Source organism: Medicago sativa, chromosome 8 (genome assembly GCF_051527215.1).
Source record: "Medicago sativa cultivar Bolivia chromosome 8, Bolivia_mono, whole genome shotgun sequence".
Lineage (NCBI taxonomy): Eukaryota > Viridiplantae > Streptophyta > Magnoliopsida > Fabales > Fabaceae > Medicago > Medicago sativa.
The window spans coordinates 16,067,308-16,211,486 of NC_140756.1; the positions used below are offsets into that span (position 1 = coordinate 16,067,308).

At 35.4% G+C, this 144,179-nt stretch overlaps 11 protein-coding genes, 2 long non-coding RNA genes, 1 other non-coding gene and 2 pseudogenes across 16 annotated transcripts; 11 read left to right on the forward strand and 5 right to left on the reverse strand.

The window, feature by feature from the left end:
* Nucleotides 1-1,784: 1,784 nt before the first annotated feature.
* LOC146897340 (uncharacterized) lies at nt 1,785-3,495 on the forward strand. 2 transcript variants are annotated; one of them, XM_085733660.1, is made up of 2 exons: nt 1,785-2,033; nt 2,660-3,495. In XM_085733660.1, the coding sequence occupies exon 2, from the start codon at nt 2,671-2,673 to the stop codon at nt 3,139-3,141; it is 471 nt and encodes a 156-aa protein (XP_085589786.1). In that variant the 5' UTR covers nt 1,785-2,033; nt 2,660-2,670; the 3' UTR covers nt 3,142-3,495. The 2 variants fall into 2 exon arrangements, with proteins under 2 accessions (XP_085589786.1, XP_085589785.1); XM_085733659.1 differs by having other exon boundaries at nt 1,975-2,142.
* Nucleotides 3,496-7,931: 4,436 nt separating this feature from the next.
* On the forward strand, nt 7,932-10,507 carry LOC146897341 (cation/calcium exchanger 4-like). The gene has a single exon (XM_085733661.1). The coding sequence runs from the start codon at nt 8,248-8,250 to the stop codon at nt 10,210-10,212; it is 1,965 nt and encodes a 654-aa protein (XP_085589787.1). The 5' UTR covers nt 7,932-8,247; the 3' UTR covers nt 10,213-10,507.
* On the forward strand, nt 7,932-12,794 carry LOC146897342 (guanine nucleotide-binding protein subunit gamma 3-like). The gene is made up of 6 exons (XM_085733662.1): nt 7,932-8,046; nt 11,262-11,448; nt 11,959-12,011; nt 12,168-12,212; nt 12,305-12,352; nt 12,528-12,794. Exons 2-6 carry the CDS (start codon nt 11,296-11,298, stop codon nt 12,691-12,693), a joined length of 465 nt encoding a protein of 154 aa, XP_085589788.1. The 5' UTR covers nt 7,932-8,046; nt 11,262-11,295; the 3' UTR covers nt 12,694-12,794.
* Nucleotides 12,795-15,842: 3,048 nt separating this feature from the next.
* On the reverse strand, nt 15,843-16,635 carry LOC146897343 (uncharacterized). Its single transcript, XR_015022700.1, has 2 exons — nt 16,400-16,635; nt 15,843-16,183 (listed from the first exon to the last, which is right to left on the reverse strand). It is a non-coding gene; the product is annotated as an uncharacterized LOC146897343 (long non-coding RNA).
* An 896-nt stretch (nt 16,636-17,531) lies between these two features.
* Nucleotides 17,532-19,946, reverse strand: LOC146897344 (uncharacterized). Its single transcript, XM_085736409.1, has 2 exons — nt 19,559-19,946; nt 17,532-18,010 (listed from the first exon to the last, which is right to left on the reverse strand). The coding sequence occupies exons 1-2, from the start codon at nt 19,944-19,946 to the stop codon at nt 17,532-17,534; spliced, it is 867 nt and encodes a 288-aa protein (XP_085592535.1).
* Nucleotides 19,947-21,886: 1,940 nt separating this feature from the next.
* TRNAL-CAA (transfer RNA leucine (anticodon CAA)) lies at nt 21,887-21,970 on the reverse strand. The gene has a single exon. It is a non-coding gene; the product is annotated as a tRNA-Leu (tRNA).
* Nucleotides 21,971-45,944: 23,974 nt separating this feature from the next.
* Nucleotides 45,945-52,390, forward strand: LOC146897346 (anaphase-promoting complex subunit 8-like). The gene is made up of 4 exons (XM_085733663.1): nt 45,945-46,062; nt 46,273-46,585; nt 50,487-51,737; nt 51,841-52,390. The coding sequence occupies exons 1-4, from the start codon at nt 45,977-45,979 to the stop codon at nt 51,922-51,924; spliced, it is 1,734 nt and encodes a 577-aa protein (XP_085589789.1). The 5' UTR covers nt 45,945-45,976; the 3' UTR covers nt 51,925-52,390.
* A 3,122-nt stretch (nt 52,391-55,512) lies between these two features.
* LOC146897347 (Subtilase family protein) lies at nt 55,513-58,206 on the forward strand. The gene has a single exon (XM_085733664.1). It carries the CDS (start codon nt 55,718-55,720, stop codon nt 58,076-58,078), a length of 2,361 nt encoding a protein of 786 aa, XP_085589790.1. The 5' UTR covers nt 55,513-55,717; the 3' UTR covers nt 58,079-58,206.
* Nucleotides 58,207-61,280: 3,074 nt separating this feature from the next.
* LOC146897348 (uncharacterized) lies at nt 61,281-63,316 on the reverse strand. The gene is made up of 2 exons (XM_085733666.1): nt 61,784-63,316; nt 61,281-61,464 (listed from the first exon to the last, which is right to left on the reverse strand). Exons 1-2 carry the CDS (start codon nt 62,901-62,903, stop codon nt 61,430-61,432), a joined length of 1,155 nt encoding a protein of 384 aa, XP_085589792.1. The 5' UTR covers nt 62,904-63,316; the 3' UTR covers nt 61,281-61,429.
* Nucleotides 63,317-65,036: 1,720 nt separating this feature from the next.
* Nucleotides 65,037-72,815, reverse strand: LOC146897349 (microtubule-associated protein 70-2-like). The gene is made up of 11 exons (XM_085733667.1): nt 72,518-72,815; nt 72,336-72,421; nt 68,455-68,520; nt 68,198-68,368; nt 67,907-68,077; nt 67,658-67,813; nt 67,395-67,541; nt 67,205-67,276; nt 66,598-67,125; nt 66,310-66,509; nt 65,037-65,564 (listed from the first exon to the last, which is right to left on the reverse strand). The coding sequence occupies exons 1-11, from the start codon at nt 72,717-72,719 to the stop codon at nt 65,525-65,527; spliced, it is 1,839 nt and encodes a 612-aa protein (XP_085589793.1). The 5' UTR covers nt 72,720-72,815; the 3' UTR covers nt 65,037-65,524.
* Nucleotides 72,816-74,678: 1,863 nt separating this feature from the next.
* On the forward strand, nt 74,679-76,326 carry LOC146897350 (F-box protein At2g27310-like). The gene is made up of 2 exons (XM_085733691.1): nt 74,679-75,777; nt 76,199-76,326. The coding sequence occupies exon 1, from the start codon at nt 74,782-74,784 to the stop codon at nt 75,739-75,741; it is 960 nt and encodes a 319-aa protein (XP_085589817.1). The 5' UTR covers nt 74,679-74,781; the 3' UTR covers nt 75,742-75,777; nt 76,199-76,326.
* Nucleotides 76,327-76,809: 483 nt separating this feature from the next.
* LOC146897351 (uncharacterized) lies at nt 76,810-78,350 on the forward strand. The gene is made up of 5 exons (XR_015022721.1): nt 76,810-76,912; nt 76,991-77,050; nt 77,271-77,328; nt 77,497-77,548; nt 78,073-78,350. It is a non-coding gene; the product is annotated as an uncharacterized LOC146897351 (long non-coding RNA).
* Nucleotides 78,351-79,478: 1,128 nt separating this feature from the next.
* On the forward strand, nt 79,479-80,385 carry LOC146897352 (F-box protein At2g27310-like; annotated as a pseudogene).
* Nucleotides 80,386-94,642: 14,257 nt separating this feature from the next.
* Nucleotides 94,643-96,458, forward strand: LOC146897353 (F-box protein At2g27310-like). The gene is made up of 2 exons (XM_085737439.1): nt 94,643-95,666; nt 96,133-96,458. The coding sequence occupies exon 1, from the start codon at nt 94,871-94,873 to the stop codon at nt 95,660-95,662; it is 792 nt and encodes a 263-aa protein (XP_085593565.1). The 5' UTR covers nt 94,643-94,870; the 3' UTR covers nt 95,663-95,666; nt 96,133-96,458.
* Nucleotides 96,459-99,425: 2,967 nt separating this feature from the next.
* LOC146897354 (F-box protein At2g27310-like) lies at nt 99,426-101,335 on the forward strand. The gene is made up of 2 exons (XM_085733668.1): nt 99,426-100,313; nt 101,031-101,335. The coding sequence occupies exon 1, from the start codon at nt 99,506-99,508 to the stop codon at nt 100,307-100,309; it is 804 nt and encodes a 267-aa protein (XP_085589794.1). The 5' UTR covers nt 99,426-99,505; the 3' UTR covers nt 100,310-100,313; nt 101,031-101,335.
* A 3,453-nt stretch (nt 101,336-104,788) lies between these two features.
* LOC146897355 (mitochondrial inner membrane protease ATP23 pseudogene) lies at nt 104,789-106,029 on the forward strand (annotated as a pseudogene). The gene is made up of 2 exons (XR_015021801.1): nt 104,789-104,871; nt 105,234-106,029. The product of XR_015021801.1 is annotated as a mitochondrial inner membrane protease ATP23 pseudogene (transcript).
* The last annotated feature ends 38,150 nt before the right edge of the window (nt 106,030-144,179 follow it).

The following is a 144,179-nucleotide window of genomic DNA, read 5'->3' on the forward strand; positions in this document are numbered from 1 at the left end:
GTAGACTATGATTAATTATGTTAAGGGTAATGAATGTCTTTCATGCTTATGAACTTATATGCATTACCCTAAGGATCGATTAAGGATCCGAGTTAAAGGAATTTAACTCAAGAGGTTATAGACTAATCATTCATGTATGCATAAGATTATGACTAATATAAGATGTAGGTGTTCGTGTCTCTCGCTATCCACGTTAGGGGGATACGAGAGGTTCTCGACCTAAGGGGAACGGTTCAAGCCGCAAGGGACCCGCACGACACTGAGGGAGTCCGATGTACGTACATCGGTCATGTATGGGAGTGTACTCGGGGTTACTCCACCCGGGACTCTCCTTAAAATGAACTAAGATTATGTTTGATTGTTCAACCCTAACATAATGATATAATGAATGTATTCATGCATGATTATGATATGATGATGGATATGAGCAAGATATTAAGGATTGCCAAGGACGTTCCTAGGTTACCCTATTCGTCCGGTATAGGTTGTGCCATGATTTAATTCATGTTTAGGCTTCGATACATCTAGTGTATCTTAGCAAAGCGGTTCTAGGAACCCTTAACCGCCGTGGCACGTATGTTGTTAGTAAGCCTATAACAAATAGGAAAGACCTACGACGGGCTATAGCATGCACGACCGTCAAAGGTACAAGTCCACACACGTATAATCAACCGGCAGGTTGTAAAGTAGACACGTGATAACCATAGGATATCCCCGAGGTTATCACTAGCCTAGGGTTAGGAAGAACTCACTGAGACATTATGTCTCACCCAACTCCTTATTTGTTCAGGTTCACAGGTTGCGCAAGGAAAAGGTAAAGAAAAAGTCTTGGATTGATCGTGGCTTCATGGAATCGTTTTGCTGTAAAATAGAGATGTATATGTTATATTATAAGATGTGTTTCTATGGGTCCTGTAGTTACCCTATGTGTGTTAAACCTTTTGGTGTAATAATGTAACATAGTAGCTTTGGATGGTGTTGTAACCGAACTTCCGGCTTGATGTCATGTCTTGTGTTTGTATAATTAATGTATCCAATGCCAGTTTAACGCTTGTTTGAATATTCTAGACACTTTCAAATTTAGGCGTTACAGTACGTGTTATAGATATTTAGAAAAAAGAATGTTTATAACACTCCTCTTAATAAAAATATAGAGATGGATTTGTCGTTGTGATCATAACTTAGTTAATAGGGATATTGCAATATACAGTGGTCAGAGTTTGATCCTTAAATTTCTCGTTTATTCATCTCAAAAGATTAAATTCTGACTATTAAACTACTTAACCAAAATATAAAGAACATAGAGACGGACATCTCCGAGTTTAAACTCGATGTCCAACTCTTTTCATTGAAAATACTTTGCACATTTTAATGGAAGTATTATCAGAACTTAAATCTAAAAATTGAATTATTGATCACACTATCATGAAAATTATATAAATCAAATCAAGTGCTACAAAATACTATTCCAATAACAACTCAACAAGTATATGGGGAATCATATTATATACTTATATTATTATCAAGAAGAAAAAGTCCACAGCACATATTGGGTAAGAAAGAATCATAATATCACCATGCTTAGCTGGCAACCCAATCATAAAGTTCCAAAACATTAACAGATTTACCAAAATATATTGCCTATGTGGATTATTACCTTAGTCCACCTCCTTAAATCCTCAATCATTGAACATTTTTCTCTCACTAAATTTTATTTCCTCTCTCTACAAAACTCTTGTTTCATATCTCTCTCTATATATCATTCCAAATTCCCCACTAGAATTATTTGGTATATATTTGAGTGCACAATCGTGGTGGAGAAACAAAAAACCAATCTCTTTGTTTCTTTCTTACAATCTTTGTGTTTCTTCCAAGCTATCTCCTACCATACATATAATACAAACTTTGCATAATTATTATAAGGAGATTGAAGAAGCAAAAGAGAATTATTTTTTAGCCTAAAGTTTTTTTTTTTATAATGGTTTTCATGTCTGAGATTTTGAGCATAAAAGAAGAAAAAATTGAAGAAGAAGGTGAGTGGGAGAAAGAACGATAAGCAAGAGTAGCATATATACCCAGCAAGCAGAAGTAAAGAAAGATTTATTATAATCCAATTCATATTGTTTTGATCTGCTTCTGCTGGTAATTTTCATCAAACTTCATGTGTATTATTTTTCTTATATACTTGCCTCATAATTTTATCATGTCTAATTATTTTATATAAAGTTTATATCCAGTACATGTTTGGAATCACGGTGAGTTTGAAAATATCAAGGTTTTGTTGGCTCCAAATTTTATGTTTTGACAAAATCATTGTCGCTCGTCGTAATCCTGTCAAACTCACCGTCAATTCAAACATGTGTATACAATAGCAATCAAATCCAATTGATATGGATCCAATCATGATTGTATTGCGGTTGAAGAGACATCATAAACCTTAAGACCGCGTGAGATTGCGGTCTAAATTCTTTAGTATAAACTCTAAAGAGATAAGAGGTTGATTGAAAGTTTTTTTTTTTTTCTTATCTTAATTTACTATTGGATTGGATTATTTATATTGTGAAATTTATTTGTATAGACATTGAAAAAGTTTGTGTTACAATTTTTCACTTGTTGTATATGATGTTAACTTGTTTGTAATTGATTTTTCTTGATATAGGGTGATTGAAAATGTCTGCAACAATGATAAGTGATCCAATGATTATATCAACACCAGAAACTCAATCAACAACTAGTAGCATACTAGTTGCACAGAGTGAAGTTGAATTTGCAATATGTGAATGCTGTGGACTAACAGAAGAGTGCACACCAGCATACATAGAAAGAATCAGAGAAAGGTATCAAGGAAAATGGGTTTGTGGATTATGTGGTGAAGCTGTTAAAGATGAAATTGTAAGGTCAGAAAGACTTGTAAGCACAGAAGAAGCAATGACAAAACATATGAACTTTTGCAAAAAATTCAATACTTCAGGTCCTCCTCCAAATCCAGCAGTTCATTTGATTTCAGCTATGAGACAGATTCTTAGGAGGAGTTTGGTTAGGTCCACACCAAGTAGTCCAATTAATAAGACTACTAGAGAAATTCATGGTTCTGGACTTGCTAGGTCTGAAAGCTGCTTCTCTACTCTTTCTGGTTCTTGATGGTATAGGTTGGAAAATCTATGAAGCACTGACACAGACACATGCCAAACACGACACTGACACGTTGACACTGATAATTATTTGAGAAATTGAATAATTGAATGTAACTACATGCGTCAGCGTCTTGTCGATGTTGGACATTGAATACGTCTTCAATCAGAAATATCGGTGCTATATAGTCGGGAATAGAACAAGATGCAACAAAGGGAATTGTACTGTATTTGGTTGGCTAAAAATGGAAATGTGGAAAAGAATAAAGGCAGAAAAATCTTTAGCTTCAAGTTAAAGTCTCTCAATTGTAGTTATGCATTACATAACTTTCAATCTGTTAAAAAAAATTTGATTTGAACACAATTTGCTCAATTTTTTTGCTTCTATATTACCTGTTACACTTTTTATTTTCAATTCCATTTAATTGTTTAAAAAATGATTGATATATAATTGAAGACAAGCATTTTCACAGTTGGTGCAGTTGATGAATAAATTGGACAAAATTGCTCCTTTTATTGAATTCTTCCAAAATGTCATCATGGAGTTCAACTACTCTTGTCTGTACACAAATTGATTAAACTTGGTTGAAACCTGTTACAATTGTTTTGAAGTGCATAAATATAAAAGTAATCTTACATATTTAGGCATCAATAATTGAGTTGTCCAAACTAGCTTAAATAAATAACTAATCATTGTTGCAGTATAAAATTGACTAATCTACTTTTAGCCACTTGAGAGCCTAGTGGACAAATGATTCTTTTGGCATTTGTTTTTAGTTGAGTCAGCTACACATTTCAATGTGACCATGTCTTCTTGTATAATCAATCTTGCAAAGGTATATTCTTAAAATACAAAAGGAATACATATATTTATATTGCTACTTTTCATTTCATGGCTGCTCTGCAGTCCGAAATCTCGCAGCCTAGATATTGATGATTGTTTGATCAAGATCAGATGATTCAAATTCAAACTCGGTATTTTAAATTATCAAATAAAGATAAGATCTACAAATTATTTGATCGTCTAATCTTCATCGAACAACTATGATGTTCCGAATTCGTGAATACAAAGTCCTTTAACTGCAAAGGAATTTGAAGTCATGTCTAATGTCCCGTCTTGCCGTGTATGACAAACTTATTCCAAATTCTTTGAGCTTTATTTTTTACTAATGGCACATCAAAACAATGAATATAATTTCTAACACTGTAAATAGAACTTTTTGTTTGCGACAAATCCCTTCCACTTAAGGTAATTTTGTTCGAGTTGAGTTTCGAACTTGGGCTCCATACACTATAGAAGACTAACTTCTTCCGCTAGACTCAACCATGAACTCATGATTGAGTTGTAAATAGAACTTTGACATAGGAACAACATAAAATGATTATTGTGCATTTGGTAGTTGAAGGGTCTGATCCTTATGTGATTTTCATCAGAATTCAGATGCTTGGTTGAGATATATTTCTGACACAGCACACTAACTTGATTGATGACAACTAAGTTTGTGCCAGAGAGAAATATTGTTAGTTGATTCTGCAAGATGGAAGGTTCTGGAATATAAGAATGCAATCATTCATGTGTCAGGTTTGATTGGCTTCTTCTTATAGCATATGATGATCAGTAACAGCAGCATTCCCCACATAGTTCCAAGTCACCTATTTTCAATGAACATATCATGTGTCCTAAGTTAAACTGGATCATGCAAATGTAACTTCTAAAGTGAAAAAAATTATTGGCTCATGCTAACTAATATTCCCAGGACACTGGTTAAGGTAGTCATAAAAGCAGATTTTAATTTGAAAACATTTTTTACAATTTTAAAAAATTGATTACATAAATTTCAATACAATAGTACTATATTTGTTACCTTAATCGGTGTCTCGGAGGCACTGGTTGGTATTTCCCAAAATAACTATACCAATACAGTATGTAAAGAAATAATTACTTGAAAATTTAAAAATATATTTAAATATGAATAAAATGCGTATTAAACTTTATGTTATTATTACTCTAATTTTTCCAATTTACTTATTTTCTAAACAGAAGCCTGTAGATTTAATTTTACCACAACAAGTGGAATTTTTAGCAAGAAATAATCAAATTTTATTTTACTAGTCCATCAGTAGAGATATTTAACATCTAGCCTTTTTATTTTTTATAAAGTTTTGAAACAAAATCATTAGCTACTCCATTTCTTTCACTTGTGACAAACATTGCATTGAGAAATTTCTAGAGAGTTGACACCATTATATACGCGTATTACTTTGTCAATCTTGATCAATTTTAGGAGATTTGAATAATGTTCTTGACAGCTAGGATGAAAACTAATATAGTATAAAAAATTGAATGTGCTTTTTCGTTGAAAATGGTTGGTGAGTTTCCCTCAGAAAAATAACACCTAAGCCAACCCTCTAATAAAAGTCCAAACTCTCACATCAATTGAGTACTAGTTTTTGATATTTTTTTTCCTTCCTTCTAGGAAAAGTAGTTGATCTAATTCTCCAATAACATATACTGTAGAATCATTCACATTGCTCTATGCGTGCAGCTTAATTAAATGATGATTAGTGCATCATTTAATATAATATTTTTTTAGGGAATTTAATAGTATAATATAGGCATAAGCCGGTTAAGAATATAGAACCATTGATTTATTTGTGTAAGCCCAAGTGGGTTAAGGGACCTTAATAATATTTGGCGTGATTGAAGGTAGTCAATAAGTATATTCTGACCAAATAACTTAACCTAGAGGTTATATGATTGCAAATTGGATCTATTTTATTACTATAAAGTGATAAGGTTTGATCAGATGAACCTTGCTTTCAGGCACAGTAGAGTGGAGAATGGGATGGATAAACCAATCATGTATGTGACAATGAATGGCCTGTTGACCTCCAATGTGATATCCAAGAGACCAAGACATAAGGAAGTAAAAAATTAATACCTAATATTAAGTTCTTTTTTTAGATAAGCATGCATACTAAATAGTTAGTTAGTTGATAATTATGTATAAGCTAACATGAAAATAACAAAACTTTAATAGTGTGTTTGGATGGAATAAATTTTGGATGTAGTGTAATTTTGTAGGGTAGTTCAAATTCTTCTATGTAAGTTATATGCTTTTGCAGATTAAATTGAAAATTTGTAAAAGGAAAGGATTTTATAAAGTATTTAAAAATTAAGAATTTGAAATTACTTTCTTGCTGTATACAATGTGAATTTCAAATTGGTCCTGATGAAAATTATGCAAGTCGGTTTTGCGGCTAGAATCTTTAGAAAAAAAAAAGCAAATATATGTAATTTTTTATTCATAAAATAAAATAAGCATAATATTTATAACATGCAAGAACATTTTTTGAAATTACTATCCACATATTGATTGTTGTTCCCACTTCACTTTTTACTTGAAAATACATGAAAATTACACATTTAACCCAAACAATAGCTAACTACCGTTCGAGAACAAAGAAAACGAAGCAGAACGATAGTTAACAACCGTTGAGGTTAAGTGTGTAATTTTCATGTGTTTTTAAAGCAAAAACTGAAGTGGGAACAACAATAATCAATGAATGATAACCCATTGCATATGAATTTTGCTCTATGACCCCTTCAGTGCTCTTAGTTCCTCCAAAATGATGTTTTTGCCCCTGAACTTAAAATTTGGGAGTTAATTATCGAATTGTTTTGGGAGTTATTTCTTGTTTGGTCGATTTCAAGAGTTATTTCCCAAAATATTCTATTGATATGTCAGAACAGCTCAACTATATTTTTATTTATATTTTTTTTCACTCAACCTCGTTCCTCTTCCAAAGTTTGTGTTTTTGGGCAATTTTTTAGGGTTTTTAATCACAATTCTTTCAAGAAAGAGGGTTATTCGTCACTCTTTTACAATCAAATAGAAGATAAAGCCTAGAAGCGTCGTTTATATCGTGTTTATGTGTTTTTTCTTAGTTAAAATATTGTATGAGAGATAAGTCTCGAACCATAATATATGGTTTGTGAGTTACGAAATGAATTGTCTCTGGTTCCAAGTTTCAAAATATTTCTAACTTCTAAGTGTTTGTCAATTGTTTTGAATTTGTAAGATATTTTTAGCATTATAAACGGTGACACATTGGGCTGAAAGAAGAAAAAAAAAACTCTTTCAAGGGCTTAATAGGAGTAATAATTTTAGATCTGTCATGTGTGAATCATGCTACAAATTTGTTTTGACTTTGATCGAAGATGAAGTGCAACCACTTCATTTCACTCAATGAAGTGATCGAAAGTCAAAACCTAATGATAGTTTTCGAATGCTACTGATGACTAAACCAACACATCTATATGCTTTGGTCATCAATAACATTTGAAAGCTTATGAATTATCATTAGATTTTGACTTTCTATCACTTTTTAAAGAAGAGGAACAATTGTACGAATTGATTAGCTAAATATAATTTGGATCACACCGTTGTAAAGTGTCTTGAACTTAATGTCCAACTCTTTTGACTAGTTCTTTGATGATATTTATCATGAAACTCGTTTATCTCGTATTTAGTTTTTGTAAAAACTTAAATTAATTTAGTAAAAAACAAGTGAAAATAAGTTTATAATGGTTTTATTTTATTTGTGTGTATAAGTTTATAATGGTTTTTTCATTTAGTCTATCTACCAAAAGAAATTTGGTATTTTAAAATAATATTTTAGTGTTTTATTATTATAACAAAAAGGGAAAAGAAAAGAGGAACAAAATTTTGCTCATCAATTCCTTCAAAAAAAAAATTTGCTCATCAATAAAAAAAATAAAAAATAAAAACAAAAACCAACGTGTTCAAAACTTGTTCTTCTGAACAAGGAACGAGTTTTCTTCGTGCAAATTCAACAATTCAAATACCCAAAATCGAAAACCCTAATCGCATATCTTTCTTCAATTCATCGGGTCAGTTTCACCGTTCCTTAATTTTTACGCCAATTATTTCTAATGCAAAATTTTCCCCATCAAATTCCGCTTCAATTTGTCTCACTTCCAAATCTTAGGGTTTCGTTTCGCGTTCAAGAAACTGAAACCCTAGAAAACTTTCAACTAATTTGTAGCTGAAATTACATCACAAACGATCTTTGTGTTGATAATTGATTTGAAATGAAGGCTCTGAATGCGTTATTGGGTTTAAAACGCAGAAAAATTCATGGGGTTTTCAATGGTTTATGTGTTATGGTCGTTTTCTTCTTTTTTTACAACAGGGAAGATATAATTCGAAACCCACTTCTTAGACAATCTGGTTATTTGGTTAATCAACATGGTTTATCTCAAAATTTGATTTTGAAAAATGGGGTTTCGGTTATTCACCGTAGAATGGTTGAAATTAGGAATGGTACTAATGCTTCGAGTGTAGTTGGTAATGAAGATTTGGGTGTGAGTACACCGGGATTGTGCTTTGGATTGCTTCAGTATGATGGTTATGATAGCCCTTGTGAATTTTTGAAGGTGAATCCTCAGTGTAGTTCTGAAGGGTATATTGATTACTTGAGGTTTTTCTATTGTAAATGTCGAGGTTTTAGGGCTCTAGGTTATCTAGTATTGGGTGTTTGGCTTGCTGCTTTGTTTTATCTCTTGGGGAACACTGCAGCGGATTATTTTTGTCCTTCGCTTGAGCATCTCTCGAGGCTTTTGAAGTTGCCTCCGACTGTGGCTGGTGTTGTGTTGCTTCCACTTGGGAATGGTGCACCGGATGTGTTTGCTAGTATAGCGTCGTTTGTGGGGACTGATACGGGTGAAGTTGGTCTTAACAGTGTGTTAGGAGGGGCTTTGTTTGTTACTACTGTTGTAGTTGGAACTGTTTCTCTTTGTGTTGCAGAGAGGGATGTTCAAGTTGATCGACGATGCTTTATAAGGGATTTGAGTTTCTTCTTGTTCACTCTTTTTTCGCTGCTTTTGATTTTGTTTGTTGGCAAGATTGGTATTGGGGCAGCGATTGGTTTTGTATCGATTTATGTTGTTTATGCTTTCATTGTTGCTGCCAATGAGATATTGCGGAAACATGCACGGAGGTTGAAATTGGATTCTGTGACACCTATGCTTCCTGTCCAAGGAAGTGTGTTCTCTATTGGTTCTGAAGAGGATACTACTATATATAGTTCTTTGCTTGACTTAGACACCGAGAGCGATCCTCCCCGTCTCCCTCCATCCTTGCCTCAGTGGATGTGGTCTTCGAATGTTGCAATATATTCAAACCAGGCAAGTAAAATCAATCATTTAGACGATGAAAGGCCTCCTTGGGGGTGGAGTGATGGAACCACAGAAAACACCAGGTCGTCGTTCTCTGTTTCAAAGCTTTTCTTACTCATGGAAATGCCGCTTTCAATTCCTAGACGGCTGACTATTCCAATGGTTCACGAGGAAGTATGGTCGAAGCCATTCGGTGTAGCCAGTGCTTCATTGTTTCCCATTCTCCTAGCCTTTTTGTGGAGCACACAAGATAATGCGAGTAATATGAGTATTATACTTGCTTATTGTTTTGGCATTTCTGTCGGAAGCACACTTGGTATTCTTGCATATAAATACACAGTGTCTGATCGACCGCCGTCTCAGTATTTGATACCCTGGGTTCTTGGAGGATTCGTTATGAGCATAGTGTGGTTCTACATAATAGCAAATGAGCTTGTGGCTCTATTAGTAGCATTTGGTTTAATGTTTGGAATTAATCCATCGATTCTTGGTTTAACTGTATTAGCATGGGGAAATTCAATGGGAGATTTAATGTCAAATGTTGCATTGGCATTGGAAGGAGGGGATGGAGTTCAGATAGCTTTATCTGGATGCTATGCAGGTCCTATGTTCAACACACTTGTTGGTTTGGGGTTCTCATTGCTGCTTGGTGCATGGTCGAAGAAACCTTCTTCATACGTGGTGCCTAAAGATGGTAGCTTATTTTACACCATGGGATTTCTTATAACAGGACTGCTATGGGCACTTGTTGTTTTACCGCGCAACAACATGCATCCCACCAGAATGTTGGGATTGGGTCTCATTGCCCTTTATGTGATATTTCTTTCTTTCAGAGTGTGTACTGCAATGGGATTAATAACAATGTCTGGTTTAAGTTAGACTTTTTTTCGACTGATTTACGTTGTAATCATAATGATCATGGTTTCTATTTCTTTATTGAGCCATGAGCTGTAATTTCTGTCGTGCATATAGCTGATATATAGGACATGAAATTCAGGAAAGGAAAAATTAGTCTCCATATAGCATGAATGAGTTACTGCTCCAGTTGAAAATGCTTTTGCTGTATATTCAAACATTTTGTTGAAAAATGGACTCCAAAGCTACCACTTACCAAACAAACTTTAATCAAAATGACTTCAGCAATCTAGCCTTCTGGTGTGATTGATTTCTTCTTCATTTGATCGTGTCTTATCGTTACTTATTACATGTCTATATGTACCAATATTTTGGCATTTGATTGAAAAATGGACTCCTAAAACTAAACTGAATTTGACATTTGCTAAGTCAGCTGTCTTAAAATTTGTGTTTAATTTTGCCTTGATATTTAGCAAAATGTACCTAAGGAAACTGTCCTTAAGAAGGACACTCCTAAATTAGCTGAGAATGAATTAGGAAAAGGCTCATGAACCAGAACAATTAACAAGAGTATTATGAAAGAGCATAGTGATGAAACTACTGATTATAATTTTACCTATTTTATAATATATCAATGACCATAAATTTTCCATAATTGTTCAATGTGGAAGACAAACCAATTTAGTGGCTCAAATAGGTGTTGTTTGTCACATTACATCTTTCAGCAACTTCGATACTGCAGAGAATCTCTGACACTTTCATCTAAAAATAACAATTCTACCATTTAATAATTCACAATTTGACTACTTGTCCCTCTATACTCTGATTTTTCAAGTCATCTTTTAACATAAACAAAAAAAGCAAAATCTGAGAACTCTTTCTTTTCCAGTTTCCACTTTCCTGTGTGACAGTCACGTGTGCTTTGGTACCCTCTTGTCACTTTCTCAGGAAAATCTCAACCAATCCAATTTTAAGTGCTCATGTGGAAGGTCAAAGCTAACCCATTTCACAAGTTTCTAACTTTCAACTAACTAACAATCAAGTTTCACTTTTTTTTTACTCTGCAACCATAGCCATTGCATTTGTTCATTGTTGAAGAAATTTCAAATGGATGGTGAATGCAACTCTTCTTCAGTGTCCTTAACATCAAGACCTTTGATGTGTCCCAAGTCACCACTTCCAGGGTTTGTGGATTTTCATGGGAAGAGGAAGCAAATGGTTAAGATTCAAGTTTTGGAGAAAGAAATTGGTTTGCTTCAGGTATGCATGTCTAATTGATTGGTTTATCTTTCCCATTTGCTATCCAAAGTGCTTATTTTTTGAGCTAATTTGAGAAAGATACATCAAGCATTATCAAAGCTTTTTTTTCTCCCTACATAAGTTTAATAAGTTTGGTGGATTCAAAGGAAATCTATACCTCATTATGCTGACTTAAGATAGTAGCATTCTACCTGGCTTTTACACTTTATATTGAAGGTGTGTCTAAGTGTGTGACATGTATTTGTGTCGGACACCAACGTGACACTAACACTTGTTAGTACATACAATCACTTCTATTTTTTCAAATTATTAACGATGTCTCTGGTCCAGGTCTTAGTAATGATCCTGAGATATGTTTAATATATATTTTCTCATCACATTACTTTGGCAACATAACATATATGACATTTGTGGTTTGGTTGAGTTGAATACAACTAATTTCTTTATGAGAAGCTACCATTTATGAATAAATGGGACCAATTTTCATTGTTTCATGTATATTGCTCATAGGAAGAGTTAAAATCACTAGAAGGCCTCCACCCAGCTTCTAGATGCTGCAAAGAGTAAGGCTTCCACCTTTTAATGTGTACTTTATATTATTATATACTATATATTCAATCACCAAGGTTTAAAAATTAAAATACCAATCATAAATGTATTATTATAGTAAAGTATTTTACATGTATGCTAATTTGGAAATTAACCATTTTCTTTAACAGGCTTGATGCCTTTGTAGGCTCTATTTCAGATCCATTCACACCCACGTATGAATCTTCAACTTTTAGATTATTAATTAATAATTTATGCTACAAGTATTATTAAATAAATAATTACCACTGCATCTAATCTAATACAGAAGAAAGCACACAATCTCTAAATCCCATTACTTCGGGAAAAAGATCAGGTACTCAGTTTATGTCAATCTAACCATTTCATTTTGAAATGTTAATTTCTTTCACATGCTTTCATTTCTAAATTCATGATTATAATTCAATCAAGTTGTATTGCTTAACATATTACTTCAAAATAGGATTGGATGTAGTAATAATTTGAGTTAACTATTTTTTCTTTGTTATTAGTCTTCCATGGATATGCTGCACCTGCAGTTGCCTTCTTCATAAGAAAATTGCAAAAGGTTGTTGTTCATGCTGTTCATCATCAAACTCCAAATGTTTTGGCAACAATTGCTTGAAGACTAAATCTACACTCTCCTTTGCTTGTTGCTGTTTGTGCTATTCTTTGTAAAGTTGATGTTGACCCAAGTTTTAATTGTTTAAATTATTGGGTGTTGTTCAACATTTTATCAATAATTGAAAAATATCATAAGCTGGTCAAGTATGCTGAAACATCCAACTTCATTTTCCATATTGTTCAACTAGTGCTATATTTTTTATCAAAAAAAAAAAAAAAACAGTGGTTTTATTATTATTTTTTGAGGGGGGAAAGACAAGTGGTTTTGTTTAACATAATTTGATTTTCATATTGTCTGAAGTTCTTATAAGTTAAAATAGTAGGAAAATACACCCTCCGGTCACTAATATAAGCAAAAATTCACTTTTTAGATACATTCAATTAATGATGTATATGACATATAATAAAGACTACATACGTCATTAATTGAATGCATCTAAAAAGTGGATTTTTGCTTATATTAGTGACCGGAGGGTGTAACTGGATATAAAAAAAATCAAAGTTTTAGTCAAAATTGTCGGAAATATCAAGAGTAAACTAGAATTTAGAGAGTTAGGAAAGAATGGAAGAAAATTGTTGTGCCGTGAAAAAAGTCACGGTCCTGAAAGCAAATTTCCGGTGGATCTCTGGTGTAACCTAATATCGGGTTTTGCTCCCCAAAATTTACACAACTACGTGTCTGAACTCGTGCACTCGAGGCCAACACGTTGGAGCCTCACAAACAATGCCCAAAATTACAAAAGAACAATAGAAATAAAGATAGCTTATTAGAAAGCATGATGAATTGGATCTCTATCTATCACTGTACCGTGTCCCTTAATTCTATTTTATATTGAATATCTCTATGATGCAAGTGTGGCACAAACTAAATTAATTGCCTCATCTTTCCGTTGCCATATTCTTTATTGATATAATGGATATTAATGACAAAGAAAACCGATGGAATGAAGGCTTATATTTTCGGTAACGTTTATCCATTTGAATATGAAGATTTAAGGAGACAAACAAAAGTAATTGATTGTCATTATATCCAACAATCCCTCACTAATGGCAATCAAGGAAAAGGAATTAAAAATCTTGCCAAGGAAAAGAAAATGAACTTTGGGCAAGGAAGGTTTTTACATGCTTAAGTGTTAATGTTACAAGGATTGAATTAACACGTAGTGAAGTGAGGCAACATCTTCTATCTATAAAGTGAATTACTCTTGAACTTGATAGACTAAAGATGAGACCCCCACAACACGCACTTTTACCTTTAAAACTGTGATAGTTTCGCGATAATTATTTCCACAATATTTAAGACCTTAATCACCTTGGGTCGCTCATGAGTGCTCTAGAAAGATTGTCCATGTCTTTTGTAGAAGGTGGTCTAAGCATTCGCACTCAAGTAGGTAAATTCATCAAGTGCATCTCAAAAGCACCACCATAAAAGGCTATGAATTTATTAAGAACATAAAAAAAATGTTCAACCTCAAATTTAACAAGCGGCGAGTCCATCAAGTCCGTCTCATAAGAACCACCCAAAAATTAGGGCTATAAACTCATTTAAGAGCTAAAAGTTCAACTCACATTAAGCACTACCACACATCATAGGGATGAAAAATGTAGTGCATACAGGAGTATTCATATGACTTTGTTTGACCACGAATTGGGTATCCACCATATTTTCCTCCACTCAAGGCTTTATATTCATCACCCTCGACGTAATCCAGGACAACTTTCCTGGGTAATCCTTTCACATAAGGATCTTAAGTTTTTTTTTTTTTCTTTCCTCACTTCTCATATAGTGAGATAACATTATTTTTAGTTGCTTTCAGAAAAGGATTTGTGTCGTCTGTCATAGACACTATTATTAGTCACATATATTTTGTGATCAAAAAGGATTTAGAAGGTGTGGATCTCCTCCATAAAGGTATCTCATTCACACTGAGTCTTTCAAACATAATGCTTCTTGACTTGGAAATTCAAGAGCTATGAATTTTGATTTCATTAGTAAATATGATTACACATATTTGCTTTATTTATTTCCGAGATAACTCACCCTCATGAAATTAAATAGTACCTCATAATGGAATTTATCTCATCCTTACAGGAGATCCAATTCACAATATAAGATCCTTCTAAGATAGACGACTATCAAAAGTAATATCCAAAATACTCTTTACATATTTCAGAAAACATAATCGACTTTTAATATAATCAACGTTGAAATTTTGAGTTTATATACTCAATCTATTCATTATACCACCACATGCAATATAATGTAGAATATAATTCAGAAAATACATAACAAAATCAATTATCTCACACTCAAATTGAGATACTATCTTTTGAAATTCCACTTAATATCTATGAGATTAATACCTTAAGCCAAAATCACTAGTTTCAAACGATATTTAGCATGAAATTCAGTTCACTTCTAATACCTTATTTTATTTTAAATATAACAATAAAATAGCATTGGTTAACTCTTACATACTCATAGATAGTGAAATTATCTTAAGCATAGTTTTTTTTTTCCTCTAATACTTTTACTTTCACTTTCTCAATAGTATCTACATATTGCATATGTTGAGAAATAATAGAAGCAAAAGTAACAACAATTATATTAAATATATTCTCTTAACCCCACATTATAACTAATTTATGTAGGGAGAATAACTTTTTTTTTTTAAGGAAGTAGGGAGAATAACTTATTATCTTAACCCCCCACATTTTAAATAATTTATGCATGGAGAATAAGTTTTCTATTTTTTTTCACATATTAGAGAAATTTAAATATGAATTATATATGACCAAATAAATCATCAACGATGCATCACTGGCCTCCAAGAAATTTCTAGCATATTATGCAACAAAATTTATTGCTTTGCAAGTTTATTAAAGCATGCATACTCCAAAGATAATAGGATATTTATGGATATATAGAAACATATCCATAATCAAACACATAAATTTATTTTAAATTTTAGCTATCATCATATAGTCTAAAAAATTAAATTAAACTAATAGTTCTTAACTTTAGAACTGAAGCAACCATAAAAGTAGTCATATTTAGGCCACGGAATATCGATAGATAAACTCCATAATTTGTAAAAGAATTTTCCTAACATACAGTTATAAAATTTCTGCCTCCACTTATTATATAAATAAGGTTTTTTCATATTTGTATAAATATAACCATAACACCAAGAAGCTTAGCATGAAGGTCTCAAACCTATGATTCATTATTAAGAATTTAAGATATCAAACTTTCTTAGACACATCTCAAATTAAAGCCAAACTATCACCACATAGAAATTTCAATTTATATTTTCTTGCAATTTATCACCAAGCCAAAACATATTTATATAATTTCTGTCGATCATGGACATAAAAATTCTTTTATCATTAGATTCAAAAACATATCTACATACATGTCCTTGAGTTTAAGACACTTACTTAGACTTTAAGCTCATCTTTTTACCTCAAATTAGATGACGATTCTTATGAATTCTCACATGCCGCTTCTTTAACATCCAATTGATGAGGACACTAAGTGATCCTTTCCATGCAATTCGAACCAACATGATACATAGAAAAATCACTAAGTTAATATTTCCAAATATGATTAAATAAATAAATAAATTTGCTTTCAGATTGTTGGAAATATTAAGAGTAAACTAGAATGTAGAGAGTTAGGAAAGAATGGAAGATAATTGTTGTGCCGTGACAAAAGTCACTGCCCTGAAAGCAAATTTCCGATGGACCTCTGGTGTACCCCAATATCCAGTTTTGCCCTTCAAGATTTACACAACTAAGTGTCTGAACTCGTGCACTCGAGACCAACATATTGGAGCCTCACAAACAATGCCCAAATTTACAAAAGAACAATAGAAATGAAGATAGCTTATTAGAAAGCATGGTGAATTGGATTTCTATCTATCACTGCACCGTCCCTTAATTTTATTTTATATTGAATATCTCTATGATGCAAGTGTGGCACAAACTAAATTAATTGCCTCATCTTTCCGTTGCCATATTCTTTATTGATATAATGGATATTAATGACAAAGAAAACCGAAGGAATGGAGGCTTATATTTTCGGTAACGTTTATCCATTTGAATATGAAGATTTAAGGAGACAAACAAAAGTAATTGATTGTCGTTATATCCAACAAAAATCATCATTGATTTGTTGATGATTCAATTAGTTAGACATTGAACATTATTTAGTTCGATGCAAAGAAGGAGATACTTTATTTCAAACTCAATCTATCAATACTTCTACAATCAAAATTCTTCAACCATTTGAGTCAAATTATTTGGTTATATTGAACATAATAATAATACACTAATTTTAAATTAATCAATTTTTCAATGACAAGAAATCAAAGTAGAGTAACCTGAATTTTATTACATTCAAACACCTTGCACACAACCACTTGTTTTAGATCTTACTAGGGTACATTACCTGATTTTTTAAATTTTCCTTTTTTAAAATAACAATAATAAAATATTAATAATAAATACATGATTAGTTTTCAATTTTTCATATCATAATTTTTGATTTTTTAGCTAGAAGGAAAAATTCTATTTTTTTTTTTAAGCAAAGTGTGCTGAGACTATCCAAACTATATTAGAAAAGAAAAGGAACAAATACAAAGCAAAAGAGAGAGGGGGCCAAACCAAACCTCTTCAAGAGTTTACAAACCTAAAACAAGGCAACCCTAGCCTGTTTTGAATATAGAACCCTCTAACACAAGCAGGCAAATCTAACCATATAGTGAGATGATCTAGAGTGAGGCCAATATTGGCCAAAGCATCAACACAACAATTACCCTCTCTAAACACATGTGTAACCAAAAAGTTCATGCCACGGACAAGATGCAAGCAGTTGTTCCAACGGTTTCTCAGTTTCCAACGGTTGCTCTCATAGCTCCTGAAAGTTCAGCATGGTAAGCACTTCCAACTCCAGTATTCTCTGCAAAGCAAAGGAGGAACATAGAGTCTTTATTCCTGAAAATTCCCCCACAAGAAGAGGATGTATTAGTAGCTGCACCATCTGTGTTGCATTTGATCCTGTCAAAGATGGGAGGGTGCCAGACTACTTCTATTATTTTGGGAGCTTTTGGAGGATGAATAGACACATTAAACTTCTTCAAGATAATAAAATCAGAGATGGATGATGAAGCTACTGTTTGGGAGAGATTACTAGTCAGGGAAACACTAGAGATAATGGTAGAGATAGATGACATCCAATGAATCTTCTTGTCTTGAAACCTTAGTTGATTTCTAGCAAACCAAATAACATTAAGTATGTTAATAATGGCTGCAGTGATAGTGAGCTTGCATTGAGGATTCCAATTTCTGGAGCAAAGTTTCCAAATGTCTTCAATATTTTGGAAATGCAAATTGATGTTCAGTATGGAAGCAAACCAATTCTAGATATTAATTGCATAAGGACATTGTAGAAACAGGTGAAATGATGTTTCCAAACTATTCAGGCAGAGGGAACACATGGAAGGAAGAGAACAACCTCTTAGAGACAAATTCTCATCAGTGGGAAGCTTGTTATGCATGAATCTCTATGCAAGAAGAGATTTTGGTGGAGGGATTGTTGAAACAAAATGTGTTTAACAATGAACCTTAAAGAGTTTTGATGATAACAAGGTATTAAAAATTGTAAATTAGACTAGCTAATATTTGTTCAAGTGTACATGACCATAGTTAAAAATGTACATCATATAAAGGTTCTGAAGAACAAAAAGAGAGCTAAGGAAGCAAGAAAAGGAAGCTTTAAAGCGTTTGAAGAGAAGTGCTCCTGAAGACAAAGTGCTCTTGAAGAATGATGACGTCATCAGAAGCTGAAGTTCATTAGAAGCAGGAAGTTCAGAAGCAACTTTATCAGAAGCTGAAGCTCATCAGAAGCTGATCATCGCCACAAGCTGAAGATTCAAGGATCAACACTCCAAAAGCTGTCTATTGGATTCGAAAACACTGCAGGAGAATAGTGGAACTTTGCAACGGTCATTTCAAAAGTGTTTGAAGGCATTTGGTTGCAAAAGGAACAAAAGCGTTGACATTGTACTGTGTACAAACTGTACAACCACCTTCCCCACTACTATGCAGTTGTCCACGCTACAAGACAAGAAAACAGCTCCAGAATACGGCTACACCTGCAAAGATGTTCCTTCACAATGGGAATGGATTTCAAATTGGTTCTTCATAGGACAACAACCAAATCAGGAAAAAGATCATTAGTGAAATATCAAGCTCCAACAACGACTCTTTTGATGTGATGGCAATTTCACAACGTCTCTTTCACACCTCTATATAAAGGAGTGAAGACTTAGAGTTTGGTATACGACTCAACTACAATTTACAAGCACCAAAACTCTGCTGAAATTGTTCTGCATTTACTTAGAATTTATGTTTCTCAAAGTCTCATCTTAGAAATTCTTAAGTCTTAGAGTTTGTATCTGATTTGTATTGTGAGCACCTCTGATTGTATATCAAGTGTTCAACCTCAAACAATTTTCTGTGTAATTTTGTTTGTTTAGAAGTCTCTTGCAATTGTGCTTGAGCATAAAAGTCTCTTGATTGTGTTCTTGAGCATAGGAAGACTCTTGCAAAGTGTGCTTGAGCAAAGGAAGTCTCTTGCTGTGTGCTTGAGCAATTGTAATCAGATATTACATTCTAGTGAACTCTCCTTGGAAGTGCAAGGGGGACTGGACTACTTCCGGATTGTGGAAGGAACCAGTATAATTGCTTTGTGTCTTTCTTCTTCTCTCTCTCTCTGTTTTTTATCCGCTGCGTTCAGACTCTGATTATCAATTCAGAAGCTATTTCACTTAGCTTCTGATCAGTGTGTTCAGTTTAGGAGAATCGAAGAATTTTTCAAAACACAATTCAACCCCCCTTCTTGTGTTCTTCTCACCTTCAGGGATATCTCCTGACCAAACTGTTTTGGTCCAGTTGAGCTTTGGCAGTTGCTTTCTTTTGAATTTAAAAGCCTCCTTTAGTGATAGGATACCTGTTGAGTTATGTTTCCACACCAGACCATCATCATGTTCTTGAACAGGAAGTGTAACTTGATTCACAAGATTTCTCAGAGAAGGAAAAACTTGATTTAGAGATTGAGGAATACTCCACTGATTATTAGATATGTAATTGTTCACTGAAGACGGATAGGGAGCAATCAAATCAGTAGTTGCATTTAGAGATTGGAACAATGGATCACCACACCAGGGATCAAACCAGAAGTTGATCTTCTTACCATCTCCCACCAGCCATGATGAGTTGTCTCTAATGACTTGGAACTCCATCTTGATACCACTCCAAATGGAAGAGTAGATATGATGCTGAATACAAGAAGTACTTCTTAAAACTCTACTCTTAAGAATTTTTGCCTAGTGATCTTCAGACTGCAGGAGATCCCAACAAAGCTTTAAGTTGGTAGCTTCATTTAGACAAACAAGAGATCTAATATTTAAACCTCCTTCTTCATAAGGAGCACAAATTTTTTTCCAAGCAACTGTTACAATTTTCCTCTTTGTGATGTCTCCACTCCATATGAAGTTCTTTATCCATTTTTCAATATCTCTAAGCAAGCTAATAGGCCATGAGTAGACTGACATTGTGTGAAGAAGCATGGATTGCACCACTGCCTTAACCAACTGGAACCTACCTGCAATGGAAAGGAGGGAGGCCTTCCAAGATGCAAGTTTAATTTTTACTTTATCTGCAATTGACTAAAAGTGGATCCTTTTAGGTTTACCTTTGAAAATTGGTGCTCCCAAATAAGTAAAAGGTAGAGAACCTAATGAATACCCTAACATATTGACAATATTATTCAGTCTTTGTTGAGAAATTCCTCCAGCATGAATAGATGACTTCCTGAGATTCATTATTTGGCCAGAACAATTACCATACTTTGTGAATAGATCCTTTAAAGCTTCTAGACCAGAAATGTTGCCCTTACAATAAACCATCAAGTCATCAGCATAAAAGCAGTGAGAAGGAAGCTTGACATTTCTTGTTGCAGTGATGAGATCAAGCTTGTTTTCAGCAACTAATTTAGAGATACCCCTGCTGATTACTTCTTCAGCTAAACAAAAGAGAAGGGGTGAGAGAGGATCTCCCTGTCTAACCCCTCTCTTGCATTTAAAGAAACCTTCCTGAGAACCATTGATGCAAACTAAAACACATGCTGAATGAAGGATGGAGCTTATCCAGTTGCAGAAAGTGGCATTAAATCCAAAACACTTTAAAACTAGGAAAAATTCTATTTAACCGTAGGTAAATTAGTTATTTCTAGATAAACTTAAAAAATGACTTATGAAAAACGGACTATTAAAAATGTTTTGCAAAAATATAAGTCGATATAAAAACAACAATAATATAAAAACAACAATATTAATTCTTAGTTATCCCCTGCTATACCTCCGACTCTTTTATAGAGAGAGCAAGAGATATAACAAACGGTTATCAGTTATCCCCTGCTATACCTCCGACTCTTTTATAGAGAGAGCAAGAGATATAACAAACGCTAAGTAAGAACTAGTGCAAGAATACACACCATTAATCAATAATATTGCTTGAAATGCAAGGATTTTCTCCCATTGATAAACACACTTTCAAACAATATTTTATTCAATGTGGGACTATAATACCACTGCTCATTTTTCCATCGGAGCTATGTTATACACCACTACTCTTTACTCTTTTCTTTTTTTCTCTTGGTTATTAGTCTTCCATGGATATGCTGCTCCTGCAGTTGCCTTCTTCATAAGAAAATTGCAAAAGGTTGTGATTAACTTGTTCATCATCAAACTCCAAATAGTTTGGCAACACTTCTTTGAAGACTACATCTCTAAACTGTCATGTGATTGTTGGTGTTTGTGCTATTCTTTGAAGTTGATGTGGACTAGACCATGTTTTAACTTTTAATTATTGGGTGTTATTCAACATTTTATTAATAATTTAAAAATATCATAAGCTGCTCAAGTATAAAAATCCAACATCATTTTTCATATTGCTCAACAAGTGGTTTAAAAAAAAGAGTGATTTTTTTGTTTAATATAATTTGATTTTAATATTTAGTTTGTAGTAGTTCTTATAGTAGTAGAAAATAAGCTTTTCGGTAACTGATTATTAAAACAGAAGGAAAAAAAAAAGAAAAATTGAAAAATTGTCAGAAGTGGGAAAAAGCTTTTCGGTAACTGATTATTAAAACAGAAGGAAAAAAAAAGAAAAATTGAAAAATTGTCAGAAGTGGGATTTGAACCCACGCCCTCTGTCGAAGACCAGAACTTGAGTCAGGCGCCTTAGACCACTCGGCCATCCTGACATTTGATGTTAACAAGACTGAACATATGATATATATTATATTCTAAATACAACTAATTATCAACACCTATTTATTTGGTACATAAAATTGGAAATAAACAAAAATTAATTTAAAATTTAAATTTGTATTAATATAATTAAATATAAAAAAATAAGATAATATTACATGTCGTAATTGTATTTAAATAATCTATGGTTTGGACTTTGGATTATAAGCCCTAGTTCTTTTTGTGTTGTTTCTTTACTTGAAGTAAATCAACTCATATGAGTTTACTCAATACAAAAATATTTTTCGAAAACCAATAATCATAGTAAAAATTAACAAAACATAATTTAATGTTGGGATCCGACCATCTTGTATTCCAAAAAATAAATAATAATACCACATTCATGATGAATACTTAACATTCTAACTTCATATTAAATCAATCTATTAGGAAAAGATAAAATTGATTCTTATTGATGTAAATGTAGTATTACAGAGTTTATATATACAATCATGAAGGTGTATCATAACAAAATATAAGCTAGCAAGTAGGAAACTATTGTTGCTTGAGCGCCAAGTTATCTTGTTCCTTTGCTTTCTTTCCTTCATTCTCTGCATACTCTGATATCCCCCAACAAGATGGAAGCTGATAGATGTCTTTCAGTTCCATCTTGGACAAGAGAGAAGTAAAATGCTTAGGAAGCAGGGACTTAGTGAAAAAATCAGCTAGCTGCTCCTGAGAAGAAACTGGAAGGAGCTTCAGAATGCCATGTTGAAGCTTCTCTCTGACTATGTGGCAGTCAATCTCAAGATGTTTGGTTCTCTCATGGAAAACTGGATTGGCTGCAATATGAAGAGCACTCTGATTGTCACAGTAGAGAACAGGCAGCTTGGAGCATGTGATATGAAGATCATGAAGCAAGTACAAAATCCACTGAAGTTCACAAGTGGCTGAGGCAAGAGCCCTATACTCAGCCTCAGAAGAAGATCTAGAAACAGTTGTTTGTTTCTTAGTTCTCCATGAAATGAGAGAGTTGCCCAGAAAGAAACAATGACCAGAGATGGATTTTCTGGTATCCAAACAACCTGCCCAATCAGCATCAGTGAATCCTTGCAAGGACAAAGATGAGTGTCTGGGAAAGAATAAACCTTTACCAGGGTAACCTTTTAAGTATCTGAGAGTCCTCAATGCATCATTATGATGAATGATAGTAGGATTTGAAAGAAACTGACTCAATTGCTGAGTAATAAAAGTGATATCTGGTCTGGTGTTGTTAAGGTAGATTAATCTGCCAATTAATCTTCTGTAAGCAGGCACATCTGAAAAAGGTGAACTGGAATCACTATGAAGTTTAATGGAAGGATCTGAAGGTGTGGAAACTGGCTTAGATCCAATGAATCCTGAGTCAGAGATCAAATCAAGGCAATATTTTCTCTGACAAAGGGAAATGCCTGCTTTGGAATGGGCAACTTCAATACCAAGAAAGTATTTGAGTTGACCAAGATCCTTGATCTTAAACATATCATCTAAAACATGTTTGATGTGATTAAATTCAGAAATAGAATCACCAGCAAGGATGATATCATCAACATACACCAGAAGCACAGTGAAAGACTGGTCAGTTTTCTTAATGAAGAGAGAATGATCTGAAGATGCTTGAACATAGTGATGCTGAAGCAAAACAGATGTTAACTTCTCATACCACTTCCTACTAGCTTGTTTCAGTCCATAGAGAGACTTTTTAAGCTTGCAAACCTGGTTGGATTTAGCAGTCTTGATGCCTGGAGGAACAATCATGTATACATCCTCTTGTAAATCACCATGCAGAAAAGCATTGTTAACATCCAGTTGGTGTAGAAACCAATTGTTGATGGATGCCAATGCTATAACAAGTCTAACTGTAGTCATCTTAGCAACAGGTGAATAGGTATCAAAGTAATCAAGACCCTCAATTTGAGTGTATCCCTTAGCAACCAGTCTTGCTTTGTACCTTTCAACAGTTCCATCAGCTTGGTATTTGACCTTAAAAATCCATCTGCACCCAATAGGTTTGACATGGGGTGGCAGATCCACAATATCCCATGTACCAGTCTTCTCAAGAGCCAATAACTCAACTTGCATTGCTTTGTTCCAACAATCATGCTTGCTTGCCTCAGCATAGGTATGTTGGAACAAAATGTGTTTAACAATGAACCTTAAAGAGTTTTGATGATAACAAGGTATTAAAAATTGTAAATTGGACTAGCTAATATTTGTTCAAGTGTACAGGACCATAATTATAAAGTTACATCATCATTGGTTCTGAATGAGCAAATAAAGAGCAAAGGAAACAACAAAAATTTGAAGCTTGGACGCTCCTGAAGGCAACTTGTTACTGAAGAGAAAAAGCGCTCCTGAAGTTAAGTCGCTTCTGAAGTAAGGATAGTGCTCCTGAAGTTAAGTCGCTTCTGAAGTAAGAATAGTGCTCCTGAAGACAAGAAGTCCAGAAGTCATATCATCAGAAGCTGCATCATCAGAAGCTGCAGAAGTCATATCATCAGAAGCTGCATCACCAGAAGCTGCCTCATCAGAAGCTATTTCACCAGAAGCTGAATCTCAACTGGATTTGCAAAAGATTCAAGAATTGAAGAATTATCAATGCAAAAGCTGTCTATTGGATTCGAAAACACAAACAAAGGATTAGTGGAGTTTTGCAACGGTCATTTCAAAGGTGTTTGAAGGCTTGTGCTTGCAATTTGGACGAAAGCGTTGACATTGTACTTTGTACGAATTGTACAACCACGTTCTCCACTACTCTGTTTTGTGTCCACGCTTCAGGACAAGAAAACAGCTCCAGAATACGGTCTCGCCTGCATATATGTTCCTTTGGATAAGGAATGGATTTCAAATTGGTTCCTCATAGGACAACAACCAAATCAGGCAAAAGATCATTGGTGAAAGATCAAGCTTCAACAACGACTCTTTGGTGTGCTGGCAATTTCACAACGTCTCTTTCACACCTCTATATAAAGGAGTGAAGACCTAGAGATTTGGTAATGCAAGAACGTTGAACGAAAGACTCACAAGATTTTCACAAGTACCAAACCTCTGCTGAAATTGTTCTGCATTCACTTAGAATTTCTGTGTCTCAAAGTCATATCTTAGAAATTCTTAAGTCCATTGAGTCTGTATCTGATTTGTATTGTGAGCACCTCTGATTGTATATCAAGTGTTCAACCTTAAACAATTTTCTGTGTAATTTTGTTTAGTTAGGAAGTCTCTTGCAGTTGTGCTTGAGCAGGAAGTCTCTTGATTGTGTTCTTGAGCAAAGGAAGTCTCTAGCTTGTGTGCTTGAGCAAAGGAAGTCTCTTGCTTGTGTGCTTGAGCATTTGTAATCAGATATTACTTCTAGTGAAATCTCCTTGGAAGTGCAAGGGGGACTGGACTACTTCCGGATTGTGGAAGGAACCAGTATAATTGCTTTGTGTCGTTCTTCTTCTCTCTCTCTGTTTTATTCCGCTGCATTTAGATTCTGATTATCACTTCAGAAGCTGTCTCACTTAGCTTCTGATCAGTGTGTTCAGTTTTAAGGAGAAACGAAGAATTTTTCAAAACACAATTCAACCCCCCTTCTTGTGTTTTTCTCACCTTCAATTGGTATCTAGAGCCTTGGTCTGTTGTGTAACACTTAACCGTGCAACAGTCAAAGATCTGAGAAAAACATGTCTACTCCTCCTCCTACTGGTCCTAGTGATACTAGCTATAAAAATGTCTCACATGATTATAGTGATAGTAAGAAAACCAGTGTTGGAAAAGTTCCAAAGTTCAATGGAGATGCTGAAGAGTTCTCTTGGTGGAAGACCAACTTTTACAGTTACATCATGAGCCTAGATGAAGAATTATGGGATATTCTGGAAGATGGTGTTGGTGATTTAGTCCTTGATGAAGAAGGAGCTGCTGTGGATAGAAAGAAACATACTCCAGAACTGAGGAAACTTTACAAGAAGCATCATATTATCAGAGGAGCTCTTGTCACTGCCATACCCAAAGCAGAGTATATGAAGATGAGTGACAAATCCACTGCTAAAGCTATGTTTGCTTCTCTCTGTTCAAATTATGAAGGGAGCAAGAAAGTCAAAGAAGCAAAGGCTCTCCTGCTTGTACATCAGTATGAGTTATTCAAGATGAAGGATGATGAAACTATTGAGGAGATGTACTCAAGGTTTCAAACCTTAGTTTCTGGGCTACATATTCTAAAGAAGAGCTATGTTGCTTCTGATCATGTAAGCAAGATACTCAGAAGCTTACCTGCCAGATGGAGACCAAAGGTGACTGCCATTGAGGAAGCTAAAGATTTAAACACTTTAAGTGTCGAAGATCTTGTTAGTTCTCTCAAAGTTCATGAGTTAAGTCTTAATGAACATGAGTCTACTAAAAAGAGTAAATCAATAGCTCTTCCATCCAAAGGCAAGTCATCAAAAGCTCTCAAAGTAGTTGAATCTGAAGAGGAAAAACAGTCAAGTTCAGATTCTGAACCAGATGCTGTTGAAATGGCCATGCTCTCAAACAGACTTCAATATCTGGCCAAGAAGAACAGAAAGTTTCTCTCCAGAAGGGGTAACTCCAGAAGCTCAAAGAAAGAAGATCAGAAGGGATGCTTCAACTGTAAGAAGCCTGGACACTTCATTGCTGAATGCCCTGATCTTCAAAGAGAAAAGTCAAAGGACAAGTCAAAGAGGTCTACATTCAAACCAAGCAAACTCAAGAAGCAGATTAAGCAGAGTTTAATGGCAACCTGGGATGATTTGGGTAGTGAATCTGGATCTGATAAAGAGGAAGCTGATGAAGATGCAAAGGTAGCTGTTGGGTTGGTAGCAACAGCAACTTCAGAAGCTGGATCAGATTCAGACTCAGAAGATGAAAACGAGGTATATTCCAAAATTTCCAGAGATGAACTTGTTGAGTCTCTTAAAGAACTTCTTACACATTTTGAAGTAAGAACCAATGAGTTGAAGGATTTAAAAGAAAAATATGCTGATTTGGTACAACAGCAAAAATCAACTCTATTGGATCTGAAAGCTTCTGAACAAGGACTTAGGGGCTTTGACTTCATGTGTAAAACATATGAAGATCAGCTCAGGTTCTTATGTCAGAAGCTACAAGAAAAGTGTAATGAAAAACCTTTAAGTAACCATGAAATTGCTCTTGAAGATTTTATTATATCTGGCATTGACAGAAGCAGAGTAGCTTCTATGATTTATAGCATTTACAAGAACAATGGCAGAGGAATTGGTTTTCCAGAAGTGAAACTTGAGAAAACCAATCTAAAATCTTGTTGTGAATGCATCAAGGAAGGTCTGAAAACATTCTTTGTACCAGAAGGGGCTGAGTTGGAAACTGTTGTTCAATCAGAACCTGAAGCTTCTAGTCTTAAGGCTAAGATTACTTCAAAGCCAAAGAACTCTAAGTCAAAGGCTATGATCAAATCTGATTCCAAGACTTCAAAGGTCAGGATCCTGAAAAGATCAGAACCTATTCCTCAGAGTCTGGTGAAACCAAAATCTGGGGTTCTGAAGTCTAAGTTTCAGAAGAAGACAGTTACTGCTTCTGAAGTACCAAAACCTAAGGTGATGGTTAATCAGAAGCAACCCAACTCACAGCACAAGGTACAAGAAGTGAAGAGTAAAGCCTTAAGTACTAACCTTCCAGGACCCATAGAACAATGGGTACCTAAATCTAAAAATGTCAATGATGCAGGTATGTCTAAGAGCAGTGCCAAAGCAAAGATCATGGTACCTAGACAGTGGTTGCTCAACACACATGACAGGAGACAAGTCCATGTTCCTCAGCCTAACAATGAAAGAGGGAGGAAATGTGAAATTTGGAGGCAACCACAGGAACTATTGGTAATTCCTCTACCTCAATTAATAATGTATGGTTGGTAGATGGTCTTGAACATAACCTTTTGAGCATTAGTCAATTTTGTGATAATGGTTATGATGTGCTTTTTGAAAAACCCAACTGTACAGTAATCAACAAGGAAGACAAATCCATTGTGTTCAAAGGAAAGAGAGTTGACAATGTCTATAAAATCAATTTTTCTGAACTGGCTGATCAGAAGGTGATGTGCCTACTATCAGTGAATGATAAGAAATGGATGTGGCACAGAAGGTTGGGACATGCTAACTGGAGGTTAATCTCTAAGCTTAGTAAGTTACAACTTGTGAAAGGGCTACCAGACATTGACTATCATTCAGATGCACTCTGTGGTGCATGTCAAAGAGGAAAAATTGTGAAATCATCTTTTAAAACCAAAGACATTGTTTCAACCTCAAGACCTTTAGAATTACTCCATATTGATTTATTTAGACCAGTGAGTACTGCATCTTATATGGAAGTAAATATGGATTAGTCATTGTTGATGATTACAGCAGATGGACTTGGGTGAAATTCATAAAGAGTAAAGATGTTGCGTGTGATGTATTCAGTAGCTTCTGCACTCAAATTCAATCTGAAAAAGAATCAAAAATTTTGAAAGTCAGAAGTGATCATGGTGGAGAATTTGAAAATGAGCCATTTGAAGCTTTTTGTGAAAAACATGGAATTTTCCATGAATTCTCTTCTCCTAGAACACCACAACAAAATGGGGTTGTAGAGAGAAAGAATAGAACTTTACAAGAAATGGCCAGAACCATGATTCATGAAAACAATTTACCAAAACATTTTTGGGCAGAAGCAGTGAATACAGCATGCTATGTTCAAAACAGGATCTATATCAGACCTATTTTGGAGAAAACAGCATATGAACTCTTTAAAGGAAGAAAACCCAATATCTCTTACTTTCATCAATTTGGATGTACATGTTACATTCTGAACAACAAGCTCTACCTAAAGAAATTTGATGCCAAGGCCCAAAGAGGAATCTTTTTAGGTTACTCTGAAAGGTCAAAGGCATACAGAGTGTATAATTCAGAAACACTCTGTGTTGAAGAATCTATGCACGTTAAATTTGATGACAAGGAGCTTGAAGATAAAACTTCAAAGCAAGGTGAAAGTTTTGCAGAGATACAGGTTCCTGAAGCTACTCCAGAACCTGATCAGATAGCTGAGTCTGAAGATAGTCCAGAAGCTGAACCCACATCAGAAGCGCAAGATGAAACTGCTTCTGATGAAGCACAAGATGGCTCACATCAAGAAGATCCTCCCAGAAACACATTCAAACACAAGTCTTCACATCCTGAGGAGCTAATCATTGGAAACAAAGATAGTCCAAGAAGAACAAGATCACATTTCAGACAAGAAGAGTCAATGATTGGACTAATCTCAATGATTGAACCTACAACAGTTGATGAAGCACTTTCAGATGATGGATGGATCCTAGCTATGCAAGAAGAGTTGAATCAATTTCAAAGAAATGATGTGTGGGATCTGGTACCCAAACCTCAGCACAAGAACATTATTGGAACAAAATGGGTATTCAGAAACAAGCTGAATGAGCAAGGTGAAGTAACAAGAAACAAAGCCAGGCTTGTTGCACAAGGGTATAGTCAACAAGAAGGCATTGATTACACTGAAACGTTTGCTCCAGTTGCAAGATTGGAAGCAATCAGGTTACTTCTTTCCTATGCAGTTAATCATGGCATAATATTATATCAAATGGATGTCAAGAGTGCATTTCTAAATGGTGTCATAGAAGAAGAAGTGTATGTCAAGCAACCTCCTGGATTTGAGGATATTAAATATCCTGACCATGTTTTTAAACTGAAGAAATCACTATATGGCTTGAAACAAGCTCCCAGAGCTTGGTATGATAGACTAAGTAATTTCTTAATCAAGAATGATTTTAAAAGAGGACAGGTTGATACTACACTCTTCAGAAGGACCCTTGGGAAGGATATTATTGTTGTGCAAATATATGTTGATGATATAATATTGGTTCTACTAATGCATCTCTTTGCAAGGAATTTTCTGAGTTAATGCAGGATGAATTTGAAATGAGCATGATGGGAGAGCTGAAGTTCTTCCTTGGCATTCAAATCAATCAATGCAAAGATGGAGTCTATATTCATCAATCAAAGTACGCAAAGGAGCTTCTGAAGAAGTTCAAACTTGAAGATTGTAAAGTGATGAACACTCCAATGCACCCTACGTGCAACTTAAGCAAAGAAGATGAAGGAGCTAAAGTAGATCAGAAGCTGTATAGAGGTATGATTGGTTCTTTGTTATACCTCACTGCATCTAGGCCAGATATTTTATTCAGTGTATGCTTGTGTGCAAGATTCCAATCAGATCCTAGAGAATCTCATATGACTGCTGTCAAGAGAATCTTCAGGTATTTGAAAGGAACAACTAATCTTGGACTCCTTTATAGGAAATCCTTAGATTATAGGCTAATTGGATTCTGTGATGCTGATTATGCTGGTGATAGGATTGAAAGAAAGTCAACCAGTGGCAATTGTCAATTTCTGGGTGACAATCTTATATCCTGGGCTAGCAAAAGACAAACAACTATTGCTATGTCTACAGCAGAAGCAGAATACATTTCAGCTGCAAGTTGTTGTACACAACTACTCTGGATGAAACATCAGTTGGAAGATTATCAGATAACTGCTAACAGTATTCCCATTTATTGTGATAATACTGCTGCTATTTGTTTGTCTAAAAATCCAATTTTGCATTCAAGAGCTAAGCACATTGAAATCAAACACCATTTTATCAGAGATTATGTTCAAAAAGGAATTTTAGATATACAATTCATTGATACTGAAAATCAATGGGCTGATATATTTACTAAGCCTTTAACTGTTGAAAGATTTGATTTTATAAAGAAAAATTTGAACATGCACTTTGTATCTGATTAAATGCTTGCTTGCTCCTGAATAGGATTTTAGGTTCTGAAGTTAGTTCAGAAGCGGTAGTCCATCAGAAGCTCTTTATTGAGGTTCTGAGGAAAACTCGCTTCTGATGATGACGTCAGCATCTGAAGTCCAGAAGCTGGATTTGTTGCTTCTGAATAGTTGAATTAGTGGAAACGTTGGGAGTTACTTTTTAAAAGTAACTTCTGGCCCACTAACTTGGTAGTTACTCTGTGAACTTCTTACGTGGCCTGTATGTGTTGGTGTATAACTAAAAAGGGCAATGATGATTTTAGCTTTGAAAGTACTTTTCACGCGCCCCCAATTTTGTCATTAATGTTATGTTTGTTTGTCTCTTTTGAATTGCAATCGTTTTACTTTTAACACTTTGTCAATTCACACACTACTCACTCACAACAAACACATTTGCTCTCAAACTTCTTGCGAAGTAAGCGCATTCTCTCAACCTTAGAACCCTAAAATCTTCATCTTCTTCAAATCTTCGTCAATCATCAAAATGGCATCATCAAGCTCAAAAGTTTCAGAATCTACATCAAACATGCAAAGCGTACCAGAATCTGGGTCCGTCTACAAAGAGAAGACTATGGATATTCCATGGAAATCCTTAATCGTCCAAGTAGAATCGCCAGTGGACTACACTTCACTCAAGAAGTACGAAGTGGACATGGAAGGCTATGTAGAAACTCAGAAACTGTCCGGATACTTCAAGATGCTAAATGGGCCAACATATGTGAACTTGGTCAAAAATTTCTGGTTAAGGGCTGAAATCGTCAATGGAAAGCCTGTGAAGGTAGCAGATAAACAAGCTGGGTCGAAGAAAGGAAAGAAGGAGATTGAGTTGAATCCCACTTCCTTCAGTAGCCTTGAGATAAGGTCTGAAGTGATGGGTATTCCCGTAATCATCACAGAGGAGATAATTGCTAAAGCTTGTAGAATGGATGCAGAAGGAAGGTTTCAAGAAATAGTTAAAAAGGATGATGTCCTGCTGCAAAACTACTACAACACTCTTCTGGGTGGTAACAAAGATGCTAAGCCTTCTGAAATGGAGATTCACAACAGAATGTTGGTGAAATTCAGTAACGATTGCTTCTTTCAAAGAGCAGGTGGGTCTGATCAACCCAACAATCAACAGAAGCTAGCAATTTATTTCATGACCAATCTGGAAAAGATAAACTTCCCAAGATATGTATTGGATCATCTCTGCTGGGCTATTAATGAAGGCACAGTCAAAGGAAGGAAACAAGTGCCCTATGGAAGATTGCTCTCTGAGATCTTTTATCAAGGGAGAGTGCTGGATTTATTGAGAAGAACAAGGGATGCTTCTGATAAATGCTTCGAAGTTTCTACTGCAGAGAAGACTATCAGTAGCAAGACATTGCATTCTATGCACTTATTCAAGATAGCTCCTAAAGATGAGAAGTGGTTGGAGATGACCACAGAAGAATCTGAGATTATCAGGGACTTTCCTTCCATAGTTAAGGAAAGTAATCCTGAACACTTGGCTAGATTAGTAGCTGAGTACGTCTTGGAGGAAGATGCGAGTTCTCAGGAGGAAGCTGCTCTTGCTAAAGGGAAAGGCAAGAAGGCCAAGGCAGTTGCTGTGTCAGAAGCTGCTGTTTCTGATGCACCTAAAGGGAAGAGGGCCAGAACTAGTTCAGAATCTGATGCTGCTCCTACTAAAGGAAAGAGGGCCAGAACTAGTACTGAGTCAGAAGCTGCAGTTGCTAAATCTGAAGCTAAACCTGTTTCTATCAAGGATAAAGGAAAGATGCAGAAGGTTGGTGCTGCTTCTATTCCTCAGAAAAGAAGAAAAGGTAAGGCAGATTTGGTAATCACCGAAGAGCAGCTGCAGGAAGCTCTTGAAGAAATAGAGAAAGAAGAGGCTGATCCCAAGCTAAAGAAGAAGAAGGCTCCCCTTCAACTTGTGAGTCCTATGGTTGAGATGACTCCAATAAGGAAAAGGATGGCAGATGAACGTGCTTCTGATCTTATATCAGACAAAAAGGAACTAAAAGCACAATACATTCATCAAAGAGATGAAAAGCTCAAGGCTTTGGGTTTGGAAGACTGTGATAGGTTCTTCAAAGAGAAATTGGCTGAAGTAAGAGCCATTGCTGGTAAGACTACTGAAGACAGCGAGGGAGAAGAAATGATGATTATTATGGAGGATGCTCCAGGAGATGGAACTTCAGAAGTAGTTCCTCAAGCTGCTGGTCCACAGAAGATCTCTTCTGAAGCTGGCCCTGCAGTTCAGGTAATCCAGATTCCAGTCACCTCTACCCCCATTTCACCCCTTTCACCACAAGCAACTGAGCAAGAAGAAGACACTTCTGTCTTAGACAATCTTGCTCTCCACTACTCAGGTGAGTTACCTATAGACAAATCTACCTCAGAAAAAGCCTCTGAAACAACTCCAGAAGCAGCTGCTTCTGAAAATGTTGTTTCAGAAAACCCCCATCAACAAACACCTGAACCACATAAACCCACAACACCCCCACAATCACCAATAGCTACCATTGACCCCCAACTCAACACTCAAACATCAACTTCACCACAACAACCACCAACTGAAATTGAATACTCCCCACAACCAACTCCCATGGATATTGACAACTCTCAAGTCAATGTCCAAGACCTAACCGCACACATTGCTTCTGACCAGCCCTCATCTTCAAACACACAAACACACCTTACCATTCCAGTTCCTAACCCTGTTCAAGATCTGGAAATCAGTGATTCTGATCTTGAAACCCTTGAACAACCACCCACAAACATCCTGGAATCTGGATATATTAATGCTGAGCTTCTCACAATCCTTAGTCAAATGCATAATCTGGTGGATCAAAGGATGACAATTGATCTTACCAACGCATATGAAGACTCCTGGGCATCACTTCAGAACCGGGCAACTGAGCTAATTGAAAGCATAAGGGCTAAGTGCATCAGAAGCAAGGAAGCTTCTGTCAGGAAATTAATGGAGCATCTGAAGCAGAATCTCAGAGTAAGAAGTTCTACACTGCTTCTGGAAAACCAGCCTTTCTTCTCAGAAAAGGACTACTTGACCAGAGAAGCAAGGTTGTGTAAGCTTCTGAAGAAACAGATGGCACAGCAGCAGCAAGAGGTTAAGGAAAGGGAACAGGCTCTTCTCCAGAGGCAACAATACCTTGAAGAATTGTTGAAGGCAAAAACTGAAGAAATGGAGAAGATGAAGAAACAACAACAAACCAACCCTTAGTTGCACACCTTAGTGTTATCTTTTGTTTGTTGTTTGTTTTAATTTCTTAGTCCTTGTTTCTGAAACCATCTTGTTTTATTTTTCTATGCTTCTGAATGCTTAAAATGATTCTGACTGCTTAGTTGCTTCTGATAATTGGATATTCATGTTCATATACTTTGGTCTGATTTATTTAGTTAATTTCTTAAGTATACTCTCTCATGTTTGAGTTTTTCTCAAATCTTTTTGTCTTTTATGCTTATTTTTATCTCATTTTTTTTGATAATGACAAAAGGGGGAGTATATGTGACAAGTATTTAAAGGCTCTGAGCCCCATTAACATTAATGGCATTTGAAATTTTTGAAAAACTTCTATCATTTTTTTTACCTTATTGGTATAAGTTATGAACGAAAGAAGGAGTATCAAAATTCAAGTAAAATTAATTGAACCATTCTTCTTATCTATAAGTTAATTCTTTCAATGATTCATTTTTTTAAAGCTCTGATATTTTTATTGTGCGAAAAATGAATTTAATTAACCTGGATAGAACTTAGGGGGAGCTTACAAACCTCACCTTAAAGACTATCAGACTCAGGGGGAGTTTGAGCTTACAAACCTCAGACTCTGAGCTTACAAACCTCAGAACCCCAAAGTCAACTTGTTAATTAGATTAACAACAATTGATCAATTTTAAATACTTTTGTTTGTCATCATCAAAAAGGGGGAGATTGTTGGAACAAAATGTGTTTAACAATGAACCTTAAAGAGTTTTGATGATAACAAGGTATTAAAAATTGTAAATTGGACTAGCTAATATTTGTTCAAGTGTACAGGACCATAATTATAAAGTTACATCATCATTGGTTCTGAATGAGCAAATAAAGAGCAAAGGAAACAACAAAAATTTGAAGCTTGGACGCTCCTGAAGGAAACTTGTTACTGAAGAGAAAAAGCGCTCCTGAAGTTAAGTCGCTTCTGAAGTAAGGATAGTGCTCCTGAAGTTAAGTCGCTTCTGAAGTAAGAATAGTGCTCCTGAAGACAAGAAGTCCAGAAGTCATATCATCAGAAGCTGCATCATCAGAAGCTGCAGAAGTCATATCATCAGAAGCTGCATCACCAGAAGCTGCCTCATCAGAAGCTATTTCACCAGAAGCTGAATCTCAACTGGATTTGCAAAAGATCCAAGAATTGAAGAATTATCAATGCAAAAGCTGTCTATTGGATTCGAAAACACAAACAAAGGATTAGTGGAGTTTTGCAACGGTCATTTCAAAGGTGTTTGAAGGCTTGTGCTTGCAATTTGGACGAAAGCGTTGACATTGTACTTTGTACGAATTGTACAACCACGTTCTCCACTACTCTGTTTTGTGTCCACGCTTCAGGACAAGAAAACAGCTCCAGAATACGATCTCGCCTGCATATATGTTCCTTTGGATAAGGAATGGATTTCAAATTGGTTCCTCATAGGACAACAACCAAATCAGGCAAAAGATCATTGGTGAAAGATCAAGCTTCAACAACGACTCTTTGGTGTGCTGGCAATTTCACAACGTCTTTTTCACACCTCTATATAAAGGAGTGAAGACCTAGAGATTTGGTAATGCAAGAATGCTGAACGAAAGACTCACAAGATTTTCACAAGTACCAAACCTCTGCTGAAATTGTTCTGCATTCACTTAGAATTTCTGTGTCTCAAAGTCATATCTTAGAAATTCTTAAGTCCATTGAGTCTGTATCTGATTTGTATTGTGAGCACCTCTGATTGTATATCAAGTGTTCAACCTTAAACAATTTTCTGTGTAATTTTGTTTAGTTAGGAAGTCTCTTGCAGTTGTGCTTGAGCAGGAAGTCTCTTGATTGTGTTCTTGAGCAAAGGAAGTCTCTAGCTTGTGTGCTTGAGCAAAGGAAGTCTCTTGCTTGTGTGCTTGAGCATTTGTAATCAGATATTACTTTTAGTGAAATCTCCTTGGAAGTGCAAGGGGGACTGGACTACTTCCGGATTGTGGAAGGAACCAGTATAATTGCTTTGTGTCGTTCTTCTTCTCTCTCTCTGTTTTATTCCGCTGCATTTAGATTCTGATTATCATTTCAGAAGCTGTCTCACTTAGCTTCTGATCAGTGTGTTCAGTTTTAAGGAGAAACGAAGAATTTTTCAAAACACAATTCAACCCCCCTTCTTGTGTTTTTCTCACCTTCAAGGTAGTTGGCTCAGAATGAGTTTGAAGGGAAAGAATGAAAGAAGCATGATTAGAAGACACATTATTATAAGAAATATAATTGGATATAGGGTAAGTAGAAGTAAATGAACTGTTACAAACATAGTCTTGTAAATGGGAGGGAGCATTTCTAAGTCTAGTGGACCTTCTGGGAGATGCAGGTGGAGTATCATGGGGAACAGATGATGTATCATTGGGAACAGATGAAGGAGAACAAGAAGGGAAAATGTCATCAATGACAGGAAAAGAAGGAGGTGATGATTGAGCATCAGAAGCAATATGGATTTTAGAATGTGAAGGACTGAAATATTGCCAATTATGGGTGGTGGTGGAGGGATCTTTGGGGTAAGGAAGTACAGACTCATGAAAAGAAACATGTCTGGAAATGAATATTTCTCTAGAGGAGAGATCATAGAGAACAAATCCTTTGAAACCAGACTTGTAACCCAAGAAAACTGTCTTTCTAGCTCTAGACTGAAGTTTGGTTCTATGGCTGTGCAAAGTGGAAGCATAACAAAGACAACCAAACACTTTAAAGAGATTCAGATCAGGTAATTTGTTATAAAGATTGAAATAAGGAGAGGTATTGTGAAGTAAGGGAGTGGGGACTCTATTAATAAGGAACACAGCATGCAAAATGGCATATGACCAAAAAGAAGGTGGTAACTTAGATTGAAACAATAAAGCTCTACCAACATTAAGAATATGTTGATGCTTCCTCTCTACTCTCCCATTTTGTTGGGGAGTTTCAACACAAGATCTCTGGTGAACAATACCATGAGAGGCATAAAAATCATGTATGAGGAACTCTGGCCCATTATCAGTTCTGACATATTTGGGAGTGACATGAAAATGATTTTGAATCATAGTGATAAAGTTTTTGACATGATTAGAAACTTCAGCTTTAGTTTTAAGAAGGATGACCCAAAGAAATCTGCTATGGTCATCAAGAATGGTCAAAAAATATCTGTGACCATGTATGGAGGCAGTTGCAATTGGTCCCCAAATATCAAAGTTAATTAATTCAAAGTTAGTAAAAGCATTGGTAGAACTAACAGAAAAAGGTAAATGTTTATGCTTGGCAAAATGACACAAATCACAAACATATTTATTATTGATATGAATAGAGGGATACAAAGAGGACATAGTTTGCATTCTAGAATGTGATACATGACCAAATCTGAAATGCCACATAGCATCAGGTGGCACAATGTTATTTGAATCACCAATAGAACTGCTAATTGAATTACAAACTTTATTAGAAGACAAAATAGGAACTAAATGTGAAGCAGGAGCAGGAGGAGTGTAATGATAGAGGCCATTCACTTGTTTAGCCAAACCAATCATCTTCATAGACAAGTTGTCCTGTATGAGACACTGATTCAGTGAAAAATGAAATTTGCATGACAATGAATCACAAAGTCTAGCAACAGATATGAGATTCAAATGAAAATGAGGTGAGTATAAAACATGATGAAGATGAAAATCTGAGGTAAATGAAACAGTGCCAGCAAAAGTGACAATGAGTGAATTACCATTTGGTAAAGTGACAGTGACAGGTTTAATTTTATAGAAGGCAGTAAAATGTGACATGGTACAACTAATATGCTCATTGGCTCCTGAATCAATAATCCAAGTATGAGGAGGGGAACCAGAAGATATACCTGAAGAAGTAGCTTCATTAGCAGAAACACTAGAAGCTACAAGAGGAGAAACTGTGATGTTGTTAGATGAAGGTCCAGAAGGTGATGATGCAGGGGCAACCAAGTTTGCTTGCTGTAACAAAGACACAAGTTGAGCATATTGTTCTTGAGAAAGACCAGTAGTGGAACTTGAGGAGGCATTCAAGCTTGCACCAGAAGAATTGTCATCAGCTTTAGCCTGCACCATGTTGTTTGAACGAGGCTGGGGCTTGTTACCATTAGGATAACCATGTTTTTCATAACAAAAATCAACGGTGTGGTTATTACGATGACAAAAGGTGCAATATCTATTAGGTTTATTGGGATTGTTTGGTGCACCAGTTTTACCACGAGGTGAAAATCTTCTTGCATCAGAGGCATTCAATTGCACAGAAGTATCTTCAGTAACACTAACAGGAGGAAGAGAAGCTGAATTACTCTCTTCCTGAATCACAAGTGAGTACACCTTATTCAAACTAGGAAGAGGATCAAGCAGTAGAATTTGAGTTTTCACCACTGAAAAGTTTTCATTCAAGCCTGTAAGAAATTGCATGATTTGATCCTCATTTCTATGAGTTTTAGCAACTCTGGTAGCATCACAACGACAGGGATGAAGGCATATACATTGAGGTATGGGACGGTGTGAAGAAAACTCTTCCCAAAGCGCCTTCAATTCAGTGAAATAATCAATCACTGATTTATCACCTTGTTTCAATGAATTAATAGTTGAACGCAGATTTGAAATTCTTATACGATCAACTTTGCTGAAACGTTCATGTAAATCTTGCCAAATTTCCAGAGCAGAGTCATAGAAAACAACTGTTTGTGCAATTGACTCAGAGAGAGAGTTTATGAGCCAGGATTGCACCAAATGATTACATCGCTCCCATGCAGGACGAAGTAAATCATCACTTTCTGGAACAGAGATAGTGCCATTGATGAAGCCAAGCTTATTCTTTGTTCCTAATGCACGTTGCATGGAACGTTTCCACGCCAAGTAGTTCGTTCCATTGAGCTTTGGAGAAACGGTTAAAGAGTTCGGTCCTTCACTAGGATGAACAAAATATTCAGATTCTGTATCTGGTTGATTCACACCACGAGCCATAGATGAATTGGATCAAGAATCAGTGAAGAAATGCACAAGAAAAACTGTGAAAACGAACAAACAAGTTCAGAAGAAGATAGAACCAGAAAACAGAGAGAGAAAGAAATGCGAAATCTTCAACAATTGAAAGCAAAAACAAGCAAATCAATGAAGAAGAGACGCCAAGAAATGGATCAACAACGAAGAATCCATGGAAATCGATGAAAAATCGATGAAAATCAGAGGAAGAAGATGCAACGGAAAACGGTTACGCAAGTGTAACAAACTTTCCCAAGGAGGGAGAAAAAGCTCGTGATACCATATTAGGAAAAGATAAAATTGATTCTTATTGATGTAAATGTAGTATTACAGAGTTTATATATACAATCATGAAGGTGTATCATAACAAAATATAAGCTAGCAAGTAGGAAACTATTGTTGCTTGAGCGCCAAGTTATCTTGTTCCTTTGCTTTCTTTCCTTCATTCTCTGCATACTCTGATACAATCCATCATAAAACAAATATGATATAGGGACTAACATCATGCAAATATGACAACTATGAACTTGAAGTAATGTTTTCCATAGCGGATAGTGAAAAATGGTGGAAAACCAAAAACCTTCCATATAATTACACCATTGCATATTTAAGAATTTTACTTTATCGCATAAAAATGTCCAAATTCACACCTCTTTTTTTTTTAGTTAATTGGTTTTAATTTCTTCTCGTGTGAGAGAAAACAAGGAAATGACAATGAAATGAAAAATGACAACTTCCCTTACCCTTTCTCACATATAGATCCATGATCTATATTCCTTTGTGTTCAAATTAACTATTTCAAGCGCCCAATGATGTAGTGAACCCTCCAACTATTGGTGTAGCTTGGGATGCTACAATTGATTATTCTACGGTCACATAAGATCAAGTACAAGCATCAATGACCAATTTTTTATTGATGCTTCTACTTGATCGGATGTGGCAGTAGAATAATCAATTGTAGCATCATAAGCTACACCACTAGTTGGAGGGTTCACCATCATCATGTGTGCTTGAAACAGTGAACTAGAGCTGAAAGGGGTATTGATCATGGATCCATATGTGAGATAGCGTAAATGATGTTGTTGCCTTCTATTTCATTCTTATTGGGAAAAACCCAAGTCTCACATCGGATAGATAAGACTCTTGAGAATAGTTTATAAAGAGGAAGCAATCCTCACCTCACAAGCCGGTTTTGTAAGGATGAGTTAGACCTCAAATTTCAACAATTATTCATCTATATCCATGTTCATGTTTTCTACTGCATGAGTGACAATTTAAAAAAAAAATTAAGGGTGTGCATTAAGAGAATTGGGAAATATATATACGAGAATTTGGAAAGAGATAGTTAGAAAAAAAAATTAAGGGTGTGCATTAAGAGAATTGGGAAATATATTACACGAGAATTTGGAAAGAGATAACTTAGAGGAGATAAATAAAAGAGAGTTCTTCTCTTGTTTGGTTTGGTGAAAAGAAGGTACTGCATGAGTGACAATGAGTGACAATTTAAAAAAAAAAAATTAAGGGTGTGCATTAAGAGAATTGGGAAATATATTATACGAGAATTTGGAAAGAGATAGTTAGAGGAGAGAATTGGGAAATATATATATTATACGAGAATTTGGAAAGAGATAGTTAGAGGAGAGAATTGGGAAATATATTATACGAGAATTTGGAAAGAGATAGTTAGAGGAGATAAATAAAAGAGAGTTCTTCTCTTTTTTGGTTTGGTGAAAAGAAGGAATAAAATGGTATGAACTTGACTATATTTTACTACATTGTGTTTGTTGTGAGAAAAATGTAAGAGCGTGAAATAAAGAAAGGTATGAGAGATAAAATAGATCTAGTATATATATATATATATATATATATATATATATATATATATATATATATATATATATATATATATATATATATATATTTTGTGGTGGTCGGGGTTTGAACATCAGACTTTGTATATATTATGCATTGTCCTTACCAGTTGAGTTAAGCTCACGAGAACATATCTAGTATATTGTTTGTTATAAAAGAAAGAGAAGATGCTTAAAAAAGAGAGATAAATGTTGTTGTTTTATAAAAAAGACAAATATTTTTTTCTGTCTCACGCAAAACTATGGTCAAATTTATTTGATGTCACCATCTAGAAAACCAACTGCAAAAACCATTCATGTTTTATTTGATTGCATAGATAATACAAGACATGTGACGACCCTCGACATAGAGGTAACGTTGATAAGTTGAATTTTGTTTGAATTTTATGCTTTTATTTGATAGCTTAATTTAATATTTTTACTACACTTTTTATGTTGTCTTATTTTCTTTTGTTTATGATGAGAAGTGATGGAATGAGTGAATAAATTGATACAAAGAAAAGAAGTCTTGACTCATCAATGTTAGAGATTACACTCTGTTTACACCTAAAAATAATTATCTTGATGGCCGACATTAGTGGATATGCAATTAAGGGTTAGGTGAATGTCCTCCCAACCGATGGAAGGTTAGGTGAAGGCTAAGATAACCGATTTGGAGAGAGCTGATTTTTTTTTCTCTCGAGTTTACTGACTACGTATATGGGTCTTAAATATCTCATATCGAACCAAAGCTCCGTAGAACCGAAAAATGAAGCTTACAACTGACGCTCCATGTTTACAGCACCACTAACCACAATGAACGATGAGTGAGGGAAATTACAATTGAACGTGGGGCGCCTAATGAAGAAAAATTAACACACTACTTGTGAAATTAGTGTATGCACCTGAGATCTTGGGAGTGTCATAGCAGTATGGATCAATCATCATATATATCATCAATAAGTGAAGACCAACAAAAACGACCAATATCTTGAAACCCTAACTTAACAATTTAATTTACTAAACGATATGACTATTCACAGGTCTTTGTAGATCAATTATTAAAATATTTTGATACTGCAATAAGACTTTATCAAATTACATCATTGTCGGGGACTTGATCCTAATAGTTGAACATTGCAGTAGTTTTCTTTGTTTTAAGCTTTGTAATTAATTTTAACATTGTGTATTTTTGTATTCTTTTTAATTAACCTTTGCTAGATACGAGTTTGATATATTGTGCTTTGCTTTGTTTATGTGACATAAAACTATAGTCGACCAACTTCTTTTTGATTCAGAAATCGAGACAACGATGCAGAAATATCTTAGCAAGGCTGATAAGAAGAAGCTAGACAAGCTTAAAGAGGCTAAGGAGAATGCTCCTTGTCCGTGACTTAAGAAAAAACACAAGAGAACATGACGGATCACAATGATTTTCCCACACCACCACATGAACGATAATAGTCTAAGGTGACTGACTCACATAACAAGGCTCGGACAAAACGAGAGGAAAGTATGAAGCCAACATCAGCATATATGCGATTGAGGGTTATGTGTAACACCTCGTTTTTCCAACATAAAAATTTCATAATAAATCAGAGTATTTAAATCATAAACGGAATGTCACGTACTTCTTGAAAGTCATAAAATGGATAATTAACATTTATCCTTCAAAATTCAACATCATAAAATCTGAAACTCCGCAGCGGAAAATAGTTCAACATAATAAAAGTCTTTGGCACGCAGGCCTCATCAGAAAAATCTCATAAGTTCTGATTCAATATTTATTCATAAAAAGTTCATAAATGACACGTAAGGAATAGAAGTAAAAGCAAGCCCCATCCCGTTACGTATCAGAGCACCTAGACACAATGTGAGGAGTCCACTCACTACCGCCACTAGTCTTTACTACCTGCAAGTTACCCATACGAAGGGCAACATTTTCAAGCAGAAGGGTTGAGATGTCACAGTCAACAAATTAAACGTATAATTCATCAAAATGCATTTAACAACATAAAACATCATTAACATATCAAACATTTATCACTTAGCATCATATCAAATCATAATCAAATATCATCTTTAATTCATAATCAAATATCATCTTTAAAACATAAGCAAATATCATCTTAAAGTCATCAGACATCTTATTCAACTCAACACTTGACTCGACGATGCGACTCAACTTGACAATGCAACTCTTAACATCTTAAACCTCCGTAAAAACTTCTTGATATGCAAATGCATGTGGTACCATTCAGGGCATCAAGCCCCCAACATATATGAGCGTAAATAGGCTCTTCAACAAAGTGAGCATAAAGCTGCCGGGCCTCAAGCCCCCAACGTAGTTTGAGCATTAAGCTGCCGGGCCTCAAGCCCCCATCTTTAATGAGTATGCAATGGACTCAATCTTCCTACAACTTAGACAACATCATGAACAACTCTTATAACTTCATTAACATGGACCACTTCTTAGATATTTACAGCTTGAACCGACTCATACAACTTTGTAACATTAAATGGTCAACAACAGCAAACAACGACAAATGCAGCATATAACAGTGCTTGAATAACATATCATCATTAAAGGAATGAATCATATCAACTTAACATCATAAAACATCATAATATCATGTATCATACAATACTCACATAATGTATTCCAACATATCAACAACAATAACCACATATACATTAATCAATTACATTCATATCAAGTCCAAAACATTCTTCAAAAGCAAATCAAGTTTGATCAATGAGACATAAGCCAAATACTCATAAAACACCTCAACTAAATACCTAATACTTAAGTTGAAGTTGGAAAACCGACCATAAGTTTTTGGACTAACTTAGGATTAATTATGCTAAGTTTTCTTAAAGTTTTCTAAAGACCCACTTGGACTATTTTCTTCATAACTCAAAATCTACACATAATTTTCTAGTCACTCCAAATCCATTAGAAAGCTAACTCAATTATCTACAACTTTCATGTTTACACCAAAAGCTAATTCAACACGGAAACGGGTGAAAAAGACACAAGAACGCAACAATCGAAGTTCTGACAGCACGCAACGAAAGCACAACAAGCAGTCACCCATGAGGGGCTGCCTTGCTGCGCTCAAGCGTGGAAAGCTGCGCCCAGGCGTGGGAAGGCAGTAGCCAGTGACTTGCGCAGCAGCTCTGTGCAGTCCTGGTTTTTCCCGGTTTTACCGTTTCGTCTGTAAAAACCTAACCGTTACACCGATTCCAATTCCGTTTTCGCCTACGCATTCTATTCGACAAATCCTATCATACTTTACTGAAAAATCATATTTTTAAATCTCCAAAACAGCTTATCCTAGAATCACTTATTTCTCAAAAACACTTAAAATCACTTTTTCTCAGAATTTCAATTTTCATCAAATCTCATGGTTCTATCATCCAAACAACATCTAATTATCACCCTATGGAATATCTAAGGTCTGTACACAAGTCCCACATCAACCTAACAAGTTTTTATGGTTCAATCATCAAAATCGGTCATAAACCCTAATCCTTAATTCTAGCAAAACTCGTCCTAATTCATGCTAAATCCATTTTTCAGAATCATACACTTAATAATGTTGAAAGTTAGTTTCACCCTTACCTTAGATTGTTTTTCTGAAATCAAAAGCAGCGTTCTTCGTTCCTAGGGTTCTCTCTCTGAGTTCTCCTCTTTCTCCTCTTTCTCCAAAAAGCGGTTTAACGTAAAAACTCTTTCTAACCTAAGCTTCCTTATTTATAATACTAATCACTCTTCCTAAATCTATTTAGGCCCAATAAATTATTCTTATTTCTATTCTAACCTCCAATTCTACTTACACTAATAATTCTCATATTCTAATAATTAATATAATAATGCCACAAAATAAAATACTGACACCTCATATATATAAATAAATCACATAAATAGATTCTAACTGAATAAAAAATAATTAAATAAAAAGAAGGCGTTACAATATGTGAGTGTCTATAATATATCATGGATACATTTTTTTTTTTGAAAGAATAATATATCATGGATACATCTTTTTTGGTAAAATAGCCTAGTGGTTAGAATGTCATCCCTTAACATGAATAAGTAGAGAATTTCAGGTTCAAACCTATACTCTGCATATTACAATGTCCCTAATAAGTTATGCTTACAATATGAGATATACATTTAAAATGTGAATAACATTAGTTATACATTCAATAATAAATCAAATGAAGTGATGACACTAATTAACAACTTACAATTTTATGAATTATGACATAATTTTATGGAAGAATATGATATGACTATCGGTTAATATACATATAAAAAACTTGTGTTATTTGAAAAATTTACAAAGAAAATGAGATATTAACACAAAAACCAAAACAATAAAGAGAGAAAGTAAAAACACAATGTGAATATAAGAGAGAAAGTTATCATAAAAGTTGTTAAAAAATGGTTGTACAAGTATCATTTCTCTACATAAAAATAGGTTTAATTCCATGTTTGTTCCCTTATGTTTATTTTAAGTTTCAAGTTGGTCTCTTATGTTTTAAAAGTTTCAAGTTGGTCCTTTCTATTTTAAATTTTTCAAGTTGGTCCAAAACGTCACTCACGTTGGAGTAAGTTAGTCCTACCGCGTGTACCAAAAAAAAAAAAGGTTAGTCCTACCGCGACATGATATTGAGTTTAATAAAACAAAAAAAAATGTTTTAAAATTGATTTTCTAAATAAGTTAAATTCCATCAATCATAACCTGAATTTTTAAACGATCAAGTGACGGAAAAAACTAATTTATTCCAATGCAAGTAACATTTTAAACCAACTTGAAATTTTAAACCATAAAAGACCAACTTAAAACGTAACCAATCACGCAATTAAACTTTTTTTTTTTTTGAGAGATTCACTCAATTAAACATAAAATATAAAAATATCACTAAATTTTTCAAATGAACCATAAAAAAAAAAAACTTCCAAATTTGAAAAAGAAAAAAAACACCGTTGTGAATTAGAGAAGTATTAACTGATTTGGAGTGAACAATTTGAAAAAGCAGGGAGTAGGTAACATCGTTGGCATACTCAAAATGAGTTCAAAAGAAAGTTGCAGAAGCGAACTTCGCATCGCAATTCGTCAACTCACAGATCGTTGTCTCTATTCCTCTTCCAAATGGTAAGTTACTCTAACTTCAAATCTCTAATTAATCAATCCCTCTCTTACACTGACACAGACACGTCGACACTGGTAAATGAAAATTAATTGAATATAATCACATGTGTCTGTATCTCAGATACACACGTCTTCGATCAGAGGTGTCAGTGCTATAGAGCTCATGACAACACACTCTCACCATTTCATTTTCATTCTCCTTCCTTAATGCAGGGCAGCAGAGCAATTGGTAGGAATAGAGCAAGATCCATCTAAGTTTACTCCATCAAACACGAGGTTTCAGAGAGGTAGTTCAAGTATTCGACGAAAGTACCGAACACATGAGATTACGCCAACAACAACACCGATTGCCGGTGTTTCGTATGTGGCTACTCCGGTTATGGAAGAGGATGAATTTGTTGATGGTGATTTTTATCTGTTGGCTAAGAGTTACTTTGATTGTCGTGAGTATAGAAGAGCTGCTCATGTTCTTCGTGATCAAATTGGGAGGAAATCGGTTTTCTTAAGATCTTATGCTCTTTATTTGGTTAGTTTTTCTTTCTTTCTTTTGAAACCCTATTTTGCTATGTTTATGTTTATGTTTGTGTTTGTGTTTGTGTTGTTTGTTTTGTCACTTACATTGTTTTTACCAACAATGCTTTGAAGTTGGACTTACAAAAACCATAATGTTTAGTGTATGTTTGGTTCTGCGTAACAAGAATTGATTTTGAATTGTAGGTAAAGTGATTTGTGTTTGGGTACATTCATTTATAAGTGAGTTAATTATAAGTTCGTGTGTAAAAATCAATTCTAGAATCAAAAGCTAGAAACTTTATCCTAAAGTAGAAACAATTTCGGAGACAAAATCAATTCTACTCGAAAGCAACCAAACATGCTAGGATCAATTCTACACCTCTAGAATCAATTTTGGCCCCTCTAAAAGTGGAACCAAACATATACTAAGCCAACATATGGTGTGCACATGGGACAAATTTTACACATGATTGGTTTGTTTCAATTTGATTAGTTTAAATAAGAACCGATCGTATATTCGAACTGGGTAACGAAGTGGTCCAATCTATTATCATATATACAGAACTAATTTGTAAAATTCAAACTTCAACTTGTCAAATCTCTAAATCTTTGCCACATAAATTTTGTCATCCTATGGTTGAGTGTCCTTCTGAGCTTTTCACCTCATTACTGTTTCTTTAAATGCTTTGCAACTCTTACATTTCTCATTAATATTATGTTATAAACTCATTCTGAAATTGAAGAAGTTAAAGACTTGTGTGTTTAGATATTCATAGATATCAACCAGTAACTGTTGTGCGTGAATAGACCATTCTTTTAAAAATCAGATAGAGAGCTAGCCATGTATTTAAATCAGCCAAAATGGTTTTAAATAGGCTAGAACCTGCTTAAGCTGGTAAATTTATAGTTTCTAGAATTGTAATTATTTCTATAGTTTGTAATGTTTTCATTCAGAAGATAATTTTTAACCTGGTGAACAAGTTCAATGACAAGTTATACCTATATGTTATACTAGGGTCTAGCACACGTGGTTGCCGCGATATTCCGCTATCCAATATTGATAACACTGATGTCCAGTAGTCCTCCTAAGTAATTATAAAAGCTTATTTTGAAAATATTAAGATTTTTTTTACCTTCAAAAGTCAAGAACATTCGTTTAAGATTAAACAAAGGGAAATACTCAAGAGTGCCCTTAGGACATTGGTTAAGGAGATAAAAATAGAAATATTGTATTGGAAAATGGTGAATTTAAGTTTTTAAAAGTCAAAATATTGTTGAATTGAATCCAATGCAAACCTACTACTTTTGGTTTCCTTAACAAATGCCCTGAACAAGTGCCCTCAGGGCACTTGTTAGCATAACCCTTAAGCTAGGGGCTTATTTTGTTTAGAGTACAATAATGATTTCTGAAATAAAACTTACAAGATTGCATTAAATCAAATTGTTTATATATAAACAAACTAGGCTTTGGGTTTTCATATTAATCAGTGGGATATTATTTGTTCAATGTCCAAATGTATTAGAGACTATTTGTTTTTTGATTCCCTGTGGACTTAGATGTAGCAGCGTTTTGGAGAGCTTAGGAGAGTTTGATTTTTATATCTGGGTGTGTACGTTGTGCCGATGGGTCATTCTCGACGTTTGTAATTTAGTACAACCTTTGGTAAAGACGAGATGGTTATGTGAAGGTAGCGCCAGAGGAGGGTTAGAAACATGACATTTATGCATGTGTTTAATTCAATTTTTGTGGCCAAGTCTATTTTGGGTTGGAGGATGTTTGTGCTTATCTGCCAAATAGACTGATTAATTATGCTGATTCTGTTGGATTCCTTTTTTGCGGGATTTTTGCTGTGTTGTCAGTCCTGGATAGCAGAGCGGTCAACCCCAAAACTGGGATAGCAGGGTGTGATGGCTGTAATTTGATATATTTAGGAATTAATGGTATTGCTATACAGTTAATACTAATAATAAACACATAATTGCTGAAAAGTTTAACAAATTACTCTAAAGCTCTTTGTGCTGCAAATTGCAATTGCACCACAAAAACAAGAAATGCTCCTGTGAACGCGGCCATAACGGTTGCCACACAATTCTGGGTTGCTACAGCGAGTGTGGGGGCGGCTACACAACACGCTGCCGCTCTAACGGCGCTAGTTGCCATTATTGACATCATAGGATTTTTGGTATATTTACTTTTTTGATTGAAGCTAAAATCATGTGGATTATATAGTAAGGAGAGTAGATCAGATGGAGGGGAGTCAGATCACTAGAGGTAAGGGTAGACCTAGGAAAACTATATGAGAAACTATTAGGAAGGATCTAGAGATATATGAGTTGGAGAAAGACATGGTTTTTGATAGAACACTATGGTGTCATTTGATTCATGTAGCCGACCTCACTTAGTAGGATAAGGCTTGGTTGTTGTTGTTGATTGAAGCTAATGTCCTATAATTGTTGAAGTGGGGGTTTCGCAAAGTTTACAGAACATATAACAACATTAGGCAAGAATATAGAGGGCAGTCTAGTTGTCATTCACTCTTTTTGATTTGAGTTGGGCACAGAGTTAAATGGACAATGGACAGCAGCTGACTGACATGAAATGTTATCTCTTCATGTTTCCCTTGTGTGAGGTGTAAAATGTGTGTCTCAACAATGTCTGTCTAGAATATCAATTTCAATGTGTGATGCATTTTGCTATGGTGCCTTCAAATTAAGGAAGGACATGCCTGGGATCAAAATTATTATCAGAGATATCTTTTAAATCTGATCATTTCTGTTGGAAAGTAAGTTAGATATGAAATTACTGATTAGAGAGATAAGGTATGATTATATTAAATGTCACAACACTAAAAATTAAAACACTGGCTGTTGCCTTCAAAGTTGGTGTTTCTTCTAATACATTTATTCTATTAACATTTTGATTAAAAGGATATGAACTTTCCGTGAAGTTGTGTAAGTAATACAATTATGTTGCTGAATAAGTGAATGTTTATTTGCATGTACTTTTCATTTAAAAGAATGTTCTTTCACCCCAACAATGTCTTCCGTAAATAAAACTGGGATAGTAGGTATTGGTATCAGTTTAACAAGCATTTTTGAATTACCTTGTATAAGTAAGAAATATTTTAGCACCAGAAAAAAAAAACGACGAGATTAAAAAATATGGTTTTTCTATCGTGTGCAAATTCGCACATGTTAAGAAGTTTAAAATAGAAATTTTATATTGGTACTTGTACATTTAATATTAAATGTAAAACTTTTGAATAAATAATTGTTGTTTTCCAAGAAAAAGTTACTACTATTAGTTGTTTTAACATGTGCAATGTTGCACATGTTAGACAAACCCAAAAAATTTATATGCAAGTTAAACCATGAGGCCTCTTATTAGTTATTTTTGCACTCTTCCTTTTTGCAGTAGAAAAATTGCAATTTTATTACGTAATATGTGAAGCTTAGCCAAATACCAAACTCAGTCATTTCTATTTGCTACTTGTTGATAATTCGTGTAATGTGCTCTCTGTTTCCCAAACAATCTTCAGATCTTTCTTACATTGTCAGTTGTCATCTATCCCTTTTTAAGAGAATGTTTTCTGCCACTTATGCTTACTTTTGTTAATTCCCAGTCTTAATCATGCTATATAACTATCATAATGTGTAGAATTTTTTTAATCTATTTTATCGTATATGTATATTAACAGAAACTGATAGTCATATCATATTCTTCCATCCCCTTGAGTAACATAAATATAATGCATTGAGCTCTGGCGCATGCTAATGGCACAACCAACTGATCTGATGCAGTGCATTTTTCTTTCTAAATTAACGTACATAATGTCAGTTTAAACGAAAGCTTTTTAGATTTTAGAATTTCATATGTTGATAACTTCTTTGTCCATGCTTTGTACTTCCTACAGGCCGGAGAAAAGCGAAAAGAGGAAGAGTTGATAGAACTTGACGGACCTCTGGGTAAAAGTGATGCTGTGAATCAGGAATTCGTTTCATTAGAGAGGGAGTTGTCTACACTTCGCAAGAATGACAAAGTTGATCCTTTTCTTTTGTACTTGTATGGTCTCATACTGAAACAGAAAGGCAATGATACTTTGGCACGCACAGTTCTTGTGGAATCTGTAAATAGCTACCCTTGGAACTGGAATGCATGGACTGAGCTACAATCCTTATGCACTACAGTTGATAGCTTGAATAGTCTTAATCTCAATAGTCATTGGATGAAGGAATTTTTTCTTGCCAGTGCCTACCAAGAATTAAGGATGCATAATGAGTCTCTGTCGAAATATGAATATCTACTCGGAACTTTTGGTTTTAGTAATTACATTCAAGCTCAAATTGCTAAAGTCCAGTACAGTTTGAGAGAATTTGAGCAAGCTGAAGCTATATTTGAAGATCTGTTGAGGACTGATCCTTACAGAGTGGAAGACTTGGATGTGTACTCCAATGTTCTCTATGCTAAGGAATGCTTTTCTGCTTTGAGTCACCTTGCCCATAGAGTATTCACGACGGATAAATACAGACCTGAATCTTGTTGTATTATTGGGAATTATTACAGTTTAAAAGGACAACATGAAAAATCAGTTATATATTTTAGGAGAGCACTTAAACTGAACAAAAATTATCTCTCTGCTTGGACACTCATGGGTCATGAGTTTATAGAGATGAAAAATACTCCTGCCGCTGTGGATGCCTATCGTCGGGCTGTTGATATAGACCCGTGTGATTATCGTGCTTGGTATGGACTGGGACAAGCTTATGAGATTATGAGTATGCCTTTCTATTCACTTCATTACTTCAAAAAATCTGTTTTCTTGCAGCCAAATGATTCTCGGTTGTGGATAGCTATGGCTCGATGCTATGAGACTGACCAGCTTCGCATGCTCGATAAGGCAATAAAATGTTACAGAAGGGCAGCGAATTATAATGACAGTGAAGCAATTGCTCTGCACCAACTAGCGAAGCTGCATTCAGAGCTCGGACGCCCTGAAGAGGCAGCGTTTTACTACAAAAAAGAGTTAGAGAGTATGGAATCTGAAGAGAGGGACGGACCTCACATGGTTGAGGGTTTGCTCTATCTTGCAAACTATTACAAATCGATAAAAAGATTTGAAGAAGCAGAGGTTTATTGTACACGCCTTCTTGATTATACTGGCCCAGTGAGTAAAAAATATATGACTACACTTCCGATTTATTTATTTATTTTATAATAAATACGCTTTCAATTTGAAACAATTTGTTCATACTAAATCATTCTTTCAGGAGAGGGAGACAGCAAAAAGTTTACTAAGAGGGATGCGGTCGACACAATCTAGTTTCTCAGATGCTGAGCACTTTCCTTCCTAATTTCTCTAATGAAGCACTGGTGCATTTTACATTTTGGTTTCAATTCATTCTCATACTTTGTGCTGCGTCAGAACTAATGGCAAACATGAAATGATAAAATTCATTCTCATACTTTAATGCATGCTGCTCTAGTAGACAAGCATCATAGCACATGCAAGTCCAAAGTAGTAATCTGGTTTCCAAGAACATGAGTCTGAAGCTAGAAAAACCTTTATTCTCTTCTATGATGACTAAACATATTAGGGCATGTTTGATTTTGTAACAATATAAAAGGGATACGATAGGATAAAAGTAAGTGTTCCATGTTTTTGATTTAAAATAGTTGTAGAATAGGACAAAACAGCAGAAACTATTCCAATGACAATCTATTCAAACCCCTGATTTTCTGTTTCTCTTGCTCAATCTGGTGAAGGAGTCCCACCTTGTATTTGATTCTACTTCTAATTCTTTTTCTTCTGCTTTTACAGTTCTGGTTGTTGTTCTGTTTGTATTACTCATTTTTAAGCTTCATTTATTACACTATCACTGCTATTGAATTATTATTTAGAACAAAGTTGATGATTGGTGGAACTCATGGTGGTGACTGAAAAAAAAAAGTAGCAACTAATGGCAATGATTTAATCACAAAAAGATAAAACAAATACAAATAATTTATCACGACGTCAGCATCAATAATCAATTCATAATCAAACAAATATCCATATCTTTAATCTTTTTCTTGTCAATAAAGCGTGGGTGGAAAAAATAGATGAATGCAAAGAAGATAGTTGTACTACCTTCTTTGATGAATCCGACCATTGTTGTATTTTATATTAGATAATTTGACATTATATCATATGAATGCAAACTCTGTTGTATTTTATTTTTCACAAACTTTCATGTTGAGTTTACTTAGAGACAAGCGAATAAGATAGATCATACATTAGCTACAGAGATCATATTTTTAGCCCGTCTTTATACTTTTGTTGAAGTATGGTCATGTATAATTGAACTTATATCTAATAAAATGCTATAAACCTTTTTCCTTAAAAAAAAGTGGGTGGCCTGGGTTTTTTTAGATAAAATAAAGAAAATTGATTTTTGACATTGTATTAGTGTTGTTTTATTTGGGTAGACAATCATTTTGTTCTTTAAATTTATTTTTAGATAGTCAATTTTAGTTATCTCTAAAAGGCTTGATGCCTTTGTAACTTGTAAGCTCCGTCTGTGTCAGATCTGTTAATCTGTAAACTATTAATTTATGCTACAAGTCTTAATTAAATAATTACCATATTGGGGAAGGAGATCAGGTACTCAGTTTTTGTCTTCTAACCATTTCATTATGAAATATTAATTTCTTTCACATGCTTCATTTCAAAATAATCTTTTATAATTCATTGAAGATATTGTTTAATATAAATATCACAAGTTGAAGCTCCGCTTCATAAGGGACACTTACTATTTTTGACTGCATAATCCATTTTAGTTTAGGTCTTACTTTCATTATACTTCATTGTCACCATTTTGTGTAAGATCTCCTTATCTTTCGTAGTATGTATGTCATTGGTCGATCTATCCCTTGAAGTAAGTGTCATTGCTTATATTGACCACATTAAAAGTTAACACTAACACTGTATTCATGGGATAATCTAACTTTTCTTTTTGAGTATGGGTTAGTTAACATCTTGGATAACACTTGAAATAATCCATCTCCTCTTTGTTGAAGTTGTATTTCCTTTTTAAATGAAACATTTCATTACTCAGATGTACCCAAACTCAATCATCGAGTTATGAAGTAAAATTAATAAGAATGTTTTAGTAAATAAATTAACGTAGTTAAAAATTCGAAAGAAATCTTATAAAATGAATATAGAATTTCGTATAAAATAGTCTTGTACTTAACAAGGGAACTAGTCTGGATCATTGAGGTGTGGGATTGGTAAATCTTTTACGGTTTGATTAGGATCAGACGGTTCAATTTTAAGACGAACTTATTAAGTCTAAAATACAAACTTTAAATCATGATTGTCTAAATCATAATGCCAAAAATGTGCAGATTGGAATAATACAATTTTAACTATATGCAATCCAGATTCAATGATCCATTTCAACATCAATTTATCACAACCCTTCGTCAAGTAGTGTATTAATCTAATCACAAGATAAAACAAATAAGAATAAAGATTTTTTTTGGTACAAACAAATAATTTTTTTTTCTTTCTTTTGAGTAAACAAATAAAAATGACTTATCATGATGTCAACATCAATTCATACACAAAAAACAAATATCTACATCTTTGATCTTTTTCTTGTCAATACGTGCTTATTCTCCAAACTTTTACAAATAAAAAAATAAATTAAAAATCCAATACATGCAGAGAGTGTAAATTAAATAAATAAATTAAATGACTGACATCAAATAATTAACTAACTTTATTAAAAGATGAATTGTTTAGAAAAATTCGAATTCAATTCATGTATAAAATAATTATCGATCAAGCTGCATTTGACTCACGACTGAACTCCTGATTACTATGTTATGTTCATTTAAAATCGAAGGGAAAAAATAAAAAAGCTTAATAAACACCTTTTAGATCCTTACTTTATTTCAGAGTTAATTTTTTTTTTTTAGGGATTATTTCAAAGTTCATGTTGATCCCTTGTTTTAAAAAAGGTGCACATATGTTATTTGATTTGTTTAATTGACACCACATTAGTCCTTTTCATCCATAAGGTTAACAACATTAACAGACGTATAGGTAGCATGCAAATCAACATCTTCTTTTTTCCATTTCACCAATTCCCCTAAAATCAAAATTATGGTTCATTGAAACCCATTTCCCACAAATTCTACACCCAATATTAGAGATTGCGACACATCTTCTTCTCCATCTGAGCTAACATGTCAAATTCACGAGTTTCCTCATTAATTTCCTTTCTAAAATTGTTGAACAATGATGTACATGGTGGATCCAACACAAATTCAAATGGATCTCGTATTTGAAAACCACGAATTCACATGTAAAGGACTAACATGATATCATTTAACAAATTAAAAACTTATCCACACTTTTTTTTATTATGAAGACCAACATAAACCTCAAAATAAAGATAAGGAAAAAAGAGTTTAATCCAAATAAAAAAGAAACAAAGATAAAAACAAGAAGAAGAAGGTAATGTATGTGTAGTATTCCCTCCGTTTCAAAATGAGTGTCGTTTTAGGTGTTTACACACATATTAAGAAATGCAATGATTAAGAGAAAGAGAATGATTATTTTACCAAATTATCCTTATTAATTATTGGTTAGTTTTAAAAGTAATACTTTGGAAGTAGTGTGCAGAGTATTAATTGGAGGGTACAATTGAAAAGAAAAATTTATTATTGCATTGAAAACTGAAAGCGACACTCATTTTGAAACAATTTTTTTTAGCTAAAGCGACACTCATTTTGAAACGGAGGGAATATATGGTATTGGTCTGATTGTGGAGATGGCAAATCCACAACACCCATATGTCTTTCAATTATTGGCTATCTAGTTTTTCTAATCCATCTAATTCAATTTTTGGAATTTAATAAACCATAACAACACCCAATGTCCTTCAATTATTGGAGTAACTAAATACCTAAAAATAATATCTCTACCCAATAACCAGAGAGCATGTCCCCCTTTTCCTCATTTATCGGTCAAATTCAGTTCCTCTCCCATCTTCATCATCCATCATCACAATTTCTACTTATCACAAAGTGAATAATAATTCACCAATCACACAATAAAAACCCTCTTCCAATCCATAAAGAAAAAATCACACACAAATGGCTTTCCCTTACTCTCTCTTCCTCATCTTCTTTCTTCTTTTCCTCTCTTTCTCTCACTCATCTCGACAACATGAACATGAACAACAATCAAACAACTCTCCTCAAACCTACATCATCCACGTGGCAAAACAACCAAAAAACTCAATTTTCTCAACCAATCAAAAAAACCATTTCTCTTCCATTCTCAACTCCCTCCCACCATCCCCTAACCCAGCAACCATCCTATACACATACACATCCGCCATTCACGGCTTCTCAGCCCACTTAACCCCATCCCAAGCTGCCCACCTTCAATCCCATCCGGACATCCTCTCGATCCAATCTGACCAAATTCGCTATCTTCATACTACTCACACCCCTATTTTCCTCGGCCTCACCGAATCATCCGGTCTATGGCCTAACTCTCATTTTGCTTCTGAAGTCATCGTCGGTGTCCTTGACACCGGTATATGGCCGGAACTTAGAAGCTTTTCAACATCTGATGATGATTCAAATTCATTAAAAAGTCCGAATTCTTGGAAAGGAAAATGCGAAATTAGCAAAGATTTTCCTTCTTCTTCATGTAACTCTAACTCCAAGATTATCGGAGCTAAAGCTTTTTATAAAGGCTATGAAGCTTATCTTCAACGACCTATTGATGAAACTGTGGAATCGAAATCTCCTAGAGATACTGAAGGACATGGAACTCATACAGCTTCAACAGCAGCTGGTTCTGTTGTTGGTAATGCTAGTTTGTTTGGTTTCGCCAGAGGCGAAGCTAAGGGAATGGCAACAAAAGCTAGAATTGCTGCTTATAAAATCTGTTGGAAGCTTGGTTGTTTTGATTCTGATATTCTTGCTGCTATGGATGAAGCTGTTGCTGATGGGGTTCATGTGATTTCGCTTTCGGTTGGTTCTAATGGTTATGCGCCTCATTATTTTCGTGATTCGATTGCTATTGGTGCTTTTGGTGCTGCACAACATGGTGTTGTTGTTTCTTGTTCTGCAGGTAATTCAGGGCCTGGTCCTTATACTTCTGTTAATATAGCTCCTTGGATTTTGACCGTTGGTGCTTCAACGATTGATAGAGAGTTTCCTGCTGATGTTGTTCTTGGTGATGGTAGAGTTTTTGGTGGTGTTTCTTTGTATTATGGTGATAGTTTACCTAATTATAACCTTCCTTTGATTTATGGTGCTGATTGTGGTAGTAGATATTGTTATCTAGGGTCTTTAGATTCTTCAAAAGTTCAAGGGAAGATTGTTGTTTGTGATAGGGGAGGGAATGCTAGAGTTGAAAAGGGTAGTGCTGTGAAAAAGGCTGGTGGGTTAGGTATGATTATGGCGAATACCGATGAAAACGGTGAAGAGCTTCTTGCTGATGCTCATCTTGTTGCAGCTACAATGGTGGGTCAAAATGCTGCTGAAAAGATTAGAGAGTATATAAAATCGAGTGAGAATCCAACGGCCACGATCAAGTTTAAAGGGACTGTGATCGGTGGTGAAGGTTCGCCTTCCGCTCCTCAAGTTGCTTCCTTTTCGAGCAGGGGTCCAAATTATAGAACTGCAGAGATTCTTAAACCAGATGTTATAGCTCCTGGTGTTAACATTTTAGCAGGGTGGACTGGGAAAGTTGGTCCTACTGATTTGGAGATTGATCCTAGGAGAGTTGAGTTTAACATAATTTCAGGTACTTCTATGTCATGTCCTCATGTTAGTGGAATCGCCGCATTGCTTAGGAAAGCTTATCCAGAATGGTCACCAGCTGCAATTAAATCAGCTTTGATGACAACAGCTTATAATGTTGATAATTCTGGTGGCAAAATTAAGGATCTTGGAACAGGTAAAGAGTCAAATCCATTTGTTCATGGAGCTGGACATGTTGATCCTAATAAAGCACTTAATCCTGGTTTGGTTTATGATTTAAACATTAATGACTATTTAGCTTTCCTTTGTTCAATTGGTTATGGTGCTAAGGAAATTCAGATTTTCACTAGAGAGCCAACTAGTTATAATGTTTGTGAAAATGAAAGGAAATTTACTAGTCCTGGTGATTTGAATTACCCTTCATTCTCTGTGGTATTTGGTGCTAACAATGGATTGGTCAAGTATAAAAGGGTTGTTACTAATGTTGGTGATTCTGTTGATGCTGTTTACACTGTCAAAGTGAATGCTCCTTTTGGTGTTGATGTTAGTGTTTCACCTAGCAAACTTGTTTTCAGTAGTGAAAACAAAACTCAAGCTTTTGAGGTTACTTTCACTAGAATTGGATATGGTGGTTCTCAGAGTTTTGGGTCACTTGAATGGAGTGATGGAAGTCATATTGTGAGGAGCCCAATTGCTGCTAGATGGAGTAACGAATTTTCATCAGCATCCTTTTAAACTTCCACTCTATTATAATGCTTTGTTGCTGTGAAAATGGCAACACATTATTACCTTGCATAGGTTATCTATGTATGAAGTTAATTAGTCTTGTCTTTTTGTAACTTTTCTGTTAGCTTATTGTGTACTGTTGAGTAACCAAGAACATTGAAGAAAAGAGAAAGCTAGAGAAGAAAATCAGAGTGAAATGTAAACTTTTTCATTGAATAAGAGTTTGTTACAATGATCTCTTATATAGGTTGTTATTGTAGGCACATACTATGCTACTGTGTATCAACCCTATTACATTGGACCCTAACATCCCTATAAACTAGGAAGTTAGTTATTTCTGTAACCAACTCTGAACTAGTGCCAGCTCATGTAACTTGCAGTGCAAGTAACTAAGGTGTAGTGTTAGCCTGTGGCACAAGTAATTGAGGAGTATTGTGTTCCTGCTGCTCATCATTCAATAATGATTCTTCTATCCTTTTTGTACTGTGTTTCAACATCCTCCCACAAGCTTGACCATGATAAATATTTATCATTCCAAGCTTGGATATAAATTGGTTGAACTTTGGAGGTGCTAAAGGCTTTGTTAGAAAATCTGCCAATTGCTCATGTGTTGATATAGGAAGAAGTCTGAGGATTCCTTTTTGTATCTTTTCTCTGACAAGGTGACAGTCTATTTCCAAATGTTTTGTCCTTTCATGGAAAACTGGATTGGATGCAATGTGAATTGCACTTTGACTGTCACAATACATGACTGGTTGTTTGCTGCTGTTGACTTTCAAGTCCTTTAAAAGGTAGAGCAGCCACTGAAGCTCACATGTAGCAGTGGAAAGAGCTCTGTACTCAGCTTCAGAGGAAGATCTGGAAATGGTTACTTGCTTTTTAGCTCTCCAAGATATGAGTGAAGAACCTAAAAAGAAGCAGAATCCAGTTGTTGATCTTCTGGAATCCACACACCCTGCCCAGTCTGCATCAACATAGCCCAGTAGTTGCTTCTCTGAACTTCTAGGGAAGAAAAGACCAAGACCAGGATTGTTCTTAAGGTATCTTAGTACTCTACAAGCAGCTTTGTAATGTGTGATTGTTGGGGAATTCAGAAACTGGCTCAGCTGCTGTGTAGCTAAAGAGATGTCAGGTCTAGTAGTGTTCAGGTATAACAGTCTGCCAATGAGCCTCCTGTAGCAAGACACATCTTCAAAAGGTGCACTTGTGTCTTGATGCAACTTGAGAGAAGTATCTAAAGGTGTTGATGCAGGCTTGGAACCTAAAAGACCAGAAGAATCGAGTAAATCCAAGCAATATTTCCTTTGAGAGACTGAAATGCCTGCTTTAGAGTGAGCAACTTCCAATCCTAAGAAATATTTGAGGATCCCCAAATCCTTAATCTTGAATTTAGCATCTAGAATGGACTTGATTCTTTGAAACTCAATCAGAGAAGTACCAGCCAATATGATGTCATCAACATAAATCAAAATTGCTGTAAAATCAGTGTTATGTTGAAGAGTGAATAAGGAGTAATCAGATGTGGACTGAGAGTAACCTTCATGAAGCAACAAAGCAGTCAATTTTTCATACCATTTTCTGCTTGCTTGTTTCAAACCATAAAGACTTTTCTGCAGTTTGCAGACTTTGCCAGGGAAACTAGAAACCCCTTCTGGTATACTCATGAATACATCCTCTTGCAAATCACCATGAAGAAATGCATTGTTAACATCTAATTGGTGTAAATGCCAGTTTTGAATAGAGGCAATAGCAAGAAGGGTTCTAACTGTAGTGAGCTTAGCAACAGGAGAGAAAGTATCAAAAAAATCCAGGCCCTCAACTTGATTGTAACCCTTAGCTACCAATCTGGCTTTGTACCTTTCAATAGAGCCATCTGCCTTATGTTTCACTCTATATACCCATTTACTGCCAATTGGCTTCACATTGGGTGGTAAATCCACAATGGACCAGGTACCATTAGCAGTCAATGCCTTTAATTCATCATTCATAGCCTTTAACCAATGTTCAGACTGACATGCCTCTTTATAGGTTTTAGGCTCAGTACTTTGAGTAATAGAAATGGAAAAGACTCTATGTGATGAAGAAAGATGATCAAAAGAGTGAAAATCAGTAATGGGATAAGAAATACCTGAGTTGACTGATTTTGATGATGAAATGGAAGAGTTATTGCAGATGTAATCTTTCAAATAGCTGGGGGCAGATTTGACTCTTGTAGATTTATGTATAACAGGTGGTGAGGGAAGAGGAGGGTTAGGGATGGAAGTGGAAGATGATGGTTCATTGGTGGAATTTGAAGTTGAATTGAAAGGGTCTGACACAGTTTCAGAAGGAGGAGTTTCAATAACAGGAGCAATATCATAATCTTGTGCTAGATGTGTATGATATTCCCATGAGACATTTGAAGGATTATTTTTATAAGGAAAAATACTTTCATGGTGAGTGACATTCCTAGAAACAAAAATTTCTTTGGAATGAGTGTCAAGAAGAATGACTCCTTTCATACCACTTTTATAACCAAGAAAAATACACTTTCTTGCTCTAGAAGCAAGTTTGACTCTGTGTGCCTGAAGAGTTGATGCATAAGCTAAAGAGCCAAAAACTTTCAATTGATGCATATCAGCATTTTGATTGTGTAATAGAAAATAAGGTGTTTGATTGTTTAAAATGGGGCTGGGCACCCTATTCATGATGAAGACTGCATGAACTGCAGCATATGACCAAAAAGTTTTAGGTAAGTGGGACTGAAAAAGAAGTGCTCTAGTGATGTTTAAAATGTGCTGATGTTTTCTTTCCACCCTTGCATTTTGTTGGGGTGTTTCAACACAGCTAGTTTGATGCAGAATGCCTTTAGAAGCATAAAACTGAGGCATATTGAATTCAGGGCCATTATCACTTCTAACAATTTTAACATGACAGTCATGTTGATTTTCAATTAAAGTGATGAAATCTATTACATGTTGTCTAGTTTCACCTTTAGATTTCATTAAGGTTATCCAAGTGAATCTACTAAAATCATCAACAGCAGTTAAAAAGTAAGAATGATTATGAACAGAAGAAATTGAAATAGGACCCCAAATGTCAAAATGCATCAATTCAAAGGGCTTTTCAGCTTTATTACAACTTTCAGGAAATGGTAATTTCCTGTGTTTAGCAAAGTGACACACATCACAAGTTGCTTTAGAATCTACATAGACAAAAGGAAACTGAGACTGTAAGGACTTCATTCTAGAAAAGGAAAGATGACCTAGTCTAAAATGCCAAAGGGCACTATCTGGTAAAGGAGCAAAGTGGGGAACAATCTTGCTTGCAGAACAAGTCAGCTTATTTGAAAGATTCAAGTAGTATAACTCCTCCCTTTTATCACCAGAACCAATCATCTTCTTGGTTTTCTTGTCCTGAATAAAACACTGGAAACCATTAAAACTCACAATACAATTTAAAAATTTGTTAATTTGGACACAGAAATGAGATTAAAGTGAAATTCAGGGACATAGAGAACATCATGAATGATAAAATCATCAGAAAATTTAATGGTTCCAGATTGATTTGCCATAGTTAAATGACCATTAGGAAGTTTTATGTTAGTAGGAATGATTTCATTGTAAGAATGAAACCATTTTAGATTTCCACAAATGTGATCACTAGCTCCTGAATCAATGATCCAAGAACTTAGAGTAAAATTGTGACAAGTTAAAGAAGAACAGAAACTAGTACCTTGCCTGTCAGTTGGTGAATGACCAAGAGACATGGAAGAAGAAACCTGATTAGAAGCATGTGCAGTTTTTGAACCTTGGTTAAGAGATGAATTCTGAAGTAGAGACATTAACTTCTCATATTGCTCATGTGTAATAGCTGGAGCAGTAGTTTTGCTATCACCACATGATGAAGGCTTCTCATCATTAGTAACATCCTCCTTTGCAATATGATTAGCAGATGAAGAACCAAAAGTCTTTTGAAGGTGAGGTGGAACTCCATGTTTCTGCCAACAAGTTTCCACAGTGTGATTCTTTCTACCACAAAAAGTACACACACGTACACCATGTTTAGAATTGGTTCCTTGAGATTGTGATTTGCCAGAAGAATCTCCCTTGTACTTTCTGGAATCAGCATAGTTAATCAAAACTGAATCTTCACTAGGTGAAGCAAAATTTCCTTGTCTTTCATGTTGTAAAACCATGGAAAAGATTTTGTTCATGGAAGGTAATGGATCCATTAACAAAATTTGAGACTTAACCATAGCAAAATTCTCATTCAAACCAGTGAGAAATCTAATTGCATAAAGCAGATTATGATTGTGTCTAGCATTGCGCATGAATTCACAAGAACACCGTACTCTGCACACACAGTTTGGTACAGGCATATAGATCTCAAGCTCCTCCCACAAAATCTTCAACTCAGAGTAAAAGGCAGTTACAGACTTGGAATCTTGTTGCAAAGCATAGATTTCTTGCATAAGTTCAGAAATTCGTACCAAATCTCCTTGAGAAAATCTTTCTTTCAGATCGTTCCAAACATCACATGCATTTTCCATGAAAATTATGGATTGTGCAATTGAAGAAGATACAGAATTTACAATCCAGGAATGCACTAAGTTGTTGCAACGATTCCAAGGTCGAAACAGAGGATCAAAATCATCAGTGATAGGTTCAATTGTACCGTCAACGAATTCAAACTTCATTTTGCCTCCTAAAGCTCTTCGCATTGATCGAGCCCAGGAATGATAGTTTGAACCGTCCAAAACTGGAGAAACAGTGACAGATGAAGGTCCATCACTAGGATGAACGAAGAAAGGACTAGATTGATCGGTGAGAACATCGTTGTTACGAGGCGCCATTGATGGAGCTTGAGAAAGCTTGCGGAAGACGAATCAAAAGGCTCTAGATACCATGTTGAGTAACCAAGAACATTGAAGAAAAGAGAAAGCTAGAGAAGAAAATCAGAGTGAAATGTAAACTTTTTCATTGAATAAGAGTTTGTTACAATGATCTCTTATATAGGTTGTTATTGTAGGCACATACTATGCTACTGTGTATCAACCCTATTACATTGGACCCTAACATCCCTATAAACTAGGAAGTTAGTTATTTCTGTAACCAACTCTGAACTAGTGCCAGCTCATGTAACTTGCAGTGCAAGTAACTAAGGTGTAGTGTTAGCCTGTGGCACAAGTAATTGAGGAGTATTGTGTTCCTGCTGCTCATCATTCAATAATGATTCTTCTATCCTTTTTGTACTGTGTTTCAACATGTACAAACTACAAAATAATAATAATTTGCTGTTTCATGAAGTTGTGCTCTAAACTTATAGTAGCTGATGAAGGTCTACTAATAATTTATGGTAATTGTGGTTTTACATATTATCATGTCCATTATACATTACATGTGTTTGCATATGGTTTGTAACATTGCTAACTATCCAGGAATACTATATGTGCATATTGTCATATTCTTCTTCAAACAATATTTTTGGAATGCAAAGCTAACACAATAGAGCAAGATTCTTATGTAGGTTTATGTGGTATTCGTCGTAAACTCATAATTCATGTCCATTGGTAGCGGTACACTAGTTGTTTTCTAAATTAAGGGTGTTAGATTGGGCCAAATTTGAACATGTAATAATTGAGTAAATTACACCTTTTCTTCCTTAGAGATTATGATAATACACTTCTCCTATGTTTAAATATATAGTTTAGTCCATTTCGCTTAACATTGTTGGAATTATGTTTTTTAAATTAAATATACTTTAAAATTTAAATGTATATACGAAATTAATTTAAATTTACAATATTATCATTTCTATTAATTTGATGGATGCCTATCTTTCCTAACCTTTCTTCTTTAGCATATGTTTGGTTAAACGTCACATCTTGCAAAATCACGATGAAAACCCACGTTAATGTGGAAGCTCCACTTTGTAGCTTCTATATTACACGCCAAAATGCTATGTAGTGAAAAGAAGTCAAATCAGACATACGCTTAACCTTTTTCATTGTGTGATTGATCATTTCAAAACATAGAATCATCTCACATCAAAATATTGCATATTTCTATGGAGATTATATTTCTTTATTTTATTTTTTTCAATGTTAAATGTTACTTTCACTTTCCCTTTCTTTTTAGTCATTATTTTCTTTCTATTTCTCTATTTCATTTAATTTTTAATGGTAAATGTTACTTTCACTTTCCCTCTTTCTCTGTAGTCATTATTTTCTTTGACTTTGCCTTCTAGAAATACGTAATATGTTTTACTCTCAAACACATTTGTATTTTTTTTCCCTTCATTTCTTGCTATTATAGTACTCTCTCCGGTTCTATTTATAAGAAAACTTTGACATTTTAGATTCATTGAGTAATTGATGTATTTTGTCTAGAATATAGACCAATTACATCATTTATGCAATGAATCAAAAAAGTTAAATGTTTCTTATAAATAGATCCGGAGGAGTATACATTTGGGGATTTAAAGATTATTCTATTTGCAGATACAATGAATCTTTATAGAAAATTCTTTGTCCTCATATTCACTCATGAAATTCTGTCCTCATATTCACTCATCTACAACGTTATACTATTTAAATTTTGACCAAATGAAGGTGTTGTTACTTTAAGCTCTACTTTCTAGATTCATGCAATCACAACTAAATTCATTTGAGAACTGGGTGTGTTTATTTATTTTTTATTTTCATTGATAAAATAAACATCATAGTATATATTATGAACGTTTACGAAAATATATTTTAAAAAATCGATTGAATATTGTTGAAAATCTGACAAATTTCAAATGCATTCTCTGTAGTTAACTTCCATCTCCTCTATCACAATTGAAAATCAAAATTCATAGTCAAATGTCATTCCAACTACCCACCTAAAAAGTAACAATTGAAAAATGAAAATATTAGAAATTATAGGAACTCTACATTTTCTTGACTTTGGTGATAACTTATATGTTCTCCACAACGGGTGAATGCTTCACTCAAAAATAAATAAATTTATAATAATAAACTTAAAATTATGAACTTATAACACAACCAATACACTTAGATCTGAATCTATTACAAAGATATTATGAAAGCCGAACCAACACAATCACACTATCTGCGAATTGCAAATATAAACCGCAAAAAGCAGGAAAGGGAGAAAGCTACCTATACAAACACACCACTCAAAAGAAAAACTGAAAGGTTAACCAAGTTAATTGTCTTCTATTGTCTTCCTTCTTAGCCGATCTCTCTACGCAGAGGATACAACAGTCTAGGTCAGATGCATACCGGTTCCTGAATTCATTTTCTTATCCTCAATCCATGTCCAACATCAGAAACTTGTCTTCGGTATGCCAGTTACAATCTTATAATCAAGTGGACACAAAAAGCAGAAGAATAAAACATAGTATGGCAGAAGAATGATGCCTATGAAAGTTTACTCAACACTACCAAGCGCCACTATAATAAGCTTGATGTTATTGGGTGCTGCGTGTTAATCCTCCACGTGTCACACTTCTGTGGAAATGAGAAAGTCTCCATTAGTCGTCACAGATTATGTGCGGGAAATCAGAAAAATGGAAAGCGAGACGAAAGAAAGCAAACAGCATTATATATTAATAATTTACGTCTTTGTTGATATAGGTTCTAATTTAACAAGTCAATGAAACAAAAAAAAAACAACCTGGACGATATCTAAATTTTAACATCATTATTCAGATTAAGTAGATTGACCAACATGCCAGGAAAAAGTATTGGCAAATGCCAAAAACTAGGCCGTTTTAAAAAGAAATCAGGGAAGATAATTTGACCTAAAAGGACTCACATAGCGATCATAAAATTGATCCATTTTTGTCTCGGTTATACAGTATGTGATTATGGGGAGTGTGAACTGACCAAGGACAAGTGGATTTGCATGCAATTTTAATGGTGCATTTACTAAGGGCTTTCCCATTCAACGTTAATCACCAAAATAAAAGGCCCGGATTGGGAAAAAAACATGGTTTATTAGGTAGTAACATTAAATCACAGCACATCTCGGGGATCCTGTCCTGAAAATGAAATAGTTTATATCCGTTGACTTGGGCAGAAATCCCTTGAGAAACACCCAGTTGAACGTAGCAGGTAAAACAAGGAACAGAATGGATGTATACGAAGGTTAAAACCTCCAGCCACGGACCAGTTACAGAAAAAAGCAAGCAAAGTGAAAAGTATGCCAATAACTGCATATAAAGGTAAGGAGGCTGAAAAAAAAAAAAAATACCTTCCAGAAATTAGCTGATTCTGAGCACTGTTTACAGGGCCAGGGCCCTTTATATTGCTGAACCGCTTTGCTCTGTTCTCTTGTTCTTTCTCCACACGCATAGCAGCTACCTCCTTTTCCATGTTGGCTACTTCCCTTCTCATCTTCTTTGCCTCAACTTCCATGGCTTTGGTTAATGTATCTACCTTCTTTGCTAACATCTGACAGATAATGACCATTAGAAATAATTCGCTAAGATTAATCTGTGAAGGATTAAAATCCAAAAATAACAATAAACAAGATGCTAACCTCAATAGCATCGTCTTTATCTTTTAGGCTTTGATCTTTCTCATTACCAGCTTTCCTCAAGGTCATGACCTCTTTCTGCAGGAGATCATATAAAATACCTGGAACACTATCCTCTGTATCCACTGTTGGGAAGTCATTTGCCTTATCATCTGAATTTCCTTTCCAATTAACATCTGTTTCTCTCTCTTTGGTTTCTTCAAGAGATTGGTTAAACGAATAACTTTGGGGTGCTCCATTCAGCTGCATTTTATTCCTCTCCAGTGACCTTGTGCCCCCATCAAAAGATTTAGATGTTCCTTTGGCATTCTTCAATACTGAGCTAGAAGATGGGGATGACCTTAATTGAAAGGATGGTAACCGCTTAGGCAAAAACCCATTAGAGGTTGGTTTTGAGAAATTATCAGCTCCACCTAGAGATTGCCGACGAGAATTGCTTACACTTCTTCCCTCAGGGGTGCTGCGACTACTGCCATTAGAATTCCCCCTCAAACTCTCCTCTAGTACTTTAAGCCGTAATTGATATTTTTCCTGAAAATTTTGAAAAAGTATACCTTGAATAATTTAAGAACTAATCTTCTATTATAATAGATAGGAACCAGATTATTACTTTCAACTGTGCTTCAGACTTTGCTGCGCGCTCAACTATAGCAAGTTTGTCACGAAGTTGCTGCATTTCCCCCTGTAAGAAGAATACAGGAAAATTTATATAAATAAGAAAGGAGGGGAAGAAAGGAGGGGAAGAAAAGCTCAACCACTAAAGGCAAGTTAAAAAAAAGTGTAAAACAAAACAATATTACCTGCAAGAATCGACGTTCTTCAAGCCATTGTTTGACAGGCATCACTTTATCATTTGAATCTTTCCATTCATTTGCAACCACCGTAGCTACTCTATTTGCGGTTACCTTGGCACGGGCCAACTCCCGATCAAGAGTTTTTCTTTCTTCCTAAAGAAATATAATTTTTTTTGTTAAAATAAGTATAGTATATAATATTAACTAGATGTGATATAATCAATAAAATAACTGGGAGACTCAAATAGTTGAAGACTTTAACACATTACATTCATTTCTTGAACTTTCCTCTGATAATCTCTAACTGCATTTGCAGCAGCACCACCTGCAAGGACAGCCTCTTCTAGCTCCCTTACAGTTTGGGTGAGCTTTTCAACCTCTGCCACCTTTAGTCTATGCATTCTGTCCAATATTTTATTTTCTTCCTGAGAGAAGTGGTGATGAAACAAGAAGTTAAAGTACATATTTAAGGTCCTAGTGTACTGGGAAAGGGAAAAAATCATACAATATTGAGATACCTGGCAAATCTCAATCTGTTTCATTAGCTCTTGATTTTTGTTTTGGAGATCATCCACCATGGAGGCCTTAACCAAGGCAACCTGAACAGTCTTTTCGGCTTCAATTAGTGCCGCTTCTTTGGATTTGGTAAGACGGTCTAAGGCTTTGTTATCATCTTGTAATTTAGCAATCTGCAAGGAATATATGGAAGAAAATTAAGCCAAAAATCATTTATTAAAAGACAGATTCAGTCCCTCCATTAATTATTTCTCTTAGGGAATACAACATGAACTCCAAGAATAAGGGAATACCTCTTGTCGAGCAAGTTTTAGTTCAGCCTCCAAAGGAGCAAGAATTGCTTCTATTGGGGGCATGTCATCATCCTTCTGAGCAGCATGTACCCTTCGAAGAGTAGCTTCAGCAGCAAACTGAGCTGCCATTGCTGCTTTCTTTTCATCATTGATTTTCTTTATTTCAAGATTCTGCCAAAATATTCAATTTAGTTAGTCTATAATGTAACCTAGGAAACCAAATCATTACTAAAGTGAATAAAGGTTTTAAGTAATACTTTGCTTTCTAGAAGAGATTCCGTTAATTTTAGCTTGCCATCAACCTTTGACAGTTCATCGGTTAACTGAAATAAAGCAAAAAGAAGAAAGGTGAGTTAGATTTCAAGATGCCATAAAGCATGCAACAAAATAATACGAAGAAAATGTAAAACTAGCATAACAAACATGAACAAGTAAAAGCTTCAATGTCATTGTCAAGTAATAACCATATACACAACAATGTGAAAAATGATCATACTGAATAAAAGGAAAGCAAATCAATAATCATCATTACAATCAGATTAAATGCAAAACCCACTAAAAAATCACCACCAACAATGAAAATGTAATTACTATTATTGAAGAACTATTGTAAGAAAAGGGCAATAGAACGTGGATAAAGGAACTGATAAAAATAGACCAAAACAAAGGAATTTAGCAATTCAGCAAAGCAAAATAAAATTGTTGTATCTTGCAAAAAACTTTAAAGTTATCACATCAGACAACAAAATTGTTACTCATAACTTCAACTATTGCTTGCAGACAACAAAACCATTAAAAGCAAAATTGATATTATGAATAAGTCAACACAAATGTAGAATTAAAAGTGAACATACAGGACGCCATAAGAATAAGGGAGAAAAAGAATAGGACAAGGACAAGGAGAAGTTATATATTCGAGAACCGATAAAAACAAACCTAAACTAGAGATTCTAGCAATTTAGTAGGGTAAAATACAACAACAACCATTAAACTCCTATCCTACAAGATGGAATCAACTACATGGATCAAACATAACACCGTAATGTCCTGCCATGAATCAAATTCAGTGATAGATCATTTAAATCTAAACCTCTCTTACTGGTTTAGCGTATAGATTTTCATGGTTTCCCTCTATCTCTAAATTGGACTATCACTCAGTCTACTCTCCAAAAGAGGGTTTCATTCACTGGTCTCCGCTACAAAAGCTAAGACAAAAAAAATTAAGACGAGAGACTATCATATTTTCTACAGTAGGAGTTGTCGCAACTTTCTCTCTAATGATTTCAATCAAAATTATTTTAGTCTTGTGTAACCCCTCATACATAGGACTATCGCTTATACAACACTGAACTTACATTTTTGGCTCTTTACTGCCCAACGTTCAACGCCATATAACATTGCAAGTTTTATAGCTGTGCAGTGGAATTTTCTTTTAGGCTAGAGTAATACTTTTCTACCACAAATAACCCGCATGGCATTCCTTGATTTCATCAACCCTACATAGATCCTATGCTTTGCATCTCCTTTATCTCCCCTTCATTTTGTATAATGGACAAAGGGCACTCAAGCCGAAGGACTTGTGATGTGACATGTTTTCCGATATTCACCTCTAAGCTAGGATATTTGTCTCTAAACTTGCATTCCATATACTTTGTTTTACTTCTACTTATCCTGTGTTTGGTACTATAGAAAATCACGGTGTGACCACACTTTCGATTGAATCTAACAATTGGAGGTTCAAGAAACTTGAGGTTTGGGTTACCAAACACACGCTTAAGCAAAAGTCATGGGCTTCCAGAGCTAGTCTCCGTGTCTCAAACTTTTTCTTTATTTCTTTCCTCGACTCTCTAAGACTATATCATCCAAAAAAAGCATGCATTGTGGCATTGCTGCTCAGATATATTCAATTATCACATCAAGAACCAAGTTAAAACAATAAGGGCACAAATTTGATCCCTGGTGCATATCTATGGGCAGCCTGGTGCCAAAGCTCCAGCATACGCAGGGTCCGGGAAGGGGTCCCACCATTTGGTGTATTGTACGCAGCCATAAATTGTTTTTTACACAAGATGTTGTTTCCAGGACTTGAACCAAGGCCCCCCCTTCCCTCTTGGTGCATATCTATGGTTATAGGGAAATATTTCGTTTCACCACCTTGTGTTCTAATGCTAGTAGTGAGCTTTTCTCTATTGGGTTGAAATATGACAGAGGCATAAAAGTATATTAATATGAAAAAATAAAAAATTAGATATCGACCGAGTACAATATGAAACTACCGAATCTTCTATGTTCTCACTTCACTTACAATAGACAAAAAAAAAAAATATCAAAAGCAAAATCAATATTATCACGAGGTCAACACAAACCAAGAATTGAGAATGAATGTCATGCATACAAGAAAGAGAAAAGAATTCCCTTTAATGAGTATACCACAATTTTTTTTTATCTTTCATTTTAGATAGTTGCAAAGGAATTGATAAAGACATTAAATAGTTTCAAAATTAAATAAAAATAACTACATTTGACTGAATTATCCTATATTGAAATACTGAAAATATCACAAGCACTCTTTATTAACATGCCCTCTCACTTTTTTAACACATAGGGTAAAGTTAGAAAAAAACTAATTTATCCTTGATTGGTTCTATAATTGACAAATAAAATAACAAGAATATAAAACTAAAGATAAAACAAAATGGAGTATTATTATTAAACTAAAGGTTTTTCCAAATAGCATCAAGAGAGAGTAGAAAGTATCAAATTAAAAGGAAAAAATTATTCGAAGTCCCTAATGAGTCAAATGCACTACTTTTCATTAAAGACTTTCCAATTTTATTTATTAGAAACCAAATCCTTGGATATAAATCTGAAGATTCTGTGCAAAATAGAGCCAAGACAGTTTATACCACCACATAGATTCAAGTTATGAAAACAGAAACTTCAATGGACTACAATGGATATATTATAACATCAAAAGCTTTGTCATTTCCTTCTATTATTGGATAATGGCTTTAATTAAAAATTGACCAGGCAGTGGATTTTCCGCACATGGTCAACGCAACACAAGAAAGAGCTCATCACAATGACTTAATGAGAGTGCCAGATCTAATAACTGAGACGGTTTCTTTGGAAAAACAATTGCTGGAAAAATTCCTACACACTACATGGCACAAATTTAAAAGGTGCAGTATCAATGCAAACGCCAAAAAGGGGCTTCTTCTCCAATGTATTCCTGTGCACTTAGACATGTGAATGAGAAGATAATACATTTTTCATGTACAACTTCAATGTTCAAACATTGTTACCAAACACTAAGGACCTTAAGGATCTACTTGGATTGACTTATCACATGTTTGTTTCCATGGTAGGAATTGGCTAGACATGTGTTTATCCTAATTATCCTGAAACTACAATTTGTAGAGCCTCATTTTTCACGGCAAAGAGCTAGTGGACGTGCGGCAGCAGTGATAGAATGTGAAGCCAAACACTTACTTATTTGAGTTTACCTATTGGTATAAGCAATTATGAGAAAATTTATGATATGTCTATAAATTTTTTCAACTTATTTCTATAATCTCTCCAATATAGCTTATTGAAATAGCTTATAGTTATATGAAAACAGTTTAATTTGATTTTATCTTTTGATATCTTAATAGCTTATACACAAGCACTTATATGAAGTGCTTATGCTATAAGAATATAATTAAGGGTCAGTTTGGATTGACTTGTTTGGACTGTTTGGGAGAACTTGTGGAAGCAGCTTACGACATTGTTCATAAGCTGTTTCCAACTAATTTTCACAAATTCTCCAAGATAGCTTATGTAAACAGCTTATAGCTTATAAGGAAACAATTTAAATTTATTCTATTTTTTGCTATCAAAATAGCTTATACATAAGGGCTTGTTCTATAAGCTGCAAATAAGCTCTTTATCCACCGAATAATGCCTAAGTTGTTTATCCAAACATGATCCCAAAGACTTCCAAATATGTTAATGCTAATAATATGATCCCATTAGGAAATAAAATAATATCATAGTAAATTAGTAATTAGTAATCAGTAATTAATTAATGTAATAATAACATAATCAAAAAAAGAAACGCATAAATTAGAGTAATAATCTTCAATCAAAAGATTACCTCTTCAACGGCTTTTTCTCTTAATCGTTCAGAGTGTCTCAACGCTTTGATCTCAGCTTGTGCTTCTGATAATTCTCTATCCTTATCTACACAATGAAAAACAGAAACAATCAATTTCAATTTCAACATTAAGATGCAAAAAGCATTTCAAAAACTGTTCGGATCGAGCAGCATTTTCTCACCTCGAACTTCATTCTCAAGCCGATTAAGCTCAACCTTCACTGGATCCGAACCGTGCAACAGATTCATGAACTCGTCAGCATCCATACTCGGTTGCCTCGCGGAGCCGCGTCTCCGAGAAGAAGAGCTTTTCGTGAACGATCCGGGAACTGAAAGCGGCGCCGGCGTCGCCATTTCAGCTCCGTCGCCGGAAACATCCGCCATGGATGATTGAAATGCTGGTTGTAGAGAGAGAAAGTGTGAAAATGGTGGATTTAGAGAGAGAAAGATGCTTCTTCTTCTTCTTGGTTTTGTTTGTTTCTTTGTTTCTCTGTCGAGATTCTGATTTAAAACAGAGTGAGATTTATTAACGAATTAATTAACGATAAAGTGAGTCAGTGAAGGTTTTGCTTCTGACTGTGATGACTCATCAGACTCAGAAAGGCTACACTGTTTAAATTTTAATTTTAATAAAAAAAAAAAAAATACTACTACGCTTTTGAATATAAACAAAAGTTTTTTTTTTTTTTTTTTACAAAAAATATAAACAAAAGTTTGTTGTCAAGAAAAAAAAAAAGTCAAGGTGTATTTTGTTTTAATGTAAACAACATACATGAGAAAGGCTAGATAATCATTTTCATGTTTGAATGTATAATTACAATAGTCTTTGATATAAAAAAATTACAAAATAAAATTTAATTTTACATTTCGTTAATCAAAACTACGTTTAATTAATTTGATTTCATATGTCTAAAGGATTATTTTGACTCGTAAATGCACAATCAATGACAATTTTGGAATTTCATTATATCAAGAAACTATTGTGGTTTTTTTTTTTGTTTTGTTAAATTAAAAAGACAAGGGTGGGATGTTAAAGTTGAAGTGCGCAGGAAGAGGAACATTTGTTTATGTTTTTTTTTTAATAAAGGAACATTTTTTAAGTTAAAATCCAAATAATATTAACAATAAATAATTAAACCGGTAGCAAGTAATGAGAAGAAAAAGTGGATGAGATGGCGAATTATTATTATTGTGTGTTAGAGGGTGTGACCCTATATCATGCCTCTTATTTTAGGATTATGCATGCAACAACACCGTATATCATACAAGGGCAATTTCGTCAGATAAATATTATAGATGAGACCATTTTGTAAATTTCAATTCTTAAACTCTTCTTTTTCATGATGATTCGCTTTGGTTTAGAAGGTGCTTAACATCATTTTTTTCACCGCAAGGTGACAAGACTGCAGGGATTACATTTATCGCTCTCTTACCATCATCGTTCTTTCCTCCACTAAGCAGTGATAAGAACAAATTTGTGAAACCACCTAGTGATGTTCAAGTAAGAAGACTTTTTAGATAATTATAAAAAAATGAATGTGATGAACTTTTGTTATTAAATTTTAGATAATTATAAAAAAATGAACAATTTTTTATTTTATTTTTTATAAAAATGTCTCCATGGATATCTATTTATACCGGTGGATACCTTAAAATATGTGGATTACCCGCTTTACGGATATCCGCGCGAATATGGAAATGACACGAGTATCATATTTATTCAACATAGCAGACACATATATCATGTTATCCGCCTCCATGGATATTCAATTACATCCCTAATCTAATAAGAGTTTGTGAATTAACTCACACGGGTTAGCCTGATAGTATAGACTTGAGATTTTAGAGTGTATTTCTCTTGTATTTTTATGATGTGAGTTTATGTGAGTTAGTCTATAAAGAAGCTTACTCTAGCTTTAGTTGAACCCTTGTTAGAAGAGGGTGAGATTGGTCCTTAAGTGAGCCAATTTTTCATTTTTTTTAAAAGGATTTGTGGATTAATAAACTAGAAGAATGTTCTTGTTTGAAAATTGAAAAAGGTATAGAACAAATGAAATTGGAACATAGTATGATGACTGTTCTTTTGTCCCCTCTATTTATTCTTTAGGTCTAGAAGTCTAGAGATATCTTCCGAAAAACTATAAACACAATGAAAAGTTCTTTGAGAGTTACAAATCGAACTACTTTAGGGTAAAAAAAAAAGCAAATTCAAGTATAGTATGGTAGAAGCCAAGTAAGATTTCGTGGCTCAAGTTGACAATGGGTTTTTAAGCATTTGTTGATTGAGAGCCCATGATAATTAAGATTAATTAATTATTAATTAATAATAATATTAATACCAAGAATGAGCAGAATGAATGAATGAATAACCCTAATCCTCCTCAAAACACAATTCCACAGAAACATAAAACCCTAGCCTCCTCAAACCAACACTCACGCAGCCACCATGACCGGTACAAGCTGTATCTTCAGCAGGCTAGATTCAGACATCATTAATAGCCACATCCTTCCACGCCTCGACGGTGCAGACTTAACCGCCTTATCCTCCGTCTCTTCCTATCTCCGCCACCTTATCTGTAACAACAACAACCAAGATCTATGGCGGAATATTTGCACCTCAACTTGGCCTTCCCTTATGGATCCAGTCCTTAAAGACGTCATCTCCACTTTCCCCGGTGGTTACCGTTCATTCTTCTCGGACGCGTTCCCTTCCCTTCACCATCATTCTAATTCTCATTGTTCTTATCCTCCTTCATCAGAATTGATCCACGCCGTTGATATGTACATAGATGGAGAACCTGTCTTTTCAAGAATTGGAGTTGAATCCTTCGACACAGAGGAGTACAGGAAATGGGGTACTAATTTTATCTCGGATGTGATATGTCATGGTTGGAAAAGAATGCCTATGGGTCACATTCGCATTCCGGTAAATGCGAGTAATTGGATTGAATACTTGCAAGAGAATTTGAAGTTGAGTTGGATTGTTATCGATCCAACTCGAAAGCGCACAGCTAGTTTGTTCCGTTACACTTGCAAACCTATTGCGGTTACACGTCGACGAAAGTATAAGGATCTGACCCATAAGGTGGTTTACAGGACAGTGATGGCGGGGGAGTGTCAAGTAAGGTCGGAGATGGTGAACTGTCATGTGAAGGTCATGTGCTGCAAAAATGGTGGAGATGGGTTGGACGTGATGAGAGTGGTGATTGAAATGGAAGATATGAATAGACATCCTGTTACAGTGAAGCAAGGTGTCCCCATTCTCCTTAATGCAATTCAAAATGGAGAGAGGAAGAAATTTGATTTACCAAAGCAAGAGTTTGATAAATTCCAGATCAGTAATTTGCAAAGGAAGAAGAATAGGAAAAGGAAGAGCATCTATTATCCCCTATCCATGATGCATTGATGTGATAGCACCTATGGCTACCACATAAACTTTTAAGTATTTTGTTTTTGCTAATTGATGTCTAAGTTATTTTTTTTTATCCCTTATCTATTCCTTTGATTACAATTGTTACACCCAAAATTTATATCATAAAGCTGTTGTTTATCATTACTAGAAGAGAAGTAGCAAAGTGAAAACATACTTTTTGTATGCTGAAACATTCTTTTAACATATTAGCTTCTAACATTTTGTGATTTTGGATAAATTGATAGTGAAATAAATGAGTTGGAAAGACCGAAGAATTCAGTTGAATCTGTCATAATTATATTTATATTCTGGTTATCGTAATTTTGCTACAAAATCTGTTGCTAGTTAATATCAACTCAATTTGAAATAATTTTGTAAACTATACTGATTATTTTAGCTTCTGCATTTTTTCTGAGTACTTGATATTCAAGTAATGGGGGTGTTTTTTCAGTATTTTAGGGTGTACCGTTGTATGCTAGCTATGAAGAGAGGCTTCCAAAGTGATTTGTGTCTGGTGATTGCATTTCTGTTCAACACCTCCTAGGCTCCTACAAGTCGTCTATCCATTAATTGCTGTTTTCTGAGAAACCACCTATAGCGACATCAGTTTTTCTATTACAATTTTTAAGTTTTATTTTTGAGAATATTGATTACTTGAATGATAAGGTTTCTGCATTTGTGAAGTAAATAGTCTGAAGTCATTAACTAACAATCCCCCTCCTCCTTATAGGTTTACAAATAGCCTCCCATTTCACTCTAGGTAATATTAGCGCTGGACAAATAATTCGTCTCCGCCCGAAACCGTAATATCCGGCCCACATGAAACCGAAGCGGGCGGGTCGTACGGGTTGGCGGGTCACTCGGGGCTCAGAAGTCCGGATTGGACTGGACATGCACGGTTCGGTTCGGCCCAAGTTTATTTGCCCATCGAAACCCAGTACCGTCCGATCCAATGCATATTTATTTATTTCATTTTATTTATATGCTTACAAAAACTGTTCAATGCAACGCTGTCGTATTGTCTTTTACATAAATACTTCTCATTCTCACACTAACCCTAGCAGCCGCACAAACACTCCTCTTCTCATTTCACTCTTTTGCTTCTCAATCAGTCGTCCCAATACTCACTTCACTCTGACGATTCTTTGATCAACCTCGTTACACTGTAAGTTCTATGTTTGTTTTCGTTTCCACTTCGTCTAAGATCTAATTTTTATCTCATACTCTTTAATTTTTTTCCTAGATTTTTCATGGTCTGGTCTAAACTGTCAAGAAATGGTGGTTTTATCGTGATTGATAACAGGTAAAATTTAGGGTTTCTCTTCTGTGCTTTTTAATTTATGGTTTTGATTTTGTTTTTTATTTTAATTCATTTTCCACTGTTATTTCTTTTCTTTAACATAGTTGAAGTGATTTTGAGTTCTCTATATGTCTATCTGTTGATGTTTTGACATGTCTATCTGCCTGAGTTCTTTATTCGAGTTCTGATTCATGTTCATTTGTTTTATTGTTATTTCTTTCAGTTTATCACTTGTAAATCAGAAGCAAGTTGATTGATTTAGTTACTCTATTTGATAAAAGGTAAACATATTCAGCTATGTTATATTTTTTTGTTGTTGAGAGGAGCACTAATATTATTAACGTTATTTTGTTGATTAATAATTTTATTTTCTATTCCATTTTTTGTAATTAAGGAAAATATATTTATAACCCCTCTTTTTTATGTTGTTTTTGATCGAGTGTTTGTAGACTAATGGAAGGAAGTTAAGGAGTTGGCAAGGATCTACAAATCAGAATCAATGTAAGTCTATTGAATCGTCTTTTGATGCTTTTTTTTTTTCTTCTTTTTCTTCTTCAAAGTGTATGCTAAGATGTATTTAAAGTTGATCCAAATGTGTATGCAAGTGAAAATTATATTGTCTTTCTTTTGTATGCGTTTTCTTTTGTGTGCAAGTGTCTGTGAGTTTGAGTTTATGCAACGCTGTTTGATATTCAAAATTGTCTTTATATTTATTGTTTACTATTGTTTATATGAATGTGTATGTGGATTAGAATTCTCATCAACTAGTTTATGTTAATGTGTGATTACTTGTACAGTGAATCTTCATGTGCTTCTAAATGCTTATGCTTATTTGAATCATTACGTGATATCTAAATGCAGTGTGTATGCTTGTATGAATCTGTGCATAACCTTGTATGTTTGAGTTAGAGGCTCTAACAAATGTTCTAAAGAATAACCATTATTTTTCCTATTTTTATTCTCCTTTTTAGATTGAGAATAATTATCAATGTTGATAGTTTTTCATTGTTTTTTTTTTTTTGCAGCAAGGTTCTTGTTTCTCCATGTTTGGAACATCTTCAAGCTGCAATATTCATTCATAATATAGTGAAAGAACATGAATGTCTAGATTACTTTTGGATGACTGTAATTAATGTCTTAGTTGTAATTTATTAAGTGTGTTTTGCCAATTGATTAGACTTAGATTGAAAGACCATAAGACTGTATTGGGTTGCCAAATCTTAGTTAAAATTGAATGGCCATGAAATTACCCTTCAAATTTATATAGAAGGCCTAAAGAATTAATACATCTTTTTTTTTACATGCTTAAGACTCCCCAGTTTCATTTTTTCTACGAAATTTAATGGATTAAAATAATAGTCAGGAATTTAATAATCTGGTTTAACCGAAATAACCCACCTGATCTACCGCTTAATCCGACTAAACCGAAACCGGCTTAACCGAAGACATTTTTGGGCGGAAATGGGCTTAGCTTTCCCAACCGTGGGTTACTATGGTTTCACATGTTGAGACCGATTTCCGACCGAAACCGCCCGATGTCCAGCCCTAGGTAATATATTTGATGATAAAGAGGTACCCCACACACACCCTTTAAAGCTTCACCAACTCTTTACACATTTATTTAGTTTAGGCTTTTTTAGTAACGAAAAATAGAAAATAGGGATATATAAAAGATAACATTGAGTCTTTCCAAATGTGTTTTCCCAAATTTCAAAACACCTAATATTTCTTAAAAAAATTAGGAAAATGTTAACGAGTGTCTCTGGGACACTATTTAAGGGTCTTAAATAGTAACCTTTTATGAAAACTTATGTATTCAATGCATTGGAAATTGAACTATTTGACTTTTTCATAAAATATTTTCCTAATTTAGAATGCTTAAAGAGTGTCCCGAGGGCACTCGTTAACAACCCAAAAAATTATTACTTTGAAAAGTTCATATATTGTCTATTATGTACTCTAAAAAACTAAAGAAATGATGTGTTTTTTTACTAAGAATAATAATGAAAGAAATAACTCTAAGAGTTAGGCCTTTGTGGTAAAAAAATCAGATCTTGATGTAACTCTCGGGTTTGAATCTCGCTAGTGCGTTTAGAGGGAGGTAAATTTAGATACTTTTGTAACTGTTCTCTATTTGAGTCCGAAGTGTTCTTTCTATAATGTATCCTAAATTTATTATTTAAAAAAAAAATCAAAAAGAATGAAGAAGGCAATAAACCGAGATTAGTTTTTTTTTTTGCTAACAAAAAAATTAGAATAGCTAGAATACGTAAATAAATTAACTATAAAGGAGAGATATTAAACTGAAAACACTAATCAATATCAAAGCTAATTTCCTGAATCATAGCTTGAAAACAATAGCTGGTTCAACTCAACAATTTCCTTCACCATATTTTGTGGTTTTAGTGCCTCTTGTACTTTTTAATTTTTTTTTTTTTAAGGAGTACCTCTTGTACTCATTCTCATCTTTCTATGTTAATAAATATTCATTTGCTGCTAAAAGAAAACTCCCTTCACCCATCATGAATAATTTCAGTAGGTTAGATCTAGACATCATTCAGACCTATATCCTTCCACGCCTCGACGGGGCAACCTTATTGGCATTGTCCTGTGTATCTTCCGACCTACGCCACTTGATCTGCAACAACGAGGAATTATGGCGGAACATTTGCACCTCCATGTGGCCTTGCCTTGCATCCAACCGTTAGCCACATTATCACCACTTTCCCTGGTGGTTACCGTTCCTTCTTCTCCGACGCGTTTCCTTCCATTCACCATTATAATCAATCTCACTGTTTGTGTCGTCCCATAAATAAATTGATCCATGCCATTGATATATCTTTACATGGAGAGCCAAAGCCTTTGTTCACTAAGACCCGAGTTCAACCAATGAACAGATTCACGATATACTCCAACGGTAAGATTTTTTTAAGAGACTATTCCTAACTGGAAACTCAAATTCCTGTAAAGAAAGAGAGATGGGAGTGGACGGAATATTTGCATGAAAATTAGAGGTTGAGTTGGGTCATTATCGATCCAATACAAAACCGTGCTGCAGGCTTGTTTCGTTCTAGTTGTAAACCTCTTTCGGTTAACCAGATAATGACGAAGATTGAGGTGATGTACTCCACCATGATGTTGGGGCAAAAATGGCAGGTGAAGGTCACGTGCCGCTGGAAAGGTGGGGAGATCGGTTGTACGTGAGGAGTGTTGTGTTTGGAATAGAGCATATGACTGGAGAACTTGGGACGCAAGCTGGCATTAATCTCCTGGATGCAATCCAAAATGGAGAGAGGATTATATTTCATTGAAAAGGTTTGTACCAATTTTTAAATATTTCATTTAAATCTACTAGGTTTTCTTCATGGTTAGAACAATTGTGGTAATTGGGTTGGATTTGTTTTACTTTTTCACTTTAGTCTACACTGTAGATTAATTCCACTGAGAAATTTGAAAGGTGTCTTATAAAAATGATAGAATAAAGTGAAAAATGTCATAATTCAGAGACGAGGATAATATGTTATTAGATAACAAGTTAGGGAAGAAGGTAGTATGAGATTAGATAACAAGTAAAGTGGTAAGCAATAATACATTATCCTTTGATTTCTAGGCTGCGAATAAGGTGAACCATCATAGTAGGCAATCAATAAAAGACCATATTTATTTTCAATTGTTACTATTGGATATTTCAAGTTTATGATGCACTCTTACTACCGAATTAACTCTCATTAAACTTGACACTCTTTCATGTCTGAAATCTGAATCATAGCTTGAGCTCTGGACGGGAACATCGTGCTACTCTCAACAATATCTTTCCTTCTCCTACTATCTATCTCTACTTAATAACACAGGCGGCTCCTCTGGCGTTTAGGATGGTACGACACTCTACTCTACGGAGTAAAGAAATTGGAGCTAATTGATCACAATATTGTACTTTTTTGGTATTGGTGTTTGTATACCAATGGAATTGGAAACTGTAACACTTGGTATTGCTCGTTTTTTCATGCATTGGATTCATGTTCAAGTTCTTGTTGACTGCTCATTGAGCCTCAATGATTTTTTTTAAAAGTTATACTATAATTGAAATTGAAGTTTGTTAATGTTCTTCTTACTTAATTATGTGAGATAGTCACTCATTTTGATTTCAACATGATCACGTTGGTAGAGTAATATAAAAGTCATAATGCAACAAATTTTATTAATAGAATACAAATTTGTATAATCACATTTCCGTACTATATCTTTTTTTTTTTTTTTTTTTTTTGAAACGGCAAAATTTTATTAACCTACAAGCCCGTGCAAGGCGCACTAATAAGCTCGGGTGGAAAAAAAACAATTACAAAGGGGAAATCGGTTGCCTCAAAAACGAGGCTCGAACAAAAACCCCTTTAAAAAACCACCCCCATAGAAACAAACCCGGTGCTCCCAAAGAGGGAAGCCAACACCTACAACCATAAAAGCATGGCACACGCTATGACTTTGAAATCTAAGCACAACGCCAAAATTCAACCCCATAGCAAAGCCAAAACCCCACAGAACGAACCCAAGAGAAACACCAAAACTTGCAGCAGCTAAACAAACAAAACCGACCCTGAAGCCCAGCTACACAGCCAACAAAAACAGCAGAAAACAGCTGCTGTTCTGTCAAGACAGCAGGCCGAAAACCAACACCACAGGGCCCCCAACAGCGAAACACAAGCCACAATCACAAGGCAGCCGCAACCTCACCTCAAAAGGCAATCTCGAGGAGCCCAACACCACTCATAAAACAAACAAACCGAATAATTTGATCGACCTAGCAGCCATCTCCAAGACAAAATCTTAACCTCCTCCACTAGCTCCTCCCATCTAGCAATAACGTTATTAAAAATGCGGTCATTTCTAGCCTTCCAAATCACCCAAATCCCGGCCTCCCAAATCATCCGGATTCCATTCCGAACTTTCTTATTCAAAGGACCCCCACTCCAACACTCCCAATGAATAAAAAGGTTCGGAGGCATTATAAAATTCAAATCCAACCAAGACATCAAACGTAACCAAACCTCCCGGGCCAAATCGCAATGAAGGAAAAGATGGGAGGTAGACTCGGCAAAATCCATACAATGAACACAATGACTACCAACACCGGGAGGTAAACAATTCCGAATTCCCAAATTAACACGCGACGGAATTCGATCAAGAAGAGCCTTCCAAACAAACGCTCTCACCTTGGACGGAGCCCCGGTCTTCCAAATTTGTCTAAACACTCTCCTCTCACCCTCCGGACGCACTACCTCCGCCAACCCTCTCCCCTCCAATTTAAGGTATAGAGATTTCACCGTGTAGATGTCATCTTTCTCCAACTTCCAACGCCACTCATCCTCTACCTCACCCAACACAAAACCCTCCAACACCCCCAACAACTCATCAAGAAGATTAACTTCCCAAACGAAAAGTTGTCGCCTCCAACTAAACCTCCACCTCCCGCCGCCTTCATCGGAGCTCCACATATCTTGAATAGTTGCTTCTTGGTACGTTGCAATTGAAAAAAGTCTATGGAATCTAATCATAAAAGGTTCACCTCCTCTCCACTCCACTTTCCAAAACCTCGTTGAAGCTCCATTACCCACCTTCCTAACCACCTCCTCATAGAACCAATCTACCTCATTCCCTTTTGCCAAGGACACCAAATCCTTCCACGACCTAGAAGCGTTAGCCGGCCACACACCCACACCATCCACCAAAAAGTCGCCAACCTTAGGACCATATCTTTCCACAAGAATCTCCTTCCAAAGCGAAGTATCCCTTTGCAATAACCGCCACTTCCACTTTGCAAGAAGACTCATATTCACCAACGAAACATCCCTAACACCAAGACCACCCACCTCCTTCGGTTGACACACCACCTTCCAACTAACCCAACTAATCTTCCTTCCTCCCTCTAAACCACCCCAAAGGAATTCCCTTTGAATTCTAACTACCTTTTTCGCCACACTAATTGGCATTTTGAAGAAGGAAAGATAGAAAATAGGGATGGCATTCAAAACGGAATTAAGAAGAACAATCCTCCCTCCAAGACTAAGATGTTTATTACCCCAAGAAGCCAACTTCTTTGACAATTGATCAATCAAAGGATCCCAAGTAGTGATTCTACCCGGATTTCCACCTACCGGCAACCCCAAGTACTTAAAAGGGAAATGACCAAGACTACAATTCAAAAAATTGCACGCCATTTCCATAAAGCTCGGATCCACATTAATACCCATCAAGCAACTCTTGTAAAAATTAACTTTCAACCCGGACACCATTTCAAATCCCCTAAGCACCGCCTTCAAGGTCCACAAATTCTCCACCGTCGCTTGACCCACACAAATAGTATCATCGGCATATTGAAGGTGCGAGAACACCTTCCCATCTTCCTTCACTTTGAAACCTTCAAACAAATTCAACCTCACCGCATTCCTCATTAAGCCACTAAAACCCTCCGCCACCAAAAGAAAGAGAAAAGGTGCTAAGGGATCACCTTGTTTTAAACCTCTTTGAATATTAATTTCTTCCGTTGGGCTACCGTTAACCAAAATAGACATACTACCACCACACACACAAGCCTTCATCCAAGCAATCCACTTCGGACACATACCCACCCTCTCCATCATATACACCAAAAAACCCCAATCCACCGAGTCATAAGCCTTCTCGAAATCAACCTTAAGAATGAGACATTCCAAATTAGATTTCTTCGCAAAATCCACAATTTCATTCAACACCAAAACACCATCCCCTAAATTCCTCCCCTTTAAGAAGGCCGATTGATTTTGCGAAATAATAGAATTCATCACCTTAGCCAATCTCTTAGCAAGCACCTTTGCCAAGAGTTTATAAAGACAACCTAATAACGAAATAGGCCGGAAGTCTTTCATCTCCATGGGCGAACTCACTTTAGGAATCAAAGCAACAAAATAAGCCAACATAGCCTTAGGAAGTCTTTCATTCCCATGAAATTGATCGAACATAATTCTAACTTCACCTTTGATCAAGTACCAAAACTTCTTCACAAAAGCAAAATTAAACCCATCCGGACCCGGACTTTTGTCCCCCTCACACTCCTCCACCACCTCTTCGATCTCATCAATAGAAAAAGGAGCTACCAAACTAGCATTATCCTCCTCTCCCAACCTATCAAACGGTACACCATCAAGCTTAGGACGCTCCCATTCCGAAGAAGCCACATAATTAGAAAAATAATCCACAACCGCCCTCCTCACATCCGTTGGAGATTGCACCCACCTATCTTCCACCCTTAAAGCCTTAATAGCATTCCGGCTACTTCTCAATTTAACACACTTATGGAAATACTTAGAGTTTACATCACCATTTTTGAACCATCTAGATCTAGCCCTTTGCACCATATTAGAATCCTTAGCCTTCAAAAGTTTCCACAACTCCCCAAACAAATACTTGCGACATTGGACCTCCTCCCCACTCAAGCCTTCCTCCTCACCCTTGACATCCAAAGAATGGATATCTTCCACCAATTTCTCAATTCTAGCATCCATATCACCGTACTCACCCTTATGCCAATCCTTAATAACAACTTTCAAGCCTTTGAGCTTCTCCCTTAACACATGGCACATCCAACCATTACTAGGCAACCCTCTCCAAGCCTCCTCCACCACCCCTTTAAAATTACGATTATCCAACCAAAAATTATTAAACCGGAACGGCCTTGGTCCCCAATCCCAACCTTCGTCTTTCAAAATAAGAGGGCAATGATCCGAAACATCTCTAGGGAGCACCCAAAGGGATGATTCGCCCCAAGTATGAACCCAATCATCGGAAATGAGCACCCTATCAATGCGACTCATAGAACTACCATTAGGATGATACCAAGAAAATCTTCTACCCAACACATTCAAGTCCTCCAACTCCACATCCCTAACAAAATTGTTAAAGAGAATAATTTCCTCCCGTTGAGTAGAGGTAGCCTCCCCATTAACACCCCTCCGCTCATCACTACTCCCTACCGCATTAAAATCCCCAAGAATACACCACGCCCCATCCCCCATACTACTTCGCAACTCAATAAGCCTCTCCCAAAGCCTCCTCTTTGCCGGAAGATCGCATTTGGAATACACATTTATAATGTAACATCTATGCTTTAACACCCCCCAATCCAAACACACACCAACATAGCCGTCACCCACAAAAGAGAAATTAAACACACAATTTGATTTACTCCAAAGCGATAAAATACCTCCGCTATTACCAACGGAAGGAAGATACGCCCAATCACAATCCTCCCCTCCCCAAAGATTATAACAAAATTGTTGAGAAATAACCTCCATTTTTGTCTCTTGAATTGCCATGAACTCCACCTTATTAAGCCTAATCAACTCTTTAACTTTGTTCCGCTTGATCGCACCCCCTAGGCCTCGAATGTTGAAGGTTGTAACAATCATTGATCAACCAACCTTCTCTCCCTAATTCCTTTATTCTTGACATCAACAACCTCCAACACCTCCAACCTTTCCGTATTAACAATCTTTTGTGTAGAAAAGGAGACACCAATCTCGTTTTGTAAACCAAACAACGAATTAGCCTCCAGCTTCTTCAAAGGATCTACACTATGCTCCGAAGTTGGAGTATCGGCCACTTGAGTACTTTGGGCCTCAAGAATGAGCCGCAACCCTGATGGAGGAGTAGCCGCGGCATTAACTTCCTCATCCATAGGCAAATCAGCTCCAACCTCCCTCAATTCGTCCCACCCCTCCTCTCGGCTACGTACCGGACAATTTGAAGAAGCACTATTCTTTGAGATCTTCTTTCCTCTTCCTTTACCCCCCTTGACCAACTCCAACATATTAACAAGACTTGAAGAACCCAAAGGAAGTGATTTTCCTCCACCCGACATTTTTTTTCTTATGCCTTGACTTCACTTTATGCAAAGCCTTTTTCGCCTGATCTTCCCTTAGCTCCTCCAAAGAATCACTGAAGTCCGATAAATCTGAATCCACCTCCAAAAACCGGACATGAGAATTTACTTTTGGCACCCCCTATACACAACCCCATCTCCCCCAACTTCCTTAGACATAACAGCGTCCACGGAAGGCCCAACAGGCCCAACTGTGTTCGGGTCAGGACTGAGACCCTCACCCAACAGCTGTTCGGGCCCCACCTCATTATCACCAGCTTTATCCTCACAAACAGGACAACTTTCACGCGCTACAATATCCCTCAGGTCATCATGCACGCGCTCCTGCACAGTTGGTGGCTGACCTTCACAAGAGGGACCCACCCTATCAGCCCCCTCTATCCCCTGCTGCACACTAACATCCTCTCCATGCTCCACCTGTCTACTCCCCAATGGCTCATTTGAATTTTCTTGACTTAAAATAGGAGGATTTTGCTGTCCCACCAAAAAGTTTCCTTCTGCACAACTCATTTGTCCCTTCATCAATAAATTTTTACTTCTCCCTTCTGACCCAACAAACCCCCCTAGGTGTACTGAATTGTACTCCCTAGGGCTAGCATCACTACCCTCATCAAACAACATCTGCGCCATCTCCTCCCTTCCACCACCGTGAGAAGAAGCTGAAGAGGCCACTTCCCACACCTGTCCAACCTGCTCCACCACAGCAGCTTCTTCCACCACCCACACAGAAAAAATTGCTCCCATCACTTCCAGCAGCACCTTTTCAGAGATAAACCCCAGCCTTGAGGTACAAACTTGAATCCGAGCATAATCTAACCGTATGAACCCAATCGTTGCTTGATCGAAATCCAAAAATGTTCCAAAGAAATTTCCCAGCTGGTGAAAGTTTTTCTCATCCCACACATGTAAAGGGAGGCCAGAGACACGTAGCCACACCTTTCGAAATTTAGGCACATGAGTCGGAGACCACCTGTGAACCTCCGAGAAAAGAGCCCTCCACCACGGTTCCTTCTTCTGCTCAGCTGCTTCAATTTCTGCAGGGTTTTCATGTTCCAGAAGCATAAGCTTCTCTCCCATCGATCTCACCACCACCTTCTTAAAGCCTCCCATAGTTAAGCCGTTGGAAACCTGAGTAGCCTCCCGAGGAAACGCCAAGACCGCCACATAACAGTTCTCTAGCACCTTCAATCGATCTTCCGAAGGTATCATCATCAATCTCCCACCAACGTTAGCTGGCTTCTGCACCCTGACATTAGCAATGGCCTCTTTATAAGTCACCACCCTCGGAACACTGTCATTACTCACTCCGATCACCGGCCGCCTCGTCTCCACCGGAGCGTTATTGTCCTCTCTTCCGAAGCGGGGTAGGTTGACCTTCAGCCTCATTTCACCGATCCACACATCCTCCAAGCGAAACCCCAACTCTTCAACATTTGAGACATCCAAAAACTTCACAAATCCAAAGCGTCTCCCCAACCGATCCAGTTTCCGCGGAACAAAAACCTCCTTCACTCTACCAAAATTCTTGAAAGCCCTCCATAAGTCTGATTCCAAGCAATCTTCAGGGAAGTTTGTGAAGAAGAAGGAAGTAGTGTTCCTGTCCAGAGCCTGAAAGAACCCCTTCCTCCTCTGTAACGGCTTCTCTCCTCTCCCTTTGTCCCTGGTGAAAACCACCCCCCCTTGAGTTTCTCTCTCTAAGTCTCTCTCTCTCTCACTCATGTTTGCATGACGTTTGAGTATTTTCCGTACTATATCTAAGACAATGAAAGGGTTAAAAACAAATTTACAACTACAATTTCTTAAAACAAGGCTTGCATATTATGAAGCAGAAAGTTTTCTTCGGAGTCGGAATATGAATAGCTTTGCTTGGTGTTACCGATTTTGACGCACTCTGTAACGCCCGTCTTAACTATTTAATTAATTCAATGAAGTTTAGAATATATTTATAAATATATGCTTATATGATTTATAATTTGAGTAATTTATGTGATTTATGATTTGAGTAAGTTATACGATTTATGAAGAAATTATGTTGAGTATATGATGTTGTGAAGTTGTTATGTTGGTGTGACTTATTTTATTATTAAATAAAATAAGATATTAGAAATAAAATAAAAATATTAGAAGTTGGGCTGTGAGGTGGAAAGAGTAAGTTTATAGGTGAGATGAGTAATAAGAGTAAATAAATAATACAGACATAAGTGGGAAACGTTTTTACGTGAAACGCTTTTGGGGGAAAAAGGAGAAAAAGTCAGAAGAGGAGAACCAGAGGGAGAGGCTATCGATTCTGCAATTACAAGGTAAGGGTGAGACTAATTTTCATTACTATTAAGGGTATGATTCTATAGGATGAATTTAGCATAATTAGGTTAAGTTTTGGTGAGAATTGGGAATTAGGTTTAAGACCGAATTTGATGATTGAATCATGAAAAGATGTTAGGTTGATGCTAAATTAGTGTACAGAACTTAGTTATACCATAAGATGATAATTAGATGTTAAATTGAGGTTAGAATTAGGAGATTAAGTGAAAAATTGGAATTTTTAGGTTTCTGGCCGTACTGACATTCATCGCTCGCACCTGCGAGCAAGAACACTCGCATCTGCGAGCTAGAACCCAGAACTCGCAACTGCGAGCAACACAACTCGCAACTGCGAGTGACCTGTGAGCTCGCAACTGCGAGCAGAATAACTCGCCACTGCGAGTAAATACGTAGGCGCCCAGAATGCACACTTTGCTCGCCATTGCGAGTGAAGTTACTCGCCACTGCGAGTTAGGCGGTTAGTTGCCCAAAATTGTCCCGATGCGATCCTTTCGCACGTGTAGTCTTGAGATGACCTTAGAAGTAAGTTAGAGAGCTGGTTAGGATGCTTTCATAAGCTCCAGAAGTCTGTTATGGTGACTGAAACTAGAAGTGTTGCTGCATGAATGCTATAATGATGTTTTATGATATTTATATTGATGTAATTAATTCTTTATGTGAACGTTAACACATTCAAGCGTTGTTAATTGTTGTATGTTGCTGCTGTTTTCTGTTGTCGACTGTTAGTGTCTTGAGGTTGCATGAGTCGGTCTATGTTGTTGGAATTTAAGAAGTCGTCCATGATTATGAGTCGTATGAGTTGTACACGTCGTTGTCTAAGTTGTTGGAAGTTGAGTTCATTGCATGCTCATTAAAGTTGGGGGCTTTAGGCCCGGCAGCCTTTGTGCTCATTAAAGTTGGGGGCTTTAGGCCCGGCAGCCTTTGTGCTCATTAAAGTTGGGGGCTTTAGGCCCGGCAGCCTTGTGCTCATTAAAGTTGGGGGCTTTAGGCCCGACAGCCTTGTGCTCATTAAAGTTGGGGGCTTTAGGCCCGGCAGCCTTTGTGCTCATTAAAGTTGGGGGCTTTAGGCCCGGCAGCCTTTGTGCTCATTAAAGTTGGGGGCTTTAGGCCCGGCAGCCTTTGTGCTCACACGTTGAAGAGCCTATTATGCTCATTTTGTTGCTGATTGGTACCACATGCATTTGCATATCAAGAAGTTCATGATGTTTAAGTTGTCGAGTTGTTGTCGAGTTGATAGAGTTGCATGGTCAAAGATGAGTCGTGTTGTTAGGTTGTTGTTGAGTTGATAGAGTTGCATGGTCAAGGATGAGTTGTGTCGTCAAGTTGAGTGTTAAGTTGATTATGATTTGTGATGAAATTAGTAATGGTATTTGATGATTGTATTTGTTATGGAATGAAAAATATGCTAATTGTTAATTGTTGATATGTTATTAATGTTTAAGTTGTTAAATGCATTTTATTGGATTATATGCTTAATGTATTGATTATGAAATCTCACCCCTTCTGCGTATATGTTGCCTCGACCGTGGGTAATGTGCAGGTAATAAAGATTAGAGGCGTTCATGAGTGGACTCTCAGTTGGTGTCTAGGTGCTCTGATACGTAACGGGATGGGGGCTTGCATTTACTTCTATTCCTTACGTGTCTCTTTTATGAACTAATTTATGAGATTTTTCAATAAGGCCTGCGTGCCAAGACTTTTAAATGTTGAACTAATTTCCGCTGCAATAGTTTAAGATTTTTCATGATGTTGAATTTGAAGGATTATTATTATTATCCATTTTATGATTTAAATGAAGTATGTGACATTCCGTTGTGATCAAAATACTCTGATTTTAAATGAAATTTTTATGTTGGGAAAACGGGGTGTTACAATTGGTATCAGAGCAGGTCGGTCCATCCGGCCAAATAGATGAGTCGAGTAGTGTCGTTGACGGTTGAGATACCGTCATTGAATTGTTCTGTTTGTTGTATGTTGTTTAACCCTTAGTATGAACTGGTTGGAGTATAACCATGTTCACATTAATTGTTTTAGTAAGTCGGTGTGTTTCTCTTCTGCTGAGGAGGAAAGTGGAGCAGAGTTTTTGTCTACTAAGCTGTTGAAGCAGTTAGAACGTGATGGAATTTTAATGTTTACTTTGATGGCATCCTTATCTTTGGAGAGTCAAGCAGTGATTGATAAGTTACAAGTGGTGTGCGATTTCCCTGAAGTTTTTCCTGATGAAATTCCTGATGTACCGCCGGAGAGAGAGGTTGAATTTTCTATTGATCTTGTTCCGGGAACGAAGCCTGTGTCTATGACACCTTACCGTGTGTCAGCTTCTGAGTTGGCTGAGTTGAAGAAACAGTTGGAGGATTTGCTAGATAAGAAATTCATTAGACCGAGTGTTTCACCTTGGGGAGCGCCGGTATTGTTGGTTAAGAAGAAAGATGGAAGTATGAGGTTGTGCATTGATTATCGACAACTGAATAAAGTAACTATAAAGAATAGATATCCACTTCCTAGAATTGATGATTTGATGGACCAGCTGGTGGGTGCACGTGTGTTCAGCAAGATTGATTTAAGGTCGGGTTATCATCAGATTAAAGTAAAAGATGAAGATATGCAGAAGACGGCCTTTAGGACGCGATATGGTCATTATGAATATAAGGTGATGCCTTTTGGTGTGAGTAACGCGCCTGGCGTGTTTAGATGCTCACAGAAACCGTACAATATTATGCTGAGCAAAATGATCTAATTGGCATTTAGGATAATTTGAGTCTTGATGAAATTTGTAACAAAAAATAAACAGAACCAACACTAGCACAACAATTTTCTCAAATTTCCTTCCAAATTACTAACTAGACAATGATCCACTAAAATTTAGATGGAGCTGGCAAATGTTTACTTGAAATCCACACCCCTTAGCTCTCTCTATAGGCAGATACTAAAAGTTCTAACTCAATTTTGTTGCTTTTGTAAAGAATCATGAAGATTCCTCAATTAATGGATCAAATGAAAACAAATCACACAAACCTTTGGAAAATAATTTGTCTGAATGCATTGCCTTAATACGAGAAATGCTAAAGTGCACAACTTGTGCAAAACATGCGAATGAGGTGTCCTTCCCACTCTCTTAAATTCTATTTCATACAAAATCACTTATATACATTAGTGTAACACCCACGGCTGACGAGAGCGGGGAGTGGTTGCCGGTGCACAAGGCATGACAATGTGCGGCTCCCGACAGTTTCTAGAGGAACTGAATCACATCGGAATGAGAGGGATCCTGAGGCTGTGTAGGCATGAGACTACATGGTTGAAGGAAGGCTTATAAGAATTGTTTGGTACTACCTATATCAACAAGATGCATCTTCTTTTTGGTAGCCCATTTTATAAGAACTCCACAGTTAAACGTGCTTAACTTGGAGTAGTCGTAGGATGGGTGACCTACCGGGAAACTTCCCGGTAAGCGTGCGAGTTAGGACAAAACACGCTGAAAAGACTCGTGTTGGTTTGTAGGGTCAGTCGACAATGCTTAAATTTGTCTGGGATGTTACAAATGATATCAGAGCAGACCTCTCCCAATACGGTGTGGTTCGGGGACGAACCAAGCGGAAGCTGGTGGGCATGTAACACCCACGGCTGACGAGGGAGGGGAGTGGTCGCCGCTGCACAAGGCACGACAATGTGTGGCTCCCGACAGCTTCTAGAGGAACCGAATCACATCGGAATGAGAGGGATCCTGAGGCTGTGTAGGTATGGGACTACATGGTTGAAGGAAAAGAATTGTTTGGTACTACCTATATCAACAAGATGCATCTTCTTTTTGGTAGCCCATTTTATAAGAACTCCACAGTTAAGCGTGCTTAACTTGGCGTAGTCTTAGGATGGGTGACCTACTGGGAAGTTTCCCGGTAAGCGTGCGAGTGAGGACAAAACATACTGAAAAGACTCGTGTTGGTTTATAGGGTCAGTCGACAATGCTTGTGTTGGTTTGTAGGGTCAGTCGACAATGCTTAAAGTCGTCTGGGATGTTACAATTAGAGTACTCCACATGCCGCAATGCCACCACAATCACTGAATTCCCTTCCTCCCTTTTTCGTCTATGGGACAACACACTACTACAACTACGCTGTTTCCTATCGCTCTAACACACAACTTCGATTTTCATTGAGAAATTGGAAACACCTTCTTTCTTCCGGTCTCCCTTGTTGACGCCTCACCTATTCACTCTCCACATCATAGACACCAAAGTTTGATGTCATTGACAGTGAGACAATTTCTCCTTCTCTATTTGATTTGTTTTGGGAGAAATGAGCAAATCATATAGTTTTACACACAAGGAATTGGGATTGGAGAAAGGCAAAGTATAGTGCTTCACAAATTGAATGCAACTGATATGATGACATAGTTGTAGAAATTGATTTTTTTTTAATTGAGAGGAGTTGTAGAAATTGATGTAGAAACATATTTGTAGAAAAAGCTACATATACAAGATTTGGATTAACACACAAATTGGTAATTGATAAGTGTCAGAAAGTAGTTAAATATCATATATAGTTTAGACACTTTGATTACTCGTTTTATAAGTTATTCAATGAAAAGCTCACAAATAATGAAGAATTATAAATTTATACTTTTTATACCTAATAATGAAAAGCTCAAGAATAATCTCTTTTGATTCGATTTTTCCATCCTTGCACCATCAAGTTCGATTATACTTCTTTTCCATCTCTTTCAATTCATTTCCAGTGATGAATTTGTTTTCTTTACTTCCTAATAATTTGTTTCATGCTTATGTTTCTTCTTAATTTTACCTATTTTGATATAAGTTTTACCTAATATTTTATCATATAAACATCAAAATAAAATGTCCTATGTTTATTTTTTGTAACAAGTTGACAATATTAGAGTTAATGTAATATTTTTTTATCTCGCGATAAACCGCACAAACCGAACCAATCCAAACCGCATTGGTTTGGTTTGGTTTGGTTTGGACGACTTTTTAAAAATCAACCGAACCAAACCAAACTGCATGCTTTTTTATCTCGCGGTTTGGATGACTTTTTTGCTCAAAACCGAACCAAACCGCACCGCGAACACCCCTACACAAATCTATTCCTCCAACTTCTGAGTCTTTCCATTTCCAAATGTTTTCCCATATTTCAAAAAACTCATATTTCTTAAAAAAATTATTACTTTGAAAAGTTCAATTGTCTTTTATGTACTGAAGAGATGATATTGTTTTATTTAGAATAGAAATAATGAAGGAAGAGAAATTTTACCTTGTACCCCTACACTTATACTTTCACCCTTACAAATATTTGAAAATGCCAATTTTACCCATTTTCACCCCACTTTCAACATTTATAACCCCATGTTGCAACTTCAGTATTGAAAAACAAAAATTCCAGTTTGATTTTTTTTCTTCCTGAAAACGTTAAGGTGACATTTGCAAAGTCCTTCATCTTCATCGAAATCATGATCCAACTTTAAAACCTCTAAAAAGAATCAAATCATGGGTAGATGAACATGTTATTCACATGAAAAATCTATCACTGTTCTATCATTGTAACACAAAATCAAAACTTTGGTTTGTGATTTTTGTTTATTCAAAAGATATGAGTGAAGGTTGTTGGGTTCTATTGATTTTCTTCTCACCCATGAAAGAAAGCTACCGCCATGGCTATGGCCATGACCATGGATCCAAAAACGTTTATCCTTCAATTTGGTAAAAATCCTAAATAATAGATCAATTAAAACCGTAAATAAAAAAAATCCTTAATTAGTAAAAATCTCCAAATCAACATCACGTGTCTATGCATCATGTGTCTCGACATCATCCATGAAGCGTATTTTTCATGAGCCAACTAGGTAAGTGAAAGTAGGATCATGATTTTTGTGGAAAATTTAAAGTTGGATCATGTTTTTTTGTCAAATAAAAATCTGGATCATGAGTTTAATGTTCGCAAACTTTTATTTCCAGAAATCTTTGAAAAATTCAGAGAGAAAAATGGATGAAAAAAAACAGGAATGATTTTAGTTTGTTTATGAGGGTATAATTGTTGGGGTGCAAGGTAAAATCTCCCGAAGGAAGGAACTCTAAGAGTTTGTCCTTGTTTTGAAAAAACAGATCTTTATCATGTAACTCTCGGGTTTGAATCTCGCTAGTGAGTTTAGAGGGAGGTAAATTTAGATACTTTTGTATTTAGATACTTTTGTAAGTGTTCTCTCTGAGCCGTAAGTGTTCTTTCCATAATGTTTACTAAATTTATTATTTAAAAAAAAATCGAAAAGAATGAAGAAGGCAATAAACCGAGATTAGTTTTTTTTTTTGTTGCTAATAAAAAAAATGAGAATAGCCAAAATATGTAAATGAGTTAACTATTATGTGGATACATAAAGGAGATGTTAAACTGAAAACACTAATCAATATCAAAGCTAATTTCCTGAATCATAGCTTGAAAACCTAGTTGGTTCAACTCACCATATTTTGTGGGTTTAGTGCCACTTGTACTTTCTATTTTTTTTGTAAGGAGTACTTATTCTCATCTTTTTGTTATAATAAATATTCATTTGCTGCTAAAAGAAAACTCCCTTCACCCATCATGAATAATTTCAGTAGGTTAGATCCAGACATCATTCAGACCTACATCCTTCCACGCCTCGACGGGGCAACCTTATTGGCATTGTCCTGTGTATCTTCCGACCTACGCCACTTGATCTGCAACAATGAGGAATTATGGCGGAACATTTGCACCTCCATGTGGCCTTGCCTTTTGCATCCAACCGTTAGCCACATTATCACCACTTTCCCTGGTGGTTACCGTTCCTTCTTCTCCGACGCGTTTCCTTCCATTCACCATTATAATCAATCTCACTGTTTGTGTCGTCCCATAAATAAATTGATCCATGCCATTGATATATCTTTACATGGAGAGCCAAAGCCTTTGTTCACTAAGACCCGAGTTCAACCTATGGACAGATTCACGATATACTCCAACGGTAAGATTTTTTTAAGAGACTATTCCTCTCTAGAAACTCAAATTCCTGTAAAGAAAGAGAGATGGGAGTGGATGGAATATTTGCATGAAAATTTGAGGTTGAGTTGGGTCATTATCGATCCAATACAAAACCGTGCTGCAGGCTTGTTTCGTTCTAGCTGTAAACCTCTTTCGATTAACCAGATGTTGACGAAGATTGAGGTGATGTACTCCACCATGATGGCGGGGCAAAAATGGCAGGTGAAGGTCACGTGCCGCTGGAAAGGTGGAGGAGATCAGTTGTACGTGAGGAGTGTTGTGTTTGGAATAGAGCATATGAATGGAGCACTTGGGAGGCAGGCTGGCATTAATCTCCTGGATGTAATCCAAAATGGGGAGAGGATTATATTTAATTGAAAAGGTTTGTACCAATTTTTAAATATTTCATTTAAATCGACTAGGTCTTCATGGTTAGAAACATTGTGGTAATTGGATTGGATGTGTTTTACTTCTTCACTCTAGTCTACACTATATATATGTTGTTTTAGAAATATAATCAACTGAGAAATTTGAAAGGTGTCTTATAAAAATGATAAAGAATAAAGTGAAATCATAATATATTTAGAGACGAAGATAATATGTTATTCGATCACAAGTTAGGGACGAAGGTAGTATGAGACTAGATAACAAGTAATGTGGTATGCAATAGTTCATTATCCTTTGATTTCTAGGCTGCGTATAAGGTGTATCATCATAGTAGGCGATCAATAAAAGACCATATTTATTTTCAATTGTTACTGTTGGATATTTCAAGTTTATGATGACTCTTACTACTGAATTAACTCTCATTAAACTTGACTCTTTCATGTCTGAAATCTGAATCATAGCTTGAGCTTTGGGTGCAAATCCTTGACGTTTGGACGGGAACATCAAGCTACTCTCCACAATATCTTTCCTTCTCCTACTATCGTTCTCTACTTAATAACACAAGCGGATCCTTCGGCATTTAGGATGGTACGACACTCTACTGAACAGAGTAACGAAATTGGATCTAATTTATCACTATATTATAATTTTTTTGGTATTGGTGTTTGTATGCCAATGATATTGCAAGTTGCAACGCTTGGTATTGATCGTTTTTTCATACATTGGATTCATGTTCAAGTTCTTTATACTTCTTTAATTGATTTATGTCATGTTCAAGTTGTTACTATACTTCTTAGTTATGTGTGATAGTCACTCAGTTTGATTTCAACATGATCACATTGGTAATATAAAAGTCGCAATGCAACAAATTTCATTAATAGAATGCAAATTTGTATTATGGTGTCTTAACGAAATCTCACATCCAAACTATATCTAAGAAAATGAAAGGTTTAAAAACAAATTTACAACTACAATTTCTTAAAACAAGGCTTGCATATGGAGCAGGAAGTTTTTGTCGGAGTACCATATTTCCATGCCCATGAACAGGTTCAAATGCAAGATGCTCACAGAAACCGTACAATATTATGCTGAGCAAAATAATCTTGGAATTTAGGATACTTTGAGTCTATGAAATTTGTAATAAAAAAAATAACAGAACACACACTAGCACACCCATTTTCTCGAATTTCCTTCCAATTACTAACTAGATTATGATCCCCTAAAACTTAGAATGAGTTTGCAAAATTTTAATTACTTGAAATCCACACCCCTTGAGCTCTCTCTATAGGCAGATAGTAAACCTTCTAACTCAATTTAGGCGCTTTTGTAAATAATCGTGAAGATTCCTCAATTAATGGATCAAATGAAAATAAATCAAACAAACCGTTGAAAAATAATTTGTCTGAATGCATTGCCTTAATACAAGAACTGCTGAAGTGCACGACACCAACAGTCGTGTAAAGCACGCGAGCATCCCCACTCTCTTAAATTCTATTTCATACAAAATCACTGAATTCCCTTTCTCCCTTTCTTGTCGGTGGGGAAGCACATTATCGCAACTACGCCATTTCCCATCGCTCTAGCACACAACTTCGATTTTTGGTGAGAAATTGGAAACACCTCTCTTCCGGTCTCCCTTGTTGACGCCTCACCAATTCACTCTCCACATCAGACACCACAGTTTGATGCCATCGACACAGTGAGACACTTTCTCCTTCTCTATTTGATTTGTTTTGGGGGAAATGAGCAAATCATGTAGTTTTACACCCATGGAATTGGCATTGGAGAAATGCAAAGTGTAGTGCTTCACAATTTGAATGCAACCGATATGATGACATAGTTGTAGATATTGATTTTTTTTTTTTTTGTTGAGAGGAGTTGTAGAAATTGATGTAAAAGCATATTTGTATAGAAAAATATATATGCAAGATTTGGATTAACACACAATTTGCTAATGTATTTGCATTTGTTGTAATATATGAATATGAAATATAATGAAGATTGATTGATAGTTTACAAGTTCAGTGATTGTTTCAAAATCAGTAACATAAAAATCATCCAAATCAAAATATTACAATACTAACCTAAAGCTAAATAGTTTGTTACAAATAGATACATATAATAAAAACATGTATCCAAAAGTACAAGATATACTTTTGGGTGTGCCAATAGTTCAAGAAACAGGATAAACAAAACAATCTAGAGCAAAATGAAAACCAGCAAAATAGATTACACAGACCCAACATCAGAACCGCGACAATGCCTTTTTGGAAAAGAGCAGAAAAGCAGACCGACAAGCTACTTCAAACGCGAACAGAAACTGTAACATCTACATACATCATCAGCACCGCACAAGATCCTGGACTCCAGAAAGACAGACCGAGACAACTCGAAAAGTAACAAGCTCCTGAAGGAATTAAACCAGTATAGTTGAGATGCAGAAAAGCCTACAACAATCATCTTCGAGTCTCATCTCCAAAAGTAGCGGTTCATTCATGTCCTCGTGTTGATGATGGTGTATCGTTCATATGCTGTTGTGCCTATAAATAATAACACATGAATGTGAGTATTTGTGATTTCAATAGCTTCTGCATCTCCTGTCCCTAGTCGAAGTCGTCTTACTTTGTCTATATAGTTTCTACAATTTTTTTCTCCAAAAGTAAGATCATTAATAAGCTGAGGGGTAGTTAAGACCCCCACCATATTATGACTTATGAGTACATTTTTTCAAGTAGCTTTCTCACCTTTCACTAACCGCACTTCCATTTCAAAAGGAGAGACAAATTAAATATTCTGAAGTCTTTAATTCACAATCCCCTCCTCCTTAGGTTTACAAATAGCCTCTCATTTCACCCTAGGTATTTTTGATGTTAAAGAGGTACTCCGCCCCGCACACACACATAAAAAAAAAAAAACTTTCAAGCTATCACCTACTCTTTACACACATTTTTTTTTTTTTTAGCTTTTCTTAGTAACGAAAAATAGAAAATAGGGATATATAACATTGAGTTAATAAGAACCAACCTATAAACTCACAAATCTATTCCTCAAACTTGTGAGCATTGTTGTCAAAATCCCGATTTAAATCCTAAAAACTAGGATTTTACGACTTTATTCCCCTTCAACGGCTCAAATCATAGCAAAATCCCAAAATTGGCAAAATCCTAATAAAATCGCACAAAATCGTGAAATTCATACAAAATCGCATTTTTTTAAAAGCGTTATGAAGGATTTTGTCCATTTTTTTTATAAGCATTTTGTGGACTTTAAACTGAGTTAGTTGTATACAATTTACAACAAATATTTAGCATTATTATTGTTTTGGTAAAATCCATCGATTTTTTTTATTTTATAAAAAAAATCCATCGATTTTGATTGCGATTTTACGATTTCTTATATCGATTCTACAAAAGTAGTTGAGTAAAATCCTTCAACCTTGATTACGATTTTACGATTTTCGATTTTGCTATCCCTTTCGACTTGAAGCAAAATCCTGATTTTGATAACCTTGCTTGTGAGTCTTTCGGAATACTATTGCAAGTGTTCTATTTTCGAACCTCATGTGTTCACTCCATAATGTATCCTAAATTTATTATTTAAAAAAAGAAAGAATGAAGAAGGTAAAGGACTGAGATTTTTTATTTTTTATTTTGCTAATAAAAGAAAATGAGAACAGCAAGATTACATAAAAAAAATTAGTTATTATAAAAAGCTGCTGGTCATCCCCTTCTTAATCCTATAGTATTAAAAAAGAAATGAAAAAAAAAGGCCTAGTTTTCTAAATCATAGCTTGAAAACCTAGCCGGTTCAACTCAACAACTTCCTTCACCCATCATGAATAGTTTCAGTAGGTTAGATCCAGACATCATTGATACCCACATTCTTCCACGCCTTGACGGCGCAACCTTAACAGCCTTATCCTGTGTATCTTCCTACCTCCGCCACTTGATCTGCAACAACAAGGAACTATGGCGGAACATTTGCACCTCCATGTGGCCTTCCCTTATGGATCCAATTGTTAGCGATGTTATCTCCACTTTCCCCGGTGGTTACAGTTCCTTCTTCTCCGACGCATTTCCCACCCTTCGCTATCATGATCAATCTTACTGTCCGTATCTTGTCACAAAAAAATTGTTCCACGCCTTTGATATATCTTTACATGGAGAGCCAAAGCCTTTGTTCACAAAGATTCGAGTTCAGCCTATAGACAGATTCAAGATATCCTCCAATGGTTATATTTTTTTTCAATATTCTTCCACCTTGGACAGTCACACTCGGGTAAAGAAAGAGAGGTGGGAGGACTGGGTGGAATACTTGAATGAAAATTTGAGGTTGAGTTGGGTCGTTATCGATCCATTACAATACCGTGCAGCAAGCTTGTTTCGTTCTAGTTGTAAACCTCGTTCGTTCACACAGTTGGGGATGAATATTGAGGTGGAGTACTCCACCATGATTGCGGGGCAAAACTGTCGCGTGAAGATCATGTGCTGCATGAAAAATGGACGATATCAGTTGCACGTGAGGAGTGTTGTGTTTAGAATAGAGGATATGAATGTAGAACTAACTGTGTTTGAGAGGAAAGCTGGCATTATGCTCCTTAATGCAATTCAAAATGGGGAGAGGATTGTACTTGATTGAAAAGGTTTGTACCAATTTTTAAATATTTCATTTAAATTGATAAGGTCTTCATGGTTAGAACAATTGTGGTAATTGGATTGGATGTGTTTTACTCTTTCACTTAGTCTAGATTATAGATATGTTGTTTTAGAAATAATTAATTCACTAAGAAATTTTAAAGGTGTCTTATAAAAAAGATAAAGAATAAAGTGAAAATGTCATGTATTTAGAGACAGATAAAATGTTATTAGATAACAAGTTAGGGACGAAGGTAGTATGAGATTAGATAACAAGTAATTTGGTATGCAATATCCATCGATTTCTAGGCTGTTTATAAGGTGTACCATCATAGTAGGCGATCAATAAAAGACCATATTTCAAGTTACTATTGGATATTTCAAGTTTATGATGCACTCCATAAGAATGATGCGACAGAATTTGGGAGTATTATACAAGATTGTATTTAGTCAGTTCTATGAAAACTCTAGTGTTGAGTTTTTGCGGAGACAAGCAAACGCGGTTGTCCATGAGTTAGCAAAGGTGGCCACGTCAGAAGCTAGTTTCCATCTCCCGGTTAATCCACCAGATTGTAATGAACACATTTTGATTAATGAAATGATCTAAATTTTCCTGCTTCAAAAATAAAAAGTTTATGATGCACTCTTACTATTGAATTAACTCTCATTAAACTGACACTCTTTCATGTCTGAAATCTGAATCATAGCTTGAGCTTTGGGTGCAGATACTTGACGTTTGGGCGGGAACATGAAGCTACTCTCCACAATATCTTTCCTTCTCCTACTATATATCGTTCTCTACTTAATAACACAAGCGGATACTTTGGCGTTTAGGAGGGTACGACACTCTACTTTACATAGTAAAGAAATTGAAGCTAATTTATCACAATATTATACTTTTTTTGGTATTGTATTTTTTTGGTATTGGCATTTGTAATTGTATACCGATGGAATTGCAAGTTGCAACACTTGGTATTGCTCATTTTTTCATACATTTGGATTCATGTTCAAGTTCTTTATACTTCTTTAATTCATTTATGTCTTGTTGACTGCTCATTGAACCTCTCAATGAATCTTTTTAACGTTATACTAATAACTGAAGTTGTTGCTATACTTGTTACTTTTGTGTGATGGTCACTTGATTTCAAGATGATCACATTGGTAGAGTAATATAAAAGTCACAATTTACCAAATTTCATAAATAGAATGCAAATTTGTATTATTGTGTCTTTTCCCAAATCACACTTCTGAACTATATCTAAGAAAATGAAAGGTTTAGAAACAAATTTACAACTACGATTTCTTAAAACAAGGCTTGGTATTACCATATTTCCATTTGAATGAAAAGTCACCTAGCTTTACTTGGTACCATAATTGTTGTTGGCAGCATGCATTGCCATACTATACTAGCCATCACAACAATATGATTAGAAGTTGGCTTATTGCCAACAATTGCATGTTTCCATAACCATGATTCATGAACAGGTTCATATGCAAGATGCTCACATAAACCGTACGATATTATGCTGAGCAAAATGATCTTGGCATTCAGGATACTTTGAGTCCTTAAGAATTTGTAATTAAAAAAAGAAAAAGAACACACACTAGCACACCCATTTTCTTGAATTTCCTTCCAAATTACTAACTAGATTATGATCACCTAAAATTTAGACGGCACACCCCTTGAGCTCTCTCTATAGGCAGATAGTAAAATTTCTAACTCAATTTTGCTGCTTTTGTAAAGAATCATGAAGATTCCTCAATTAATGGATCAAATGAAAACATATCAAACAAACTTGGAAAATAATTAGTCTGAATGCATTGCCTTGATATGAGAAATGATGAAGTGCACGACACCAACATTCTGTGTAAACCACACGAATGAGGTGTCATCCCCACTCTCTTAAATTCTATTTAATACAAAATCACTTCTATGCATTAGAATACTCCACATCCTGCGATGCCACCACAATCACTGAATTCTCTTCCTCCCTTTTTTGTCGGTGGGGCAGCACACCACTGCAACTACACCGTTTCCCATCGCTCTAACACACAACTTTGATTTTCGGTGAGAAATTGGAAACACCTTCTCTCTTTCGGTCTCACTTGTTGACGCCTCACCAATTCACTCTCCATATCGGTGACACCACAAACTGATGCCATGGACACAGTGAGACACTTTCTCCTTCTCTATTTGATTTGTTTTGGGGGAAATGAGCAAATCATATAGTTTTACACACAAGGAATTGGCATTGGAGAAAGGCAAAGTGTAGTGCTTCACAATTTTAATGCAACTGATATGATGACATAGTTGTAGAAATTGAACATTTCTTTTTATTGATAGGAGTTGTAGAAATTGATGCAAAGGTATATTTGTAGAAAAGCTACATATGCAAGATTTGGATAAACACGCAAATTGCTAATGTATTTGGATTTGTTGTAATATTTGAATATGAAATATAATGAAGATTGATTGATAGTTTACAAAATCGATGATTATTTCAAAATCAATAACATGAAAATCATCCAAATCAAAATATTACAATACTAACCTAAAGCTAAATAGTTGCTTGTTACAAATAGATAAATATAATAAAAACATGTATCCAAAAGTACAAGATATACTTTTGGGTGTGTTAATAGTTCAAGAAACAGGATAAACAAAACAATCCACCGCTAATTGAAAACCAGCAAAATAGATTACACAGACCCCATATCAGAACCGCAACAATGCCTTTTAGGAAACGAGAAGAAAAGCAGACCGACAAGCTACTTCAAATGCGAACAGAAACTGTATCAGCTGCATACATCATTCACACAAGATCCTGGACTCCAGAAAGACAGGCCGAGACAACTCGAAAAGGAACAAGCTCCTGAAGAAATGAAACCAGCATAGTCGAGATGCAGACAAGTCTGCAACAGTCATCTTCAACTCTCATCTCCAAAAGCAGCGGTTCATTCATGTCCTCGTGATAATGATGGTTTATGATTCATATGCTGTTGCGACTATAAAAAGAACAGATAAATTGTAGGTATTGGTGATTTGAATAGCTTCAGCATCTCCTGTCCCAAATTGAAGTCCCCTTACATTGTTTATATCGTTTCTACAATATTTTTCTCCAAAACTAAGATTATCATACCTATTCACTTCAACAATGATAAACCGAAAATTGATGCTTACATTAATTCCAGCTTGATCATTAACCTCTAACCTCCTTTTTATAGGAGGGTCTGAATTCTTGTTGCATCTAAAATATCTTGATTTCATTGGGCTTAATTCATGATTATGCTCAAGAGCAAAACTCATGAAAATGTAATTGTTCCATCTAAAGACATACACACATTTACTCTAGCCTTACATTGTGCTATTGTAATAGGATTTGGCTAATTGGCTTCAACATATTCTTTGAATTACTCACATCGCTTCTTGCAGGACTATATGCTAGAGTAAAGTATTTTTTTTTCCATCGTCTGTATTTTTTGAACTGATTTTACTAATTCCAAAACTCACACATCGAGCATAATTCTTGTAATATCTGGTAAATTATTCTTCAGGACTAAATGTCATCCCAACCTTAAGTTCATCTTCATGAACAATATTTTCTTCTCAATTATCATCAAAATTCTCATTTATGTAATCATTCTCCTCTTGGTCAGATGAAGTAAATCTTACCTACACTAGTGCACCGATTTTTTTTTTTTTTAAACAAAAAACTTAAATTAATCAACTAACATAATAAGCCAAGACAACAAGAATCTGTCTAACTAAATAAGAAAAAGCAATAAATAGACAAATTAAACTCCTAGCAACAAAATAACATTGAAAACCAAATTTTAGGATGCGTATTGGGTTTTTCTATCATGTGCAAATTTGCACATTTTAAAAAGTTTAAAATAGTAACTTTGCATTGGAACTTGTATATTTTGTATTAAATATATAACTTTTCAATAATTAATTGTTAATTTTCAATAAAAACTTGCTAATTTTAGTTGTTTTTTTAGGGTAATTTTAGTTGTTTTAACATGTGCAACATTGCACATGACAAACCCAATTAACAAAGTCATGTTTTTTTTGTTTCCAGTATGTTCCTTCCACTAAAGATAAATTTTATTAGAGACTTTTTTTAGAGACTTGTCGAGTCCTAAATAAATAAAATATTTATATCTCGTTATTATTTATATATTGGTTTGTCAATAATTGCCATGCCGTGATAGTATAACTGCTTCTGTCCTCGTGAGCTTAGCTCAGTTGGTTGGGTTCAAACCCCGGCCACTACCAAAAAAAAGTATAACTGCTTCTTCCAAACTCAATTCCGTTGGTGAAAATTGAAATTGACAACATTATTGAATAAAATAAAATAAAAGATTTGTTAAGAGCAAAATAAAATAAAAGATAGAATACATTTATGATATGTTTTTTTTCCTACAGATCCATGATGTTGAGTCCAAAGATCTCTGCTAAAAAAGGGGCTTGAACCGTTCAGTGACCATTGAATGAAAACTCAAGTTTTCACCATTTCCTTCCACTCATCACCGGCCGTGAAGCAATCTGAGTCCATTTTCAAAGTAAGCTCTCCCTATTTATTTTTGTTTTCTTTAAAGTTTTAGGTTTCGGAATTTCTCTTTTCATTGTTTAAAGTGTTAGCCTCTGAATTTTATGATTACAACTTTAAGTTAGATACTGTGGAAAATTAAGAGGATCCAATTCAGTAAGTGCAAGCAAATTTTTATGCTCTTAAATAAGTATATGACATTATGAATATTTCTAAAATGTCTTGACTCTGTCAAAATCTAATGATCACTGCTGAAATTATTTAAATTTCCAATATATATGTTTGTTTAATTTGTACTAGTCATGATTAGAATATCACAATTATGACATCTTAAAACCCAATCTATTCCTAATGAAGTTGTTATCTTTTTTGAAGCCCTATTTGTATTAAATAACAATGGACCTCTTCAAAGCTATGAAGGACTGCGAACGCAAGGTTCAAAAGAGTCTCGAGTCTCCAACCGTGAAGTTGTTGAGGGAGCACATGGAGAAAGCTGGATGTCCTGTTAAAGATGATTTCTTCAATGTTATAATTTGCCGCCACAAACATTGTGGCTCTTACAACCCCGGTGGTGGAGGGATATCTGTGTGTGGAAATTTTAGACAAAGGCAAGATAGTGTTACTCAGGTGATAATTCATGAGTTAATTCATGCATTTGATGACTGTCGAGCTGCAAATGTGAATTGGAGGAATTGTGCTCACCATGCTTGTAGTGAGATAAGAGCTAATCGTTTAAGCGGTGATTGTCATTTCAAACGGGAACTTCTACGAGGAATTTTGAAAATACGAGGACACGAACCAGAATGCATCAAAAGAAGAGTTTTGAAATCGCTATCTTCAAATCCGTTTTGCGCTGGTTCAACAACTTGCAAGGATTCTATGGAAGCTGTATGGGATATTTGTTACAATGATACAGCGCCTTTCGATAAAGCTCCTTAAAAACTGATATGTTGTTACTGGCTTGTGGTATAGCAACCATTGTTTCCATTCTTTCGCTTGATACTTTTTAAGGTGATCACAAATGTAATTCAAATTCAAGAAAAAATAATTACTTATTTATTGTTAGCTGAGATCTCTTTAATCTTTTGCCAAGTTGTAGCTTCTTTATTGATCGAAGCTTCTTTTCTTCTCATTGTTTTTTGGATTTCAATCTATGGATAATAATTGAACACTTGTTTTGTTTTGCACTTAATCCATCATTGCTTGGTTGCTATTGGACTATGGCATATGTTGTTATTACTGGACTATGGTATTGTAGCCATTGGGACAATTATTTAGCTAGCACCCATTTTTTCTGTTTGGTGAACACAATGGTACCTATTGAATTTGGTTGGGTATGTACCCCTCATCCTATCAATCGATGTCATGTCATAGGTATGTAGCTTAATGGTTTTGTGAGGGTATAAGTAATTGAAAGTGTCTTCTTCCAAGAAACACTTTCTCCCTAATTGAGTTGCACTCACAACATATTTCGGTTATGAAATTCACATTCACAAGTATGTTTACATCATTTCAAATCTAAACATTTTATTTTTCTCACGGATTTGCTTTTTCTCACGGATTTGAACATTTATCGCAATGATTAGTGCTCCTTTTTGGTTTCAAAAATGTTAGATTAGGGTTCAATTAACATCTTAAAACACTCAAACTATTCCTAATGAAGTTGTGAATGTGATATATTTTTGAAGCCCTATTTGTTTGAAATAACAATGAACTGAAGTGGTTCCTCGGCCAATGGCAACAAGCAGTCGTGAAGGAATGTGAACTCCTGATTTAGAAGAGTCTCGAGTCTCCAACGGTGAAATTCTGGAGGGAACACGAGGAGAAAATTGGGCGTGCTATTAAAGACAAATTCTTCAATGCCATGATTTTTGCTCCAAATCATGGTGGCGTGTACATTCCTGGTGGTGGAGGGATAGTTGTGTGCACAAATATTGAACAATATCAATAGTGTTACCTGAATTGTCGTGCAGAAAACCTGAATTGGACTAATTGTGTTCACCGTGCTTTGTAGTGAGATAATCTAATAATTAGAAGTTTTGTATTACTAATCCAATCTTTTATTAGAAAATATATTATAGTACCTTCATTGATAATAACTAAAAATATCATTTCTATCCTATTATTTCAAAATCCCGAATGGTCAGAAGATTTTAGGGATTGGAGTAGGGAAGTTCATATTAAATGCACCTATCAGAGCATTCCAGTATCCCACAAAGAATTGCCAAAAAATTGGTTCAACGAGGGTATTCAGGTAAGGATCTTATACCTTTTTGTTCTAAAACCTTGGCACAAATCTAAGGTACAATCTACTGAAGAGAAAAAAAAGATCCACAGAAAAAAATACTGAAAACAAAAACTTCTGGTTTTTAACAGGTTATGGAACACTAGTAGAATCGTACCTTGATGAGGGTTTCCCAAGAAACCCACTTTCATTTTTGGGTCCCGTTTTTTTTAAAAAAAAAGCAAACAATTGAAAAAAGATTTGAAAAAGCATTTTTTTTTCTAGTTCTAAAATTTTTAAATGAAAGAAAAAAAATGGTTTCAAACTATGTTAAAAAAAATAGAAAACATGAACATCAAAAGTATTCTTAAAAGTATTCTATTTAGGTTCAAAACAATAGATGAAATAATAGATAAACTGAGTGAAAGGAAAAAAACTTCAACAATCAGTAAGAATAATTCAAAGATTGAGGTGATTGAGGAATCACCCGTTAAAATGGAATCTATTAATTTTACAAATTCTTCATTCGCATAAAAAGGATAAAAGATCCTAATGTTAAAACAAAGACAATCATAAAACAAATAGAAACAATGACAAAAGGAAAAAAAAAAAAAAAAAAAAAGGATTCTAACTTCAGAGATCAATTTGAATTCGAACAAAACTACTTATGATGCTAAAAGATTAAAATTACAAAAAAAATATTTTGCAAATCTTACAGAGAAGATTTGTTCGATTAATACGTAAATCCTATTCTTTTTTCAAAATTTTCATAGAAGGGGTATACATAGATATCCTTTTATGTATTAGTAGTATTGCTAGGATCCATCGACAACGTTTTATTGATTTAGCAGGATAATGAGCAAGTTTTTCACATTTTGGATAAGAGTTCATAAGGTTTAGCTATTGGAAAAATCGTGCCACGATGGACCTGTATCGTGGCACGTTTGGAGGAGCGCGGTTGAGTTTTTGATTCTGAAAAAATCATGGCACGTTTGGATTTTCATCGTGCCACAATGTGAGGTTAAGTCTGCTGCTACGTGGGATTAATGAAGGGATCATGCCACAATTACCCCGTAATGTGGCACGATTGGGTTTGTTTCTAAACCTAGCTATAAAAGCCAAACGCAACCAGAAGGCAAAGGTTGGATTTTTAGACGATTTCAAAGCATAGAAGGCACTAGGAAACCAGAGAACACGCAATGGATCTCTCACCAACTCATAGTTTGTTCTGATTTATGTATGTTCTATTATTTCTATGTATTTAATTGTCTTAGTTATAAGTAGTTAAGCTTCTAGATTGATTAAGCCAAGATGAATCTATTGTAATCTGTGAACCATGTAGTTTGTTGAAACTCTATTTGATATCAATGAAAACCTAGTCTTTATTCAGAATTATTTATGTTTAATGCTTTTCATATAATTGTGTGTATGACTACTAGCCCTAGCTTCCTAATGATATGAATTGATCTTAGACTTTAATTGACTACTATCCCTAGTTGTTAAATCCGATCTAATAATTATGTTTGACTTTACATATGAAACTAGAGATAGGAAGTTGCGAGTTATGACTTTAGGGTTAACGAACTAGAATATTGCTTCGCAGTTAGGAATCAACTTAAGAGATTAAGAGATTATGACTTAAGAAAGGGTTTTGATTCAGGAGATTGATCAAAACTATTAAGTTAATCTGTCATAAAGTTAGGTTAACTTTGAGAGTAGATAGGAGCAAATTATCCACAGTGAGCAATAGAGGATTTGACGGCTTGATCATCTGTTTTAACATAAATTTCAAACCAATTTGATCACAATACATTTTACATTTTATGCAACAAATCCAACTACCAAGGACAACCTTAAATTTAACACATCCTTTTTGCTAAGGAGATTGTTAAGTAAAAATTAACAACAGTCCTCGTGGACACGAATTTATTTATTATTTCGATAGTTTTGGTACACTTTCCAAAACCTTATCACTCTACCTCTTACTCGCTCATTGTTTCTTTTCTCTCCTTTATTTTGTCTTTCTCTAGTTTTAGTAAGCTTCCGGAGCTCAATTCACCTAAACATTTCTTACTTGAACTCTTTATATTTTGGAAAACTTACCATGTTTGTTATGTTTAGAACTATTTGCTTAGCTTTTATTTTAATTGCTGATATAGCTTCCATAGTACTTCGATATGCATTGTTGAGTATATAATAAATTATCTTTTCATTTAAATGAACCTCATTAACGTTGCTGAAATTTATATTTCTCGCAGTATATATTGAGAGGCCTATGAGAATATATAATATGGGTATTTTTGAGTCGATATTATATTTCAAAAGTTATTAAAAATAGTTTATTATTTGTTGATGATTTTGATGTGATATTTACTTAGTCAAAGCCTTATTTTTCAAATTTATTAAGTATATATTTATTTTGTAACGGTTGATGTTTGACAGTTTTGGTCAAAGGCTTATAAACAAAATATGCTCTAAAACAGTCCCACATCGGGGAGTTTACAAAATATTAGAGAGCAGTGTGTGTGTGTACACACACACACACAAAAGAGAAGTTCATCACAACTACAATGTTAAAGCTATGCACGTAGTATATGGATTGTGCTACAGTAGTAAAAGCTATGTACGCTTCATAGTTTTATTAAAGTTATATATATATTTTTTAATATGTCAAAGACATATATTTTTGACAAAAAAAGCTTGTAAAATATGCAATTCGAGCAAACGAGTTGAACCTAACGAGCCGAACCAAACTGTTCGTGAACTTTAAACGAGCCGAACTCGAGCTAAAAAAAGTTCGTTTCGAGCTGAACCAATTCTTATCGAGTTGAGTCGAGCTCAGACAGGTTCGACTCGACTCATTTCCAGCCCTACCCCCAGGGCATGGGTTAAGGAATCAAATATGGTAGTATATGCATTGAAAGTTGTGTATTCAATGCATTAAAAGCTTAAAAAGTGTCATTTTTGAGTTAAGATTTCTTCTTTTGGCTTCCTTAACCAGTGTCCCGGAGGCACTAGTTAACAAGACCCTTTAAAGATTGCATTTGGGCGGTTGGATAACGTGCAACACAAATGTGGTTTGAGTAACCTCCTAAAATAAATTGATACTTTCTCAAACCACCCCATTGTTGAACAAATTAGATGTGGAAATTATCACATATAAAAAATTAAAGAGAAATATTGTATCAACCTCTCTAAAAAAACATCACCATTAACCACACCATCCTCTTCCACCTGTAACTATCTTCTTCAAATCCATGTGTTTCACCTAAAAAGAAAAATAGAGTTCATTTAGTTAAAAAGCATCCTTAGAGAAGTTAAAAAACATTTTGTCTTAAGAGTCTCACTTATTTCTTGAATTGTAAACTTGATGGGTCCGATGGACTAATCAAGTGCTAGGCCAAATTAATTAATAGCTACTAAGTTCAAAGGGAATTCTAACATGATGTAGAAATAAGTGAGTTGCTGAGAGACCTAACATTAATTGTAACTACTAGAGTGAAGTGCGGAGAACTTTATCTTAAAATTGTAGAATATTATCTTCTTTTTTTTTTGGGAATATTATCTTTATGTGTTTACCACTCTCTTGGGGAGCCTATAAAATGGGAGAGGTTGTCAATTACAAACCAATCAAGTAAATAAGAATCAAAATATCATATCAAGCATAATAGAGAATGCCCTCTCAAATACTTATCTCTTTCTCAATTCCTCCTAAACACTCACTATAACTTTTCTATCATATGCAAATTTGTACATGTTTAAAATTTTAAAATAATAAGTTTGTATTAAAACTTGTATATTTTATATTAAATGTATAACTTTCTAATAATTGATTGTTATTTTTCAATAAAGAAATTTTATTTTAAGTTTCTTTAACATATGCAATATTGCAAATGTTAGACAAATCCATATAAAAAATCTAATGATTTAATGTTATTGTTTTCATATAACTAATAGATTGTGCATCTTTTTTGACTTTTAATTGGATTGGATTAAATGGAATTTTTAATCTAATATGAATTTGTTTACAATTTTTTTGATTATTTTGTTGTTTTTCAAGAAACAATTTTTTGCTAGATACTTATAATTGTTGTCAAATCCCGGCTTAAATCCTAAAATTCAAGATTTTGCGATTTTCTTCACCTTCAACGACTAAAATCCATAATAGAATCCTAAAATAGACAAAATCCATCGATTTTGATTGCGATGTTATGATTTCTTATAAATTAAGTCATTTATGATTATATATCATTTTTTTTTTGTTACAAGGCTAACAACAAGAAAAAACAGGCAAAAAACAAACAAAAAAAACTAACGCCTTAAGAAAAGTGTTCCTAATTCATCCAACTGCAGCAAAGGGAGGAGTCCTTCTGGAGGGTTGGAATGAATAGTCAAAGCAACATCATTAGAAGCTCCTAGTTTGGCAAAGAAATCCGCGCACTGGTTACCTTCTCTTAACGGGTGATGGAGAGTGAAATTTCTAGAACTGAGAAGATCTTTGATATTCTGAATAAGCACGGTGTAAACATGGAAATGGTTTAAATCTTCCTTGACCAGGTTGACAGTGAGTAGGGAGTCTGTGTAGCATGCCACTTCCTCGTAATTCATGGATCATATTGCCACCCCTAGCTGTGATAATATAACTGCTTCTTCCACACTGAATTTCGTTGGTGAGAAACAATATCAAATTTAGTGAAAATTGAAATTGACAACTTTATTGAATAAAATTAAATAAAAGAATTTTTGAAAGCAAAATAAAATAAAAGATAAAATACGTTTATGATATTTTTTTTTCTTTAAACATTTTCTTCACATAGTCCTTTTGTGATATATTTCTAATGAATCCAATGATAATTAGTAAATTAATATGGTTACCTTATTCACATTTTTTAATATCTATGGAATACTAATACCAAAAGTATATGTTCCCGATTCCCATTCGCTTGTATTTCATACTAGACTTTTGACTCGTGCGTCGCACTGGTTTTCTCGACTATAATAGAGACCAATAAATAATCTTTAACTCGTAAGATCATTGTTATGGTAGAAAATATTTTCTTCAAAAAAAAGAGGCAATAGGATATGAATGAAATTGGCGTGCAATGCATTTTTTTAGATGGAATTTGTTAGGTTAAATAATTGCAAACCTAATAAAGCAAATGACCGGGAAAAAATTAGGTTAAGTTGCTGCAGACGTAACAAAATTAATAAATAAGGATAAAGATGTAAAAAAAAAGGCATGAAATCAAAAAAAATCCAAATAAACAGTGTAAAATTCTTGACCAAAAAAAAAGTATAAAATAGAAGGATCATACGTGATTATTGATATGGTAGAAAATATTTTCTTCAAAAAAAAAGGCAAGAGGATAGGAATGAAATTGGTGTGCAATGCATTTTTTTTAGATGGAATTTGTTAGGTTAAATAATTGCAAATCTAATAAAGCAAATGAGCGGGAAAAAAATTAGGTTAAGTTGCTGCAGACGTAACAAAATTAATAAATAAGGATAAGGATAAGGATGTAAAAAAAAAGGCATGAAATTAAAAAAAAAAAAATCCAAAAAAAAGTGTAAAATTCTTGACAAAAAAAGTATAAAATAGAAGGATCATACGTGATCATTGATATGGTAGAAAATATTTTCTTCAAATAAAAAAGGCAAGAGGATAGGAATGAAATTGGTGTGCAATGCATTTTTTAGATGGAATTTGTTAGGCTAAATAATTGCAAATCTAATAAAGCAAATGAGCGTGAAAAAATTCAGTTAAGTTGCTGCAGACGTAACAAAATTAATAAATAAAGAAAATTAGGTTAAGTTGCTGCAGACGTAACAAAATTAATAAATAAGGATGTCAAAAAAAAGGCATGAAATTAAAAAAAAAATCCAAAAAAAAAAGTGTAAAATTCTTGACCAAAAAAAAAAGTATAAAATAGAAGAATCATATGTGATCATTGATATGGTAGAAAATATTTTCTTGAAAAAAAAAAGGCAAGAGGATAAGAATGAAATTGATGTGCAATGCATTTTTTTAGATGGAATTTGTTAGGTTAAATAAAGTAAACGAGCGTGAAAAATTAGGTCAAGTTGCTGCAGATGTAACAAAATTAATAAATAAAGATAACATAAAAATAAAATTACGTTTTTAATAAAAAAAAAACTAGTAATATAAATATTATTTTGTAACCAAGTATATTTAGATGAGATGATAAATGATCTCTTCCAACTTAATCATAGGTCATGAATTCGAATTCAACCTTAAAAATGCAACAGTTTTAAATCTTTTGAGGAGGGTTGTACAACCCATAGAAATCCTACACATGTCGATGGATCAATCTAAGAGTTTCACTTCGAGATTCCTAGTTAAAAATTGTATTTTGCGATATAAGTGGTTTCAGGGTATTTAATATTAGGCTTAAATATGGTATTGGTCCCTGCAAAATAGGTCAGTTTTGATTTTAGTCCCTGCAATTTTTTTTTTATAGTTTTTGGTCCCTGCAAAAATAGGCCAGTTTTGGTTTTAGTCCCTGCAAATTTTTTTTATAGTTTTTGGTCCCTGCAAAAAAATTTATTTTTGGAAATAGTCCATGTCCCCATTTATGTGATGATTTGTCACTTTTATAAATTAAAAAATAATTATTGTATCTGTTTTATTATTATTTTTTAATTAAAAAATAATTATTGTTATATAAATTATAAAAAATAATATTCTTTTTATTAAGTAAGCACATATGCCACATATGCACAAAAGTGACAAATCATCATATGCCACATTTGCAACTATATAACCATCGTGGAGGGATATATAGTTGTCTTTATTTATCATTAAATTCACATGTGATAAACCAAAGGTCACAACTACTTTAATAGTTTATTGTGTTTTCCAACAAGGGTAAACTTAAGAAAACAATAATAAATTCACTAAAACATCAAAAATTTTAAAATATAGTTGAAGTTCTAAAACATCAAAAAAAAAAGGAATGGAGGGAGTAACCTACAATCTATCAACCTCGATGATTTTCACTCAAGGATTCAAAAGATTGAATCCTCTTCCTATTGACTTCTAATTACCTAAAGTACTTATTTTGTGTTTCCCGATACAAAGTTGCCCCCAAATCATTCTCATGCATAAAAATCCGAGTGAATCATCAACTTCGTCCATGAATTTGCACGAATTTACCAAATACGTTCATCATCAAAATGATCCCTTCGGCCAAATGCTCCGTTACATGCTGTGTTGTCTTGTACATGTGTCAACAAGGAAGTCACGTGTACAAGGACCAATTTGATGGAAACATGAAAATTTCAGTTTTCAGTTTTCAACTTCAATTTTTTTTGTTTTTCCAGTTTTACCCCTCTTTTACCCTTACCTTCCACCGTCATATTTCACTTTTTTCACATCAAACACGTCCTTGACCTTTCTCCTTTCCGCTAAAACCTTCACCATCTTCACCTCTCCAAAATCATCATCATCTCCGACGATCAACGTTGGATTTTTGAAGAAAGGATTCGTATGTAGTTAAGGTAACGTCGTTCCTCTTCCTTTTCTTTTTCTCTATTCGTTTTCACCCATTTTTGTCCGTTTTTTTATTTTCGTTTTCAACTTTAAACTTCATTTGATGCTTGCTTTGTTTTTTGTTTATGAGTGTTGTGTTTTTGAGATGATTGTTTAGATTATTCATTTTAGGGTTTTCAGTTACCAAAATCCGTAGGATGGAAGACAATATCATGCTAATCCTGCATCACGGTGGTGGTTTAGAGCGAGATGAGTATCAGAGGCTGCAATATGTTCATGGTGAATTATGTGTTTGGGAAAAAATGGATGCTAATGAGTTATGTTTGTGGGACATTGCAGAGGCTACTTCAAGGATCAAATTGATTTATGTTTATATAATTCAAGGACTTATTTGATGTTTTTTTTAATATAATGTAGGGATCAATTTGATAGTTAGACAAATAATTCAGGGACTAATATGATGATAAAATTATTATAGAAAGGCTAAAGTCCATTCATCTTCAACCTCTTTACATTACAACTCTACACACACCTAGAACAATACAACCAACATTCAAGCACTCTCACATCACCATTAAACATGGAGGTTAAAGATGAAGCTTGACTTTGATAACTCTTTTTTCCCATATGTCCCCCCCCCCCCCCCCCCCCCCCATCATTTCAGATTCAATTTGAACAGTTTTGCTTGAAGAAATTTTGGGGATTCTGGTTTTCGAATTCAATAAAAAAAATTAGGGTTTGGAGTTTTTTGAATTGGGGAAGAACATTTTCTGCAAATCAATCAATTTCGTCCTTGAAAATTTTGGTCACTATCGGCCAAATTAGTCTCTGCTTATGTGGCATTTGACATGTGAGAGGTTAACGGCCACGTCAGCACCGTTAACACTCCAATTGGATAGAGGGACTAAATTGATTGACATTTTACAAATTCAGGGACTATTTTGATATTTCGTTAAATTGGGAGGACGAATTTGGCCGATTCGTGCAAATTTAGGGACGAAGTTGATGATTCACTCATAAAAACCCTCTGTAGAAATACTATCATATGTTTCGAATCCCAAAAGGAAAATTGCCAAAGAAACACAATTTGAATAACACGGTTTTAATCATAGTAACACAACTAATAAGCTTATTCAAATCACCCTCTGTAGAAATAGGAAAATAAAACCAGTTTTAAAGGCATATTCACCACAAATTCAAAGGGGTTGTGTAGCAAGTGTAAGTTGAATGTTTGAAAAGTGGAAGGGAAGATAGTAAAAGGAAAGATTGTTAAATGAAAGAAAGTGAGAAGAATGTGAACGGAAAGTGAGATGATTTTGCAGTTGTTTGTTAGAAGTGAAAGGATGAAAGAAAAAAAAGATATTTACTTAGCAAATTACACTCTTACCCCTATATTAAATTTTATATGCATTTTTTTTTGGTAGAAATTAAATTTTATATGCATTTGAATATACAAATATATTATATAAAAAAATTATGATAAAAATCTTGACAATACGTGGAACATTAATACAACTTCAATAATTACCTTTACCTAGACCATTCTCCCTTACGGTCAAAATTCCACTATATTCAACATTTAAGGCATCATTGGCTGTTCGATCAAGATCAGATGATCTAAATTCAAACTCAATGTTTTGAATTGAATTATAAGATCAAATTAAAATTTGTATTTTTTAGTTGTCTATTTAAGATTAGATGGATCATCTGACTGTAGTGAATTTGAATTCGTCTACCCCACAAGTTGTGTGTGTCCTAGATTCAATTCCTACACTTTCATCCATAACCTCGACTTTCATGGTGGGTATTGGAGGAGATAGTCTTACATAGGCACAACCATTTAAACAAAATTTAGGCATGTTTTATCTTGGTTTTCGGGTGTCAAACATTGATTACGTTTGAACCTTTTAAACCGGTGATATCTTATTTTTTCTTGGGAAGGGAAAAAGTAAGCAAAACCCTTGAGAATCGAGGTCCGGGAGTTGTTTTCGCTACGGGAAGGTGTTAGGCACCCATAACGACTATAGTATCCTATAGGAACCGTCTTTAATTTCTACGCGCGCGCTTTATTTTTAAATGCTATTTTGAAAGATGATATTAGACCTAAGAATTTTCTAAGTGAAGAATTGGAGGGAGAAGAATGTTTTTGGATTTTTATCTTAGTTGAATTGAAGGAATTTTGTTCCTTGCCTACGTACCCGTTTAGGGGATCAAATCCACCGTAGTTCTCTCTCAAAAAATGTTTTTTGCTTTTGTTGGTTGATTTTAAGTTTGAAAATGGATTTTGAAGAATAGAAAGAGGCCTCAAGGGCATGAGATTAGGAAATAGTGAGGTTGAATTAGTGAATTGCAAAATATGGTCAAAGTAGGATTAGAGTTCATTGAAGTTTGATTAAGAAAATGGAAAAGAAAATACAATGGGATGTTGGATCCCAAGGTTTATTTGGAAAAGATTTGAGTGAAGTTGTTCACATTTGTTTGGAAAATTGATTTTTCTAAGTATAAACCCTAGGCATTCATCTAAACATACAATCCTAAACATACACCTAAACATGCATATTCTAGCTATATAATGATGTGTGTGCATGTGTCGGTGCTTGTGTCGGTGTACATCATTAGAGTCCATTGTCCTTTACATCACACCCTAGATACATTCTATGGCCTCTTTGCCAAGCAATTAAAAGCATGGAAGTAAGATATTACAAAAGCTCCTAAGTGTCACATTCTAACTTTAGTACAAATTAAATTGCAAGAAAAATAGAAATGAATATGGGATGAAATGGAGATGCTTATGAAATGATGAAACATGAAATGAAAGGAGTTAGTAGCACATGACAATATCAAATGAAATGAAGCAAGAGAAGCACTAGAACATAAAGGATAGAAAATGGGCGCAAACATGGCTAAAATTTGTTCATAGAATGCAAGAACCATATGACCTATAATCCTCACATTCCAATGCATTTTTAAAGGTTTAGAAACAAGCCTTGGAATGGGCATTAAGGCAACATGAGTTACTTGGCATTTTAGAACAAATTTTAAGCATATTTACATTATTTAACTACACAATTTAACTTGTAAGCTAAATAACTAAACAAGATTCATACTCATGCATTAATACCAACACAAACAGTAGTTAAAACTCCCTCAAATCAAGTGGCATAGGTCACAAGTGTTCATCAAGCAATAGGATTGAAATCAAGCAAAGTTTCATTCATTTTTAGCACAAAATATGACAAAAATAGCAAGAAAAAATAACACCTCATTTTTAACCAATTTTAACATATGAAAATCATCACAAAATGCTACAAAAACATCAAGAAGCCTATGTGAATTTTTTAGGAATTTTTTTAAAGGTTTTTTGGATTAAAAAGTGCGAGAAAATTATTAATTCTAACAACAAAAGGCAAAAAAAAATGCTTCAAATATTTTTCACAGGCTTTAGCATAAAAAAGGTCACAAAAAGGTTAAGGAAAATATCAATAGGACATAGAAAAAGATTCAAGGATTTTTGTGAAGAAAATTGGACAGGTAAGGGTGCAAATAGCAAGAAACAGCACAAAACATGCAGCATAGGGGGGGTGCGCATAGCAGCACACACAGCCTGGGCCTAAGGGGAACGAAAATGGGCTACAGAGGCTGGGTATGGGTCGGTTATGGTTCAACCCATGGGTTGAACCGGTTTGAGGGCATATATATAGCCTGAACCGGTCCAAACTCCCATTTGAACCCTCCTTTTCTCTCTCTAAAGCTTAAAATACTCTCCTCTCTCTCTAGGACTTGCAGATCGGAGAAGAAGGTGGAACGGCGGCCGGAAGTTATTCCGACGCGGTGGTTGGCCATGGCCGCCGCCGTGTCGGAGCTTAAACTCCATTTTTTTCTGAAAATTTTTATACCGGCCTCTTCCTCTTCTCCTCCTCGTTACGGATTCATGCTTAAATTTCACACATCAAGCTTCGTATGGCCTAGATCTACAGAAAATGCAAAGAATCAAAACGAGACAAATGAAGAGTGAAATGATGTTTGTTACCTTGAATCTGAATACCGGAAGGTTCCAGGACGTTAATCTTTGCTTGATTCATTCACGTTTTGCTCCTTTCTTTCCTTCGACTTGTTTTCGGATTCTTCTTTCACGATCTGGACTTGTTGTTGCGATGTTGTTGCGGTTTGTGATGAAACCCTAGGGTTTTGGATCGATTTTGTTTCGGTCTTTGATGGAAACGGTTTGATCTTGATGAATCTGCTCCCGTTGGACTTGATTCGTTCTTGACACTGGTTTTCTTGATCCTTTCTTCTCTGATTCGCCGCAAACTTCGAATTCCTCTTCTTCTCTGATCTAACGCGCCTCTGTGATCGGTGCTGGAGTTTGTTACGCTCCGTAACGAATTCGCACCTTGAATTGCAGGATAGGTGCTGTTCTTGCTCGATGATGATGATGATTCTGAGAGCCTCTGCGAATTTCGTCGAACCTTCGTGATTTTCAATTGAATTCGATTAGGATTCGTCGAATCTGGAATCTGTTTTGATGAAATGCTTGCTGAAATGGATTTTGTTATGGTTGAATTGGTGAAAATTGATGTGAAATTGAATTGATTCTGAGGATTTTGTGGTGATTTTGGTGCGGTTAGGGTTGAGGATGAAGATGAATCTTCATCTTGTTCTTGAGGTTTTCTGAGTTTTTTTTTTGGTGTTTGATCTGCGTGAAAGAGAGAGAGAAAATGTGGAATCTGTTTCTAATTTTTTTGCTGAGTTGTTAGCATCTGAATGGAATGGCAATGATTGGAGCCTTTTATAGGCTGCCATGTGTAGCTTCTGGACCAATATGGACATGACATGTGGCGCTGGACTTAACAAACTGGACCAATGGAAAAAAGACACGTGGCACTGGACTTTAACAAATTTTTGGACTAAATTGCAAATGACTAAAAAATAAAGGACTAAAATGCAAAAATGACAAAAGGGACTTAAAAGTAATTAATAATAAAATTGGTAAAAAACGTAATTTGGAAATAAACGTAAAGTGAAACGATTAAAATTGACAAAGCGGACTAAAACGAACCAATGGCCTAAATGAGGTACTTTAAAGTACCTCTCTGCCGAAATTTCGTGTGAAATGACCAAAATGCCCCTGGGGCTGAAAACGACTAAAAAATGACTCAGATGCAGTTGAAAAATGGATTTTTTGACAGAGATTGAATCAAAGACTCATACAAGCAAAATTAAAAGACTCAGAGACAGTTTTTAGGATTTAAACAGTACTTTGACACTTGAAAAGACTAAAATGCCCCTAGGGGCAAAACTGACTCAAAAATGACTTCAAATGCAATTTTTAAAATGGATTTAGACAGAGACTTATTCACACTACTTGAAAAGACTCAAACAATTTTCAAGGATTAAAATGAATTGAATGCAGGAAATGACTAAAATACCCTTCTATGTGAATTTTGCAAATAAAATTGAAATAAAATGCAGAGAAAGATGCAATTGATCAGAGACAGTTCAAATGACTTAAAATACAAGAAAAGAGGAATTGAATTAGTATTTTTAGGTCCAAAATTAGGGTATAACAGCTGCCCCTATTTAAGTTTCTTTGTCCGGAGAGTCAAGAGACGAAGTCTTAGAGTTGACGGGACAAAGATACTTAAATATTAACATTTGCACTGCTTTTGGACATAAAAATATGCTTTCAGATTTTCAAAAATATGAATGCCATGCAATACTTTGATTATGAATGCAAGACAAACAACTGGAGTCTATGGAACCTGTCATGTCACTGGGGATTCCGGTGGACATTGATAGGGTAGACCAACCAGGGAGTAGAAAATAAGGTACAAGTTGTTCTTTGGGTCGAACTAGCCACTTGACCAAGGAATACAAAACAAAAGATAGGTTCAAGTTGTTCTTAGGATCGAACTTGGTACTTGACCGAAAACATAGACATATAGGCAGATACGAGCTGTTCTTTGGATCGAACTTGACACTTGATCGAAGATATAAACAGATAGGCAGACACAAACTGTTCTTTGGATTGAACTGGCCGTTTGGCTGGAGACATAGACAAAAGGGTTGATACAAGCTGTTCTTTGGATCGAACTTGCTTGTTGGATTATCACCACGTCATGTGGGAAGGTGCAAACTGTTCTTTTTCAAATCGAACTTGCCGTTTGCCCGATAACAAAGCATAAGCTGGGTACAAACTGTTCCCCAGATCGAACTTGCCGTTTGACCGATAACAAAGCATAAGCTGGGTACAAACTGTTCTCTGGATTGAACTTGTCGTTTGACCGATAACAAAGCATAAGCTGGGTACAAACTGTTCTTTTAGATTGAACCTGTCGTTTGTCCGGAAGCATAGGTATATAAGCAGGTACAAGTGGTTCTTTTTGGATCGAACCTGGCACTTGACCAGTATCAAGATACAACTTGAAAGTCTGGTTTAACAAGATACCAATTGAGGGTAAATTGTCATTGACTTGATTTGAGGGTAGACATGACCATTTTTGTTGGCCCAAGAGTAAATTGAGAGCGAATTGACATTGATTTGAATTGAAAATTGTCATTGAAAGAGAGATTGAAAGTTGAGATTGAACAGAGACATAGACATTGGATTGGAGAATTGCAATTGACATTGAGATTGGATTGGAACTGAATTGAAAGTTGAAATTGACATTGACATTGGATATTGGAATTGAATTGAAAATTGATATTGACATTGACATTGACATTGACATTGACATTGGATATTGACATTGACATTGACATTGACATTGACATTGATATTGAGATTGGATATTGTCATTGAAATTGGAATTGAAATTGGAGATTGACATTGAAATTGGAAATTGCTTCGAATTTGACATTGAATTGAAATTGAGATTGGAGATTGGAGATTGCTTCGAATTGACATTGAATTGAAATTGAGATTGGAAATTGCTTCGAATTGACATTGAATTGAAATTGAGATTGCTTCGAATTTGACAGTTGACATGATTTGGAATTGAGATTGGAAAGTTGAGATCGCATCGAATTTGACAGTTGAAATTGAATTTGAATTTGACATTGGAATTGGAATTGAAATTGAAATTGAATTTGACAGTTGACAGTTGGATATGCAACATGTATGTATGGTATAGCAAGATTATTGGATGTATGAGCACATAAAATGCATGGTTATGCATGTATGAATGCTTGAAATGCATGATTGGCTTGTAATTTGACAGAGAAAGTTTCACAGAGATAGACAAAACATTGGAAGGTTGGGCACGTAGTGGTTCGTGCTGCAACATATTCACAGGGGAAAACCTCTTTGGAGAGACCGTCGTTTGAGAGACGTATCAAAACCATGGCTGGGGGCAATAAAACTTGTAAAGGAGGAACCCTTGGAAGATTCTTGGGTACAGGTCGCCGTTGCTAGGCATGTCAGTGCTGGGTAATCATTGGATGTTCGCATCTGTGGTCAATGCTTTTCAATTTTTTTATTTTTCATTTTTCATTTTCAAACCCCATTCTTGCCTGAACCGCCCTTTCGGGTTTTCGATTCACCGGGGAATAAGATTCTTCTCATTGCCCCCTTTTTGCCTGATTTGCCTTCATAGGTTGTCAATCAGCGGGGTGCTCACTTTTGCCTAAGCCGCCCTTTCGGGTTTTCAACTTAGCGAGCTTTTCATTTTCACTTTTTATTTTTCATTTTCATTCTGTTTTTTTCATTCTTGCCATTGACCACAGATCATCCTGGGGAGTAACCTGCTTGTAATATGTATTGAAATAGACATTGACACTCATTCATTCATGCATGTTTCATTGAAATGTACCCTATTGCTCAGGTTTGCTTTCAAAAATAGACAGGAAAAGATTTTTTCAATTTTCAAAGATGTTTGTTTCAGACATTAACATTATCAAAATAGACAGAAAATGTTTTGTATATAGCATTGAAAGTGGAAAGAAAAATAGAGTTTCAAACAATAGAAAGGCTCAAATTGATGTAGAAGAGTGAAAGTCAGCCAAAGGCATGGCTTCACGGATTTACAAAGCTTGGAAAATGGTAATTTTATTGGTTGGTGATACATTGAACACGATGAGCGCTACATTTCATAGAAATTTTGAATTCACAAGTACAGAAGCCTCTGATGAAGATGATCATTGACAGTTGCAGATGCCCCAAGGGGTGATGGTGATTTGCCAGATATAGTTACTTGTCTTTTATTGACCTCATTTTTGCATGAACCGCCCTTTCGGCTCATCGAGGCGCTCATTCTTGCCTGAGTTGCGTACAATCTCAGCGAGCTTTTTCATATTCATTTTTTTTGTCCCTAACTTTTGCCTGGATCGCCCTTTCGGGTTTTCGATCCACCGGGAAGTGCATTTCTGCCTAGGCCGCCCTTTCGGGTTTTCGACCTACCACGCTGTTCTTTTCTTTTTAGACAAAGTATTTCTTGACTATATCGGCATTAACAGGATTTGGGAGTTCAACACCATCCATGTGTGTGAGAATCAAAGCACCACCAGAGAAAGCCTTCTTGACAACATAAGGACCTTCATAGTTAGGTGTCCACTTGCCCCTTGGGTCGGGTTGCTGACTTATCCTTCTTTTCAATACAAGTTCGCCTTCCTTGAATTCTCGAGGTCGGACTTTCTTGTCAAAAGCATTCTTCATTCGCACTTGATACAACTGTCCATGAGCCATAGCATCCATACGTTTCTCCTCAATCAGATTCAATTGATCGTACCGACTTTGACACCATTCAGCCTCAGTTAATTTTGCCTCCATAATCACTCGAAGAGATGGAATCTCGACTTCCAGAGGGAGAACTGCTTCCATACCATACACAAGAGAGAAGGGAGTTGCCCCGGTTGAACTGCGCACTGTAGTACGGTAACCATGCAAGGCAAAGGGTAGCATTTCATGCCAGTCTTTGTAAGTAGTGACCATCTTCTGAACAATCTTCTTGATGTTCTTGTTAGCGGCCTCAACTGCACCATTCATCTGAGGTCTATAAGGAGAAGAGTTGTGATGTTCAATTTTGAATTCTTCACATAAAGCTTGCATCATACTATTGTTCAGATTGGAACCATTGTCAGTGATGATCTTGTTGGGAACACCATATCGACAGATGATGTTATTCTTGATAAACTTGACAACCACTTGCTTGGTCACATTGGCATAGGAGGCAGCTTCAACCCACTTGGTGAAATAATCAATTGCTACTAGAATGAAACGATGTCCATTGGAGGCCTTCGGTTCAATTCTTCCGATCATGTCAATACCCCACATAGAGAAAGGCCATGGGGAAGAGATAACATTGAGGGCATGTGGAGGCACATGAATCTTGTCAGCATAAATGTACTTGCAGAAAAGTACGGTAAGGAATACTAGGATTCTAGGGTTTAGACTGATGATTAGATGCCTTGAGAATGATCTCAAGAGTAGTATTTATAGCCTGCTATGGGCTTGGGTTTCGGTTGCTTGGCTCCCAAGCAACGGGGGTATTTGTGTATTTTGGGCGGTTTCTGGAAGCTTCTGGAAGCTAAGGAGGGCGGCATCCTTAGGAGGACGCGCCTGGGCCTTGGCAGCCTTTCTGGAGGGCGTCTGAGCCCTTCTAGAGGGCGTCTAAGCCCTTTAGGAATATTATGACGGTTCACAGCCCCCCAAGCACGAGTTTTGGAACAAGACGAAGTGATGAATCTATAACGTCGGTCGCATAGGATGCTTTTAGAGCGTTCTAGATGTTTCTAGAAGCCTTTAAAGGTGGCACCCTTAAGGGGTCTTGCCTAAGGCCGTTTTTGGCCCTTTTGGAGGGCGTTTGAGCTCTTAATTGTACATTAATGGTCCACAGCCCCCCAAGCACGAGTCTTGGGACAAGGCGAAGTGATTAATTATGAAGTCAATAGTCCACAGCCCCCCAAGCACGGGACTTAGAACAAGGCGGAATGGTTTGTTATAAAATTGCTTTAGAAACAGAGGGGCGGGCGACGTCTATCATTTAGGAATATTATGGCGAGTTTTGTCTGGCTTGGTCGCCCCTTTATATTTTTCTAAAGATTCATAAACCCTAAACACGAGGTTCATAAGAGCAAAGTGGTTAACTCATACTCATATCATATTTAATCACAGATTGGCGCTTTCTTGCTTTTTAGCGAAATTGTCGAGCCTTTTTTCTCTCTTTTTTTGTCGATGTCCCTCATATGGGAGAGGTCTCCAAATACTTTAGCTTCTTGTTTATTTTTGTTTCAATTCTTGCTCAAAAACAGATAGTCGTTTATTTTGGGAAGTCTTCATAACTTGTTGAATCGTGGTGCTCCCCCTTGGGGACTCTTCACTTGTTTAGGAATTTCAACCTTGTCGATTCTTCCGTCGTGGGAAGGCTTGCATATTTAGGAATTTCAACCTTGTTATCCTTCCATCGTGGGAAGTCTTGCATATTTAGGGATTTCAACCTTTATTTAGGATTTTCAACCGTATTATTTAGGAATTTCAACCTTTATTTAGGATTTTCAACCGTATTATTTAGGAATTTCAACCTTTATTTAGGATTTTCAACCGTATTATTTAGGAATTTCAACCTTTATTTAGGAATTTCAACCTTTATTTAGGATTTTCAACCGTATTATTTAGGAATTTCAACCTTTATTTAGGATTTTCAACCGTATTATTTAGGAATTTCAACCTTTATTTAGGATTTTCAACCGTTTTATTTAGGAATTTCAACCTTTATTTAGGATTTTCAACCGTATTATTTAGGAATTTCAACCTTTATTTAGGATTTTCAACCTTATTATTTAGGAATTTCAACCCGTCAGAGCCTTTTTAAGGTTGACGTTTAGGGCACTTTGTAGATTGCAGATTTTTTGATGTCGAACCCTGCCAGAGCCTTTTTAAGGTTGACGTTTAGGGCGCTTAGTTGATTCGTTGATTTCCGTGAATATTGTAGTAGTAGCACCTGGACAAAATAACAAACTGAAATGGCAAAGTATTTATAGAGATTAAGGTTGCTCATTAAAAACCTGCAAAACAATTCTCAAAGGTCGAAAAAGTTGTTTTAGAATATAATTCCGCGTTTCATCTTTGTTTTGTCAAAGGTGTGGGATTGTTGCTTCCGTGCTTATGGCATGTTGTTTGGCGAGTTCTCTCCTTTCGTTCATCTAGCCCTTGGCGGTTTTGTTAGTATCGCATCCTTGATTTATCTGATTCCTTATGGATGATTTCAAAGGTACGAAAGCTTTTAACTGACAGGGAAGTCGATCACACCATGCTCTTGTATCAGCCAAAATGAGTTGATATGTCATTGCCTTAAAATCAGCATACGGATGCTATCAGTCGCCCTGGCTTGTCATCATGATTCCTCCTCCAAACTTTTTCACCCTCTAACTTGTTTACCAATGGCGTCCTATACTCACGCTTTCGCCATTAGAGTCGCCTTAACCAGGGTCTGGAACAATAAGGTATAATCTATGATGGATATGCACCGAAAACGTATGTGGAAGTGGAGATAACGCCATATAAGGTGATGTGTAACATTCATGCTGCTGAATCGAGTTCCTGGACCGTTCATAAGGCAGCAACAAAGCACCTGATTTGTAGAAATCGCCATGTTGATGGCAATCTTGAGATAACGATGAGGTAATATGATTGCAAACTCCACCGTGAAGAATCATGACAAGCTGCCATATAAGGTTGTTGCATAAACACTGCACAAACAAAGAAAAAATCGCCCGGCCAAGCACTGGGCAAGAGCAAGCTGAATTGTAACTTGTCAAAATGGCCTGCTACAGCAAAACTCTCATAAACAAAGACGACCAAAATAAAATATTACGCATATGTGTCGCCCATTAACTTATTACTCCTCTATTAAATCCGGACTAATTCACTCACTCCATTATTTGCTATGTATATATTTCCTTCTATATATGAAATTGGAACTAAGTTTTTCTACTCAACTTTATTCTTCTATGTGTGTTGATTTTGTCCAATCTAGCTTATTACTCCATTATTTATGTTTTCACTAAACAGTTTAGTCCAGTTCGCAAAGTAAATGGCACATGGAAGGGGTTCCCAGGAAAGAGAGGTGGGTCACTTGGACCTCTTAAATACCAAGGCTTTCCTCGCCAGAATTCCTCACATGTGACCTCTTAACAATGTTACACTTTACTTCTGTTACGGGTCCCTAGAGTAGTCTTTCTTTTAATAACTTAGTCCTACCTTTTGTGTTTTACTTACTTTTCCCTCTTTATTACATTGTAACTAAATCGCCCAGCGAAAATCAAGCCTAATTTGCTTCTAAGACTTATTATCCACATATGATGTATATGCACCAACAAATAATTGCAAAATAGACGAAATCGACAAGAGCCTTCGAAATTAAGGTTGTAAAATATATTTTCTCAAAATTTGTTGGTCAACAAATTTTCTTCGAATCAAAAGGTGGAGATATATTGTCTCCAAATATATTGAACATAATTTTTTTTTTTTTTTAAATCGCAAAGCGTAGATATATTTTCTCAAAGTTTATTGGAAACATAGAACCTGATATTCCTTCGAAAGTGAATTGCTTCGGGGTGGGAGAATCACTTTGAGAGAGTATGTCGTCGCCAAGGTTTTGAGACCTGTTGTTGGTTTGGTCTTCCCTAGTCGTCGTCTTTTCGAGATCGTCTCTGGATCCAGCGGCGTTTTGTGCAGCTCCAAGGGCACACATAAAATTGAGGATAAAAATGAAGTAATAAGCAAACCGCTTGACTAACCAAGAACTTAATTAGGTGCACGAATCACGAGGTCAAACCATAACATAAATAATATTCTTATGATCGGAATTTACGTAAAACACATGAATTACAATACAAGCAAGCTTCAAACAATAACATGATCAGCAGTTTTAATCATTACATGAATATACAGCATATGTATCTAGTAAAATGAAATAGCCATGATGATGTTAAAAAAAGATGGCCGTGGCCTATGTACATAGATACAACAATCAATTCAGTTTATATGATGCATGTCTCCTTATATAACACAAATAGAGATATTATACGGAAGCTCCGAACAAAAATCATGGGAACGCAAAAATAATTACGTAATCATCAAATTAAAACAGAGACCATACAAGAAATATTGCAAAGGAATCGCTCAAGCTAACATGATAATATGATACGAAAACTTATTTTCACAACGATTAATCATGATTAACTCTGATAGTCGGCCGATATTTAGCTTAAATATAAATATAAGGATTAACTAATAACAAAGTTAAAAGGGGCACAACCTGACATGATTGTGCAGAAAACGGTCTCATGGTGGTAAACTTGAAAGGAGGCGAGGTGAAACCTATGGCGGTGAAGGAACAATAACTCATCGGAGAGACGGCGAGGTTGAGTTCCTAAATCGCGGTGAGAGATGCGATTTAGGGTTTGTAATTTGAACGGTTCTCTAAATCGTGGCTTGTAGTTACGATTCAGAGTTTTTGGATTGGGGGTTTCTAAAATGGTCGAGGTTAGTTTTACCTTTTCCCACAGACGGCGCCAACTGTACTTGCAGAAAAGTACGGTAAGGAATACTAGGATTCTAGGGTTTAGACTGATGATTAGATGCCTTGAGAATGATCTCAAGAGTAGTATTTATAGCCTGCTATGGGCTTGGGTTTCGGTTGCTTGGCTCCCAAGCAACGGGGGTATTTGTGTATTTTGGGCGGTTTCTGGAAGCTTCTGGAAGCTAAGGAGGGCGGCATCCTTAGGAGGACGCGCCTGGGCCTTGGCAGCCTTTCTGGAGGGCGTCTGAGCCCTTCTAGAGGGCGTCTAAGCCCTTTAGGAATATTATGACGGTTCACAGCCCCCCAAGCACGAGTTTTGGAACAAGACGAAGTGATGAATCTATAACGTCGGTCGCATAGGATGCTTTTAGAGCGTTCTAGATGTTTCTAGAAGCCTTTAAAGGTGGCACCCTTAAGGGGTCTTGCCTAAGGTCGTTTTTGGCCCTTTTGGAGGGCGTTTGAGCTCTTAATTGTACATTAATGGTCCAATAAATTTGGCACTTATGGCATCTCTTAGCATGTTTGTTGCAGTCACGCTCCATAGTTATCCAGTAATAGCCGGCTCTTAACAGTTTTCTTGACATGGTGTGACCCGAAGCATGGGTCCCAAAAGTACCATCATGTACATCATGCATCAATTTCTTGGCTTCTTGTTTGTCAACACATCTCAGCAAGACCATATCATAGTTCCTTTTGTATAGGACTTCTCCGTCCAGAAGGAATCTACTAGCCCATCGTCTCAAAGTCTTTTTATCCCTGTTGGAAGCACCAGGTGGATATTCACGATTTTGCAAGAATTGTTTGATGTTATAATACCAAGGCTTTTTCTCATTCACATCTCTATCAGCTTGATCTGGCATATTTTCAATAGTGAACACATGAGCGGGTCTATCAAGACGCTGCACTTTGATTACAGGCACATCATTCCAGTGATTGACACGAAACATGGAAGACAAAGTAGCAAGAGCGTCAGCCATCTGGTTTTCATCTCGAGGGATGTGGTGCAACTCAACCTTTGTAAAGTATGTCAACAGACGCCTTGCATAGTCACGGTATGGGATCAGCTTCTCATGATGAGTCTCCCATTCACCCTTTATCTGATTAATAACAAGTGCAGAATCTCCATAGATGTCAAGGTGTTTGATTCTCAGGTCAAGGGCTTCTTCAATGCCCAAGATGCATGCTTCATATTCAGCTATGTTGTTTGTGCATTCAAAAGTTATTCGAGCGGTGAAAGGAATGTGGTGCCCCTGCGGAGTTACAATGATGGCTCCAATTCCTTTACCATAAACATTAACAGCACCATCAAACACCAATCCCCATTTGCTATTGGGATCCGGCCCTTCATTGATCAGTGGCTCTTCACAGTCTTTTGCCTTCAGATACATAACTTCTTCATCAGGGAAATCAAATTTAATCGGCTGGTAATCATCAAGAGGTTGACAAGCAAGATGCTCAGCAAGGACACTTCCTTTGATTGCTTTCTGAGCTTTGTACACAATATCATATTCAGACAACAACATTTGCCAACGCGCGATCTTTCCAGTAACAGCAGGCTTTTCAAAGATGTACTTAATTGGATCCATTCGGGAGATCAACCAAGTTGTATGATTCACCATATAATGACGCAGGCGTTTGGCAGCCCAAGCTAAAGCACAACAAGTCTTTTCAAGCATTGTATACCGAGTCTCACAGTCGGTGAATTTCTTGCTCAGATAGTAGATAGCATGTTCTTTCTTACCAGTCTCATCCTGTTGACCGAGGACACAACCCACTGAATCATCCAACACTGACAGATACATAATCAAAGGCCTTCCTTCCACTGGCGGGACAAGGATAGGTGGTTCCAACAGGTATTCTTTAATGCTATCAAAAGCTTCCTGGCATTCATCATTCCATACAACAGGCTGATTCTTTCTGAGCAATTTGAAAATTGGTCCGCAGGTAGTAGTCATGTGAGATATGAATCTTGAAATATAATTCAGACGTCCGAGGAAACCTCTGACTTGCTTCTCAGTTTGAGGAGCTGGCATCTCTCTGATGGCTCGGACTTTGTCTGGATCAACTTCAATGCCTCTTTGGCTGACCATGAAGCCTAGCAACTTTCCAGATCTTACACCGAATGTACACTTGTTAGGATTCAACCGCAGCTTGTACTTTCTCAATCTTTCAAACATCTTTTTTAGATACACAACATGCTGCTCCTCGTCACTTGACTTCACAATCATATCATCAACATATACTTCAATCTCTTTGTGAATCATATCATGAAACAGAGTGGTCATACCCCTTTGATAGGTAGCACCAGCATTTATTAAGCCAAACGGCATCACTTTATAACAGAACGTTCCCCACGGAGTGATGAAGGACGTCTTTTCTCTATCTTCCGGAGACATTCGTATCTGATTATAACCAGAGAAACCATCCATAAAGGAGAACACTTTGGATTGAGCAGTACTGTCAACAAGCACATCAATATGAGGCAATGGGAAGTTATCTTTCGGACTGGCTTTGTTCAAATCTCTGTAATCAACACACATTCGAACTTTCCCATCTTTCTTTGGTACTGGTACGATGTTAGCAATCCACTCAGGGTATTCGGCCGTCATGAGGAAACCCGCATCAATCTGCTTTTGTACTTCAGCCTTGATCTTAAGAGCCATGTCTGGACGAGACCTTCTCAATTTCTGTTTGACAGGAGGACATTCAGGTCTTGTCGGTATCCGATGTTCCACAATCTTGGGATCTAAGCCCGGCATATCTTCATAGGACCACGCAAAGACATCTGGATAATCATGGAGGAGCTGAATAATCTTCCTTTTCACTTCTGGCTCAAGTGCAGCACCAATCTTGATCTCTCGCTTGTTCTCTTCAGTACCCAGGTTGATAAGCTCAATCTCTTCCTGGTGAGGCTGAATGGCTCTTCTTTCTTGCTCAAGCAGTCGAGTGATCTCATACGGTATCTCTTCGTAATCATCATCCTCATCTTCAGCTTCATATACAGGGAATTCAAAATTTGGAGGAACCATAGGGTCACTGTGTTCAACGGGTTTATTATGGTTCAATCTGCACAATATGATTGGGATGATTTTAGAAAAATGTTTTCTTATGCAGATTTTTGAAATTAATAAGAAAATACAGATGTTTTGGTTTTTTCTGGCATTACCATTATTTCCAAGAAAAAAGCACTAAAAAGTAAAAACAAGAGTCGTGAGAAAAACGACAACTTTTATTGATAACGGCAATGCCGAAACAAACACGCCCTTACAAAGATATCACTTTCGCCTTGGGCAGAGCGAAAGGATTGTTATTTTGAAAACAAAAACATGAGCAACGAGACACATTACATGGAAGCATGCATGACTAAAGGAACATTAATGGCTTCCCAATTTCTCACAGTGCCTCCTGGTATAACCCCAGCACTGTAGAAGGTTCCTGTTGAAACACCAGAGGTTGGAGAGAATCCAAGGCCCTCTTTACGCTTGTTTTCCAGAATCTGAATCACTTTGCCCCAGCCAGCAGCTTGCCCTGCTTGAACATCCTTCTGGGCGTCTTTCAGTGAGGCCATGCTAGCACCAGCCCTCCGGGGCTCTGCACCCTCAACAGTCAATCCTTGAAACGACGTCCCTTCAGCGGACCCTGCTTCAACACAAGAGAACGATGATACCTGGCTAACTAGATATGCTTCCTCACCATGCACAGTGACAATCTTACCATTCCTCATGAACTTGAGCTTCTGATGCAACGTAGAAGTTACTGCTCCAGCGTCGTGGATCCACGGTCTTCCGAGGAGACAACTGTAAGAAGCATTGATGTCCATGACTTGGAAAGTAATTTGGAATGTCTCAGGACCAATGGTAATTGGCAAGTCTACCTCCCCGAGAACATCCTTGCGGGATCCATCAAAAGCTTTTACCAGATAGCTACTTCCCCTCAGAGAAATTCCATGATGACTCAACTGCCTTAGTGTAGATTCGGGCATTACATTCAAGGATGATCCAGTGTCCACCAACACATTGGATATCATGTCAGACTTGCAGTGTACCGAGATGTGTAGAGCCAAGTTGTGGTGTTTCCCTGCTTCGGGGAGTTCATCGTCACCAAACCCCAAGTTATTGCAAGCAGTGATGTTACCCACTATTCCATCAAACTGATCCACAGAGACTTCATGATCAACATAAGCTTGTTCCAGTACTTTCATCAACACCTTCCTGTGAGCCTCCGAGCTCATAAGCAGAGACAAGATGGATATCTTTGATGGAGTTTGCAGCAGCTGGTCAACAATCTTATAATCGCTCTTTTTAACAAGCCTCCGAATTTCGTCCAGGTTAGACTCTTTAATGGGCTGGCCCGAGGGGCCGGTATTCTTGTCCTCAAGGTTAGCCATGTTTCTTCTCTTGTGCAATCTTGTCTGATGCACTCTATCTGGTTGATAAACTTTGCGAACACGAGCCACTTTTCAGACTGCGGCAGAAGAACCAGGAGACAATGAGCACGGGAAGCCATTTGTGACCGATGAATGATGCATATGATGCATGATATGCAAATGCAAAAAGACTCTTTTTTTGTCAGAAGACTTGTCAAAGTGGTTGTGAACATCACGGAGAAACACGGTTTTATTTGAAGATCTTGAGCAAAACTAGAAGTTTAGTTGAGATGGTATCACTTGGTGTTCACATCCGTGATGTTCAAAAAGATGACTTGTCTAAGTCCTCTGATAAATGCATGGAAAAAAAGTTTATGCATGTATGCATGTATGCATGAATGCATGATTATGTTCAAGTTCGGAGAAAACATGGTGGGTTGAAGTTCAAAGTCGAGGAGTCAAGGGTGGACACGGTGTCCGGTGAAACTAGGGCTTTAGGATAATAGTAACCGGGTTCTAAAAAGGTTCCCAAGTTGCAACCTCTCCGACGTATATCATGGTGCCACGAGACAACACTCGCTCCAAGATTATCCGCGGAAGGTCTAACTTGAGTGTAGTATCGCGTGACGACTAAAACTCGAGACAACACTCGGTTTAGCCTCCGCACTACATCCTAGGAAAATGGCCATGGATGGGTTTGGTTATCTACGGTTCATAGCGTCATAGAACAATAAGAAGTAAAGTGCCTAAACGCGACAACACGCGCCGACAACATCACCCCCAAAATGCATCAGCTATGTGGGATTGATCGCATAATCCAAAACACGAGGCAACCCCCGGAATGAATGGTCGATTATATCCCTCCTAAATCCTAAGTTCACTCAGCCCGGGTGCAGGACTTTTGATATTCTCACCCCACACGTTTGCAAGAATTTAAACATTTATTCACATAGGAAAGCAAGTAAAAGAAACAAGTAAAAATGCAAGCGCAAGCGTGGAAATAAAGACTAGGCGTAACTCTCGAATGTCCCCAGTGAAGTCGCCAGCTGTTTTATCTTGGTTTTCGGGTGTCAAACATTGATTACGTTTGAACCTTTTAAACCGGTGATATCTTATTTTTTCTTGGGAAGGGAAAAAGTAAGCAAAACCCTTGAGAATCGAGGTCCGGGAGTTGTTTTCGCTACGGGAAGGTGTTAGGCACCCATAACGACTATAGTATCCTATAGGAACCGTCTTTAATTTCTACGCGCGCGCTTTATTTTTAAATGCTATTTTGAAAGATGATATTAGACCTAAGAATTTTCTAAGTGAAGAATTGGAGGGAGAAGAATGTTTTTGGATTTTTATCTTAGTTGAATTGAAGGAATTTTGTTCCTTGCCTACGTACCCGTTTAGGGGATCAAATCCACCGTAGTTCTCTCTCAAAAAATGTTTTTTGCTTTTGTTGGTTGATTTTAAGTTTGAAAATGGATTTTGAAGAATAGAAAGAGGCCTCAAGGGCATGAGATTAGGAAATAGTGAGGTTGAATTAGTGAATTGCAAAATATGGTCAAAGTAGGATTAGAGTTCATTGAAGTTTGATTAAGAAAATGGAAAAGAAAATACAATGGGATGTTGGATCCCAAGGTTTATTTGGAAAAGATTTGAGTGAAGTTGTTCACATTTGTTTGGAAAATTGATTTTTCTAAGTATAAACCCTAGGCATTCATCTAAACATACAATCCTAAACATACACCTAAACATGCATATTCTAGCTATATAGTGATGTGTGTGCATGTGTCGGTGCTTGTGTCGGTGTACATCATTAGAGTCCATTGTCCTTTACATCACACCCTAGATACATTCTATGGCCTCTTTGCCAAGCAATTAAAAGCATGGAAGTAAGATATTACAAAAGCTCCTAAGTGTCACATTCTAACTTTAGTACAAATTAAATTGCAAGAAAAATAGAAATGAATATGGGATGAAATGGAGATGCTTATGAAATGATGAAACATGAAATGAAAGGAGTTAGTAGCACATGACAATATCAAATGAAATGAAGCAAGAGAAGCACTAGAACATAAAGGATAGAAAATGGGCGCAAACATGGCTAAAATTTGTTCATAGAATGCAAGAACCATATGACCTATAATCCTCACATTCCAATGCATTTTTAAAGGTTTAGAAACAAGCCTTGGAATGGGCATTAAGGCAACATGAGTTACTTGGCATTTTAGAACAAATTTTAAGCATATTTACATTATTTAACTACACAATTTAACTTGTAAGCTAAATAACTAAACAAGATTCATACTCATGCATTAATACCAACACAAACAGTAGTTAAAACTCCCCTCAAATCAAGTGGCATAGGTCACAAGTGTTCATCAAGCAATAGGATTGAAATCAAGCAAAGTTTCATTCATTTTTAGCACAAAATATGACAAAAATAGCAAGAAAAAATAACACCTCATTTTTAACCAATTTTAACATATGAAAATCATCACAAAATGCTACAAAAACATCAAGAAGCCTATGTGAATTTTTTAGGAATTTTTTTAAAGGTTTTTTGGATTAAAAAGTGCGAGAAAATTATTAATTCTAACAACAAAAGGCAAAAAAAAATGCTTCAAATATTTTTCACAGGCTTTAGCATAGAAAAGGTCACAAAAAGGTTAAGGAAAATATCAATAGGACATAGAAAAAGATTCAAGGATTTTTGTGAAGAAAATTGGACAGGTAAGGGTGCAAATAGCAAGAAACAGCACAAAACATGCAGCATAGGGGGGGTGCGCATAGCAGCACACACAGCCTGGGCCTAAGGGGAACGAAAATGGGCTACAGAGGCTGGGTATGGGTCGGTTATGGTTCAACCCATGGGTTGAACCGGTTTGAGGGCATATATATAGCCTGAACCGGTCCAAACTCCCATTTGAACCCTCCTTTTCTCTCTCTAAAGCTTAAAATACTCTCCCCTCTCTCTAGGACTTGCAGATCGGAGAAGAAGGTGGAACGGCGGCCGGAAGTTGCTCCGACGCGGTGGTTGGCCATGGCCGCCGCCGTGTCGGAGCTTAAACTCCATTTTTTTCTGAAAATTTTTATACCGGCCTCTTCCTCTTCTCCTCCTCGTTACGGATTCATGCTTAAATTTCACACATCAAGCTTCGTATGGCCTAGATCTACAGAAAATGCAAAGAATCAAAACGAGACAAATGAAGAGTGAAATGATGTTTGTTACCTTGAATCTGAATACCGGAAGGTTCCAGGACGTTAATCTTTGCTTGATTCATTCACGTTTTGCTCCTTTCTTTCCTTCGACTTGTTTTCGGATTCTTCTTTCACGATCTGGACTTGTTGTTGCGATGTTGTTGCGGTTTGTGATGAAACCCTAGGGTTTTGGATCGATTTTGTTTCGGTCTTTGATGGAAACGGTTTGATCTTGATGAATCTGCTCCCGTTGGACTTGATTCGTTCTTGACACTGGTTTTCTTGATCCTTTCTTCTCTGATTCGCCGCAAACTTCGAATTCCTCTTCTTCTCTGATCTAACGCGCCTCTGTGATCGGTGCTGGAGTTTGTTACGCTCCGTAACGAATTCGCACCTTGAATTGCAGGATAGGTGCTGTTCTTGCTCGATGATGATGATGATTCTGAGAGCCTCTGCGAATTTCGTCGAACCTTCGTGATTTTCAATTGAATTCGATTAGGATTCGTCGAATCTGGAATCTGTTTTGATGAAATGCTTGCTGAAATGGATTTTGTTATGGTTGAATTGGTGAAAATTGATGTGAAATTGAATTGATTCTGAGGATTTTGTGGTGATTTTGGTGCGGTTAGGGTTGAGGATGAAGATGAATCTTCATCTTGTTCTTGAGGTTTTCTGAGTTTTTTTTTTGGTGTTTGATCTGCGTGAAAGAGAGAGAGAAAATGTGGAATCTGTTTCTGATTTTTTTGCTGAGTTGTTAGCATCTGAATGGAATGGCAATGATTGGAGCCTTTTATAGGCTGCCATGTGTAGCTTCTGGACCAATATGGACATGACATGTGGCGCTGGACTTAACAAACTGGACCAATGGAAAAAAGACACGTGGCACTGGACTTTAACAAATTTTTGGACTAAATTGCAAATGACTAAAAAATAAAGGACTAAAATGCAAAAATGACAAAAGGGACTTAAAAGTAATTAATAATAAAATTGGTAAAAAAACGTAATTTGGAAATAAACGTAAAGTGAAACGATTAAAATTGACAAAGCGGACTAAAACGAACCAATGGCCTAAATGAGGTACTTTAAAGTACCTCTCTGCCGAAATTTCGTGTGAAATGACCAAAATGCCCCTGGGGCTGAAAACGACTAAAAAATGACTCAGATGCAGTTGAAAAATGGATTTTTTGACAGAGATTGAATCAAAGACTCATACAAGCAAAATTAAAAGACTCAGAGACAGTTTTTAGGATTTAAACAGTACTTTGACACTTGAAAAGACTAAAATGCCCCTAGGGGCAAAACTGACTCAAAAATGACTTCAAGTGCAATTTTTAAAATGGATTTAGACAGAGACTTATTCACACTACTTGAAAAGACTCAAACAATTTTCAAGGATTAAAATGAATTGAATGCAGGAAATGACTAAAATACCCTTCTATGTGAATTTTGCAAATAAAATTGAAATAAAATGCAGAGAAAGATGCAATTGATCAGAGACAGTTCAAATGACTTAAAATACAAGAAAAGAGGAATTGAATTAGTATTTTTAGGTCCAAAATTAGGGTATAACAAGGCACACATATATAAATCAAAAGAATTAAAAGATAAATAAAATAGTCACATCAATCAATTCACTTTAATCCTTTTCTTTTTAATTTTTTGAATTTCATGTGTGTATCTAAGTACTCCCTCAGGTCACTATTGTAAACAAAAGTTCACTTTTTAGGTTCATTCAATAAATGATGTATTTGGTCAATAATATAGACTAAATGCATCATTTATTAAAGGCTTAATTAATGATTTGGTCCCTTAAGTTATTTGTTGGTTACATTTTGCTCCCATAAGTTATTAACGTTACAATTTGGTCCCTTAAGTTACTTTTTGGTTTCGTTTTGGTCCCTTAACTATTAAAAGTTTCGTTTTGGTCCCTTAACTTATTTTTTGATTTCGTTTTGGTCCCTTAACTTATTTTTTGGTTTCGTTTTGGTCCCTTAACTCTTCCTCCGTCAACCACTTTGGTCTTTTACGTTAGAATGAATGTATTAGAGTTAAGGGATCAAAACGAAACCAAAAAATAAGTTAAGGGACCAAAACGAAACCAAAAAAATAAGTTAAGAGACCAAAACGAAACCAAAAAATAAGTTAAGGGACCAAAACGAAAGTTTTAATAGTTAAGGGACCAAAACGAAACCAAAAAGTAACTTAAGGGACCAAATTGTAACGTTAATAACTTATGAGACCAAAATGTAACCAACAAATAACTTAAGGGACCAAAAGAGTAATTAAGCCTTTATTAAATGAACCTAAAAAGTCAATTTTTGCTTATAATAGTGATCGGAGGGAGTAATATTTAGTATTGTGATTTTTTTTTTTTTTAGGGGAAATTTAGTATTGTGACTAACCACGTATTTCTCGGTATTGGAGTTGTATTTAAGTTTTCACATTACGAGAACTCTTGAGATGGTGTCTGTATACACGTGTTTGATACCATTACCATGATTTACGAGATGATTGAAATCTCACATCACCAAAATTAGTCAATTTGATTCTTAATATCTTAATAATATGGATTAAATAATTGATGACATTATATATTTAAATGACTACTTATAGACTCTGTTTGGTAAAAATAGCGGATAGCTGATAAGCTAGCTGATAGCTTTTAGCTTATAAGCTAGCTGATAGCTTTTAGCTGATAAGCTAGCTGATGACTGATGACTGATAAGCTAGTTGAAGTGTTTGGTAAAATTAGCGGTTTAAGTAGCTGATAAATGTAAAATGACATAAAAGGGTATTATTAATTCAAAATATAAAGTTTATATAACTTGATATTTAAATATTCATGAATTCTTAATTCAATTTTGTTTTTTAAAAAGTAAATAGACATTTTTACAAAAGACTTAAAACAATTTTATATGGTTTAGAACCTAATAATTGACGGTTACAATGAATTTTTTTTTTTGAGAGGACCTTCTTGAAATTTATTTTACTGAATTATTAAATACATTATCAATCAATAAGGGATAAATAGACATTTTTACAAAAGACTTAAAACAATTTTATATAGTTTAGAACAAGGGAAAAAAACAAGTGAGGTATATTATCATTTAAAAAAAAAATAACACACAGGGGAGGTATATATATATACACACACACGTCCATCATTATATTAGAGTTGTTGAACTGCAATATTAATGTGCTAAACAAAAGCATTGTACGCCGTCCAGTAGCATTTTTTTTTTAAAGTATAATATATTATAAAGGGTAAATATGGGTTTTAATTAAAATAATAAGGGTAAAAATGGAACAAAAGATGATAAGCTATAAGCTATAAGCTCAAACGCTACTTGGAATAGCGTCTGAAAAATAGCTTATAAGCTCGTGGAAATTCGTGAAATAAGCTATAAGCTCATTGTAAAAAAAGTTACCAAACAGAGCTTATTTTGTCAAACGGACTTATAAGCTATCCGCTATAAGCTATAAGCTCTTTTTATGGTCTTACCAAACAGAGCCATAGTAATATTTATTAGTTTATGAACTAAATTAGAGTTCAATATTATCAAATTTGTGTTGCATTCCCTCAAAAAAAAAAAAAAAAATCTGTGTTGCATTGCTCCAAAAATAAGTACTCCCTCCATCCCTCAATAGATGACCTAGTTGACAATATACATTATTGACTTGACATACTTTGACCATATTTTTCTACTAATTCATAAAGATAAATAATATCATGTAAGATGTTGTTGGATTCGTCTCGATGAATATTTTTAAAATATTAAATTTTCATAATTTTTTTTAGTAGAGAATTGAAGATATCAAAAATAAAACATATGCATTGGTACGTGTGTCGAAGTCAACTAGGTCATCTATTGAGGGACGGAGGGAGTAATACGTATTCCCTCCGGTCATATTTATAAGAAAAAAAAAATCACTTTTTAGGTTCATTGAATACTTAATGTATTTGGTCTATATTATAGATCAAATACATTAGATGTTGAATGAATCTAAAAAGTGGTTTTTTGCTTATAAATGTGGCCGGAGAAAGTACATGTTATAAGAAACCATTTCTTTCTCTCCCCAGTTAAACAAAAAGCTAGTTCTTCAAATAACTCTTTTTTTGGTAGAAAATTCTTCAATTACATAACCATTAGAAAAATAACACAATTAAAACATATAAAATTATTTTGTTTTATATTGAATATTGTAAACCAAAGAAAATTCGGAAGAGTTTACTTTTTTTTAGAGAGAAGGAAGAGTTTACTTAATTTGTGAGAATCATGAAGTTTCAATGAAAATGTTTCTCGAACACAAAATCTGACATCAACAATATTGTATATATGATGTGTGTTAGAAACACCATTTTTTAACACTCTCTCCAATGGAAGTGTTGAATTGCGACTTCTAGTTCATTGACAAAGCACCATTCCGTTTCAACAGTTTAAAGTTAATAGTTATGATACGCCTAATATCGTCTCTATAGAAAATTTGGGGGTGTCATGGCTTCCATGAGTCCCAAGGAAGATTCACCATTGTCGACACTAACTCTTTTAATGAATTAAATCAATGTGGATAATTCGTTTTAAAAATAGATCACACATAAAAGTGATGAAATTTATATAAATTTCATTTAATAAATAAGTGAATGTTAAAAATAGTGTTGAAAAGAAAGTGTTTTTGGCCGGCACTTCTCTTGTGGTGGTAATTATATTGGATAGGGTGTCCGATGTTTTTGTGTTTTAAACTAACACCTCAAGTCTTAATTGGGTAAAATTATCGAGGATTTGTTATATTTGTTTCAATTTTTTTTTTATCTTTTTCAATCAAGACAAACCATTTAAAATAAGCCAAGCAATAAAATTTTTGTCAACTATAGTATAATTTCTTTTTAATAATAATGCGTAATTTTTTGCAAAAAGTAACACATATTTTTATAGAAATAATAACTTATAATAAAAGATATGCTATTATTAGATGTTGCTCATTGGAAGCCACATCCATGTGACAAGTCCATGCACATCACCTGTTTATGTTTATGTATGTAAGCTGTAACACGCAAAAAAATCAGTAAGCATGTGGAGTGTACACCAAGCCCTACACATCGTTCCAAATAGGCAAATACCAAACTCAAAATGCCTTGTTTCCTCTTCTTATTATAGTGTCTGCTTCACCAACTGACCCTAGCAACCAGCTATCTTGATCAAAACTAGTAATGCTACAATCACAAGTAAAATGGTTACTTAAGAAATGTTAAAGGTTGTCTTCGAACACTTGTTAATGAATCAAATATAGTAATATTTATATTAAAAGTTGTGTAGTCAATACATTAATAGCTTAAAAAATGTTCTTTTTTACATAAAATTTCGTCTTTTGGCTTACTTAATCAGTGCTTCTGAAATACCGGCCTTGGAAGATCCTTAAATAATCAACATATATCTAGACGTGGTGCTCGATGATTGTCATGCTGGAAGGTTAGTTAAAGCAAGAACCGATTTTGCCTATGGCATGAAGAATCATGCTATGATGTTTGCTTGCTTGTTTACAATTTCATTAATTATCATGGTCGTATCCGCAACAAAAGCTATAATTGTATCCTTGTGATTGATCAAATTTAAGCTCCAAGTGAAACTAAACTTGGATCATTTGGATCTCGAATTTGAGTCCAAATGAAAAACACTTGGTTGTTGACGGGGTTACCTTGCTAAATGTATATAATTAACACGAAAGAGATGACTAAAATAAAGAAAAAAATTGAGGGTTATGTCTACCCGAAAGAAAGTTAGATTTTCACAATATGGTGAATCAAATTTAAATTCTTATTATTTAGCAAGATATATTTAATATCCGATACGGTTCACATAAAATAACTTTTCATAAATGGAATGTGTGGTGTGAGAAACAAAAAAATACATATGTATTTTTTAAAGTTTAATTAGTTACTAGAAATTCACATTTTAAAATGAATAAATGAAGTGTTTAAAGTTCGAAGCCTAAATCCTATGTATATTATATAATGTCTTTATGAACTGAGTTAAACTCATAAAAATAATTTTTTTTAAACATCTATTTTCATACGTCCCTCTAAACATGTTTAATAAATCCAATGATATTTGCATATTAATATTTTTACATTATTTTCAATTTTGAATATTTATGGAATACTAATGCTCTTGGAACAAGTTTGTTAATTTAGAAGAAGAAGGATTTAGAGAGAAAAGAGAAAAGCACACAATTAAAAAGATCAAAATATTTATTCATTATCACTGTGTATTTACAATCACAAAGCTTGCTTATATAGCAAGTATCAACTAACAAAGAACATTAACTAATCTATTACTTGCTCTCTAAGTAACTTATAGAAACTAACTCTATTAACTAGTTAACTAACTCTCTAGTTTAGTTAACTAACCAACATTGAATTACACATAAACAAATAGTTTTTCCCATATAATATTTATGGAATACCTCTTCAAAAAAAAATATTTATGGAATACTAATACCGTAATATTTTATTATATTTTCTAAAAAAATGGTACGTAAGAATCCACCCATAGACATTTGTAAGGTTGAAATAAAGACAAAACAAAGAGAAATTACAAACGATGATGAGTTAACTTGAACCACCCTAAAAATAGATATAAGTAAAGATGATGATCGGTTGATAAAGTAGAGAAGTTTTTTTGAGGGAAAAGTAAAGAATATTGTAGAGTTTTTAAATGAAAAGCTAATAGTTTAAACTCTAAAATATAACATTATCTCTAACTCATTATTTAATACTTATTGATAAAAACAAATTATTTTACGTCATATTAGACTTTGGCATCTCTATCACTGTTGTGATCATTTGGGAATATTATATGCTGCCATTAGAGTTCATAACATGCATGTGTTGATCTTATTCGACACCAGATTTTATTTCTTGAATTCTTTAATGGCAACGCGGCAATTCTTGCATTTTATTATTAGTTGATGTATGTCCTCTAATAAAAACATGTATACCTTTTTTTAAAAGAAAATTTATTTAAGGTGAAGGAATAATGTCCCATGCATCTTGTCTTGAGTTAAACTTGCATAAACAAACCCTTAACCGTAAAATTATGGAATGAAAATATTTTTCTTTTTTCATTTTCAACTGCAAAATTATATTAAAAATGTCAACCAATGCTCGTTTATGTGATCAGAGTTAACTTAAAATCAGGATCTGCAGAAATCGTGCCACGATGGAGAAGCAACGTGCCACGATGGTTGAAGAATTTCGTGAGGCAAGTCACTGGAAAAATCGTGCCACGATGGGATCGCAACGTGGCACGATGGTGCGCTGGCAGCGAAATAGAAACATATTTTTGGGTGCAGATTTGTTCCAAATTTTAAGCGACATTTTTACTATAAATATAGACCTTGTATCAGACTAAACTTTGAGATAGAGGGGCTGAAACAAGGGTTTAGAAAGGCAACAACAAAACTAGGGTTTGTATAGAGTTTGTCTCTTGGGAACAAACACTAGGGTTTGATGGTTGATTCACCTTGGGAAACGCTATTAGGATTGAGTCTCTTGGTCACGAGAAGAGATTGAGGCTTTGGGTAGAATTAGGCGGGAGACTTATTCTTGTAACCCATTGATATCTCTTTTGTAAAGTTACTCATCATTATAGTGAAACAGAGGGCTGCTCTCTTCCCCAGACTAGGTCAATTTGGACCGAACTGGGTCAACAAATTCTTTTGTGTTATCTCTTCTTTTCTCCTGCTGTTTTCTACTTTTGTTTGTGATTATAACTGTGATCCACTTGTATTGGTTGCTTGACTATCCCTTGCTCCACACAACAAGTTTGTTATTGGTGTGATTTTTCATCGAATTCACAACATTTTATTAAGTAGGGATCAAATATTGTTATAATGTTTTAAAAGATGGGTAGTTACTACTTTAAATATTAAAAAAAAAATGTTATTTTGTACATAAATTTTCATTTTTTTCCCTTAACAAATAATTGTCTTTTAACACACTTGTTGACATGATCCAAATTATAAGCACGGAATTAAGCCAAAGATATCTAACCACAACAAGAGAAAATGCAACTTATACAAACAGCCACAAAGCAAGACAAAATAAGAAACCGCAGCGCAGTTCAAAATTGTTGTTTAATTTGATTAACTTAGGGTTCATATTATTAAGGAGATACTTTTAAGGTCGAATAGTTTAGATAATGTCTAAATTTAATTTTTAAGTAAAAAATAATTGATTGAACTCGTTGAAATTCCGAATTAGTTAAGACTTCTTTTTGTACACATAGTTAGCACTTCTTTACTCAAATGATATTTAAATGTGTTTGTGAGGTAAGTAGATATGTCATCTCAAATTTGTTGTTTAAGCTCGTGGGGGTCCATTTTTTTGTTTCTATTATATTTTATTTTCGTATGAAGTTTTTATTGTCGTTTAATAATGACTAATCTTTATCAAAAAATATGTGAGATACATAAAGAAAGTTATCTCCTTCTAATTCAATTTTTTCCACATGCA

Excerpts from the sequence above, each read along its gene's own strand:
- LOC146897353 (XM_085737439.1), top strand. The coding sequence starts at position 94,871 with ATGAATAATTTCAGTAGGTTAGATCCAGACATCATTCAGACCTACATC.
- LOC146897350 (XM_085733691.1), top strand. The coding sequence starts at position 74,782 with ATGACCGGTACAAGCTGTATCTTCAGCAGGCTAGATTCAGACATCATT.
- LOC146897347 (XM_085733664.1), top strand. The coding sequence starts at position 55,718 with ATGGCTTTCCCTTACTCTCTCTTCCTCATCTTCTTTCTTCTTTTCCTC.
- LOC146897346 (XM_085733663.1), top strand. The coding sequence starts at position 45,977 with ATGAGTTCAAAAGAAAGTTGCAGAAGCGAACTTCGCATCGCAATTCGT. Across the intron at positions 46,063-46,272 it reads CTCTATTCCTCTTCCAAATG|GGCAGCAGAGCAATTGGTAG; the intron begins GTAAGTTACTCT and ends TCCTTAATGCAG. Across the intron at positions 46,586-50,486 it reads GATCTTATGCTCTTTATTTG|GCCGGAGAAAAGCGAAAAGA; the intron begins GTTAGTTTTTCT and ends TACTTCCTACAG.
- LOC146897348 (XM_085733666.1), bottom strand. The coding sequence starts at position 62,903 with ATGGCGCCTCGTAACAACGATGTTCTCACCGATCAATCTAGTCCTTTC. Across the intron at positions 61,465-61,783 it reads TTCACCAACTGACAGGCAAG|GACAAGAAAACCAAGAAGAT; the intron begins GTACTAGTTTCT and ends TGTTTTATTCAG.
- LOC146897341 (XM_085733661.1), top strand. The coding sequence starts at position 8,248 with ATGAAGGCTCTGAATGCGTTATTGGGTTTAAAACGCAGAAAAATTCAT.
- LOC146897342 (XM_085733662.1), top strand. The coding sequence starts at position 11,296 with ATGGATGGTGAATGCAACTCTTCTTCAGTGTCCTTAACATCAAGACCT. Across the intron at positions 11,449-11,958 it reads AAGAAATTGGTTTGCTTCAG|GAAGAGTTAAAATCACTAGA; the intron begins GTATGCATGTCT and ends TATTGCTCATAG. Across the intron at positions 12,012-12,167 it reads GCTTCTAGATGCTGCAAAGA|GCTTGATGCCTTTGTAGGCT; the intron begins GTAAGGCTTCCA and ends TTTCTTTAACAG.
- LOC146897349 (XM_085733667.1), bottom strand. The coding sequence starts at position 72,719 with ATGGCGGATGTTTCCGGCGACGGAGCTGAAATGGCGACGCCGGCGCCG. Across the intron at positions 68,078-68,197 it reads TAAAACTTGCTCGACAAGAG|ATTGCTAAATTACAAGATGA; the intron begins GTATTCCCTTAT and ends TATTCCTTGCAG. Across the intron at positions 67,814-67,906 it reads AACAGATTGAGATTTGCCAG|GAAGAAAATAAAATATTGGA; the intron begins GTATCTCAATAT and ends CACTTCTCTCAG.
- LOC146897340 (XM_085733660.1), top strand. The coding sequence starts at position 2,671 with ATGTCTGCAACAATGATAAGTGATCCAATGATTATATCAACACCAGAA.
- LOC146897344 (XM_085736409.1), bottom strand. The coding sequence starts at position 19,946 with ATGGAGTTCCAAGTCATTAGAGACAACTCATCATGGCTGGTGGGAGAT. Across the intron at positions 18,011-19,558 it reads GTCAGGAGATATCCCTGAAG|ACATTTGGAAACTTTGCTCC; the intron begins GTGAGAAGAACA and ends AAAATATTGAAG.
- LOC146897354 (XM_085733668.1), top strand. The coding sequence starts at position 99,506 with ATGAATAGTTTCAGTAGGTTAGATCCAGACATCATTGATACCCACATT.